Below are 144179 nucleotides of genomic sequence, written 5' to 3'. Positions count from 1 at the left end.
ACCGTATGTTCAAAAAATGTATCATATGTTTGAATTTTTTACTGCAGGAATCTCATGCCACTGTACTTTATGTATTTTGCAAAACACATAAATAAAGAATTTATAAAAAAAAAAACATAGGATGGCCGGTAGGTCTGGACTGAGATTCAAAATAGACCCTGGCATTTCAGCTACACAGAGGCCCAAACAGCACCTCATCAGCCCAATAAATAGTGCCTGTCTATGGCAACTTACAGCAGCCCCTCTGGCATTTGCCAGAACCCACAGATTGCCAGTCCGGGCCTGATGGCCGGCAGTAACGTAACTGGAGAGGGGTGGGCCCTGGTGCGGGACGCGCCGCCGGGCCCCCGCCCACCTCCGTACCTGATTACTTTACCCGAAATCGGCCGATGCGGTTGGAAATCGGCAGTGCGTTAGATGCCGGAGGGCCCTGAGGGGGTGCGGACCCTGCCCCAATTGCACCCCCTGTAGTTCCGCCACTGATGGCTGGTATTTTTTTCTAGAAAAGGTGGCAACACTAATTGGGCCCACAGCAAATTATTTTTCAGACGCACAAAATGTCTATTGGTTGACCTATTTTACCAATATTCATTGAAATTGTGTATAAATTTGGGCCTCATGGGGCCCTGCTTCCTCTGTAGTTAGGCCCCTGGGTGCAAGCTCCTTTTGAATAGACTTTGCACCTTTATTTCTTTCAAACTTTTGCACAGAAGGCCTGTTAGAAATGTTTGTGTGTGAGGGGTAGGGAAAGCAATGTATATTTTCTGTCAGAATCCCCCTCAGTATCCCAGGAATTGTGCGTATGCTGAGAGGAATGTACATGAACTGGCTGCACACGTCTGAAAAAAAGGGAATTTCTGAGCCTTGTATATTCGGTGATTTCGTGCCGAATATTTTACTGCTCTTCCTTTTATTGTACCACAAACTGGATCAACCAGGTTCATTGTGTCCCTCGCTACAGAGTATTCTTGGAATTTCCCAGAATGGCTCACAAGTAGGAAACAGCTCGGCTCCGCCCTGAAAAAACCCCGGCTGTTTATGTAAAAGCAGGCGGCTGGGGGAGGGAACTGGCAGATCGCTTCTACAAGTCGCTCTGATCGTTTGGGATTGATATAGAAGGGACAGCTGCTACCACAGCAACTTGCTATCGCAACCCGGATTATTTACAGCGTGTTTTAAAAGCCTATTGTGAGGGAAAGTTCTGCCGCCATGTCTGTGCCTTTTCACGATTACCAAGGGAATATGATGGAGGGAGAAGCCAGGGATCTCAGGAAGGACAAACTCCTGCAAGACGATCGCTTTGACAGCGGCCTGGACTCCCTGAAAGAGGACGAATACACGGCTATCATGAAGGACATAAACGAGCTGAGAATCGACGTGCCGTCCGACACGCCGTACTGTGAGCCCGAACCGTGGAAGAAAGAGGTCAATGAAGATGGAGACACGTAAGTGAAGGAGGCTGGGGTTGTTATCTGCTCACCTTCTGCTACCTGTACATCTGCCTTGCACATTATATCGACTGTTTAAAGGGATATTACCCCATTCATATCATTAAATACACTGGAAGAGGGACACTTGGCTGTAGTTACTGGCAAACAGGCAGGAAGTGGAGATTGTGTAAATGCATACAAATAGGCGTATAAGACACACAGCAACTCAGTGTGCAACTATAACATTCAGCTGCACCAAGTTCTGCAAAATAGCCCCTAATGCTCTTTATATTTTCTTGAATGCATTATTATTTGCATGCAGGGAGGCTAGGGCAGCTGGTGGATAGTGTGATAGGAGCAGTGCATGTTTGTTTTTAGGGGATTTTTTTATTCTGGTGCAGAAGAGACGCCATATCTGTCTGGGTTTTCCCTTCTTCATGTGAGAGGGGGGAAGGGAGGACACCTTGTTCTGCTGCCTCAGAGGGGTGGGGGCTGGCAGACACCCAGGGGCAGGACTCTGGCTTTGGAAAGTCCCTGGCCGCTAGCCAGGAACACAACTGCACACACACACACTCACTCACAGCCGAAAGCGGAAAACAACAGACAGATCTAGAGACAGCAGAAAGAAAAAAAATCCCCAGACTTACACAATCGCGTAGTTAGCTGGGGGAGGGGGAAGTACAAACTTGTGTCACCGTTGACTAGTCACCCAACTCACCAACCTGCCGCGATGATGAAATAATGCCGATTATGAATGATTATTTCCTTTTGGCAGTTTCTAATTTTATACATTTTTATTCAGCCCCATCCCTTCCCACACACTGAACCTTTTACACCACTTTACTTACTGGTTGTCGGATGGGGGGGGTTTATACTGGTGAATGATGAAATGGCGAATACAGAAATGACATTTTGTAATAAGATGTTAAGACTGGAAAGCTATTTTGTCATTTCCCATAAAGGATCTAGTTCATCTTTTCTTTTTATGGTTAAATAGCACGCATAGTTTTTTTTTTCTATATTAACACGTCTGCTTTATGTTCCCTTCTAGGTTTCTTCATTTGGCCATTATCCATGAAGAGAAGGCTCTGGTCAAGGAGGCTATCCGCCGTTCATACAAGGACCATTGCTACCTGAACAAACAGAATAATCTTCACCAGGTAATTTATACCTTTTTTTTTTCTCCTTTTTGAGTTTCCATTTAGATTTAGTACAAGTCACATGTACCACCATTGTATGAAGTCTGTGCACTGTATAGTGCCATGAGTCAAGTGCATCTTTAAGAGGGATGGAATATGCTTCAAGCATATCCTGCAAGTACAGTTGTTTAGCGTTTCAATAAGAATAATTTGACTAATTTTTACTCTTTTTGTGCCTCTCCTGCAGACAGCACTACATCTGGCAGTAATCACCGAGCAACACGAAATCAGCCAGTTCCTTTTCGAGGCTGGTTGTGATCCAGAAATCCAAGACTTCCGAGGCAACACGGCCTTGCACATTGCCTGCAAACAGGGCTCGCTGCGGGGAGTTGGTGTCATCATTCAACATTGTGAGAAACAGCTGCCGGCACTGCTGAAGTCTGTAAACTACGACGGTATGTATCAAACTAGATCTATAAACCTTTACACGTGTGTTGTTCTGCAGTTGAAAATATTAGAATTAGAACGGTCTCACTAAAATCTTGCCTTCTTTCTCATGCAGGTCACACGTGTCTCCACCTGGCATCGATCCAGGGCTATCTTGCTCTTGTGGAAATTCTGATTGCAAAGGGGGCTGACGTAAATGCACAGGTCAGTATTATGCCCGCTCCGTTTGGCTGCAGAATGTTTTTTTTGTTTTGCTTGCCTGTTGTCTGTTGGGTTGGATTTTGCCTCAGATTCTAAGAGAAAATGTTTCTTTTGCCACAGGAGCCTTGCAATGGCCGCACTGCACTGCATATGGCTGTTGACCTGCAGAACTATGACCTGATGTCACTTCTCCTTAACTTTGGAGCTGATGTTAACAGAGTCACGTACCAAGGTTATTCTCCGTGCCAGCTCACATGGGGAAGAAATAACATGCTGATCCAACAACAGCTGGTGGAGGTGACACAAAAGAATTTGCAGTACCTTCCAGAGAGTGAAGAGGAAGACAGTTCTGACTCCGATTATGAATACAATGATGATGAGGTGAGGCCTAGAGACAAGTTCAATACAGTAATCACATGGGAATGGGTGAAAACTAAACCAGGTTTAAGCCGATATGATAATTTGCTGTGTTAAAGGCTCACTGAAGCATTTTTAAAAAATCATCTTTAGTGAGCAGTAGTTTAGTTGTCCTCCTGAAATGGGGCATTTAAAGTGGCAATGTCAGGGATGAAGTTGGTGGGGGGAGAGACTGACAGTGGTTATTGTGAAAACAATAGGAAAAAACACTTTGTGATCCAGTTCCTTTTAAGTTAAAAATTATCCTTGGGAGGGTTTAGGGTAAACCATAGCGCCCCATGAGTTATATCTTGGTTATACAAGCAATGTCTGTTTTATTTAACACTTTTTGGTTCTAAATAATCTCCTCTCTTTGTCCAACAGCTTATGTATGACGACTGCATCATTGGGGGAATGCCGCTGCATTAGACTGCTGTGTATGTGAACTAAAAACAAAACATAAGGACAGACTCTCATTACTAAAAGACAGTAACGGGGCCAGTGACAAAAATCCTCGGAAAAGCTGAGGCATGAAGGTGCTTGTGCTGTTCCTTGGAGACCGATGTTCTACGTGTTACTTATGCAGTCACCTTGAGACCACAGCCTGGCAGTAAAGGGCTTATTCTCTGAGCAGATGAAGAGTGGATGCCGCAGAAAGCACGCTAATCTTTTATAACCACCATTATGAGGCAGGGCGAACAATACCATGATACTGACAATGCCCTTCAGTGCCAACATTTAAATAAATATCTCATAAATACGCTGTGCTGAGGACCTGACTTATTGTAGTCAGAGAGCAGACTATTATAATAAACTACACATTGTATATGGTGTAAATATTGTACAGAAATTATTTTTATATATGAAAAGTTTATATTTTATATAAAAAGTGGAAAACAAGTAAAAAAAAAAATAAAAGGAAATAATGAATTGTTTACAAATCTACTCTACAGTTTTTACTTTTGTTTTCCTCCTCCCACCCTTCCCTAATTGTAATGGATTTCTCTACAAAAGACCCAGCACCACCTTTCCTCTCCTGTCCTACTACTTTATAGCAGAAAGGTATAGCCAGACAGGAAACCTACATGTGGTATGCACTGCCCCCATGGCCACAGTGTAGTCACTGTTGTGCTTTGTTTTTTTTTTAGTATTCCATATTTTCAATACCCAGAGTTTAAATTAAAAGTTAATGAAAGGAGTCATTTAGCGGGTACTTTGGGGTTTCCTATTGTTGTGGTGTACCCATGGCGTTATACATTTCCTAATCTAGTACTTAAAGGCATACTGTCATGTTTTTTCTTGAGCTCTTATAAACTTTAGTCACTCTTTACTGCTGTACTGCAAGTTGGAGTTATAACACCCCCCCCCCCCCCCAGCAGCCTAACCGAACAATTGGAAGGTAATCAAAAAGCTGCTCCCTAAAACAAGATAACAGCTGCCTGGTAGATCTAAGAACAGCACTCAATAGTAAAATCCAGGTCCCATTGCGTCACATTGTTACATTGAGTAGGAGAAACAACAGCCTGTCAGAAAGCAGTTCCATCCTAAAGTGCTGGCTCTTTCTGAAAGCACATGACCAGGCAAAATGACCTGAGATGGCTGCCTGAACACCAATATTACAACTAATAAAAATATACACTTGCTGGTTCAGGAATGAAATTTTATATTGTTGAGTGAAGTGTTTTCAGTGTAAACTGTGTAATTTAGAAATAAAAACAACACCATGAAAAATCATGTCGGAATCCCTGTAAGTTTGAAAGCGACAGGGTACTGTTACGACTGCTAGGATCGCAGTTCTGTAAACCACTGATGGAGGAAATGATCCCTGAGCAGATAATTGGCAGCAACAATGCCATTAATGAGTTTAATTGAATTAAGTCAAGCACAGGAAATGTAATTTCGGAGTAAAAGGGACATTTTTTATTTTAGTATCCCTCTTTTGTTGGGCCTTATTTGTCATGTGTTGGTTCTATGTTAAAGACTTTGGCCTCCGTACATTTTATCCTTGAAATGTTTGTCATTGACAGAGCAATTTGCATTCACCGAATTGTTAACTTTACTAGATAAGAGGCTCAAAGTAATATCCCATGGGATGAACTAAACTCTACTGAGCTGGGCCCCCTTTACCTCCTATAATGGATTTATGTTTGATGTGTACATCCTAATAGTATAGAACTAAGGAATATGTTTGCGCTGTATATACCTAATATACCCGCTATATATAGTTATTACTATACCGGATGAAAAATGTGCCACCTCCAACCTGTAGGATTTTAGTACTTTCTGTGGTTGTTCTTTCTTTTTTTTTTTTCCCTAGTCCCTCAACCCCCCCCCCTCCCCTTGGAGGTATAAATAGTTGTTCTTTTTTTTCCCCTAGTCCCCCGCCCCCCACTTCCCTTGGAGGTCTATGCATTGGCTAGGGCCAGTTTATCTCAACAATGTAACAGATATAGGAAACACATTGCTAGATTTGTCATTCTCCCATAGTTTCAAGAATATCAAGCACGTCAGATGTGTTCACTCCAAAACTCACCCAACTTGACCTTTAAACTGGGCTTATCTAAGAAATGAAATCACATTCTCCCAAATCTCACCAGATGGAGTCCCTGCCTACCACTGCTCCCCTTAGCCCACTTAGTGGTGCCAGCCTTACAGTTTGAGAACTGCTGGTATAAAGAGAGCCTGGCAGTTTTTCATAGGCATTCCATGTTCCTTTAGGAATCTGAACATTGTTTCTGATGCCCTGTGCAAAATAAAGCATACAGTTTCTCCCAGTCTTTACTCAATGATACTGGCTCTTAAATATTTCATGCCATGTTTCATGGCTGACCTGCTCCACCGCATTCCTCTAAGAAGACTCAGATTCCCGACTCCCTGCCTGCAGTCTTCTACATCATGTCTGACAAACAGATCACCTTGCAGTACTTTCCCAAATCTTACACTTTAACAAATATCATTCTAGTGATATCAGAGTGTTTACCTATCCCTGGATAGAGCACAGCCAATGTTAACAATGTACCTTATTTGGGAAGCTTTCTGGGTCCAAAACAATGTACCTGTGGACTGTGTGCTTAAAACTAATTGTTTAACATGATTTCTTTTTCTCTGTAATAAATAGTCCCTTTTTGCTAAGTTGCATGAATCCATATTGATGGCAAAACAATCCTATTGGCTTTATTTAGGGGCAAATTTAACCTAATTAACCCTCGATATTCGACCGCCGAATTGAAACCCTTCGACTTCGAATATCGTAGTCGAAGGATTTACCGCAATTAAATCCTTTGAATTGTTCGATTTGAAGGATTTTAATTCATCGATCGAACGATTTTTCTTCGACCAAAAAAAGATAACAAAGCCTATGGGGACCTTCCCCCTAGGCTAACATTGACTTCGGTAGGTTTTAGGTGGCGAACTAGGGGGTCGAATTTTTTTTTAAAGAGACAGTACTTCGACTATCGAATAGTCGAACGATTTTTAGTTCGAATCGTTCGATTCAAAGTCGTAGTCGAAGGTCGAAGTAGCCAAAAAACCTTTCTAAATTCAAAGGTTTTTTTCCTCTATTCCTTCACTCGAGCTAAGTAAATGGGTCCCTTAATATTTAAATGTTCAAATCACAGAAAGATCCCTTATCTGGGAAATCCCAGGTTCCAAGCATTCCGTATAATAGTTCCTATACCTGTACTACTACAATGTGGACTATCCTCCTGATTGGTCGAGATTTCCCATATCTTGTCTAGGCCACATTAGTGCAACCCACATAGTATTTCTGTACGGATTCTGTATGGGTAGTGATTCTAAAGAGATGCCCTACCAATTACATATTTTTCGATTAATAGAGGTTGATCCAAATAATTCGACTTTGTTGATGGTACATGATTTATTTGCTTTCAGCTAGTAACCATACTCTGGTGATCCATACTCGGGACCATACTTTAAGGGGCAGATTTATTAAGGTTTGAGTTGTATTTTCCACTTCAATTCAAGTTGATTTTTTTGGCCAAAATTCACATTTTCGGGTTAAAAAAAGAACTAAAAGTTTTCAAGTTCTTTTAAAAAAACTTGAATTTTTCTAGATTTATTATACCCCGACCCTTGAATCCGAAAATACACCATCAAAAACCTGTCAAGGTCATGTAGAAGTCAATGGCAGAGGTCCCTTGAACCATTTAAAGTTGTTAATAGCCTTCATGATGTTCTAGTGTTTTTTCAAGGGTTTGCCAGAAAACTCAATCAAATTTTTTCCAGCCGAAAACTTGATCAATTCAAGCGATTCGGGTTCTTTCCAGCCGAAAATTCGATCAATTCGAGTTTTTGGGTTGTTAACCCCGAACTCACTGATTCAAGTTTTCCCCATTTGAGTTTTTTTTTAAAATTAGAAACCATTCAAGTTGTGAGTTCATCGGGGTAAAAAAAACTCAACCTTTTATAAATAACCCCATTGTCTACTAAAAAATTATTTAAATGTTAAATAAAGCCTCGTAGGAATGTTTTGCATCCAAAAGGATTAATTAATTATATTTTAGTTGGAATCAAGTGCAAGGTACCATTTTACTATTACAGAAAATAAGGAAATGATTATTAAAATTGTGAATTATTAGTTTAAAATTGAGTCTATGGGAGAAGGCTTTCCGGTAATTTGGAGTTTTTTGGATAGCGGGTTTCTGGATAACAGATCCCATAACTGTATATGCATTGTAAATGTTTGCCATACTCGTGTCTACATTCTATTTCTTATAGTTATATTTTTCTCTCTTCTTTACTTTTTCATGTTAGGAGAAAATGAAAAAATAAAAAGTTCCATAATGGCATCACTATGTTCTATTGGTGGAGGCTGGGATGCTGCTAGAATTTTATGGTGATAAAAAAAAAAAAGAATTATAACTGCAGAGGGTTAGAAGAATTTAAGGCATCTGAGACATGTGAAGTAGCAGAGGAAACAGGTTAATCTCTGTGAGAGCATACAGGTACATAAAAGGAGTGGCGCAGATCTTCATATTGCACTACATTCCTGATGAAAATGACTAGCCAGCATTTGTAGGGAAGGTAAAGGCAAAGTATGCGTAACAAACAATGCTTCTCAGACGAATCTGTCATCTTCAGAACATACCTTTCATCCTCTACTGTTACATACAGTAGGTGGGACTAAAAGTTGTGCTGAGTGGTACAGGTAAAGGATCCCATTATCCGGAAAGCTCTGAATTACAGATTGGCAGTCTCCCATAGACTCCATCATAATCAAATAATTCATATTTTTAAAAATGATTGCCTTTTTCTCTGTAGTAATGAAACGGTACCTTGTACTTGAGCCAAACTAAGATATGATTAATCCTTATTGGCAGCAAAACCAGCCTATTGGGTTTATTTAATCTTTAAATAATATTTTAGTAGCCTTAAGGTATGGAGATCCAAATTACAGAAAGATCCCTTATCTGGAAAACCCCAGGTCCCGAGCAATCTGGATAACAGGTCCCATATTGTAGAAGGTGAGTGAAAAGAGGAATGGGCTGATTTCAAGTCTAAATTATAGTCAAGAAATGCAACTTCTAATAGTTTATCCAATGTACAAGAAGGTCCTTTCTGCACTCTGGGTCTGGCTCTGGTATACACCACTCTTTGTCAAGCTTGGAAACAATTGGGTGTCTTTGATCTTTCATTTTGGGGCAAATGTGGCCCTTTTTTAGAGCCCGCAGACAGGCTAACTCACTATACGGCATTAAAAGACATTAGATGGGACATGTGGTTTACATTGCACCCAGTATAAGCCTTTCTATTAAGTAGTGATGTGAATAGTAGAAAAGAGAACACCTGGAGTTGTGGCCTCATTCACTCCATAGACTCTAGTGATAGGATTATAGGACAGCCACACCTGTCTAGCCTAACTTTCTAAAGACCAATAGATGAGATGATACACACGGTGCTTGACTCTGCCCCTTAGCTACGGGTTACAGAGTGGGACAAATACAGGTATAAGATCAAGTATCCGGAAACCCGTTATCCAGCTCTGAATTAGGGGAAGGCCATTTCCCACAGTTTTAATATTAATCAAATCATTCAAATTTTTCAAAATCATTTCTTTGTAATAGTAAGACAGTAGCTTGTACTTGATCCGAATTAAGATATATTTAATCCTTATTAGAAGCAAAACCAGCCTATTGGGTTTATTTAATGTTTTAAAGTTTTTCTTTGCGGACAAAGTATGAAGATCCAAATCATGGAAAAAAATAAACATTATCCGGAAAAGCCCAGGTCCCAAGCATTCAGGATAACTGGTCCCATACCTTTATATCACCATTATACTTACCGTACATGCTGTGACGTGATTCCTTGAGGTCTCATTTATAAAAACTGGGCAAATTTGCACCTGGGCAGTAGCAACCAATCAGTGATCATCTTTTTTCAGCCAGCTGCAGGTTGAACACTGAAAGCAAACCTCTGGTTGGTTGCCATGGGTTACTGCCCAGATGCAATTTTGCCCAGTGTTTATAAATGAGACCTTATGGGGATACTGTCATTGGAAAACATGTTTTTTTCAAAACACATCAGCTAATAGTGCTGTTTCAGCAGAATTCTGCACTGAAATCTATTTTTCAAAAGAGCAAACAGATTTTTTTATATTCAATTTTGAAATTTGACATGGGGCTAGACATATTGTCAGTTTCCCAGCTGCCCCCAGTCATGTGACTTGTGCTCTGATAAACTTTAGTCACTCTTTACTACTGTACTGCAAGTTGGAGTGATATCGCCCCCCCCCAGCAGCCTAACAAAAGAACAATGGGAAGGTAACCAGATAACAGCTCCCTAACACAAGATAACAGCTCCGTGGTAAATCTAAAAACAACACTCAATAGTAAAAGCCAAGTCCCACTGAGACTGATTCAGTTACATTAAAGGAACAGTAACGTCAAAGACGAATAGTGTTTTAAAGTAATGAAAATATAATGTAGTGTTGCCCTGCACTGGTAAAACTGCTGTGTTTGCTTAAGAAACACTACTATAGTTTATATAAATAAGCTGCTGTGTAGCAATGGGGGCAGCCATTCAAAGGAGAAAAGACTCTGGTTACACAGCAGATAGCAGATAAGCTCTGTCTGTCTAATGGTGTTATCTGTTATCCATTCGTTAACCTGTGCCATATAGCCGTTTTTCAATTTCCGCCATTGCTCCACAGCAGCTTGTTCATATGAACTATAGTAGTGTTTCTGAAGCAAACAGATCAGTTTTTCCAGTGCAGGGCAACACTACATGATATTTTCATTACTTTAAAACACTTACATTTTTTGGTGTTACTGTTCCTTTAAAATAAATAACAGCCTGCCACAAAGCAGGTCCATCCTAAAGTGCAGGCACAAGTCACATGACTGGGTGGCTGGGAAACTGACAATATGTCTAGCCCCATGTCAGATTTCAAAATTGAATATGAAAAAATCTGTTTGCTCTTTTGAAAAACAGATTTAAGTGCAAAATTCTGCTGGAGCAGTACTATTAACTGATGTGTTTTGAAAAAAAAACATGTTTTCCCATGACAAGATCCCTTTAAAGAATGACGTCACAGCATGTACGTTAAGTATAAAGGTAAAATAAAGGTATGGGACCTGTTATCCGGAATGCATGGGACCTGGGGTTTTCTGCATAATGTTTTTTTCTATAATTTGGTTCGCCATACTTTGTCTACAAGGTGCAAATTTGCCCAGTGTTTATACATGGCCCCCAGTTATGTTCAACCAACATAATAGCCACAGACCTCCAGATGGAAAGTTCTCTTTAATACCATGTTAGAGAAACACAGAGCTGAGGTATTAGGTTTCATTCTAAAGACGCTGCAAACCTGGAAAACATGATCATTCTAGAGGAAACCCCTTAACCAAAGCAGCACAAACCATATTTCTGCTTAGCTGGAATTATATTTTTAAACAAGAGGGGATAAATATACATCATGAATAAATACAGGGTTTAGATATCCGTAGTATCTTATTGTTGGCCAAAAAAGCCTCCTGCTGCCTAGATTTAGCCACATAACTGATAAAAAAAGTCAGCCGGTCACACTTTAAAAAGGAAGCAGTAGGAGGAAGCATCTTAAAATAACTGTACTAGTGGAGCCTGCCTAATGCAACTAACCAGACTAATCCCTTTGCATTTTGCATAGTGGACACATAGTTAAGGTATAGCGGAGAGAAATAGTTCCCCTGCCCTTCCCATGAATTGCCCACAACCCAACAGCTACTCTGGGGTCCCTTTAAGATGGCTACTATGCTATAAAGTAATACAGATGGGTAAGGAGTATGTTTTTCTTGACTTTACCTTATAGTTTTTTTGTGGTTGGCAGTTCAGTTTTAATCTAAATGGAATTGAAGTTTGTTATATTTATCCCTTAAACCAGGGGATTGTTAACATTCTGTAAGAGAATACTTCCCCATAATCCCATTTAAGAATGTACACTTTTTCCATACAGTAGAAAATCCTAATTATTATAAGGTTCTAAACCTTTTTTGGTTCAGTAAATTAAGTGACTTACTTTTGGATCCCTGAGAAAGAAGTTAAAGGGGTTGTTCACCTTCAAATTAACTTTTGGTATGATGTAGAGAGTGATATTCTGAGACAATTTGCAATTGGTGTTCATTTTTTATTATTGTGGTTTCTGAGTATTTTAAATCTCCATTCTGCAATTTCAGCAATCTGGTTGCTAGGGTCCAAATTATCCTAGCAACCATGCATTGATTTGAATAAGAGACTGGGATATGAATAGGAGATGGCCTGAATAGAAACATGAGTAATAAAAAGTAGCAATAACAATACATTTATTGCTTTACAGAGCATTTGTTTTTAGATGGGGTCAGTGACCCCCATGTGAAAGCTGAGAGGAATCCAAAAAAAAGGCAAATAACTTAAAAAACTATAAACAATTAACAATGACGACAAAAGAGAGAATTGGTCATTCTATAACATACTAAAAGTTAATTTAAAGGTGAAACACCCCTTTAAAGGAACAGTAACACCAAAAAATGAAAGTGTTTTAAAGTAATGGAAATATCATGTAGTGTTGCCCTGCACTGGTAAAATTGATCTGTTTGCTTCAGAAACTCTACTATAGTTCATATAAACAAACTGCTGAGTAGCAATGGCAGAAATTGAAAAAAAGACTATATGGCACAGGTTAAATAGTGGATAACAGATAACACCATTGTGTTCTACAGAGCTTATCTGCTGTGTAACCTGAGCCTTTTCTCCTTTGAACAGCTGCCCCCATTGCTACACAGCAGCTTATTTATATAAACAATAGTAGTGTTTCTGAAGCAAACACAGCAGTTTTACTAGTGCAGGACAACACTGCATTATATTTGTATTACTTTAAAAAAATAATCATTTTTTGATGTTACTGGTCCTTTAAGCAAAACTGGGAGTCATTTATAAACAGTGGGCAAATTTGCTCCTAGACTTTAACCCATGGCAACCAATCAGATGATTGCTTTCTGCGCTCAATTTGCAGCTTGCTGAAAAAAAGCTAATCACTGATTGGTTGCTATTGGTTACTGCTCAGGTGCACATTTGCCCATTGTTTATAAATAAGCCTCAACTGTGTTAAATCTTATGCTCTACTTGATTTTTTTCAGGGAAGCTCAAACCTGAGAGTGACTTCTACGCAACATGACTTCTACACAACTCTGTAGACAGGCAGACTCCACTCAGACAATTTACAGGCTGCAGGGTCACATTGGAGCCCTTCTCTGCTGGATGAAAAACACAGTAAAAAACAAACTGCATCCGCTTATATATTTGATAGCAAATTTTTTACATGACATGGAGTGAGGATGATGGAAAAGTGCAAAAGACAAAAATGATAGGCCATTTCCACCTAATAATTAGCATTCATCAGACTAAGTATCTCCCTGGGTACCTCACAAGATGTAGAAAACTCTTCAGATTATGTACAAAAAAAAGAGAACGCTACCTGCAAATAAATATGGCAGACCAATTTCAGCAGGTATAAAAACGGCACAATGAATCTAAGAGGACTCTCCGTATGAAGCATGATACAGCTCCAGCAGGAGACCTAGGGGCAGATTCACTAATGGACGAATTTTCACCAGCGTCAGATTCACACCTCTCGCCCCACTTCGCCAGGCGTAAATGCGATATGAATACGCTAATGCACTAGAATGCATTATTTCGGCTGTGCAAGCATTTCATAGTGAAGATGCACTAGCATTCATTTGTGCCTAGCGAAAATTCGCTAGTGATCTTGCCCTTAAATCAATTTGCATACAGCGGGTAATTTAAAGTTGTATGGACGTCTTTATTATAAATGTTGGTGCAAATGCTTGAAGTTACCACTTTTTATAACAAATGTCCAGGGAACCTTAATAAAGACAAGAGAGTTAATATAATGCCCTACACATGAGCCAACTGTACAATGAATGTTCCATCTCTTATGAAATGTCTGGAGAAAACAGGTTACCCAAAAAAAGTTTGTCAGCCAAAAAAAAGTTCAAGTCAGTACTTTTGCAGGCAATTCCGCTTCAAAAAAGAAAAAGTCGCCAGCGTTTTTGGAACTTGAATGCATTTCCCGCACGCAGGATATGATGTAAGTGACAGAAGGTTGAGGAAGATCTATCTGCTTTATAGAACTTCGCCTGGTCTGAGGTGGCGAATTCAACTCTGGCGAAAGAGTTAACGTTCAGTAAAATCCGTACTTTAGTGAATTTGCGGAGTAACTATAGTTCACCAGAGCGAATAGTCGTCTGGCGATAGAGGGCAAACGAACACTCGGAATGGTCCCGTTTGTTAGCAAATTGTAGCCTACACCTGTTAGTGAATTGTCAATGTCCCTGCGGGTGGCAACTCTGACGAAAAGTCGCTAACTTCAGCCACTTCACCCTTTAGTGAATCTGCCCCCTAATGTGGAGCAAATGAATGGAACATACAGCAGAAGAGCCTTTAGGCATTGTAACCATTCACTCAGATCCATTTGAGTGGAATGAAAAACGAGTAAAAGTCAGAGTAAGTAAGAGTAAGCTGTATAACAGGGGTGGTTCGCCTTTAAGTTAACTTTTAATATGCTATAGAACGGCCAATTCTAAACAACTTTTCTATTGGTTTTCATTATTTATTTTTTATACTTTTTGAATTGTTTGCCTTCTACCTCTTCTGACATTTTCCAGCTTTTATGGAATGGGGGTCACTGACCACATCGGGGGAAAAAATAAAAAAATAATAATTCTGTTAGGCTACAACAACATGTATTGTTATTGCTATTTCTTATTACTTATATTATTATTCAGACCTCTCCTATTCATATTTCAGTCTCTTGTGCAAATCAGTGCATGGTTGCTAGGGTAGTTTGGACCTTAGCAACCAGATTGCTGAAATGGCAAACTAGAAAGCTGCTGAATATAAAGCTAAATAACTCAAAACCACAAATAATAAAAAATGAAAACCAATTGCAAATTGTCTCAGAATATCACTCTCTACGTCATATTAAAGTTAATTCAAAGATGAACAACCCCTTTAACCTTTTTTTTTAGGGAACCCAAAGTAAGAGTGAGAGTCTGCTCCATGACTCAAAACACTGGTTTAGAATCAGTTATGTACCTTTTTTGAATTAATATTGCCTGTTTTAATATACACAGTGTATTTCTTTTATAGCAAAGCACATTTGCAGGTTAGGGTGTTTTTTTTTATCTCATAGACTTGCCAATTGTAACAATCAGTGTCATTTAGGCTGACTGCTAGTATGCAACTTCAAGGTCTAGAATCAAACTAAGATGATCATATCATACAAATAATTGCCTAGCTTAAACCAGTTAATAGAAATATACTCTGCTCCTACTAACGGACATGAAGCCATAAAAATACAAGGTACCTGGAATTTCCTTGGAATAAAAGGGATTTTTCTATCTAAGACTTTTTTCATCTGGAATTGTCCTGGGACAGTTTTTGAGCAGTTTGTTTACGTCACAGCAAGTGTGAAATTGTGGCAATTTTGTTTCATAGCCAAAATAAAGAAAACATCCTTATGTTAATGGAAACAGTCCCCAAAGCCAAGTACACTAACTCATATACACTGTTAGTTATTATAAGCATGAATAACGCACTGCTAGCAAACAAACATGATGGCCACTGCACATATTTACTTAGAAACCCATTAATAGACAAATGTTATATTTTTAAAGCCATTTCTTGAGAACACATTATCTTGCAATCTGAATAATCAATAATAAATGGTATTGTTTGACTGCAGAATTCAAGCTTCTCCATCTCCACGAGCCTCATGGTACACCATATTATAGTGAAACAAAAGCTGGTTCTCGCACACCCAGTGTAAGATGCGATGTCTGGTGCTCAATGGTAGAGGTTCGGCCACCTCACAATTGAATCAATGAAGAAAAAATCCACGGCACACAGGCTGCTGCAAGCAAGGAACCCCTTGCACGTTTAATGCGGAAGTGAGCAACGTTTCGGGGTCACGCCCCTTTGTCAAGCCTGCTGGCTTTTTTTTTTCTTCATTGACACCATATTATAGGACATTATCTCTATCTTTCTGTACTAATTACTTGCACATTCCCCCCCTGCCAGACACATGCTAAACGAGATAAATTCAGAACACTAAATGGAATAAGTTGGACAAAAATGACCAAAAGTACATCTCCTCTTACCTCCTTTTTTGATGATACCCTGTTCTCATCACTAATGGCATTGACAGAGGGAATGTTTAGCTCTGACAGTTGGATCTGATACTGCTGCATGATAGGCTCTTAAAAACTGCCCAATTGAATTACCATAGATACCTACGTGGTCAAGCAGAATGATCAAAATTGGGCAAGTTTCAACAGACCCAAGCATATAAAGCCAACTAAGGCCAGAACCAATGAAGCTTTATTTAACTCCTGTGCCACTGACCTAGCATGATTTTGGCCATACAGGATAAATTCTGTATCATATAAACAGTCACTCTTACAAGGAAAGTACATGCAGGGAACCAGTGCATAGGAACAAAGAACTAGGGATGCACCGAATCCAGTATTCGGTTCGGGATTCAGCCAGGATTCGGCCTTTTTCAGCAGGATTCAGATTTGGCCGAATCCTTCTGTCTGGCCGAACCGAATCCTAATTTGCATATGCAAATTAGAACCCAGATTCGGTTCAGTATTCGGCCGAATCCTTCGTGAAGGATTCGGGGGTTCGGCCGAATCCAAAATAGTGGATTCGGTGCATCCCTTCAAAGAACAGTACATGGCTGAATGCATGGGTGTATTTAATGAAGGGACCATATTGGGCCAGGACTAGGACAGCAGTCTGGAGAGCAGAAGCAGCAGTAAATACTGATATTATTGAGCATAAGGCTGCAATGTGTGTCTATAAGGCACTAGGCAGGAATGGGTGATGAAAAATATGTGGATGACATGCAGTATATTGTAAAGGTATCATCTTCTATGTGGCATCATCGTCTCCAATGGCCTAGGAACTATAAATACACCCCTAGTTGAATGATAGGAATACACCAAGCTGCAGCATTCCTAGTTTCATCTAGAGCATAGATTTCTCCCCCTGTGTTTTGGGGGAGGGCTTAGTGCAACTTACGTGTAGTCACATTCCTACCATAATGCCATAAATACTCGCCTGTTTTCAGGCCTTGAGCAATGTCCCACCCTCCCCAGAATGTACTGACTCCCTAGTGTTGTGAAGTCGTAACTGACTGCAATGTTCTGGTGATTCCTTGGCATGAGAAGCAGTGAAGCTCCACTAAAACTAAGGTTCTCTTCTCTTTGCCCTACTGGAGCAGTTTGGACATGTAAGTTAAATTAACATCATGTGATGCACATGGCTGACACTCAGCAGCATCTATCACAGTACAATGACAATCCTAGTTGCTTGCCCTGCAACTGCACCGGATGCGTTTCAAAGCAAATCAGTTGCACGTTGGGTCAAGTAAGCATGCAATATGGCACTTGCATCTGATTCACTATCATCGCAACCTCCTGTGGAAATCGCCTTTTCTTCGGTCGACTAATGTCCCCGAAAAGCCTGACAGAATCGAAATAACCGGCGGGATGGCACTCGGATCGATACGTTTTCCGAAGTCACCTCACAAGGAAACTTTGCGTGACTTCGGAAAACTAAGAGCTCCGACCGCAATTTAGATTCTAGCCAGCGAGAAGGCTTTTCTATGAGATTAGTCGCCTGAAGAGGTGATTATTCGCTGGGTGACTAATCTCCCCGAATCTTTGCGCGTGTCTCTGCCCTAAGGGGTGAACTCACTGATAGGAGAACACAAGTGTTAATCCTGCTGTGGGAACAGATCCCTTGTGTATAGAGCTGCTGTGGGTTTTGGTTGCATCCATTGCATACAAATGAGTCCCAAATGCATCTTATCTACCAACCACCACTCACATGGACAACCTTTACTCACTATGACTAGGGCTGTCTGGCTCCTCTACACAAAGCCACTACTTTGACTATAAAGAAGCCACAAAGACAAGGAATTCTAGGGGAAATCCGTTGTGTTTTTGCTGAGAGTAGCTGTACAAGACCTAGCCAGTTAAATCTTGCATGTAACAAGTTATTTTCTAAATGAAAAACATTTCCTTATAACTGCAGGAGGCTAAATAAATTCTCTGTTCAGTGATATTCAAACTGCTTCCCTCTAGCTGTTACAGAACTACACGTCCCAGCATCCCTTGGCCTCACATTGCACATCCCTGTTCTGCAAAACAGTGGTTCAGTTGTTGTTGGTTCGTGGACACTGGTGCTTGGCAGGACATCTTGTGCCTGTGTGTGAAGGGAATTTCCCTGCATATATAATAGGTCAGTCAGATATTACCATGGCAGCTCTCTTTAGGCCCAACACAGGTGTATGTGAGGGAGTGGCTCTCCCGTGTGCCTTAAATGAACACATGCCATGCTTCTAATATTAGTCACTGGAATTCAGAGACACAGCAGCTTATTAGGGAAGCCAAGGAACTAAAATGACACGTGAGTGAACATGAGCTCAGCAGTTCCCTTATTCCAGGGGTCCCCAACCTTTTTTGCCCGTGAGCCACATTCAGATGTAAAAAGAGTGGGGGAGCAACACAAGCATGAAAAAGTCACTTGCGGTGCCAAATAAGGGCTGGGATTGGCAATTTGGTAGCCCCTATGTGGACTGGCAGCCTACAGGAGACTATTCTTGGCACTATACTTAGTTTTTATGCAATGAAACTTGCTTACAAGCTCGGAATTCAAAAATAAGCACCTGCTTTGAGGCCACTGAGAGCAACATCCAAGGGGTTAGAGAGCAACATGTTGTTCATGAGCTACTGGTTGGGGATCACTGCTATTCTATACACTGAAGTGTGAAGGTGCAGTTTCCCTTCCATCCACCATGTTAGAAGCACAGAATTATTTCCAAGTCAGTGTTGACATGGGTGGGGCAAGTCAATTGCAATTGAGTCACTCATGTTTGCAGAGGGCTGTGTATAACAAATAACAGATGATTAGGGAACTGTGACCATCTGTCATGATAAAGTCAATGAACCCTGTGCCTTCAACCCCATAACTGCAACAGGTTAGTTCCTCCCACCCCCATAACTGCAAGAGGTTAGTTCCTCCCACCCCCATAACTGCAAGAGGTTAGTTCCTCCCACCCCCATAACTGCAACAGGTTAGTTACTCCCACCCCCATAATTGCAACAAGTTAGTTCCTCCCACCATCATAATTGCAACAGGTTAGTTCCTCCCAGTCCCAACCACATAATTGCATCAGGTTAGTTCATCCCCCCATTACTGCAACAGGTTAGTTCCTCCCACTCCATAACTGCAACAGGTTAGTTTATCACCCCCATTACTGCAACAGGTTAGTTTATCCCCCGCCATTACTGCAAAAGGTTAGTTCCTCCCACTCCATAACTGAAACATGTTATTTTCTCCCACTCCATAATTGCAACAGGTTAGTTCATCCCCCCCTCATAACTGCAACAGGTTAGTTCATCCCCCCATTACTGCAACAGGTTAGTTCCTCCCACTCCATAACTGAAACATGTTATTTTCTCCCACTCCATAATTGCAACAGGTTAGTTCACCCCCCCCCCCTCATAACTGCAACAGGTTAGTTCATCCCCCCCATTACTGCAACAGGTTAGTTTATCCCCCCATTACTGCAACAGTTTAGGTCCTCCCACTCCATAACTGAAACATGTTATTTCCTCCCACTCCATAATTGCAACAGGTTAGTTCCTCCCACCCTCATAATTGCAACAGGTTAGTTCCGCCCAGTCCCACCCACATAATTGCAACAGGTTAGTTCATCCCCCCATAACTGCAACAAATTAGTTCATCCCCCCATTATTGCAACAGGTTAGTTCCTCCCACTCCATAACTGCAACAGGTTAGTTCCTCCCACTCCATAACTGAAACGTTATTTTCTCCCACTCCATAACTGCAACAGGTTAGTTCATCCCCCCATTACTGCAACAGGTTAGTTCATCCCCCCATTATTGCAACATGTTATTTCCTCCCACTCCATAATTGCAACAGTCACACCCACATAACTGCAACAGGTCAGTTCATCCCCCCCCATTACTGCAACAGGTTAGTTCCTCCCACTCCATTACTGCAACATGTTATTTCCTCCCACTCCATAATTGCAACAGGATAGTTCATCCCCCCATTACTGCAACAAAATGGTGCAACAAATGTTTGGTATTAGAATTGTAGTCAGGAATAACCAACTTGCAGATCTTCCGATATTGTTTAACTTCAACTCCTTGCACCCTCTGCAATCAGCACCCCCTAATGATTCCATGATTCTGCAGTAGCCTCATCTAATGTTTCTCAGACTGCTGACATGTAAATCCAAGTGAAGCCTGGGGGTGCAGAGGCTGTAATTGCTATAGACTTGGATTATGTTCCTGGGTGGGGATTATATCCTTGAGCAAGGTTATTCTGCCCATGAAACCACATCCCAGGTGTTTGTTTTTCACATCAAGATCACACTGACTGATCTCTTCCTCAATCTGGTTCTCCCAGGAATTTCCAGAAAAACACTACATTCCTAGTTACACCTTGTTCCCTTGGGAACCACAGGAGGAATGAGATTTGAGATGGGATCTGAAGGACCATCACAAGATTATTCTTCTGTTCAAATCAAAATATTCCTGTACTTTCCATAGCTTTGTGAGTGGGTTATTTACTGTTTAACTTTCCAGGCTGGGAAATTCCAAAATTCACTTTCTCTTGTTTTCAGCAGCTCACAATGGAGCTAGCAAGTGATTCACAAGCTCAGGCTCATCCTCTGTTAGACAAGTAAATGACATTATTATCCGAGGCCTGCTCTCACACACAGTCACACGGCCACATTTACAACATGCTCATTAATAGGACTGGAATTTTCCTAACAATCCTAAGCAACACAACTAGATTTTCCCAAGATTTCAGAATCCACACACCAACCTGGGAAACTAGAAGGTGACAGTCAGTCAATCTGTCTGGAACATTTCATCTGCCATCTATCTGACCCAAAAACTGATTGGCAAGTTCTCAGCATGCCACAATATATCCATTGAAACCCATGGGTTTACAGTTTAGGAGGTTTGGTTTGAAATTTGCCGTTAGGGTTAGGTGCAGTTTAAACTGGGGAAGTACCCGCCTCCTCTGCTCCCAAAAATTCCCGGTCTTGGAACCAGAGGTGCACACAGGGAAGATGTGGGTCCTATAATGGCAACAGTTTGCAGGTTATGGTGCGGGTTGACTTTTTCCTGACCCACACATCACTACTGTTGAACTTATGGTACTGATATCACCTATTAAATCACAGTAATAAAAGGAACGTAACCTCAAAAAGATCCACTTCCCAAATCATTACTATCAAGTGGAAAAAGAAATCTGTAGATCCAGTGTATTAAAATGGTGTGTTCATTTTATATTTGTTATTTTTCATTTACCATCATCTGTTCCTTAAACCCAGGCTATCCGATTTCTAGACGATTATACTTTGAGTCGCCTCAGGAATGCCTCTGTTTAGACTAAGATCCATCAAATAACCTCTATTTCCTTTGGCAGGACCCCACTATAACACTTAAAAGGAACAGTAATGGACATCTGCTTTACAGGATTTTCCATGCCTCAATCTTTAAAAATAAGAAGCCAGAGGATTATCGATGGCCTGTACCCACTCACCCTTAGAATAGAGTTTCTAGCAGTTCAGCAATACCCTAATGAAGAGGTTCCAAAACTGTGGGATTAGTCGACAGCCGTAACCTACTGTATTTGCTCTCCTAGATATGCAGTAACTAGAAGCCCGGTTTGAGAGTCAGTAATAAGAACATCAACCAACAGGTATTTTCTTTAAGAAATTTTTCCAACAGAACAGATCATCCTCAATCCACTGGGATCACAGGATTATCCAACACCCCCACAACTAGCCATATATGAGCAGACAGTTGGGTAGTATGGTAGAAAGCAGCCAAACCAACCAAATCTGGGTATATGCGGTCTTTATTTACTATCAAAGATGTTTTATTAATAAATTACTGACTTCCCACAAGTCTGACTTTGTTTGGACTTACTGTATGTTGGGGGCCTGAATTAATGTTGGACCTCAAAAGAAAAGGAAAACTACAGAGCAATTTATTGCTAATAGATTAGCCACATTAGTGCAAGCTATAAGACTATATTTATTCTGCATAATGCTTTACCATACCGGAGTAAACAGCTCTAGAAGCTCTCTGTTTATTTAGGATAGCAGCTGCCATATTAGCTTGGTGTGACACCACTTCCTGTCTGAGTCTCTCCCTGCTCACTCATAGCTCTGGGCTCTGACTACTGTTGTGAGGGGAGAGGAGCAAACTGAGCATGCTCAAGCCCTGGAGGTTTAAGCTGAAAACAGGAAGTTGACAGAAGCCCATGTGTACACAATAGAAGGAAAGAAATGTTGTGTTTCTTTTGACAGAGGACTCAGAGCAGCATTACTTTAAGGGTTTACTGGTGTATTTATATAGACCTTTCTGATAAAGCTTACTTAGTGTTAACCCTTCCCTCTCCTTTAAGGGCAGTGCAAACGAGTACAGGTATGGGACCGGTTATCCAGAATACTCGGGACCTGGGGATTTTCCGAATAACAGATCTTTCCGTAATTTGGATCTTCATACCTTAAGTCTAGAAAATCATGTAAACATTAGATAACCCCACTAGGCTGGTTTTTCTAATAAGGATTAATTATATCTTAGTTGGGATCAAGTACAGGGTACCGTTTTATTATTACACAGAAAAAGGAAATTGTTTTTAAAAATTTGAATTATTTGGATAAAATGGATTCTATGGGAGATGGCCTTTCTGTAATCTGAGTTTTCTGGATAATGGCTTTCTGGATATCGGATCCCATACCTGTATCAAATTAGCTTGCATCTTGTCTGTGTAACACAGAGAGGAATTTAAGATGGGCATTGCTTTTTTTCATTAGTACAGATGTACACAATTACCACTGATATTGCTATTGCAGAACTCCCAGCAGACCTCTGCTCCTAAACTCCAGATCAGCTGGTACAATGCATGCGGTCTATCCCTCTACTAGGATGACTGACTGACAACTAGCATACCCAGCAGAATTGCAACAGAGTTGACAAAAATGACAGTTATAGAATGACCAATTATAAGCAACTTTTCAATTAGTCTTAATTATTTATTGTTTAAAGTTTCTTTAAATTATTTGCCTTTTTCTTCTGACTCTTTCCAGCTTTCAAAAGGGGGTCACTGGCCCAATCTAATAATCAATGCTCTGTTGTAAAGCTACACATATATTGTTATATTATTACTCTTCTATTCAGGCCTCTCCTATTCATATTTCAATGTGTGGCAACCAGATTGCTGAAAAATCCAATTGCTAATTGTCTCAGTATATCACTCCCGCCTACATAATACTAAACGAACAACCCCTTAATCATCTTGTCAATCAATTTAATTGATCAATAATAAATCAGGTGGTAGCTGAAACGAGAGACATTTTAGGGATAACTAAAGCCCTGTACCCTCTAACTATGTGCCCTATTTACAAAGCCTTATTAAAAGAGATGGAAAGTCATCCTGCACTTGGGGGGTGCCAAATGTTAGGCACCCCCAATTGATTGTATTGACTTACCTAAAACCTGGGCCGGTGCTCCTATCAGCAGAAAACTGCACCGGCCCGGGCTTCTTCCAGTGAGCACCACTGATCGTCTTCCGCTTTCTTCACGCGGCTGTGCTTGCGCAGTAGAACGAAAAGCTGAACTTTAACTAAAAAGATGCCTATTCCGTTCAACTGCGCATGTGTCTGCCCTGGGAAAGTTTTCTGCAAATAGGAGCACCGGCCCGGAGTTTCAGGTAAGGCAATACAATCACTAGGGTTCCTAACATTTGGCACCCCCAAGTGCAGGATGACTTTCCTTCTCCTTTAAAAATGTTTACATGCTTAGCCTGATCTCAGCTACCAAACCAACAGTGATAGTATGGGAGAATTACATGGAGGAAAACCCAAGAGTTGGATTATGGAGAATGTCTATGAAACGAGAAACTTTGCAGAAGGACAAAAACACACTACAATATTCCAAAAAAAAAAATCTCTGTTTTATTTATGGAGAGAAAAGAACAGAACAAAAGAGAACAGTGCTATGAAGACAGGTGATTATAACGAGCAAGAGCTGTCTGGGCAGAGGTGAGAACAGGAGGACTAGTCACGCTCAGCTAGTGCAACAAGGTGGGTATCAATCTCTGCTTCTGTAAGAACTCTGAAACACAGCAAAAAAAGGTGTATTACAGTTCTGATTTACAGACAAATATAGGTATTAAGCCTGAATAAAAACATTAAGCTGTTAAAGGAAAACTATACCCCTGAACACTGAAAAATATATTGCACGAAACAGCTCATATGTAAAACCCTGCTTCATGTAAATAAATCATTTTCATTATAATATACTTTTTTAGTAGTATGTGCCATTGGGTAATCATAAATAGAAATTTAAAAAATAAGGACCGCCCTCCTAGGATTGTAAGATTCATGGTGCACACAAACAAACCATACATGTTAGGTCACATGAGCCAATTAAAGGGGTGGTTCACCTTCAAACAACTAGTTGTTTTCAGATAGACCACCAGAAAGAACGACTTTTTCCAATGACTTTCTATTTTCTATCAGTGACCGTTTTTCTAATTTTGAAGTATAAAGTGTAATTTTTCATCTTCTGAAGCAGCTCTGGGAGGGGGGTCGTCGACCCTGTAAACTGTTCTAAATGGATACATTTACTTGATACATTTCTTATCTTTGTCCCTGCTGAGCAGAATCCTTGAGTTTCATTACAGGCAGCAGAATTGATACAATAGTTGCTAATACTCCAGATATTCTGCTGAGAAATGTATCAACTAAATTTTGCAGAACTGTAACAGTTTAGAATCAGCACCTGAATTACTGAGCTGTCAGACTCAAACACCAGAGACACGAACATTAAACTTTAAACTTAGATTTTGGAAAAACAGTAAAAAATATAAATAATGTAAAGTAATTGAAATAAGTCTATTTCTGGGGAGAAATCTAAAAATAACTTAATTAAAAGAAAAGTGTTTGGAAGGTGAACAACCCCTTAAACATAAAGAGTTCTGTCTTTTGCTTCCCAAACTTCTTCCTGTTACAGTCTCTGAGGCAGCACACAGACCATCACAAAATGGTAGTTCAAGGCAAAATTTATAAAAGACAATATTTAATATTATATATATATATATATATATATATAGATATAGATATATATATATGATGTAATATGTTGCTTAAATATTCATTTTGGGAGTAAAGTTTTCCTTTAACACCATATAAAAAAAATGGCCTGTCCCAAATTATTGTTTGGGACTGGTCTAACAAGCACATAACTAGGAGTTAACCTTTCCGGATCTGTACATTTACAGGAGACATTCAATTCGTCACTACAAAACAGATAACAAAAAGGACAAAGTTGCCGTGATATTATCCATTCAGCCAATATGGAAAGCTCTTTCCCTTTAAATGCACCATGCAATTTAACTCAAAGTGCCATGACGTGTGTCAGTAGGAACTGGAACATCCCAGGGTGTGGCATTTAGGAACACGGCTTTATACGTTATTCACAGATCAGCAGTGTTGGCTAAAATTAGCATATATGAGAAACCAAAGTAAAATATACAAAGGTCAAGCCAGTTGTGATTTCTAAACACATTACTCTCAGTATTACTTTTTTTTTTTAAAGGAACAGTAACACCAAAAAATGAAAGTGTTTTAATGTAATGAAAATATCATGTAGTGTTGCCCTGCACTAGTAAAACTGATGTGTTTGCTTCAGAAACACTACTATTGTTCATATAAACAAGCTGCTGTGTAGCAATGGCGGAAATTGAAAAACGGCTATATGGTACAGGTTAACTAATGGATAACCGATAACACCATTAGACAGACAGAGCTTATCTGCTATCTGCTGTGTAACCTGAGCCTTTTCTCCTTTGAATGGCTGCCCCCATTTCTACACAGCAGCTTATTTATATGAGCAATAGTAGTTTTCTTAAGCAAACACAGCAGTTTTACCAGTGCAGGGCAACACTGCATTATATTTTCAGTACTTTAAAACACTTATTTTTTTACGTTACTGTTCCTTTAAGAAGAATGAAATCATTTTATTTCATAAAACAAACAAACAAACAAACATTTGGGTAAACTGAAAAAAAAACATAAAACGGCAATAATCAAACAAAAGTACCCACTTGAATTTTGGATCCTGGACTGTGACGACTGCCACCTCCAGTTCTGAAGGTTTGAAGTCAATAGACAGCACCGTGGAGAGACAAGAAATGGCTGTCTGGAATTTCAGAAAAACCAAGATTTAGTTGAATAGTTCTAATGTGGATTAGTCTTTTTAACAGCCTGATCTTGCAGGAAAACTAGGTATGACTAAATGTCATTATCAGACTGAACTGAACACAGTTGTGTGCTTAGGAGTCAATATATGTGAATGTAAGTTTGGTGAATTCCGCAGTAGTCCATGTTGTTCACCTCAAGTTTCCCCAAGAATTAAAGGGGCAGTTAACCCCCTTTTTAAAGTAGTTTAATAATTAGGGCTTGTGCTGAACATACCTTTGGCCTTTTATTTGCCTATGGAAAAATCTACTGTTGGAGAAACTTCCGCATATAGAGCTAGACAAAAGAAAAACTTTCTAGACCTGGTTACGGTGGTTTCTATATAAAGATTCTGACAAATGTAAACAGTTGCTGTCTTGCTCCACATAGAGTCTGATGACGCCTACTTATGATCTCATTCAATAGTCTGTTATAAACTTGGATAAGTGCCAGTCTCTGTTCTCTCTAGTTGTGTTGGAAATTTATACCTGGCTATAGGCTTTTTTGAACTCTTAACTATGAGATAAGATTTGCTGCATGTATTTATTGCTTCCTGAAATGTATTCATTTAAATACTAATTGTTGAGACATATATCAGACCATGTCTGTTTTATACACCCATTGTCATTGTTCATTCCTGGAGATTATTTCTACCTTGTTTGCAAGTATATATCCTTGTACCAATCAAATGTCAATATACATACAGAAATAAAAGGAAAGATCTACTGTTTTTGCCATTTCTTGCACTTAAGAGGGTAAGAAATAAACTAAAATTACATTCTACTTCTTGGTACCAATTAGCAAAGTGAAACAAATCAGCAGTCCACTGGGATGCCCTTTGTGTAATGAACTGTTGATTGTCTAAAAAAGATAACAGGCTATAGCTGGGTGTAGGGAGGGGTTTATTCAAAAAGAGGGCATCTCAGTGAACTGCCGATTTCCTTAAAGGACCAGTAACATCAATTTAAAAAAAAAAAAAAAATTAGTATACAACGAAAAAAACCCACAAAGACAAATTAAACTTTGAAATCGCCAAATCTTTATTAAGAAATAACTTACTGATAATCTGCTTGTGCTCCTCTTCAGAAAAGGTGATCCGGTGATCCATCTTGCAGCGCTCGATTCTCCTCCCTGCCTTCCTTATAGGAGATAGCCAGGGAGGAGAAATTGATATAGACTTTGTGATTTCAAAGTTTCATTTGTCTTTGTGTTTGTTTTTTTTTTGTTTTTGTATACTAACGAATTTAAAAAAAAAAAAAATTGATGATACTGGTCCTTTAACTTTGCTCATTGGGCCCAGGAAGTAGAATGTGACTTTAGTTTAATTTGCAAACTTTGCCCTGTTTAGTGCAACAAAAACAGTAGATATTTCCTAGTTATAACAACATACAAAAAGGCAAAAAATGTTCAGCACAAGCCCCATTCACTGTTGTCATGTTGAATAATAATATACTATATATATATTTTTTTTTTTAAACAGAAGCTCCAGCAGCCCATAAACATATTTCATTATATGGCCTGGAGTATCCCACTGCTGCTCTTTGGGCAAGACTTCCTAGAATAATAAATATTGTAACAGCAGCAGGGAGGATTAACTTGACAGTTGTGATGTGCTGGCCGGCCCTAAACCAGAGGGACCCGCGGGTTTTGCTCTGGCTACCTGAAAAAATCTTCAGGCCGCACTGCCAACTTCAGGCCCTTAAATTTATAAACTCGCGCCTGCCCCGCCCTTTTCATTGGCCACTAGTCTATAAATAACTGGGATAGAGAGGGCCAGGCCGGGTTAGGGTTGGAAGAGTGCACATCACTACTTTACAGTAATACTCTGAGGGAAAACTAAAAAAAAAGTACATACAATGTATATACACTTGTTACAGGTGCCTTAGTTTCTTTTCACTCTGCTTCTGCATTCCTTGCATGCAGTGAAGAAATGGGGATAGGGCATTACAAACATGTAAATAGCATAAATCGTAAATGGCAAATAGTGGCAGTGAGTTTACAAAAACTCACGAACAGCAGTGAAAGCTTGGGCAATTGTTGTGGCATTTCTGTGGGTGGAAACAAGTAATTTGCCATGTTACCTCAAGAGTCTGCTCATATGTCCAATCCAATTTCTTCTTTACTTTTTTTTCTAAGAAGCTGGTAGCCTCAGTTTGCTTCACTCCAGCTGTGGTAGCCTTAAAGCCACAATAGTAGCCTGCAGGGTCACACTTAAAGACTTGTGGTCCATGCTCCTCATCAACCCCAATAAGGATCATGCCTTCAAAATACAAAGACACAAAAAAATCAAGGAAATTAAAGTGTAACACGTGCATTTTAGAAAGTGACAAAGAATGAAATAAAACCCCCACTCAATTAACCAAAACTCTTAAAAGTACTGCCTGTTGTCTTTTGGTGAGCAGAAAACCCCAGTATACATCCCTAATTCTACATTTAAATGGAACTAACCACTTCATGAACCATGAAGATACTTACAACATCCTAAGGGCCTCATTTCAGCATTCTGTGTGTACACTTGAGAGATATCCGCCATCCTTTTACAGAGCATATCTACTGGGATTTCATAACCATATTTATACTTCCAATTTGCAGCCTCGTAACGTGCCCTCTGGACCTGTGATCTGCTGTCAGCTAGTAATGGGGAGAAAGGACAAAAATGTAAAATGTACACGACTTTCAAATGTAAAAGGCTGAAAAAGTGCAGTTACACTATTTTATGCAGATCTATAAAGGTGACAAAGATAGATGGTGTCCATTATGATAGCATTTTCCTGTAACAACCAAGCAGCCATCAGTTTTGATGAGTCTACTCGGTCTATAATTCAACCAAGTGCTCAGTAAAGTGGTATCACGTGTTGCACACTAGATAAAATCTTTCACATGTAAAGTGTAACCATGAAGTGGGGTCCTATGAACATGTATTTTGGGCTTGCCCTATTTCTGATGCTCTAGATCTTCCATGCATTAAATCGCCTCTGGTATATTTACTGGCAATACAGGACAAGTTAATACCAAGCTCTGCTACCTTCAACTCTTTACTAGGACAAAAAGGCTAGCTTGCTTCAATGGAAATCCACAGCTCCTCCATCACTTGAATTCTGGAAAAACTTGTGAACTGGCGTACCTAACCAGAGGCTGCCCCAATAAATTTGAAGCAGTCTGGGGGTCCATGTCTGGTACAATCAGATGCTCCTATTGGTTCTAAAGTAGAATTCTATCAAATGTATGTTCAATGGCTACTTTAGCAACCCGGTTTCTGTCTTTTCTTTGCCTATCCCACTTTTTGCAGAGCAGGAAAGACTGAATACCTGTCATTCCGGTCATCACACAGCCAATGTTTTCAGTAATCCGGAATAAGTGGGTCACGGTGTTGCTGTCTAACAGCTTGTCCTGTGAAAGTAAACAAAATTGCTTAATATTTATTAAATATTGGTCATCTTCAGAAGAACACCGGGGCTACAACATAGTGGAATACATTGGTGCTTTAAAAATATGCATATTCATAACAATATTTGCCATCACAGATAATTATGTGCCCTCATCTACACTATACAGTTTAGCCTCAGGAGAAGCTTATCTCAATGCTACTAATCTACTCTGCCTCTGAAATCCATTGTAACACTATTTAATGTACATAAACATGTTACGATTATGTCTATGGAGATTTTCATTCATCCAGGTCATCATATCCAGTATCTGGAATAAATAAGTCTAAAATAACTGAATTTTCTTAGTATTCTTGAAAACTGAGAAGACATAGTTTGAAAAAGGTGTGAAGGAGGCCATTGTGATTGGTTTCCAAGTTAACACCTCCCTGAACAGTTCAATGGAACCACTGTGATTGGACATTTGTATGAAACAGTTTCAAGAATACTAAGAAAGTCCAGTTACTTTAGACTTACTTCTAATAGATATTTTATTATTATCTGTGATACAAGAATATACTGAGGATATACAATGACAGCCAAGTAGTAGTAATATAGGTAGAGATTGTTGTTGGTTTAGCAACCTACCACAAGAAGATTTTTCCCAGTTTTTACTAGTTTCAAAAAATTAAAAAAATACATAGCCAAGTCAAACATTGCTTAGGAGTGCTAAACTATCTAGACTAGACCGTGCACCAGGATCGCAATTTAACAATGAACACTGCTGTGCTCAGATTCAGTAAAAGAGAACGAATACAATGGCCACATCAGCAATGTTTATACAGCAGGAACACTTTCACTTGCACAAAGTATTTTAACCTGCCAAAAGCCATTGTGTTGTAATTAGCACTGTCTGGCAAGTACATTAGAGGGCCGATTCACTAAGGGTCGAATATCGAGGGTTAATTAACCCTCGATATTCGACTAGGAATTAAAATCCTTCGACTTCGAATATCGAAGGATTTAGCGCAGATATTTCGATCGAACGATCAAAGGAATATCCTTCGATCAAAAAAAGTTAGCCAAGCCTATGGGGACCTTCCCCGTAGGCTAACATTGACTTCGGAAGCTTCTAGATGGTCAAAGTTTTTTTTAAAAGAGACAGTACTTCGACTATCAAACGGTCAAACGATTTTTAGTTCGAATCCTTCGATTCGAAGTCGTAGTCGAAGGTCGAAGTAGCCCATTCGATGGTCGAAGTAGCCCAAAAAAAAACTTCAAAATTCGAAGTTTTTTACCTTCGAATCCTTCACTCGAAGTTAGTGAATCGCCCCCTTAATCATGAGTGATCTAGCAAAGTATTACTAGCACATGTAGGCATAAGAGAGCCACACGTTTCACACTTACTGGAATAATATATAGTATTTTGGGTTTTTTCACAGATATAATTTTATAATGGAATCATACCAGTCATGGTCACAGAACTACTGTAGACAATTGAGATGGGTCAATGAGGCTGTGGGCACAGCAGCAGAACAATCTTTAGACTAGCCTATATTTCTCCATCCATCACTACTAACAACATTAATGGCTACATACAGAGCAAAACATACAAGCACATTCTGAACACTTAAAAGCAGTTGCAATTACTCATTTGGCATCACTAATCAGTCATTATAAATGGCAGCATTACTAACAATTCAGGATATATTTTATCACTTTCTGTGTATTAGAAGAACATATTTTACAGGTTGTTGATTGTTTATATCACATGTTTCTTCCACTACTGTTGCCATTACAGGAATACAGGTATTGGAACTGTTGTCCAGAATGCTCGGGACTGGGGTTTTTCACATAACTGATCTTTCCGTAATTTGGATCTTCATACCTTAAGTCTGCTAGAAAATCATGTAGACATTGAATAAATCCAATAGGCTGGTTTTACTTCCAATAAGGATTAATTATATCTTAGTTGGGATCAAGTACAAGGTACTGTTTTATTATAGAGAAACAGGAAATCATTTTTAAAAATGGGATTTACTTAAAGGGGGAAGTCCACACAAACATAACGTGAGCTTTTTGAAAAGCAAACATAATTTCAAGCAACTTTGCAATATACATCAATTAAAAAATATGCAGACGTTTAATGATTTTTAATGGTTTGAAACAGTTCCCTAAGCCTAGCCCCCTGCTGATCTGTCTGACTACTTTGCTGAGCTGACTGACTACTGTTACTTTGTATCAACAGTCACCTGTCCTCAGCCTGCATCCTCCAAACCCCACAATCCCCTGCAGACGTGATTTCAATAAGGAACAGAACATCACAGTGCAATGCATTGTTATACAGTTCCTGCATGCTGTCTATAAGCTGTAGAGAAGTTGTTACAATTTGTAACATCAATGTTTTAGTCCCGCCTTCCCTGCCAGGATTTCAAATTATGCAGAAAGAGAAGAACTGATAAAAAGATGGATTTCAGCATTTTTTTTCTTCTAGTTTTTGTATTAAAAATAGTATTTATATATATTTTCATGCTGCAAACAATTCAAGCATGCTGTGTTTCTAGCGCACTGCATATTGCTGACTCATACTGGATTCAGCCAATTAGACCAGATGAAATCTGCTAGTGACTCACAAAATGAGTTTGTTGTTTGTGTCTGGAAAAAAATATTGGGGTTGAGGGATAAATAAACAACTGTAAAAAAAAAACCTAAACACTTCAGGTTAGTAGGGTTATTTTTATACAGAACCTCAAACTAACCACCAAATGTATTTAATATGAGTAATTAAAATGAATCTCCACTCACAGGGACTTTTCTTTGGGTAACAACAACAGCACAGTCTTTTCCTCTGACAGCCACTGATGTAAGTCCCCCCTGGTTGATTGCTTTGAATGCATATTCTGCAAAAACAAGAAGATAAATATTGGTTTGATTTGAAAGATGTGACTTAGCTTTTTATGTATATTATCCACATCAGCATGAACAGTTATCTACCTTATGTCAGTACAGCACCAAGGATTATTCTATTATGTTATCACAGTTTCATAAAATCCCTCCCTTGCTTTGTTCCATTGTCAAGTGATGGTTGCTGGGACTTGAAGTCCACCTGAACTAATGTCTGTCTTTGATTCTGTGACTGCAGTGTTGTGATTGGCTTTCCCCTTCTACTGGCAGGGACCATTGGAATACACCCACCCTCATGTGCAACACATACAGGGGCTGTTTTAGCAATATTTATTGAAATTGAGTATGAATTAGGGACCCATGGGGCTCCTATATTTTCTGGGCTCATCTGAAGCCACAGGGTTTGCTTTTGTGTAGTTATTCCTCTGTATGGTTGGGCAGGCCTGATACAAGTGCCACTCAGCTGCCGACTTGGGGGTACAACTACCTTTTATTGCCCAGCCTTTAATAATGATCCCTGCAGAAGTATAAGCCTGCCACCTGCTTTATAAGGAGCCAAGCTGTGCAACTGCTAACTGGAAGCTACGTTTGAAGGTGGCCATAGACATTAAAGGGATACTGTCATGGGAAAACATGTTTTTTTTCAAAACGCATCAGTTAATAGTGCTACTCCAGCAGACTTCTGCACTGAAATCCAATTCTCAAAAGAGCAAACAGATTTTTTTATATTCAATTTTGAAATCGGACATGGGGCTAGACATATTGCCAGTTTCCCAGCTGCCCCATTCATGTGACATGTGGCAGATCATGCATCTAGCGATTTTTCATCTGACGTCGGTCAGAAAATTGATCGGGCAGGTTTAAAAATGTTTTATCGTTAACAGTGAAATGTAGCCATTGTCCAATTGTTTGCAGGCAGCTACCCACAGTTTTCCTAGCTCCAACTAATATCGCTTGAAACGGTCTTTCTTTGATGGACAAATCATACTTTTAAACAATCGTTTCAGGATAAGCTTGGTCCTACCATAAGGAAAAGATCTTTTAAAAATCTTAAAAGGGGTTGTTCACCCTTGAGTTAACTTTTAGTATGATGTAGATCGTGATATTCAGGGACAATTTGCAATTGTTATTCATTAATTATGTGCGGTTTTTGAGTTATTTCGCTTTTTATTCAGCAGCTCATCAGTCTGGTTGCAGGGATCAAATTACCATAGCAACCATGCATTAATTAGAATAAGAGACTGGAATATGAATAGAAGAGGCCTGAATAGAAGGAGGGGGTAATAAAAAGTAGCAATAACAATACATTTGTAGGCATTTGTTTATAGATGGGTCAGTGACCCTCTTTTAAAATCTACAAAGAGTCAGAAGAAAAAGGCAACTAATTAAAAAAAAAACTCTAGAAAATAAATAATGAAGAGCAACTGAAGAGTTGCTCGGAATTGGCCATTCTATAAGTTAACTGAAAGGTGAAGCACCCCAGGCCAGCTTGAGCTGTGCAGTCTGAAGTGCAGTCTCCTCTTTCACTTTCACTTTGACACAGCAAGGGACATGCAATCATTTTATTAACAATATCACAAATATATATATATATATATATATATATGACCTGAAAAAGAAAAGACTACGAAAATATCCTTTTATCCTGAATATTCCAGTCAGCCCTCCAACATACAGTACCCTGCTGTTTCCCTAAAAAGCCCACAGTGAAAAGCTTATTTATCAGCCTCTCCTGAGAAAATATACTTCAGTCACTTATAAACGTGTAATAACAATGTAAAGGCAAAATGCTCTGCTATATGGAATGTATTGCTTAGGACAGCGCATGCAGGTCAACGATATCCCCTGAAGATGTCCTAAAATGCGTGCCGTACTGCTAGCTCCTGTCTATAGCAATACCAACTAAACACCTCACTGACACCTCCATTCGGGTATATTACTGTATCAGCAGCGCTGTATAAATCAGACTAAAGGTAGAAAACCAGAATGGAAGGAACCATTAGACGCAGGCAGGGGTCCCCCTCAGCAGGCCCAGCGTGACACAGCAGCAGCCGGCATACGTACACCGAAAAGACAGTGACTACATATGGAGCTTTCAGACGCTGTTCTCTCGTTACCTACCGACTTGATAGAGCCGCCCTTCGGGTGAGAAGATGGTAATATGCCTGTCAAACCCCGCGCTAGATCCCCGAGACATGACTAAGACAAAGATGCGGCCACTTCCGGAAAACTCAATGGATCTAGTGGCGCTTCCAGTGAAACGTCATCAAATTGAGCCGCGAACATGCCAGTCACTAAGGCATCAATCACGTGGTCAAGGCTGTTGGGGGAAGTAGGGAGTTTGGAGCAGGTCAAGTTGCTTCTAGGAAAAGAACTAGTGCTAAATGATACTGTAAGCCAACGCATGCGCAATGCTGTAGGATTTGGACGTGGTACTGCAGTAACAAAATATTATTGTTATAGGGAAATGTTAAGCAAAGAAAGGAAATACAACCACAACATATTCCAAAATAAAAAGAGGCACGGGTGCATGTTATTGGGATATTTCTGGAGTATTTCATTTATTTGCCTGAGGACATTGAAACAAGCAGGTCATCTTACTTACTGCGACTTCATAGTATCCTTCCATGATACATTTTGAAAAAGTCAAAGCCTTAAAAGAGAAAATGAGATGTTTTAACTGAAGACTGTCCCCGAGAATGAACCCTTAACCACCTGATAATTTATATCATATTTACATACTGCACAACGTTTGGGAAATAGAAAGAAGGGCAAAAAGATTTAGTATAGTTTTGCTAATGAAGGTGAATTACCCTTTAAACTGCAAGTCAGTTTCCTGCCAAGAGACCTGCTGTGCTTGTAGTTACAAATGTATCTAAATGCAGCTGCCATGTATTCTGTGCTCTCTGCCAAAAGCCTCTTATTTAATTAAAGGGGAACTGCTTCCAAACCGAAATTTGACAGAGGCCGATATAGCACAGAAACCCCTAATATATTCATCACAGTTACCTGTTTCTTCAAAAAGTATGAATAAATGCCATTTCTATTTAACAGTTCTTCTCTTTCTGCAACATTTGAAATCCTGGCAGGGAAGGAGGAACTAAAACACTGATGTTACAAATTGTAACAACTTCTCCACAGTTTACAGACAGCATGCAGGGACTACATAACCCACAATGCATTGCATTGTGATGTTCTTTTCCTTATTGAAATCACGTCTGCAGGGAATTGTGGGGTTGGAGGATGCAGACTGAGGACAGATGGCTGTTGATACAAAGTACTAGGTAAGCCCTCACACACCCTTTAGTTCAGATAGCCAGCTTACCCCCGGTGCCCAGTGTTTGGAGGATGCGGCAACCTCCGAAATCCAGCAAGAAAAAAAACACACCGGCACACGAGGAATGTAATTGCAGGGAAACCCCTTGCCAATACTTTTTACTGCGAAAAGTGCAAATGCAACGTTTCAGGGCTCCCCCCCTTCTCAAGCATGTGGATCAAAGTGAACAGAAGCATTTAAAAGTAGACCAATTACAATTAATTGGATTCAATTAAATAATTTGCAATACGTGAATTACAATGTGCAAAGGTATAGAAAAAGGTAATTTTATACTAAAAGTTCATCATTGCAAAAAATGAGTTAACTTCAAAAATTGATACAACACCGAAGTTCCAGCAGTGAAAGATAAATTTGTAACAATTGAGGTAAAAAAAAACCTAAAAGACACAAATAGTTACAATGAATGTACAAAGAGATAAAAAGTTACTCTTACCCTACATTAAGAGCAAAGAAAATAACTATCCCTGTAGATTAGTCAAAAGATATTCTTCTCATCTGTAAAGGAAAAAAAGCACTATTAATAAAGCCGCATATTTACATAAAACAAGCCATATTAAATTCCTCATTTAAACCTTTGGGATATCTGGTTTGTAAAAACCAAATCCAATAACATTCTCTCTGGTGTAATAAACGTGTTCTATCTTGCCCTTGTTTTGTAATGATTTTTTCAAGGATTTGCCAACGGACTTGTGCCACTCGATGCCCATGTGTAAAAAAAATGTTTGGCCAGCATAGTTTCATTATTATATCTCCGAGTCAGTTTTGGACTTTACATCAGTACCAGATGGTGTTACAGAGGACTGATAATTCCGAATAGTAGATTTATGTTCATTTAGTCTGACCTTCATGCAGAGCCGGGCCAACCCAGACAGGCGCCCTAGGCAACCTGACTGGGTACGGCGCCGGCTGAGTGCGCATGCGTGAAACTGCGCTCTGGCACGCATGTGCGAAACTTTGTGCGCAGAAGCGAAATTCCAAAAATATATGCGTGCCAGTCGGGGAGAGACAGGACCGCACAATGGGGTAGGCATCAGAGCAGGTACGTGCCTGGCGCCCCCCCCCCAGCTTTGCGCCCTAGGCACGTGCCTACTCTGCCTACCCCTAGTTCCGGCCTTGCCTTCATGGGCCGGCTAGTTTGTCCAACATATGCCAGACCACATGGACATTTGATACAGTAAATGATGTTATAACTGTCACATGTGAAGAAACCATTCAGTTTATGTTTAGAGCCCTGATGAGGATGTATAGCAGAATTCCCAGGAATTATGCCATTACAATGGCCACAATTTCTACACGGACATGTGCCCATGGAATGTTCCGAAAGTTGTATTTTACTTTCTTTTTTTTTTTTTCATTTTTACCTCTCCTGTATGAAAACAGAGGGGGTAGTTGGAACAAATGGCCATATTTGGGATTGGTCTTCAGAATTCCTGAATAATTTTTTTGTAGTTTTTAGAATTATTATCATAAGAGCTAATAAAAGGGATTCTTTGAGTTTTACTTACATTACTGGCATTACTGGCAACTAATTTCTGGGAATTTTCCGTACTTCCTCATTTTTAGATTGCAAATTTGTTTTATCATATCCCTTTTCTTGGAATTTTTGAATCATTTTATTAGCTTCAGAATCATATAATTCATCTGTTGACATAATGCGCCTCACCCGCAAGAGCTGACTCTTTGGTAGGCCTTTAACAAGCCCAGGTGGATGGAAGCTGTTGGGACCCAAAAAAATATTCCTGTCAGAAGGCTCAGTATAGACTGACGTTAAAAAAAGAAGGTCCTGTATATACAATACTCACATCCAAAAAATGTATTTCATTAGCATTTGATTAAAGGGTAAACTGAATAGTAGGATGTATACCATTCAGGTAGGTTAGAAAATTATTCCATCAAGTGTGCCAGACCAAAGAAAAAATGTATCATCCACGTAACGCATATAGGCGTGGATGAAATGTGCAAAATCAGTATTGGAGAAGATAAAAGTTTTTTTCGAAATAGTCCATAAAAATATTAGCATAGGCTGGCGCCATCTTGGCACCCATGGCACAGCCTTGCTGTTGAAGTAGAAATTCATTATTAAATTGGAAATAATTTTTCTTTAAGACCATCTCCAATACATCACAAATAAAGTTAATCTTGAAATTTGGCAATTTTCCTTGGGACAGGTATGTTCTTATGCATTCTATGTCCTCATCATGGGGTATGGAAGTAAAGAGGTCCTTTACGTCCAAAGAACACAAAAGAAAGTCACCTTCTGGCACAGATATGTCATTGAGTCTATTGAAGAATTCAGTTGTATCAATCAAACATGGTTTTAATGTAGGTAAAATATCCTGTAGATACATATCTACGTAGATTGCAATAGGTTGCCAAATAGAACCAATATTTGACACAATAGACGCCCCGGAGGATTATCAAGACTTTTGTGTATCTTTGGGAGATAAGGGGCTTTAGGATGCAAATTCACAAGTAATTTTTGTACATCCTCAGTGATTACACCCTCTATCACAGCTGCATTTAACAAGATATTAATTTCATTTTTAAATGCCATTGCGGGATCACATCCCAAACTTTTATACAATACTTTATTTTTTAATTGACGTTCACCCTTTATTATGTAATCACTAGTGTTAAGTAGAACTACACCTCCCCGTTTATCTGCTTTTGTAATAGTTATTCCAGTGTTCGCCTGCTAGTATTTTTAAAGCAGCCCTTTCTTCTTTAGATATATTATGCAAAACCTGTTTAGACTGTTTTTGGAAACTCTTATTTATTTCAAGCGTAACAACTGTTTCAAACGCTTCTATAGTTGAATAATTCCCTGGGGGTACAAAATTACTCCTGGCTCCCAATTTCGTTTTTTAAACTTGTTACAGCAGGATCAGTAGAGGACATACACACTTTATTGCTAAATTAAGCTTTTCATTTTAGGGACCTGATTAATTTAAATAAGTCCACAGTTAGTGAAAACGGAGGAGCTTTGGCCTCACTGAGGCAACTTTGGGCAACTATTGAAAACGCATCGCCGTGTGTGCATTAACGCAGGCAACTTTTCATTGTAGCCTATGGGGAAAAACGCTGAGGCAGTTCAGGGAGATAGTTGCTCAAAAGACGAGGCGATTAGTAGCCAGGCGACAAAATCTCCCTGAATCTCCTCGTGTGTCCTTACCCTAAAATGTATAATGAAGCAATAGAATTCTTAATGAATCAGATGAAAATTAAGCGTAGGACTGGCCAGATATGGGATGACTTTGAGGTAGTTGGCCAGCTTAAATATATTGCAATATATGGACAAACAATCCCTGTTTTGTTTAAAGGGTAAGGCATTTTTCAGTAGCAGTATGCACAAAATGTCTCTGTCTTAAATATATTGATAATGGGTTGAGTGCAGAGGAATCTTGTATTTGACTATATGTATTTTGTGGTCACAGCCTCAAGTGGTGAGCACAACTTTCCCTTGTTTGTTTACTAGAAAATCATGTAAACATTAAATAAACCCAAAAGACTGGTTTTGCTTCCAATAAGGATTCGTTATATCTTAGTTTGGATCAAGTACAAGCTACTGTTTTATTATTACAGAGAAAAAGGAAATCATTTTTATGAAATTGGATTATTTGGATAAAATGGAGTCAATGGGAGATAGCCTTTCCGTAATTTGGAGCTTTCTGGATAACGGGTATATATCAATTGGGGAGGCTAAGTGAGTGGGCGAACAGTTGTGGTGAGGCAGAGGCCTGGGTGGGGCACTGGGCCAAGTAGCATTGCATTGGGTGTCAATACTAATTGGACTGGCTGTGGATTGAATGTGCACCTACAGAAATACATGCCTAATACTTCAATATGCTTATATTCAGTGTCGTGAGTAGAACAGGGTGCACCTAAGGCAAGCCATAATCACTCCCCACGCACACTAGCATAGAGAGAGTGATAGGGGCGATTTCTTAAAGTGGACCTGTCACCCAGACATAAAAAGCTGTATAATGAAAGTCCTTTTCAAATTAAACATGAAATACAAATTCTTTTTTTTATTAAAGCATTCATAGCTGTTGTAAACTCATTTAAAAATCAAATATTTTCTGCCCCTCCTCTATGCCTAGGAATAGAGGCGGGGCAAGCAATTACATTCATTTTCCATTCAGCACTTCCTACATGTCACTGCTCTCCCCACATTCCACCAGTTCTCTTCACCATTTAATTGTGTAGCCAGGGCATGGGGATGGACATTGGGTCCCCCATTCTGGTGCACAAACAAGATTCTGAGATGATGCAAGGCTTGTCTTAATAACAGTGTCCACAAAATGGCTCCTGCCTGCTGGATATAATTATGAATTCCCCTGACTGATGTAAAGAAGATTCAAATAATTTATACAATGTAATTAAAGTTTATTTTGCTTAACTAACATGATAAAAAAGGATTTGGAATAATTTTTTTGGTTGACGGGTTCCCTTTAAGTAAAAGCAATCCCACAGAACCCTAAACAGAAGTGGTACGTTCCTCATAATTGGGCCATGTGCCTCTTCTGCCTACCTCTAGCTCTGGGCCTGCATATATTGCATTTATTTGTTATTTATCTCTGTTACTGTTGTTTGAACATGGGTCAAACGCCAAAAAAATACAAAAAATGTTAGATTGTGACTGTGATAAAACACATTTTAAACTTTTGGGAGTACAACTGGGCAGAATAAAATGATTCTGTCACAACCTGTCCAGAAAGAGGACATACAAATTGTGTCAGCACAGTTATTCTCATGCTTAATTCTATAAGAACATTTAAAGGTATAGTGGCCCTTTGGTAAAAGATTACCCATTGCATATAGTCTTCCATTACTGTTGTATTATGTCTAGGTACTGTAGGAAGCAATAAAGGCCTAATCACTTCCTGTTTGAAGTGACATTTATAAGGCAACTAATATCTTACATTTCTATCAAAATATGGAAACACTTACTTATAGATCATCTGTGGTGTTTATTGCATGCTGATTTACATAAAGGGAACTTGTGATTTAGAGCGATGATCTCTGCACATGGAAACTATGCTCAAATAGAAACCTGAATAAATACAGCTCACTGAGCAGAATAACCCATGAACATTACATTTTACTGAAAATGTAGTAATAGCATTTAAAGCAGAAGGAAAGTTCCAATCCAAGGGGGGTGGCAAATGTTAGGGCACCCCCAAGGATTGTAATGACTTACCTGATACCCCGGGGCCGGAGCTCCTGTTAGAAGAAAACTGCACTGGCCTGGGGCACTAGGCAGCGACTGATCCACTTCCTCCTTTCTTGTTTCTTCAGAATCCACTGCCGATTCAAGCACAGTAGAACAAAAAGCCGTTCTGCTAGCCCGGGTGAAGGAAGAGGATCACTCGCTGGCTAGTGCCTGGGCCAGTGCAGTTTTCTGCAAACAGGAGCACTGGCTCGGGTTATTAGGTAAGTCATTAAAGTCCTTGGATTGGAACTTTCATTATACGTGAAAGGGGCAGTTCACATTCACCCAGCTCATTTTCAAGAGGTATTTCAGAAATAAAGACTTTGCCCAGTTGCAGTTGCTTTTCATTTTATATTATTTAGTTTTTCAAAAAGATGGATTTCCTCCCTGCTATATAAGCTATGTACTATGTAATACATTAAGTCATATCTTAAGGAGCATGCTCAGTAGGGCTTGAAGCTGCTGCTAAGCAATGTATTAACTAATGTATCAAACAGAAAAGCAGCACTCTGGCTCATTGAGCTGCTACTGGGTAACATGAGAGTGGGGAAAACAAAAAATAATTCACATTTTTAAAATATAAAAAAAATATACATGTTTTTATGTCCAGAATTTATCATTTTACTCCCTCATTGCAGGGGGTTAGGTGACACCTCTACAAGTGGCCCTTTAGGTTACACAGTATGGGGTAGCAAGTAAATAATTGCTGAGAGTCTGAAACCTTTGCATAAAGATTTGTAAATAATACAAAATGTATTCACTACAAACACAGAAGGGGTTTTAGTACATTTTGTCCAACAGTAAATGAAAGTTAACAATGCAAAAAGGTATACGGTTCTAGGGTTAGGGTTAGGGTCTCCAGTAGATGCCATTGGAGACTGGGCTCAGCAATCTTGTTAGTGCTTCTTCTGCAAACACAACCACGTCTTGGGCACCTCAAAAGAAGCTCTGTCCACCCCCATCTTATCATATGGAATGTGCCAGGAGAAGTCCGTTCTCTGCATTATGGTGTCGTAGCACATTATTGGCTGCGTGGGAAGGAAATAGGAAAGAGAATTGGTTATGAGCAGAAAAATGGAACAAACCAGTCAGAGATCTGCAAACACAATTCATACATCTGAGAATTTTAGGTGAGCAAGGAGCTGAGCAATGTGATTTTATCTGACCCAAATTCTCGGTTTCTATTTTAAACACTGTTCTTGTTAAAGTAAAACTATATAACACAGTAACCTGTAACAATGTATTTCTGAAAATGGGTCTACTTATCAGGGGGGTAACATGAAGCTGCCTGTAGCTAGACATTTCATAGAAAATGGACATAATGAGAATTGGCTTAGGTTTATGGTCTTGGAGATGGTACCCCTACCTAAGAGAGGGGGTAATAGGGAGCTCCTTCTTAGGAAGTGTGAAGTATGGTGGATACAGTCTCAATACCGTGGCTCCCTATGGTCTGAACAAAGGTTATAATTTGTATGTTTATTTCTAGTAGGTTCAAATGTTTTGTGATTTTTGTATATAATGCACATAATCTAATTCTGCATTTCCCTTTAAATAATACTTAGATTTTAGGAGAAAAATATTTGCTACCTGCAAGTGAACTTTGTTCCCGGGTGTGTAAAAGGGGAGCACCAGCTGATGCCCTCTCTGCCATTTGAAGAAAAGCCGCCTGGTTTGAGCATTGGGCAAACAGGATTTGTGGTCTCGCATAAGGTCCCTGGTCAAAAAGCGGCAGTGAATGCCAGAGTTTAAACTAGCATAGAGCAGGAAGGGGTCATCTTCTGATCTACAGACAAAAAGGGAAAAAAGAGCCGAGTAATTAGACAGTAATCATGAAATTAAATTATGTCAAAGGTTCCTATCAAAACGTAAAAACGATTTCTGTCGGTACTTGATATTTTGGAACTGTGTCATTTTGAACCCCTTTCTTTCAATGTGCTGCTGCCAGATGACTATTGACAGAGGATTTTAGTGGCTAACCTTGGTTAACTTTTTGGGATAACTAAACGAAAACTGCGCTGCCATCTTCTAGAATTTCCCAAGAACTCCTTATTGAGGTCCTGGTAGGCACAAGAGCAGTACATTTACATTTTCTATTATACTGCACCGATTTGCAAGAAGACAGTACTGCACATGCAAACAGTCCATACGCAGTAATATACCAAATTAAAAGATGATGGTGTGGCATTAACAAATGGCAGTTAGGCAAGTTAAAAAAAGTAAAAAGTTTGAACTTGATGGACGTGTGTCTTTTGTCAACCTAACTTACTATGTTACTATGTATTAGAAGAAGGGCCGGGCCAGGGCCGGTGCGTTTTTCAGAGAACAGTATTGCCAGCTCAGGGTCCAAGGATAGCAGACCATAGCTATTGGGGGTACCTAATAAACCGGCACCCCCAGTGAGGAGCACCTTCCTTGACCTCTAACTTGCTGCCCCTTTACCTGCCAATTAGCATACCCCTGCCTGCCCCCCCCCCACAGTCACCTACAGTGACCCTGACACAAGAAAGAAGTATAACCCAGTTAAATGCATTATAAGTGACCCTGTGTTATTTAGATGGGGGCAGGCATGGGAGAAGTCCCTACTAACCAAGTTGTATGGGGCACCATCATTTTTGATGGCGACCCGAACAGCCGCATGTTCATGATGAAGGGTTGCACATACAGTTGGACACTCCCTGGAATATTTTGTAATATTTTGTAATCTCACAAGGAAAAGAAAAGTTTGTCAGGGCTTTTAGGTGTAGGGAAGGCAGTCATGTTAAATAAACAATCATATCAAGAGGCAGATACATCAATGTTTCAATAGCATGAAAACCGGAAGAATTATTCAGTTTAAGTGCCAGATGGGAGAAGGAATTAACCTTTGCTCTCTGATTTTCTTCAAGTGGCAAAGTAACCAGGAAACTACAAGGCCAAGTGTCCTTCCCTAAGATACACATGCCATAACTTTTATCAAGACAAGGAAACATTTGCATGTGTAGTTCCTTATACCTCCCAACATACCCAGGGCAGATTTAGACATGCCTCTGATCTGCACAAACTAAACCAGTGATGCTTGCTACGAAACCCCACCCCAAACAGGTCTGCTAATATGCACCTAGAAACTTGTGTTTATCCTCTCCTGATAGGTCTGCATGGGCCCCCATGATCTGGACCACTTTTAAGCATTTAGTGGAGAAGTACTAACATAAGTTGTGGACCGCTTAGCAACAATTTACTCAAACACAGTAACCATTCCACCAGCACTGGCAGAAACTCAGTTTTCAGTTGTCAAATATATCCGCTGTCTGTACAGCTCTATTGACTGATTTTATTTTGCCAGTACCAACTAGAACAAGGATCAGCACTTCATATTCACCTCAATAGGACACGTGCTGTCTGTTTGCACAGAAATGCCTGATTTAATGAATGATTAAAGCCCACGAGGAACTCAATTTCCCCTCAGAAGAACAAACAAGGAACATGTTATACAACTGCAGCAGGAGTGGCACAGTTTTGCTGGCCAATGCTTTTCAGTAAATATTACTCACATGTTATCAAGGAAGAAGCAGTCGGCCCTTTGCTGAAGCAGATTCATGTGGTGCCTCAACCATATTCGGGATTCTTGCAGCATGTGCTTCCTTCCCAGCACAAGTACTCGCTTCCCCCCAGAAGACAGGCTGCTTACAACGTCCAGGAGCTGATATGGATGCAGTAAGGTAGAAGAGGCAAACATTAATTACAGACAGTTTAAACATAAGCGGAATTGCAGGGGTGACCATGTTCATATCACCAAGGAGGTTATGTGGCTGAACCCCAGAAGATAGAGAAAGTACTGTGACATCATGCGGTAAATGGCCTAACAACATAAATTCAGAAAGCAACTATTCTTCGTTATATAAGCCTGTTAGGATGCAGTATCAAGTGATATTACAGGCCTTTGTCTGCCCAATTTCAAGCATGCACTGATAATTGTTAGATCTTTTATTATATATTCTGCAATGTTTTACAGTAACCTTACAATGGGGCACCAGGAGCAGCTCCCCCTTCTCCTCAAGATAAATTTACTGTTAGACTGAACGAATATACTTCACAATTAAACCATTTTTAGCTAATGCAATATGATAGAAAAACAATATTTCTTTGCATTCAGCACAAGCATTTCACTGGGAATTCTGCTCACGTGTATGTTTGGCCCATTGTCTGTGTGACAGAAACAAGTCAGTGTTGCAAGATGTTCCCTGTGAACACAGATTACTAGCAAGCCATTTCAGAATAAGGCTCTCATTACTGTCAGCGTAGTCTGGGCAGCACAGTGAGCGCTCTGGCAAATCCGGGGGAAACCCCATATGCAGCCTGTGTGCGTATATACCAGGTTCTCACAGTACAGCACTTCCCGTGTCAGGGCACTGAGCCAACCGTTTGTAGCTCTGTTAAAGAAACGTACAGCATGAGAAATGTGCAAACCAGTGAGAAAAATCAGTAAGAATCTTTAGTCAGTCTGAGGAGACTGTTATTAGCTGGGGGCTATTCTGCAAATGGTTGTGCCCTTTAAAGTTTCAGATGTGCAATGGAAATGCAGCATGTATGTTCTAGGATGAGTAAAACCATATAGTTTAATTTTTTAAATCTATTTTTTTTTTGAGAAGGGGGGTCTCAAACCAAATAACGGGAAATTCTAACTTAAAGGGCACCCAAATAAGTTTTTCCCAGAGAGTTTTTATCAAAGCATGGGGCTGCTGTACCATGCCTTATAAATGGTAGTTTTAAATATGGCACCCTCCACGTTTATTTTATAGGTCTGACTTGTCTGATTCCAAACCCCATGGAGCATCATACACATACTACATTGAAGGTAACCAACTGGGCTGTATTAAAAATAAAATCCAGGTTTGCCGCTAGTCTAGCAACTAATCAGATGTCTGATTTCAAACAGGTACCTAGTAAATACCATCTGCAGATTGATTGCTACTGACCTGGTAGAATGTTGCAGATTTTTATTACATAGAGAACCAGGCTGCTGATGGCAGTCCATGGGGATTATTCAGGGCAGGTTCTCAGGGACCAAGCTACTTTAATAAATAGGCTGAATTTAATAAATCCAGCCTATGCTTATGTGCCTAAGTGCACGAAATGCATAAGGCTAGGTCTATTATTTGCCGAATAAAGTTTACTTTGCTTGTCCATGGGATCTGTGAGCGCCTGCCGTTTCTTTCCTTGGTATGATACCTCCACCTTGAGTTGTAGGCCTGGGCATCTCGGACCCCATGTATAAACTGGTGAGACTTTCTAATTACAAGGTCATGTGCCAAGGATTTTTTGTTAAAATTGATACTTTAATAAATGGCCAAAACGGCCATTTACCAAAGGTGAACCATCAGCACTTTCCAGTGCAACAGCAATGACATGGCAGCCCCCCTACATTTAATTAATTGGAGTAGCTGTAGGTTGTCTGTTCAAAGCGGTCAGCTGTAGACCATATTCATGACATATTCAGGTGCTACGGTGATGGAATTTTCTCCTGCAAGTTGATAGCGAATGTCTGCACTGGGATCTACAGAGAGGCGGAAATGTCTAGGTGATGTTGCCAGTGACCATTAATTAAAGTTCATTCCTGTTGGATAAAGCTATACTGCTGCTCAGTTTTACTGCCAAATAGTGACATGTACAGCTATAGTTTAGCAGATATGCGTCAATGGGCATAATTCAAAATATATAGAGGAATACTATCTGGTAATAAAGGACTAGTGAAAATTATCACCCATACACAAGCCAGCATGATACATGTTTCTGTGCATAAAGAATGATTTTGAATTAAAATGATATGTGGCATATCCATAAGAGCAATAGCGCAACACACATTTTGGGCCCATGTGATTTCTTACTCACGGGTGGATAACAAAACTTTGCAAAATACCCTTCAAAATACCCACTAGTGTCAGCTGAAGGGTATTTTCCAGTGTTTTGTACCCACCTTTGAGCAACAGACATGCTGTGTGCCAATGCCCTGACTACTCTGTTAAATAAAAAAAAAAATCTCAGGTCAATATCTTGTGAGCAAAAATGTTCTTGTTTTTTTGTAGTTTTTCTTTTTTTAAAAGTAGGTGGGTACATTTGCACATGTTTGAAAACACCCACTGCCCACTGTAGGAGCCTGCAGTCTAGCTGTGTGAATTATTTGCTATTAACAGACATTTATTTCTGTGTCTACCACAACTTGTTGAGTGCACTGGTTCAACCACCAAAGCTTTGACACTGCTGGGGTCAGTGTGACTTGGTGGTGTTTAACCTACTCACTGACAATAAGATTTCTATGTTTCCAGGTTTTATTTAATTTATGCAATTTGTCTCCTTTAAATTCATTTTTGCCTGACATTCCTAATCGTTTAGCCAAGGGTGACTAGCATATGCAGGGCCACCAGCAGGGGTAAAGTTGTTAAAGTGATAGGGTCTTGAGTTTCTTCATTTTATTGCAGACAGGACTGTTGTAAAACATTGTTGGGCCCAGGGCAAATATCCCATTACAGGAGCACTGTCCCCCTTCTCCATCCAAAAATGCTGTTACTATTATCATGGCTGTATATATTAAACACAGATGCTTATCCTGAATGCACCATCCAAAGTTGGGATCAGTATTATTTTTATTTGTGATTATTAGGGATGCGCCAAATCCAGGATTCGGTTTGGGATTCAGGCAGGATTTGGCCAAATCCTTCTGCCTTGCCGAACGGAATCCTAATTTGCATATGCATATTAGGAACGGGGAGGGAAATCGTGTTACTTTTTGTCACAAAACAAGAAAGTAAAAAATGTTTTCCCATATGCAAATTAGGATTTGGTTCGGTTTTCGGCTGAATCTTTTGCGAAGGATTCGGCCGAATCTAAAATAGTGGATTTGGTGCATCCCTAGTGATTATTATTATTAGTACAGGTATGAGATTCGTTATATAGAAACCCATTATCCAGAAAGCTCCAAATTATAGAAAGGCCGTCTCTCATAGATGCCATTTTATCCAAATAATCGAAATGTTTTAAAATTATCTGCTTTTTCTCTGTAATAACAGTATCTTGTACTTGATCCCAACTGAGATATAATTAATCCTTAATGGAAGCAAAACCAGCCTATTGCGTTTATTTAATGTTTACATATTTTCTAGTAGACTTAAAGGGGTGGTTCACCTTCAGGTTAACTTCAAGTATGCTATAGAATGGCCAATTCTAAGCAACTTTTCAATCAGTCCTCATTATTTATTTGTCATAGTTTATGAATTATTCTTCTCCTGACTCTTTCCAGCTTTCAAAAGCGGTCACTGACCCTGTCTAAAAACAAATGCGCTGTAAAGCTACACATTTTTTGTTATTGCTACTTTTTATTACTCATCTTTCTGTTCTAAACCCTCGCCTATTAATATTCCATATTCTCATTTAAATCAATGCATGGTTGCTAGGATATTTTGGACCCTAGCAACCCGATTGTTGACACTGCAAACTGGAGAGCTGCTGAATAAAAAGCTAAATAACTCAAAAACCAGAAATAATAAAAAAATTAAAACCCAATTGCAAATTGTCTCAGAATATCAATCTCTACATCATACTAAAAGTTAACTCAAAGGTGAACAACCATTAAGATCCAAATTATGGAAATACCCATTATACGGAAAAGCCCCAGGTCCCAAGCATTCTGGATAACAGGTCCCAAACCTGTAATATTATTTTTTTAGCAGACTCTGAACTGCTGTGCTCTCGTATGCACACAATGACTTGAGTGTGCATTTCATAGGAGTAAAAATATATTAATCTTTACTGAAGGGAGTTTGGGGATTTGCTAATTGTAGTTCAGCAACAGCTGGAAGTGCAACAGGTTAGGCATCCCCTATTTATGTATGGGGGTATTGGAGACACAACAATAAACAATGGAATTTTATTGTGTGCTCAGTCTTTCTGAGGTTCCAGTCCCAGATTTAGAAAGCCAGTTCTAAATTGGAAAGCACTCAGTAAAAATGTACAGGGTAAAAAGACGGAAGGCGGCAAGACAGATGCAAATATAGGTCAGGTCTGCTGTGCGACAGGGAGACCACACAGGAAAGCCAGTTTAAGACTTACAATTCAAATCAGGAGGGCTGAACTCAGCAGGGGTCCCATGTGAGAGACAGTGGGGCAGCACTGGGAAATGTTTCCACCACCTCTCTGTATTTAGAGGTCACAGCCATCATGCCAACACAATGCAATGCTCAGTTGAAGTATCAGTCTGTGTTGCTGTTAATAAAGGGGAACGTCACCTTTAAAAGAACATCTAGTATATTTTAAATGGACCAATTTTCAACTGTTGTTCCTGTTTTATTTATTTACTAGCCTTTTTTCTGCTTCTTTCCAGGATGAAAATGCTACTTGATTATCCAGCAACATAAAAATAGATTGACTTTGAGGCTTACATTTTATAGTAAAGCTGGCCATAGATGTAAAGATTTTTAAAAGATCCGATCGTCATCGTGAGACCACGATTATCTCGAAACGATCGTACGAATTGTCCATCAACTAAAAAGACCATTTCAGGTGATATTGCCAGGAAAACAAAGGGTATCTGCCTTCTTGGCCCTGCAAACATAGATAGATTGCACTGGGACCGATAAAGTTTTTTTAACCTGGCCGATCAATTTTCTGACAGATGTTGGCTGAAGATGTACGATCGTTCGAATCCCACTAACCGCACAATAATTTCGAAGGATTGGTCGGACTTTGCTAAAATCGGTCGTTCGGCAAGAGAAATTTTTGCTTCTATGGGGACCTTTAGTCTTGTTTTTTAATGGCTTATCTTACTATTCGGGCCCTCTGCTATTTACTGTATCTTCTGTTCTGGCTTTCACACTGCTGCCAGCTTGCTAGGGTATAAGGGTATAGCAACGAGAAAACATAGTCTATAGTTGCCACATTGCTGCACCAGGCCAGCAGTAATGGACCTGGATTTAAATGTTCCAGGGTAGGGGACAGACAAAATAAAATTAGCAGCTTGTTTCAGAGAGGGCCTCTTTGTACTGCCACTAATAGGTATTAACAAATTGGGTGTCCTTGTCCTTCAGTGGTGTAACAGTTGAGAAAACTAGTGATAAGCACATTTTTTTTCGGATTCGCAGTGAAATTCTGCATTTCGCCATCTGCAAATTTTTCAATGAAAATTTGGCAAAAAACTTTTCGCTGCGATAAAAAAGTTGCCGCAAGAAAAACTGCCCATTGACTTTAATGCATTTGGACAAAAAGTCACCAAGACAAAAAAGTCAGCACAAGAAAAAACGACCATTAACTTAAATGCATTTGGAGTGAAAAATGTTTTTGTCCCCTATTGACTTCAATGTGTTTTTCAGCGCTTTTGCGAATCTAACGAGACAGAATCGCTCACCGTTAGAGGCAACTGATCCAGTGGCAGTTGGGGAAAGATTTGGTGGCACCCATTTAATTATTTTTTTTTTTAACACCCTGTTTCCCCCAAGTTTTGTTGGTCTGTAAAATGTTACACTGCTGGAAGCTTCCCTGGCTCCTTTTAAATTTCACTCAATTTATATAGAAATACATGACTTACAGCACTGCATGCACAAGTAACGCTGTATAAATAGATATACATACACATATTTGCAATGCTCGAGAAGCATGTCATTATTTTTAACTTCAAATTACTAGCTTTTTTTTTTTTTTTTACTGGGAAGCCCCCTAGTGGCGGAATGTACTAACCAAGAACTGCACATTCTATGCAACTGGAATTGCTGCCACTTGGTATACCTAATCCTCTTCCCTTTCCTCACGAACAAGACTTGGTATTTATATTTGTAACTATTCCAGATTCTATAATACTCAAATTATAGTTTCTGTTATCACGTTCCTTCCTTAAGAACCGCCAGGGGATAAAGTAAAAGTAAGCTGAAAGATGAAGTAACACTTTATAAAAGTTTCAGATATAAAAACCCAAAAGCCCTAAATATTGAAAAAAAAAACTGAATTCTAACAGTGCTTTGGCATGTGTTTCCACTGGCACCAGAACTGCAGCAAAGCGGCCCAAATGCACTGGATGGTGTGTCGAGTGTACCTTATATCCTCCTTCCAGAGGGATTTGGCAGGTAAAAGTGTGGTGTCATTGCAAGACACAATGGAGCATATTTATTATGTGGTGTAAAAAACGTTGGGATAATACACCATACGTCACCAGACTTTGCAGTGTAAAAAAACTGAAATAATTTTAAGGTTTTTTTTTTTGAGTGACTTCCTCAGGAAAAAAAAAAGTTAAATAATGGCGTCAAACCTTGCGTTCGCGTGAAAATAAAACACACCTTGATAAATTTGCTGTTTATTTTACAAAGCTATTAACACAGTTTTTTCGGTTTTACACAGCATAATAAATATGCCCCAATGTTTACTACAATGGCATGATTTGGCGAATGTGTGGACATTAGTGATGGGCGAATTAGTTCCGTTTCGATTCGCCACAAAACTGGTGAAAAATTAGCAAAATGGTGATTTTGACGCTGCCAACAATTCGCCATCGTCAAAATGGGCGCCGGCATCAAAGTTGACGCCGATGCCCATTAAAATCAATGGGCGTATGTTAATCGTAGCCGGCGTCTGGATTGTCGGCAGTGTTGTTTCCGTCGCCAGCATCTGAAAAACTTTGACGCTGGCGAATTGTCGTGGCAAATTTGTGAATTTATTCGCCGGCGGCAAATTGTGGATATTCGCCACGAATTTGCTCCTGCCAAATAAATTTGCCCATCACTAGTGGAGATCATTAGACAATCCTTTTGATCAGCAGAGCACACCAGGTATAGATCGATTGCTCGATTCCTGGTGTGCGCTGTTGATCAAAAGGATTGTGGCGGGTGTTGCCCCAAGCTATGGACTTGAAGCAGTAGCACAATCTTAAGTGGACTTTGATCTCCATTAACTTGGTGTGCTGCTTTACCTTGTTTGAATGACTAGACGTAAATGCATGGCTGACTCCGAGCCGTGCAAGACCGGCCAGGTGCCCTATGCAACCTGGTTGGCCGTGGCGCCGGCTGATCACACGCATGCGTGAATTGACACAGGCACGCATGCGTGCGTTGATAAGTGCCAATCGGTGTGCGTGCCTGCGCCGAAGTGCTAGAAGATGGGGAGAGAGGGGACCGGACAAGGGGTAGGCGACAGAGCAGGTACATGACTGGTGCCCCCCCCCAGCTTTGCGCCCTAGGCACGTGCCTACTCTGCCTAGCCCTAATTCCAGCCCAGGGCTGACTGCACAAGATCAGAGAAAAAATCAGTCCTGCTATGTTTAAGTAATCCAAAATGCATGGGGTTTTTGGAGAATGCTGTGGTGGGTAGGACTGGGTAATGGGTCTGAGCCAGTAAAAAAAAAAAAGGGGGGGGGAGTTAGGGGTATGAAGTCCACCCAATCAGACCTGCTCAGGCTCTACCTGAAGAGCAGAAACAAGTTAATCCTTACAACTTTCCTAAATAGTGCTAGATGTACTATAGTAAATGGACCATAGTACTAAAACCAACACCTTTTATGAGCAAGTAACTGTGTTAAAATTAAGTGTTTGCAAAATGCTTCCAAACCTATTTTTACAGATATGGGATCTATTATCTGGAAACTATTATCCAGAAAGCTCTTAAAAATAATAACATCGAAATAAATTACTGTACTTTATGTTAATGAAGATGTCCAGTAGCATTTAAGCACGGTGCTCCTTATTAATGAAAGATCTTGAAGACCACAGGTCTCAGGCATACACAGATACACAGCAACCTGGAAACATAGGTTTCATTTCATTATCCCAGGGCTTCACTTGCTAGAAATAAAGCCTGATATTCAAGGGGCTTTTTGAGAAGCTTGATTTCATTTTTAGAGGAACCACTTAGTTTCAATAAAATATAGAACAAGCCAATTTCACATCTCATTTACTGTAAACATAAATATGTAGCATACCAACAGTATACAGTGGATATACATGACAGGGAGCTTGCTGGGAACTATATATCACATATACACGTACACCATATATATAGATGATGCATTGTGGGTAGCACCTAATTGCTATGGCAAAAAAGACTTATCATCCATCCAGGTTATGAGATACATTATCTAACAGTGACAAATATAAAGTAAATGGAATATACCCAAGCTGTTTGGCAATTCCCATATCCAGTTAACACATTGCCTCAATCAGGCCCGGTCTAGCAATCTGTGGGGCTGCTATAAGGTGCCATAGAAAGACAGTATTTAGTGGGCTGGTGGGGGCTGTTTGGGCCTCTGTGTGGGCTGATTGGGCCTCTGTGTACCTGAAATGGCATGGCCAATTTTAATCCTCAATCCGGACCTGGCCTCAATGAGTTTCGTGGCACCATTATTATTGGATGACAATTTCACACCTTGCTAAATTTCAGCAAACACCTGCCTGAAAAAGTTCAATGGGACAACTGTCATTGGATTTGGGATTGAATTGCAGAGGGCACACAATTGTGCGTGGTAAATCATTTCACCTACAGAAGACAAAGCACCCCAAAAATACATTGTACTTGCCCCTACAGATCCAATGGAAGCGCCACTTTCCGGACGGACGAGATTTCTTGTGGGCAACAAAGCAGCCCCTGCTGTCATTGCCCTAAGAGTGTAAAATACCAGGGAAATCCCTACCGGTTGCATTGAAGAAGTTACATTGATGAACAGTTGAAACATTATTTCTCGGCAAGTGCAGTTGCGTTAGACTTCTTGAATTGCAGAGGGCACACAATTGTGCGTGGTAAATCATTTCACCTACAGAAGACAAAGCACCCCAAAAATACATTGTACTTGCCCCTACAGATCCAATGGAAGCGCCACTTTCCGGACGGACGAGATTTCTTGTGGGCAACAAAGCAGCCCCTGCTGTCATTGCCCTAAGAGTGTAAAATACCAGGGAAATCCCTACCGGTTGCATTGAAGAAGTTACATTGATGAACAGTTGAAACATTATTTCTCGGCAAGTGCAGTTGCGTTAGACTTCTTATTACTTTTTCACTTACAAATCAAGTTTTGTTCAAAAGCCCAGTCCACACCTTTTACTCCTAAAACCCGATAACATCAGTGTCTGCAATGCCAGTAAAATAGGTATAAGTGCAATGCCTGCTGGAAAGAAGCCGACTCCACAGTTTGGTCCTTGCCTTACAGAAGATATTGCAGTGACCAGCACTGCTGATTGCTGGCATGTTCCAATGGCTGAGAATAGAGGCTAAACCTGCCATGTTTTTGGCAGTCTGTACCACTTCCATGAATACAGGGTTTCATGGGTTCAGTAGAGCTGTATTCGCAGTGATCCATTTCCTTCCCCCTACATTGCATGTGCAAGTTAAGGAGCAGCAGCAGGCACAAAGTGTAGCAGAGCCTTGTAAGTTCAGGGCTGCCTTGAAGCAATATGAGCAGAACTGGAATACTTGCAATCAGGGCCGCCATCAGGGGGGCACAGGGGGTACTCCGGTACCGGGCCCATAGGGGGGCCCGGCTGTGCTGCACTTTTTGAAATAGGGCCCCCCTTGACCGCCCCAAAGCCGCTGCCTCTTCTGCCCCTTACTGATTGACGTAAGTTCTGTCCAATCAGCACTGAATTCTCTCTCCCAAACTGCGCAATGACTGAATGGCTTTCAGGCTACGTGAAGAGGTTTTACCTTGGATTGGCGTGGCCATGGACCAATTAGTGCGCGGCTCGGGGTGCCCCAATGTTTTTTAACTTGTATGGGGGGCCCTGGTGCCACAGTTTTTTTTAACTTATATGGGTGCCCTGACCATCAATTGCTTTTTATAACTTGTGTGTGTTACCTTTTTTAGCGCCGATGTCTGTGTGGTGTTTTAACTGTGGTATGGCGTGGGCAGGATCTGGGGTGTGGCTTTGGTTGGGCCCAGGGGGCCCCAAAAGTTTTCTTCTACGGGGCCCGTGATTTCTAATGGCGGCCTTGCTTGCAATGCAAATGCTTTGAAAATTAGCGCTCGGGACTGTGATAATACACTTGCATCTGGGCCTGTAGTGACTAAAGCTCAAAGGTGTCTCTGTTGGCGCAAGACACTGGCTGCATATTAGTCCTCCATTTGCATGAGTACCTTGCAGCCTTAAATGATCAACATGCACCCAAATCACTCTGGGCCAATCAGCTTGCATCAAATCCGCAGTAAAAAACATTGGCGTAGAGAGAAAAAAAAAACAGAACACAAATAGTAGCTGTACTTAAAAAATCCTATTTAATGTCTTCTTTCTCTAAACAGAACATTTTTTTTATAAGCCATTAAAAGCTTTTTCTTGATTGAATTTGGAATCTTCAAAATAATATCAAGTTTACCAAGGGTATAGCAAAAAAAAAAAAAAAAAAAAAACTAACTATAAGCAAGAAACACAATTTTTCTACAGAATGTACCTGTTACAGCAACACGGAAATCCACATGGGAAAAGCCTTGCTGAGAAGGGTTTATGGCTGTTGATATCACTATGGAGATGCTGTTTACGTGCAGTTGCTTAATAGTTTGTGGGATCGTTCTACAGGTAATTAATTGCACACATCATATTAAACCCAGTCTTGCTAAATCTAGTATAAAGTATATCAACAGCTGGCTTTCCTTTGAGTTAGCTGAACTGTATTCCTTATGGTGAATCATCTGAATTCCATTGTCACGTTTTCTGTTAAGCAGCCTATTTCCTTTACCAAGTTCCTACTATTGTTGTTCATTATAAATGTTGCTGATTCTCAGAAAGTACACAAGGCTTAAGTCAGATAAATAGAGATCAGCATCCATATTAAAGGAGAATTCTACCCCCACCCCATGTAGACCCTCCTCGCTCCTCCCCCCCAGCCTAGCTGCCCCACGGGGAAATGCCCCTAACTTTATACTTACAACTCTGTGCAGATTCAGGCACCGGAGTTCCACGCAGCCATCTTCCTTGAACTGCGCATACAACGCTTTTTCACTCAGCTTACCTAAGACCCAGAAGATGGCTGTGTGGAACTCCGATGCCTTTGAGGTCGTCAAGTGAGCGGATCTTGCCCCGATATGCCGGCCAGGAATGCAAGCGGTCGGAGTGAAGACAGCATCAATGAACCAATGCGGTCCTCGATCTGGCTGTATTTTTAAAACCTGCCTGGTCAACATCTGGCAGATTTTGTCCAGATATCGGTCAAGGAAGCCGTTGAAGGACCCCATACACTGGCCAATAAGTTTCCAACTTGGTCTGTTGGCAGCTTTTATTGACCGCTGTATTGCCATCTTTACAGTGCTCAGTTGATGAGTATGACAGCTACTCAGGTGCTGTTGCAATTTTACAGTTTGGTTATTAAATGTCAAACACACAAACCAGCCCAAATTGTACTGTTTTGTTGGGGCAGTCCCAGGTCTGGACTGGAATTCAAAAGAGGCCCTGGAATTTCAAGTACACAAACAGTCCCCACCAGCTCACTAAATAGTGACTGTCTATGGCATCTTACATCAAGCATTTGCTACAATCCACAGATTGCCAGTCCTCACTAATGGCCTGGAGATGAGTGTGTGTTTTAGCAGAGGCATTTGTCAGTATTGTCTATGGCAGGATATTTTTTTGGCACTTTGTAGCCACAAGAAGTAGCTGCTACTAGTAGCTCCGTTGCTACCCTGCCATAGACGATACTGAGAACTGCCTCAGCTAAAACACACGTAGTGTCTTAGCAATCCCAATTATCTCTGTTGTCTGTTTTGTAGCTGTGACAAGTAGCTGTTACTAGTAGTTGTGTCTTCACCCTAAAACTATTTTTAAAACAGGTAGAACTGATGAATCAGTCCAAAACACATACTCAAGAATATCAATGGCCAATTGGTCTGTACACATTGTTAGCCCAATTAAATAAAAGTGGCCCAGACCAAGTCTACTGAAAGATCAGATCTAGTGGGAGGCTAGTGTATAGTCCTATAATAAGCATAAGTCATTTTCCAATATTCCTGATCAAAACCTGCTGGCTATGATACAAACACTTGTTATACACTTGTTATATCCCCTTTACTCTCTGGGTACTCTGACTTCCTCTCATAGCCCACAGCCAGGGTTATTTGGCTCCTGATAAGACCTTAGATTGTAAGCTCCACTGGGGCAGGGACTGATGTGAATGACGTACAATTTCTGTAAAGTACTGAGGAATGTTGGCACTGTAGAGATACTGCATAAGAAATATAGCATCAACGGCGTGCTGCTTCTGACTGACAAAATTCCCAATCGTAATTGTAAGGAACCTTCTTGGAAAAGCAAAGCCTGAGATGAACATGTATGAACATGTATATAGAGGAATGTGAAACTGATCTATGATTGTGTGCAGGGATTCCCTGCAATGACGTGACAGTAGCTGGACCTAGAAATATTCCTATTGTGCGCAATCCTTGTAGTGTTTGTTATATGCGTAACGCCACTCCTGCATTACAACAATAAAGCCGAAGCAAATCCCACGTCATACAAAATGCAGTCTGTTACTACAGCAACACAACCAATGTGTAACAATGAGTCACATTTCTGGTTAAATCCTACAGCATTGTGCAACTCAGCATTGTATATTGCATTCTATTTCACACTGTCTCACTGTAGCATAGCCTGTTATTGTTAGCCTCCAGAAGTCATTCTCAATCTCACACGCCATTTCCTGATACCACTTAAACCAGATACTATGGTACCATCTATATTTGGGTGAGGACTCCATTGTGCTTTAGTTCCTACTACTATCTATAGCAGAGATGTCCAATTGAACACAGCCCTCTAAATATAGTTCAAGGTCCCAGTGCTCAAGGGTTCTCCAAATGTAATTGTGACATGCACGGTTAGAATACAATATAAACAATCCGAGCCTTGCTAAATCCGGAGATTTGGTGTGTTTTCCCGGTCTGGGATCCGTTATGCAGAAACCCATTATCTAGAAAGCTCTGCATTACGGCAAGGTCTTCTCCCATAGACCCCGTTTTAATCAAATAATTCCATTTCCATGTATTTTTGAACATTTTGCGCTCTCTCATTTTAGGGGCATTTCCTGGGGGGGGGGGGTTAAGTTTGTTTATTGTTACTTTCAGGAGAACCTAAGGTTTCTAAATGTGTCTGAATTTTTTTCTGTTTCCACTTCTTCTGGAACAAGATTTAGTGCTCTAAATGCCAAAAAAACCCCATTAATTTTCACAATATAGGGATTCATAACTGAAAAATATTTTTTTATGCACAAAAATTCAATTTGGAAAGTATTTCGAACGTGCCAATACAAGAAATGTATAGTTTTATGAAGATTTCAGGCTTTTATAGATCAAAAACTCCCAGCAGTAAATTAGCAAATATCAAAGCACTACAGTAGAATGTGGCGTACTTTGGATTCCAAAGCCAATAAATCCTGGAACAGTAGGTTTACCCCAAGAAACCAAAGTACAGATTCTGTTGAATCCAATATGGGTAACCATGTCATTCTACTCCTAATTACCTAATTATACAAATGTATGAAAATTCTGAAAAATCACCTCAAAAATTTCAATTTGCAAGTTCATCCTTGCATTTTACCCCATTATATGCCACACATTTCATAACATAGCATAAAACATCCTACTTTGATGCCCAATATGAATAGATTTACCAAACTCTGTGGTGCACAGAAACCTCCAAATGGATATATAGCAGCAACGTTTCCGGCCTTTTATCAAGCTTGATAAAGGCCGCAAGGCCTGAAACGTTGCTGTGATGCCCCCATGCACAATTAAAGGCTTTTAAGAAATAAGAAAAATATGGTGGTGCTGTTTCATTGGATGATTCCAATGGAAAGTGGCCATTGAAGTAACGTGCACTGCCTTCATAGAATTTGATAATCATTGTGCTGACTACTTGCTACTAAATAGGTTTTACAGACAGAAACAAAGTGAGCAACACCCACGCAGAGCTGCAAATGCAATAAAATGGCTACATAATCACCAAAATAACATATAAAAGGTATTGAGCACTGTGGTCAGCAAATACGCTATTCGCAATGGCAATAAAACTGTTATATAAGAATAAATAGACAATGCAATAAAAAAAGGCACAAAATTGTAAGTGTGCATATGTGTGTCTGTACTTGGCACATTGTGTGTTATCTGCACATTTGTGTTTGTGAAAGTGTGTGAGTGCTGTGACTGTGTGTGACCCCCCGATCCCCCCAAAATGTATGTGTGTGTTTAATTGTGTAATAAGTGTGTGTTTGACACTAACCTGGGGTGGCAGGCTGAGGATCTGTTCAGGAGGACTGGAGAGGGTGCAGGAACCAGGAGAGGTCTTCAACGTTGGATCCGGTGGGGAGCCCTGGAGGTCCAGGAAGTGCTGGCAGCAGCAGGACACATAGATTTCACATGCCTGCTGCTGCCTTGGGGCCCCAGGGGCCACTCGCTCTCCGCTTCTGCTTGCTGCCTGGGGGCTGGGGAACGAGTGGGGACTGAGCAGGCAGCTTAAAAAGCTGCTCCACTGCTCCTCTGCTCCCCAACCCGAAAGTGCTGCTGATCATAGAATCTACGATCTGTGGCACTCAAGTCCTTTTATCCACAGATTGTGAATTTCAAAAGGACAGTTTTTAAATTTTGTCTTTCATATGGCATTATCAAAAACAGATACCTTAATGACAAATAATATGATGGGGAGTGAGAATTGATTCCACAGTGTTGCATAATGGAAATGTAATGGGAAAAGTAGGATTAGCGTTTTCGAAATCCACCTTTTTCCCCCTGGTACCCATGCTACTTAGAAACTCCAGTGATATAAAGAACAGTTTTTATACCCGCAGCAATAAAGACACCTCAAACTGCATACATATACCATACATGGTAAACCCCCTGTGGAAATAAACTGTATTAAATGCATAAAGCTGGCAAAGCCAATCATGCTTTATTCCAAGAAACATATAGTCAGATACATCCAGATCAGTCCTTGCTACTGTAACTCTAGGATACCTTGCATATTTTTATTTTATACACCACATCAATAAAAAAATTCCATAAAGGCTTATGGGATCCATGGGAAGACCAGTCAATAAGACTGGTGAGCAAGTGTGGTGCTTAGAGATAAAGTACCCCTGGTCAGTGTGTGTTTTTTTTTTAACTTTTATGAGAAGTGCCAGCCTGGGGTCAAAATAAATAAAGCATTTGAATTCTCTGGAGGGTACCTAACACATTGGCACCTCTTATTGAAAATCACTTTCCTTGCCCTTTCACTGGTGTCATCAAAATGGTCTTTGTTGATATCGTTTCTGAGTTACGGATCTGCTTGCTTCTTTGTAACAATGTTTTTTTTGTTGATATGAATTCATATCATTAACACAACTGGACATAGTTATAGGGTTGATCTTGTGCTATAGAACAACCAGTGGAGAGAGTGCACTACTATTCCCAACCATTTCAGGCATTGTTTTGCTGGGCCTTATTCTTACTAGTAACAGTCACTGCAGAAGTGTACCAGAGGAACTGGATCTGCTAGTGCCAAAGCTAGAGTACCATTATTAAATTTATTTGGTGGGACTAAGTTTTTAACTCACCGTCTGAGAGCGAGGTCCTTTAGTGGTAAGGTAGGACACGTTTAGTCCATCAACTACAATGTCATATGGTGGACGGGATTTCACAAACTGACAAAACTCCTGCAGTTCCTGTAAAAGAAGGTAACAACTATTTAAGCTAAAAAAACAAACATAAAATGTGTCCACAATACTGCATTGTTTTTTAACATGTAATGACCCTTTGCACTAATACGTTCTATGCAAACTTCTTCAAGGAAATAGTCTACAGATGGAAGGTATACAATAAGTTTGCAGACCTGTGTTCGCCAGCAGCAAATTCACAATATTCATAGTATCATAACTAGGGATGCAGAGTTGTTTGCCTGTCTGCTTACTCCTAGTTCCAGCGCTGGGGTATGCAGAGTATGCATTGGAATGGTATAAGTAAAAGCCTTGAGGCAGAGTCCCCCCCCCCCCAAAATTTAAATTTTTTAGACTGAAATGTGTGTTCTGATCGGGTGACTATGATCCAACACACAAAATGAAAAAGCCTTTGTTAGATATAAATAACATTGATCCTTAACAGTTGTAACCTATTTTGAACCTTGGTCCTGGTTGGATGTCTGACCTTAAAACCTTAACCTTGTGTGTTCTGATTTGGTGATTTATGGATGTTGCACATTAAGGGGGTTATTTATCCAAGGTCGAATGTTAAGAGTTTTTGTACCTCGAATTAACCCAAATGAACTCACAACTGAAATGGTTTCTAATTTAAGAAAAAACTTGAATGGGAAAAATTCAAATCAACGAGTTAATCGAGTTTTCGGCAGGAAAAAACATGAATTGATCGAATTTTCGAGCAAAGCCCGCTAAAAAACTCAAACTTCATGAAGGCTATTAAAATCTTCAAATGGTTCAAGGGACCTCTGCCATTGACTCCTACATGACCTCGACAGGTTTAAGATAGTGTAATTTTCAGATTCAAGCTATTTCCAGGGTCGGGGTATAATAAATCTCAAGAAATTCGAGGTTTTTTTTAACCTGCAAATGTGATATTTGACCCAAAAAATTTTACTCCAAAACTCAATAAATAACCCCTTTAGACTCAGAAGAGGGCTTTCTCCACCACAACCTTTTTTTCATTTCTGCCAATAAGCTCAGCCAGAGTATTTAGCCAGTAAGTATTTAGATTTGCACTGATTCTGCCATTTTATTGGTTCTCCACCAGCTACTGAGCTACAATCACTACACGGGTTGGCTATGGATACTGGGAGTTTTAGGCTGGAACAGCTAAAGAGACACAGGGTAGCTGCTGCTTATTTAACCAGCACAGTCACATTCTACAGGGTACACACACACATCTTTATCTGCTCGAATACAAGAATTTCAGTTATTTCCTTCTGGCGCCGTTGCCATCAATAAACGATCATGTTTACTAACCTGCATACACAGTTCTGCTGGTGGATCTAGATACATACCCTTCCTTGTCATTACAGGAAGAGAAAAGGGGAATTCCTCCCCAGCAGCTCAGTGCAGGTAACCAGCAAGCAGGATGAATTTGCATGGGGATGATAGAGGAAAAGACTTACCCGGAATCCCCCTACTAACAGCAAGTGCTGCTATGCAAGGTACGTTTCCTTGTGGAAATTAAATGAACTGAGCTATTGGGAAAAGACAGACAATAGGGCTCATTTACTAAAGGCAGTGCAAATCACCATGTTTTTTTTTTAACCAACATTGTCCCTCAGAAATGGCAGCAACAAGTGCTAGGTCCCATAGAAGAAGCAGACCCTGCAACTGCTGAGGGGACCTGAAGGTATAGGGGGCCAGCGGTGCACTGACTACTAAGCAGTTTCAGTATATGTCCATGAAAAATATCTTTTAATATGACGTAGAGAGTGATATTCTGAGACAATCTTCAATTGGTTTCCTTATTTTACTATTTGTGGTTTTTGAGTTATTTGGCTTTTTAGCAATTTGTTTGCTAGGGGATTTGAATTTATTTGAATAAGAGATTGGAATATGATTATGAGAGGGCCTGAATAGAAATGTAAGTAATAAAAAGTACCAATAACAATACATTTGTAGCCTTACAGAAATTGGTGTTTTAGATGGAGTCTGTGACCCCCATTTGAAATCTGGAAAGAGTCAGAAGAACAAGGCAAGTAATTCAAAATCCTATAAAAAAATAAATAATGAAGACCAATTGATAAGTTGGTTAGAACTGGCCATTTTGTAAAATACTTAAAGTTAACTTTAAGGTGAACCAACCCTTTTAGGTATTTTGCTGTAGGGCCCACAGCCAACGTGTATTAAATATGTGACATGAAATATAGGACACAAGGGGAAACCCAAGAAGCCTGAGAAAACAAAAAGTAAAGGAGGTGCATATGTGAAACTGTGCCAGCAGCAGGTCTCGTGCGTAACTAGTAGAACATGCTAAGGTCACCTCTTTATATGCACATTACTAATCTGACGGAAGACACACAGGAATACTGAGGAAATAGGATAGGTACATGTAGTTCTGAGAAACACAAGCTACTAACCAGGATTTAGGTACATGCAAGTATTCAAGTAATGGCAACAGAAATGTTTAAAAGAGAAAAAAACTGGCCTAGAGGGAATATTCTATGCTGCCACTTTTGTGGGGGAGAACCCAGATCCTTCCTCTAAGGAACCTCTTAGCTAAATGCAAACCACCTATTACCAGTCATGATTCATTTAAACTACTGATCGTCTCCTCATACAGGTTTAGGTGTTCTCTGCTGCAGAATACATCCCCTGCACCATGAGCCATTGTATAAACTGGACCATATACCATCTACTAACATCACATATAGGGCGTTATTTATCAAAGATTGGATGTTACAGTTTTTAATACCTCAAATGAACTCACAAAATACCTCAAATGAACTCACAACTCGAATGGTTTCTTATTTAACAAAAACTCAAATTGGAATTTCCTAATATTTTATATATAGTGAATAAAGTACCCCCTCTTGTAAAATATAAGGATATTATAAGTTACAGAGGAGTTTCATGACCATATAAAAACACAAGGCCGAGTGTTTTTATACAGGTCATGGAACGCCGAGGTAACTTCCAATATCCTCATATTTTGCAACAGGGGGTACTTTATTATAATACACAAATTTCAGTGAGTCATGTGACAGAAATGACATCAGAACTCACCGTTTATAACTGATGACATCAGAACTCACCGTTTATACGGATATAATTTGCAAGATATTCATAGCTTTTGTGTATTATATATAATACACAAAAGCTATGAATAGCTTGTAAATTATATCCTTATAAACGGTGAGTTCTGATGTCATTAGTTATAAACGGTGAGTTCTGATGTCATTTCTGTCACATGACTCACTGAAATTTGTGTATTATAATAAATAAAGTACCCCCAGTTGCAAAATATGAGGATATTAGAAGTTACCTCGGAGTTCCATGACCTGTATAAAAACACTCGGCCTTCGGCCTCGTGTTTTTATATGGTCATGAAACTCCTCGGTAACTTATAATATCCTTATATTTTACAAGAGGGGGTACTTTATTCACTATATAATACACAAAAGCTATGAATATCTTGCAAATTATATCCTTATAAACGGTGAGTTCTGATGTCATCAGTTATAAACGGTGAGTTCTGATGTCATTTCTGTCACGTGACTCACTGAAATTTGTGTATTATAATAAAGTACCCCCTGTTGCAAAATATGAGGATATTGGAAGTTACCTCGGCGTTCCATGACCTGTATAAAAACACTCGGCCTTGTGTTTTTATATGGTCATGAAACTCCTCTGTAACTTATAATATCCTTATATTTTACAAGAGGGGGTACTTTATTCACTATATAATATACAGGATATTTATGGCTCTTGTATATTATACACATATATAATATGTCTCTATATAAACAGACACAGTAATATTGGCAGTAGTTTCTAATGTTCTCTGCTGCCACCTGCTGGTGAATGTAAAAAGGACAAGGAAGTAAAAACATTTAAATTCAAATTCCCCAATAACATTTATGTTCTACTATTGTGTGTCATATTAGTTCAGATTGCATACATTCATATAGTTTTTTTTTGTTTTAGTTAAGCCTCCTTCTTTTTCACTTAATGTAAAATTAGCCACAGACATGCCAAACAGTGTAGTAAACATTCAAGAGCCCTTCAGATAAAGAGTAAATGATGATGGGTCTTCTGGTGCTTGTCAAAAAGAAAGGAGAAATAGTCCCACAATTATAAAGAAATGAAGGCACTCATAAAGGCAAAAAAAAGAATTTCCAAGGAGTAAACCATTTCAAAACGAAACTATATTATACAATTCTTCAAGCACACGTAAAGAATACAGTCAAAAGTACCGATTTAATTCATCTGGAACATATTCCCTTTGAAGGCAGTGTGTAACCAATCTGGCATATAGATCTGTACACTGTCTTGGCTACTGGAAGCTTTAGGGGGTTTCACAGTTTCACAGTAATCCACTGGACTTTTTTTTTTTAACGTAGGCCGAATACAATGGGGTATATACCTCTGGAACCTTCAGTGTTAAATATTAATGTCTAATAGAGTGGGAAGGACCCAGTGAGCACACACACACACTTTTCTTATCAACTAACCGAGGGATAAACTATTAAGCAAAGCGTCTAATACATTATTTTTAAGGCCACCTAACATAATTGTACTAAACCCCATACAAGGGACTTTAAAAAACAATATGCTGTATTATGCTTTATTTAGGACACTCAAAATAAACAAGGCCATAGGATAGGAACAACTACTCCTATCTCTTTAAATAATCATATTTTACAAAGTTAAAAAAAGTAAATATATGCATGTATTTTTTTTTTATTCAGTACCATCAAACTACCTAACACTGGACATTTATAATGTACATACAGAGAAGGTGTAAGTGCTGCATATTGGCTCTTTATGTCCTTGGTATCTCCTCTACAGAAGGCATTTGCATTTGTGTATAAGCTCCTGGATAGCATCAGTCCATACATATTAAGCTAGGTGGGGAGTTGTGAAAAAGTAGATGTGCTGTTAACATGTAGTCAGTGAGCTTTGGTTTTCCTTTAAAATTGATGAACTAAGAGCACCAATTTAAGCACAGAAATTAGCATCTTCTTCACCTAGTACAGGTATAGGATCTGTTATACGAAAACCTGTAATTCAGAAAGTTCCAAATTACAGAAAGGTTGTCTCCTATAGCCTTCATTTTAACCATATCCAAATTTTTAAAAATAATTTCCTTTTTCTCTGTAATAATAAAACAGTAACTTGTACTTGATCCAAACAGATATAATTAATCCTTATTGGAAGCAAAACCAGCCTATTGGGTTTATTTAATGTTTAAATGATTTTTTTTAGTATACTTAAAGTGATACTGACACTAAAAAACTACTTTTTAATATATGAATGTACATTAAAAGTTACATTAGACAGGTAATGTAAAAGCATTGTGCAAATACTTTATGGCAAAGTTATATGTAATTTTCAAAGGCAATATTATGATAGAGGTAAAAAAGAGTTTAATTTCTGGTGTCAGGTAAGAAGCCCAAATTATGGAAAGATCCGTTATCCAGAAAACCCCAGGTCCCAAGCATTCTGGATAACAGGTCCCATACCTGTAGTGTGCCCTTGTCATCCCTTTAAATGTGGCATACATAATACATACAAGCTGCATGATTCATCAGAAGTTCATTTAACTTTGTTTTCATGCAGTTGGTCGACTATATGATTTACTGTAATTTACTGTCATTTTCTGGGGGGGGGATTATGTTTAGATGATAGTGTCATATACTGAACATTAAACAGCTTAGGGGTAGCCTGGGGCCATTAATAATTCCCTGTGGGCTAAATCAATCCTGTGGAGCTACAACTGGACAGCTCTGGTTTAGATGCATTAGGCAGAGTGTTTGCATTTATATGAAGTTATGCAGAATGGGGCTAAAAATAATGCTACATTGCTGTTCAGCACAGGGTTTCTAAAGATAGAAGCTGATTTTTTTTTCAATCCTGAGCAAGTGGGTTAAAGATGAGCATAAAAACGTTCCCTTTAACAGTGTTCTCTTTTAAGTCTCATATAGCTTTGCAGACCATTAGCACATATGGCCCATACCCCTTCTTCTTATAATGACTGTATTAAAAGGAGAATTTGGAGTTATTAGCCATTATTTTTTTCCAACTCCTCCCACCTTTGGTAACTGAGCACCTCTTTCCTTAAAGCTGTAATTAAATAGCTATGATATAGGACTACATAATGCAACTCCAAACTTCCTTTAGCATCTCATTTACAATAAGCCACGTTTATTGGAGTCAATTACATTTCTCAAGGGCTTTTACTGTATCTGAACATGATCTGAGTTTATGCTGCCATTCTTATCAGTAATTTCGGTGACATTTTAGATATCTAGGCACACCTTTTTCCAATATATATATATATATATATATATATATATATATATATATATATATATATATATATATATAGTGCCTTGCAAAAGTATTCACCCCCCCTTCTTGACATTTTTCATGTTTTGTTTTCTCACAACCTGGCATTAAAATGGATTGTTTGAGAGTTTGCACCATTTTATTTACATTAAATGCCTACAACTTTGAAGAAGTTTTTTTTTTTTATTGTGAAGCAAACAACAAATAGGACAAAATAACAGAAATCTTCAGCGTGCATAACTGTTCATCCCCCCTAAAGTCAATACTTTGTAGAGCCAACTTTTGCGGCAATTACAGCTGCAAGTGGCTATGCATAAGTCATCTTGCCACTGGGATTTTGCCCGTTCCTCAAGACAAAACTGCTCCAGCTCCTTCATATGGGATGGTTTTCGCTTGTGAACAGCAATCTTCAAGTCTGACCACAGATTTTCAATTGGTTTGAGGTCTGGACTGCACTAGGCCATTCCAACACATTTAAATGTTTCCCCTTAAACCACTCGAGTGTTGCTTTAGCAGTATGCTTCAGGTCACTGTCCTGCTGGAAGGTGAACCTCCATCCCAGTCTAAAATCACAGGCAGACCGACACAGGCTCAAGAATATCCCTGTATTTAGCACTATCCATCTTTCCCTCAACTCACACCAGTTCCCCAGTCCCTGCTGCTGAAAAACATCCCCACAGCATGATGTTGCTACCACCATGTTTCGCTGTGGCGCTGGTGTTCTTGGGGTGATGGGATGTGTTGGGTTTGCGGCAGACAAAGCATTTTATTTAGTGGCTGAAAAGTTCAATTTTAGTCTCATTTGACCAGACCTCCATACAGGAGGTCGCCCACATGCCTTTGGCAAACTCTCTATGGAGTGTACAGCTTATTGTGGTCCTATGGACAGATACTCCAGTCTCTGCTGTGGAACTCTGCACCTCCTTCAGGGTTACCTTTGGTCTCTGTGCTGCATCTCTGATTAATGCCCTTCTTGCCTGGTCTGTGAGTTTTGGTGGGTAGCCATCTCTTGGCAGGTTTGTTGTTGTACCATTGTTGTGGTACCATGTCAGAAAAGGTGTATTTATACTGACAGATCATGTGACACTTAGATTGCACACAGGTGGACTTCATTTCACAAATTATGTGACTTTTGAAGGTAATTGGTTGCGCCTGGATTTTTAAGGGGCTTTGTGTCACAGGTGAATACATATGCACATGCCAATTTTTAAGTTTATTTTTTTATTCTTTTTTTATATATATATTTTTCTTATTTCACTCCACCAACTCAGACTATTTTGTGCAGATCCATCACATAAAATAAAGATCAAGAAACATTTAAATTACAGGTTGGAATGTAACAAAATAGGTAAAAAACCAAGGGAGTGAATACTTTTGCAAGGCACTGTGTGTGTGTGTATATATTTAGATCATATGTGTATGTTTCAGACAACACATGTCCTATTTGTGCTACGGGAAACCCCTTGACTGCCACAGCAATATCACAGACCAAGACAGAATGGGGTATTATTGCAATGGTCAGTTGTCAGATAGGAAATACTGATTCAAACTGCTTCTGTAACTGGGGATTCCCAAAGTATTAGTACTAAAGTCACACGGTGGAACAATAGCCTTCTGTGTTACGCTTAAATAGACCTGATAGGAAGCACTGACACAAAATCTATTTCAGCAGCTGAAAAGAATATGACGACAAGGATATTACTAAACTAAAGGGGATACGATAGCCATTGCTGAAGCACAATAAGACAAATAAGATCACTTAGTCACTGGGAAGTGCCTTTGTAAAAATCCTGTATTGCTTATTACATTATGTAGTGACTACTTTATTTCTCATAATATAAAGACGTCTTTGTAAAAAAAAAAATACACAATCAGTATTTATTACTCATTTATAAAGCGTTAGTTGCCCGATTTCCTTTTACTGGACGATAGGCAGTAGTATAAACAGTGTGAATATTAGGCATGTGTTTTTTCTAGAAGGGTTTGGATTTCATGAATGGATTAGAGTTAAGTGTTTGGATTCTGCACAAATGCATTAGGGCTAGTCCACACGGGGAGATAGCCCTGCGTTTGCGGTCGCGGCGACAAAGCGCCGCGCCAGTCGCCGCGACCGGCGCAGGCGACAGTTTTGTATGGGCGCCTATGTAAAAACGCCTGTGCTAACCACACGAGGCGATGCGCTTTTCAACAGTCGCCTGAAAAAGCCTGGCGAGGCATTTTCAGGCGACTGTTGAAAAGCGCATCGCCTCGTGTGGTTAGCACAGGCGTTTTTACATAGGCGCCCATACAAAACTGTCGCCTGCGCCGGTCGCGGCGACTGGCGCGGCGCTTTGTCGCCGCGACCGCAAACGCAAGGCTATCTCCCCGTGTGGAATAGCCCTTAGAGTTTGTTTGGAATCAGTACTAATGGATTAGGACTGGGTTTTAAAATAAGGCACAAATGCATGCACTGTGGTTAGCTGCTAGAATTAGGCATTATTGAACCCTAAGGCTCACAGGGTGGTTTCTGCACCAGCAGAAAAACACACAAAATCACCTGTCACCTCCTACTTACCTTTAATGGGCACAGCCTGAAAACACTGTTATAGGCAGTTTAACCTGTGGTTATTCCAGGGTTCCCTCACACTCAGTTCACTAGAGTAGACTAAGGTTCCATCCCTAAATAATTGCATCCGTGAATAATCCCTTAGGTTTTTCACTATTGGGTTGTCCAAACTGACAATGACACATACTATTGGTGCAGTTACCAACAAGAATATCAACAGCATATTCGTTTAGCCTTTTTTTTACAGCAGGAAGAACATTGGGCACAGAATTACAGCCCATACTACTGTATCAATAATAAAGATACTCTGCCTAGCTACAGCAGGAAGAAATTGGCTACAACAGGAAGAATATTGACAAACTATGCAGGTTATGAGGGCAATGTTAATGGTTAAAGTGATCCTAGAACCCCTATAGCAATTTTGTCTAATCTGTCTGTGTGTTGTGTAATTCATGTGGCAAGTGCAGATCTTTTTTTGGGAGTGGCTTCTTTATTTATTAAAATCCACCAACTCAACATGTCTTTGTAATATGTGTTGTTAGAAAGACAGCCCTCACAGTGGACTGATGTTACTACCATCCATGGATAAGGAGAAGCTTGCTACAACTGTGCAGGATTAAGCGTTGCCTGAATTATGCCTTGGAAGAACAGTATGAAGAATTAGAACTTTCTTTAAGGGTTATTAGTCTTTGGATCAGTCATCTTTTCATATGATGTAGATAATGCCAAGTGACATCAAATATGTTTGGTCTTCTAGAGCCAAACTGTAAGTAGTTCCACTTCTCCTTTTGCATCCAGTTAAGTGCGCACAACATTGAAAATGATTGCCCTTCCTGAAACCGAAGGTGCAAGGAGAACTGCTGCAACCCCAGATTGCTCCCCCTTGTCTCTCAGAATGCCCCATCTAACCACTGGCCTACTTGTACTACTGTAAGGATATCTTAAGGACCAGCACTGACACCTGTTGTCCTAAAAGCACTCGCCTCCAGATCAGGGATATTCGCAGAAGGATCTCTTGTTATCAGTTTAATCAGTCCTAAAGTACCTCCTGTGTGTGTGTGTGAAACCTTATTGTTATCCCTTAAATGCTGAATACATATACTGCTAAAAGTAGAAGTGCCAGTTTGGACACACATTGTAGCAAACAAAAATCTCATCTTTCATTCCCCAGTGGAATTCCCCTAAGATGTAATCAGAGGAGGAGGTAGTCAGAGTCCATGTACACCCATCTTTAGTTTGTGAAACAGCGTCTATTTTAATGGCCCTTGTTCGCAAAATCACCAAGATAAACAGAGGAGGCGTCTTCTGACCTTCAGAGAAATAATACAGCGTTTTTCCCCTTTTGTTTAAGGTTTTCTTTTCTTTTTATATTTTACAACAGAACAAATCTTACTCTTAAGTAACTGTAAAAATACAAAATTATGTTTGTTTTATATTTTAAGGTTATTTACAGGGCTCGTCTGCACCATCTCATCTACCACTTTTAGTTTGACATGAACTACGCTACTGCATATGCCAAGACACTCCAGTAGTAAATTTGTTGGTGCATTCATGGTGGCAAATGGAGGCAAAGAAAGAAGAATGCATGCAAGGGGGTAAAGCAGGGAGACTGTATAGAAGTGCCACTGTAGAGACACAGCCTAAAATCCAGCTTCTAATAGCAAAGATGGCCTGATACACATATCCTCATTAAGCAAAAGGAGGGAGGGGGGCCCTTAAAGGTGAAATCAACCTGTGGGGAAAAAACCCCATACCCCCACCCTAGGTAGGTGTAGTTAGGTTGGGGGAGGAGCGAGGGAGGTCTACCTGGGGTGGGGGGTACAGGGTTTTTTCCTACACAGGTTGATTTCTCCTTTAAAGGAGAAGGAAAGGTTAAAATTAAGTAAGCTTTATCAAAAAGTTTTATATAAATACACCAGTAAACCCTCAAAGTAATGCTGCTCGGAGTACTATGTCAAAAGAAACACAGCATTTCTTTTCGTTCTAATGAGTATTCATGGGCTTCTGTATCAGACTGCCTGTGTTCAGCATAACCCTCCAGGGCTAGGGCTTGAGCATGCTCAGTTTGCTCCTCTCTCCCTCTCCATTTGCCAGGGAGAGACTCAGGCAAGAAGTTATGTCACACCAAGCTAATACGGCAGCTGCTATGCTAAACAAACAGAGCGATTTTCTAGAGCTGTATGATAAAGCATTCTGCAGAATAAATATAGTTGTATAGCTTGCACTATTGTGGCAAATCTATTGGCAATAAACTGCTTCGGTAGCTTTTCTTCTCCTTTAAGTTTGCAGCCCCAGTGGGCCCCAACACCTCAGTCCATTGCTGCTCAGTGCCACTCAGTCTTTCCTGCCTCCTGCTCAAAATCGAGCATAGCTGCACTGACTGACGCAGAGGAATCCTGGAGTTACCGCTACCTCTGGACCAGACGGTAGCTCCAAGGTTCCCTCAACATCTAGCGTCAATAGGTGCAGTTGACTTGTGACTAAAGAATCTCATGTGCCAGGCTGTCACTCTTGTGCGAAACAATGGTAATGATGCCTACCAGGTTTATAAACTTTCAGTGCAATTGCTTCTGATTTATGATGGCAAGCACAACTGTGTTAATTCTGATGCGTCGCCACAACTGTCTCAAACACAAAGCCCCCTTGGGACCACAAAAATTGGGTTCAAACAACAACTGGGTTCAAAACTGCACTTTGTTCATTGCACTTGCTGTCATAAATGGCCATCATTGGGATGACAGCATTTCTTTGACCACGTTAGCAGTATTAAAACACATTAAATCGGCAACTTCCGTTCAGCAGCTGCAAGGCCCAAGCAATTATGTTAGGCATCACTATTATCGACTCTTTCTCTGCAATCCTATTTAATAAGTAGATTGAATGAGTATGTTGAATTTCCCAGCAAATGTGCATTTCAAGTGTGCATATCTGTGCAGCATGTGCGTAACTGCAGAAAACTGTCATACAAAGAGTGGATCATCACATGGTTTTAAATGACTCAAATGGGATTATCCTTCAATTAGGTCCCAACAAGCACTTTACTAGGAAACAGTGAGTATCTTGCCGTCATCAGGAAGCTCGGTTAATGTTTCCTATCACTTTGCACGAGGATAAGGCTTTACAACAGCAATAAGACTGAAAAAGCTGATAACACTGATAATTATTTCCTACATCAAGTCATATAAAAAATGGGAAATGTACAGTTGATTTGTGACTGGAAAATATGCTTAGAGGTCAAAATGGAGTCTGTTTTTGGTTAGTAGTAAGGTAAAAATGGCAAAACTCAATATGGGTGCTATTGCCATAGGACCAAAATTTAAATATAAAGTAATGTATTACAGTCTCTGCCAGTACTCCCACCCCATTGAGCAGGCACCTTTTGTTGTTAATGGCAAATGCAAACAAGGCAAACTTCAGCCTTATAATATTCAAGAGTGGATTTATGCCCAATATCCTTCATGAGTGATCAGAGGTGGTTTTGAGTTCTATTGGCCCCATTTTACCCTAAGGCAAATTTTTAGCACAACCATATCTAAGAGCCGTCAAGTTCCACAATTATAGGGATCTACAGCTGCCTCTGAGCTACATCTCCCAGGGATCATTAATGTGATTGGGTTACTGGAGACCCAAAGAAAGTCACTACATTAATTGGAGAGTAATTGTAATCACATCTAAATAAACGTAAATTTTGGTTCACAGTGGGGCTGTGCCTCTTGCCTGTATATACTGCCTTGCAAAAGAATTTACCTCCTTTGGCTTTTTACCTATTTTGTTACATTCCAACCTGTAATTTAAATGTTTCTTAATCTTATATTACATGATGGATCTGAACAAAATAGTCTAAGTTGGTGAAGTGAAATGAGAAATATATATATATAAAAAAGAATTTAAAAAAGATCAAAAACTGAAAATTGCCATGTGCAAATGTAGGAGTGCAGAGTTCCACAGCAGAGACTGGAGTATCTGTCCATAGGACCACAATAAGCTGTACACTCCATAGAAATCGGCTTTATTGAGTGGCCAGAAAAAAGCCATTACTTAAAGTTTAAAATAAGAAGGCACATTTTGAGTTTGCCAAAAGGCATTTTGGTGGCTCCCCAAATGTTTCAAGGAAGGTGCTCTGGTCAGATGAACTTTTTGGCCACCAAGTAAATTGCTATGTCTGGCGCAAACCCAACACATCCCATCACCCCAAGAACACCATCGCCACAGTGAAACATGGTGGTGGCAGCGTGTGGGGATGTTTTTCAGCAGCAGGGACTGGGAAACTGGTCCGAGTTGAGGGAAAGATGGATAGTGCTAAATATAGGGATATTCTTGAGCAAACCCTGTGTCAGTCTACCTGTGATTTGAGACTGGGATGGAGGTTCACCTTCAAGCAGGACAATGACCTGAAGCATACTGCTAAAGCAACACTCAAGTGGTTTAACACATTTAAATGTGTTGGAATGTGTTGGAATGACCTAGTCAAAGTTCAGACCTCAATCCATTTGAGAATCTGTGGTCAGACTTAAAAATTGCTGTTCACAAGCGAAAAACATCCAACATGAAGGAGCTGGAGCAGTGCACACTCTCAAACAATCCATCTTAGTTCCAGGCTGTGAGGCAACAAAACATGAAAAATGCCAAGGGGGGTGAAGACTTTTGTAAGGCACCGTATATTGCATTTACGTAAATGATACGGTGAAATAAGAAGGCACTACAGGGAGCTTCCCATGAGACCCCTACACATTGTAACCTAGCCCAAAACATGAGGTGAGGCCCATGTTGTCCATTCCAATTATAGTGCGTTCCACTACAGAAATCTGTGCCATAATTGGTTGACAAAAGAGGAACTGAAATCTTAGAAATGTGCATAGAGCATTACTGCCTTAATAGGAAATAAAGCTTACATTCATGGTAAAAAGTCCCTTGCAGGAAATTTGAATTTGGGAGGTGGAGGGCTGGTTTAACAACATTCTACTCTTCATTTAGTCTGGTGGTAAAAATGAGGCAAAGACAGAATACAGAAATAAACAAGCTTTCCCTATAATTTTCCTACAGTATAAATCCCCTGTGGAAACTCCAGTGGCATTCCATGGATACAGTGCTATATTTATCATATGCTAATTCTTTTCAACATGATTAATATTGCCCACACACCCCATTTAGTTCCTGTAGCGGCTCTAAAGCACCAGGGAGACCAGGGAAAGATGAACTCCCACATCCAACTACCGAAAAAAGCTATTTTCCTTTCAGAATCAGTACTATTTTCACATCTTATAAAACAGCAAAACATGGTCACAACTGTATCTTGTAAAACACAGTCTGTCTCATTTACTTATGTGCTGCATGGTACAAGTCTTAATTTCGAGACAAAAATAAATGTTTTCATGTACAATACAGCGTTTCCCCAGAATTCCAGCACACGTGCAGTAAGTTTCAACTATTGCAGCTTGTGCATAATGCACCAGTATGGAGGCAAATTAACAGCCATTTGCATCAAGCACAACTTACAAGCAATTTCCCAGTATCCACAGGATTTGTGTTAGTATGGTGTCACTTATCACTGGTGTGTGACATTAAAGGGGTTGTTCACCTTTGAGTTAACTTTCAGTATGATGTAGAGAGTGATATTCTGAGATAATTTCCAATCGGTTTTCATTTTTATTATTTGTGGGTTTTGAGTTATTTAGCTTTTTATTCAGCGGCTCTCCAGTTTGAAATTGCAGCAATTTGGTTGCTAGGGTCCAAATTACCATAGCAACCATGCATTGATTTGAATGAGAAACTGGAATATGAATAGCAGAGGGCCTGAATAGAAAAATGAGTAATCAAAAGTAGCAATGACAAATGTGTAGCCTTACAGAGCACTTGTTTTAGATGGGGTCAGTGACCCTCATTTAAAAGCTGGTAAGTCATAAGAAGAAGGCAAATAATTCAAAAACTATACAAAATAAATAATGCAGATCAATTGAAAAATTGTCCATTCTATAATATACTAACAGTTAATGTAACGGTGAAACAACCCTTTAATAACACTATCAGCATACAATGCCCTTACCACAGGTTAGGAGGTTGTTTTTATGGAACTTGCTAAAGGTTAGTCCATATGGGCACGCCAACATAATTCAAAATAATACTTATGGGTGTAGAGACTTTGCCAGCGGGTGGATGGACTGTTACCACAGATGACAGGATGAGAGGGAGGCAATTCAGGGTGACTCTCAAAAAAGTTAATGCGTAAAGTTATTAGTCTTAATTTCTTAAACATCGTTTATGAGCAACTCTAGGGTTAACTGAATCCATAAAGTGCATAGAGTTGCTGATACTTTGGGCCTTTAAAGATAGCTTTAAAGCCAAGTCTATATGGCTGTGCCATGGATACTGAATAAAATACATTTTCGTTTACACACCTGTGTGGCGGATTGTTCCATTGAGTGTCTGTCCAATTGCTCTACGGTCCGTATCCGCTGCCTTAGCTGAAGGTTCAGGGCGGTGCACCTGGACCTCCGCATAAACTGGGTGAGTCAACTATGACCCTTGTTTTTCCTTGCTATACATTAAAGCAAAGTCTGCCTAGCGGTATGAAACTGCAAATATCTCAGAAACCGATTAAAACTGAAAATTAAAGTAAATGAACAACTCTGTTTACACCAATTCATATTTTGAAATTTAGATGCCCTTCAAGAACTCTCACACACCAACTCAGTCCTGCCACATAACTAAAGCCCTACAATGCACACATTAGCTTAAAAAATGTAATTTCAGGAGGGGTAAGCGGATATCCAACAATACACATAATCAGGATCTTAGTTGCCTAAATTAGTTCCTGTGCTCAACAAACCAATATTACGAGTTGAAAAAACCATAAAACTATTCATCAGCAGCTCCAATTTCTGCCATAGAGGGTGAAATCTCTTACTTAACCTACTTAAAAAAACAAAGCCCATTCTATAATCTAAGCACTTATATCCCTTTTTGTTTCCTTTTAAATATGTGAAGCTCCAGTGCAGTAGAAAAATAAGGAGGATTATGATGACCAATAGCACATCTACTGTGACACTGCAGCACCACCTTAAGGCAAAATGTCAATATGACAATAATAGGGTTATAGGAACAGTTACACCAAAAAATGAAATTATTAAAATCAAATGCAGTGTTGACCTGCACTTTTACTTCAGAAACACTACAATAGTTATATAGTATCATATAAATAGACAGCTGTGTAGCAATAGGGGTAGACATTCAAAGGAGAAAAGGATCAGATTACTTGGCAAATAAACTCTGTAGAATATAACGGTGTCCTGTAGAGCTTATCTGTAATCTAATATTTAACCTGTGCCATTGAGCCTTATTTAATTTGCCACCATTACATCACAGCAGCTTGTTTTTATAAACAATAGTTGTGCTTTTAAAGCAAACACAGGACAATAGTACATTCCATTTCAATTACTTTAAAACTTTATAACTTAAACCATTCTTCTTCTCTTTGCCCTACAGTATTAACAACATTTGCTCTAACTAAAATTTATAAAAGCTGAAACTGCACTGCCAATAATTTTTCAATGTCCTTCTTCTTCTTCTTCTTCTTCTTCTTCTTCTTCCTAACAGCAGCTGGAGAACATCAGAATATACAGAGCACAAATATATGTGCTTCTAGCAGCTGGTGAGCATTTTAAATTCAGCTTTGGGATACTTTTTTTGTCTAAAAAAACTTAAATCACAGTGTAAAAATATGGAACAATTGTGTTCTTTGACTTGTAATTATTGACAGGTGGACTTAGTCAAAAAGCTGTGTATCTGCAAAGATTACTGACCTGTGGAGTAGTCTTGCGGAAGGTATCATGCCCTTCAATGACACTACGAAGGAAGACATCTTTCAGAGTCATGTACTCCCCTGGCATCAGGTGAATGGATTCCAGCTGCTGTTTACAAGACTGGCAGTACCCACTGCCAAAATGTATGGTTAAGTGTAGTGTAAACGACAACCTAAGCCATTCTAATTTAGAGCAGGTTTATACAATTAAATTGTCTCCTAGTCCATTTGCAGCTACAAAAATAAATACACTACCATTTGATCGATGGGTAATCAGCACTTTCAATGCTCCAAAATGCAGAAAGGAAGATGCAAAAACCTAGGGTGCAGTGAGTTAAAGGAGAAGGAAAGGTTAAAACTAAGTAAGCCTTATCAGAAAGGTCCATCTAAATATACCAGTAAACCCCCAAAGTAGTGCTGCTCTGAGTCCCCTGTCAAAAGAAACACTGCATTTCTTTCCTTCTATTGTGTACACATGGGCTTCTGTATCAGACTTCCTGCCTTCATCTTAAATCTCATTGCCCTGGGCGTGAGCATGCTCAGTTTGCTCCTCTTCCCCTCCCCCTCCCTTCTCTGCTGTAATCTGAGCCCAGAGCAGGGAGAGACTCAGGCAGGAAGTGATGTCACACCATGTTAATACTGCAGCTCCTATCCTAGCTTCTAGAGCTTTTTACTCAGGTATGGTAAAATAGTCTACAGAATAAATATAGCATTCTAGCTTGCACTACTGCAGCTAATCTATTGACTATAAAATACCTCCGTAACTTTCCTTCTCCTTTAAGGATATTTAAAAAAAAAATCCTCAGCAGTGTCACTCCTTGCTACTATACCTTTCCCAGTGATGCTGTGGTGACCTATGTCTGTGAACTAGTGATGGGCGAATTTGGGGCGTTTCGCTTTGCCTAAAAATTCGCGAATTTCCCGCGAAATTTGCAAAACGGCTAAGAATTTCCGAAACAGCCCTGGCACAAAAAAAACCGAGGTTGGTGTCCATTTTTTTTGACGTCGGCGAATTTTTGCGGCGGTTTTGCAAATTTATTCGCCGGCACTTGTGCCTAATTCATTGCTCAGCATTGTGCTTCTGCACAGAAATGTGACAGGAGCGCAGGGGAAGTTAACTTTGCACACACACAATTTTTCTTTAAAGGGATACTCTGCATCACTTGGACCTAATTTCCTAGCACTGACACATTTCTTTTTCAAAACTGCATGTTTGGCGGCATAAAGATATTTGCTGTATCAAGGTTTTTATGGTATACAAAAAATTGCAACAACAAAATGCCATATACCCACACTACTGTTTACTGATAATACAGAGTAGAGCAAATATATTTAAGTTGTTCACCTTTAAGTTAATTTTAATATGTTATAGATTGTCCTATTCTTAGCAACTTTTCAACTGGTCTTCATTTTTTTATACTTTTTGAATTATTTGAGTCTTCGGCTGTTATATTGGGGTTACTGTTCCCAGCAGCCCAAAAAATTATTGCTTTGTGTCGCTACAATTTTTAGCAACCAGGTAGTTGTCTCTCATTCAAACAACTGCCTGGTTGCTAAGGTAAATTGGACTCTAGCAACCAAATAACTGCAAAAAAATGCAAATTGGAGAGCAGCTGAACAAAAAACTAAATAATTCTAAACTAAAAAGTTACACTTGCTCAGGAGAAAAAAACTTAACTGAATTCACTGGTGGGGTACACTAGCACCCCAACTGAACACATCTTTCCTTTATGGGAAAGCAATCAATACTGTTACTAATAAAAATGTGTGCTATTTTAACAGAAATACCTATAGTGGTGCTTTTTGAGGAAATCTATATTTCATCCCCATGTACCTGCAGGATAGCTCAAACTTTCACTCTATGGCTTGGGCAAGTAATAATAAAAACACGAGGTGTAAGCTGCAGTATCATTGATTAAAGCTGGCAAAGGACATATATACATCTATAACTTAGATGTACTTACGTGTCAGAGACTGTACTTAAATGCCCCTTCCAGCTTTCATTTGGGATGCTAAAAATAAAACAAAGCTATATTTATGTATAAGTCATAACACAGGCATACATATTAGCTGTTCTGGTTCACCAGCTCTCTGGAATAAATGTGGACAATTTCACAAAAATAATATCTTGCCTATTACCTAATGAAAGAAAAGGGGGAGGGCTCTGATCTTAAAGTCCATTCTGTACACTGGGTCGCGTCAGATCTGGGTTCAGAAGTGGGTGGGGTTAAGGTGGGTGAAAGTATTAAAATTATCGACCCCCACATTATTAACTCCCTTCAACATCAATTTAAAATCAACGTGTAATGAATACATATTCAAACGTTGCTTAGAACTACATATTCTTTCATTAGGCAAAATTTTATTTTTGCTTGCAACCCCCCTTTAATTGTGAAATCAGATCTGTTCTACACAAATAAAATAGTGCAATGATGTCGTGAGCATTTTCCAATGTCTGCTCTACCTTTTTAAGGTGCAAAAGAGATACTTAAAAGGGATGCATATGTAGCATATACATTGGACATAGTGCATTATGGTCAGTTTGTATTGGGCCACACTCAGTAACATAGTATTCTAGTATTCATAGTATTATCCAGAAAGTTCTGAATTATGGAAATGCTTTCTCCCATTATAATCAAATAATTCTGATTTTTAAAAGTGGTTACCTTTTTCTCTGTAATAATAAAACAGTACCTTGTACTTGATTCCAGCCAATATATAATTAATCCTTATTGGAGGCTTATGGGTTTATTTAATGTTTTCATGATTTTCTAGTAGACTTAAGGTATGAAGATACAAATTACATATAGATTCCATAACTGGAATAACCCAGGTCCCAAGCATTCTGGATAAAAGGTCCCATAACTGTATAACTATACTCAGCAGAGGATGCTGTAGATCAGTGGTGTTCAATGCCAAATGGTTATTTTGGCTATAAGGACATAAGGGGGGGGGGGGGGTCACAAAAAGATAATCTTACCTTTCAAACCAAGACTTTATATTTTGCATTAGAGGCTCCTTTGGATAAATCTGATGGTCTCTGAAATAATCCAAGACACCAATGAGTTTATTTCTAAAGGTCTCATGTTGCAAGTCAGGATCAGCATTGAACAGAGACTGTATAGTTTCTTCACAGGGGGTGAGATCAGCTTTAAGCATTTCATCATACAAGGCCCATGCCAGCTCATCATCTTTGTGATATATAGCTCCCTGGATACAGTGCCCATAATTGACAGGGGAAGGAGTAATAGTTTTCTTAAGTGTTTCCAGCATTGATATTGAATCTCTCCAGCGATCTGTCAGACTAAAGCCTTTAATGAACAATGAATAAGCTCCTGTGTCGAAAGTCTTGAATTTATTTTTCATGATATCGTAAACGTCACACACTTCAGCAACCTGGTTCTGCCTAACGCATAAGGCTAGGTATTTCAGCAGCAGCTTGTACGAAATGCCGCTTTGCTCTTTGGCTGCAAATACCAGCAGGGACTTGGCGACATCAATGTCACTATTGGCAGAGATCATTTGCGACATCATAAAATCTTCAAAGCCACGGACCCTTCTGGATTCATCTTTCAGTTTGCTCCACTCTTTGGCCTCTAAGGGACCTGAAGGGATTTCTATCTGCCCTTTCTGGGGAAAGGTATTTTCTGAGTCATGGAAGGTTTTGGCTTTGTGCTGCATCACCTCAGATCTTGCCTTTGCTGCTCCTGCTGAGAACACTGCAATGGTGTGAGGGGATCCATTTCTGTTAACCTTGTTTTTGGAAGGTTTAGACCGTTTAGCGAACGAGTTCTTGTAATTGTCACCAGCTCCAACACTCAAACACTTACTTATAGTCCATTTAAGACCTTGTTGGCAGTTTAATCGGGGAACCCCATGCCACATAAAGCCATTCATGCCACATGATTTTATAGACCACGTCCTATACAATATCCGTACCGCTATCATAGTAAGTGGATACTCTAGTCAGATGCAAGACTAAAGCACGTTAACACAATTATTATATCAGGTTAATACTCAGTAGCCCATATTACAGCTTCTGCATAAGGAAGTCACACTGTACCATGTCTCCTAAAGTCGTGCACATTCTCCCTGCAAACTTCCGGACCAGCCAGCCAATCAAAGCGCTTGTTTGCGTTTCAAGCCTCGCTCTCAATACATTACGCTTACGCTGAGTGATATTCGGCGGCTCTTGTGATGCAAATACATATGCGACCGTTCTGTCCGTGATGACCTAATTGTGCGACTCGTGGTGGGGAAGTTTATAGCTAGAGAAGCCAGTTGTTACTTGGTTACCTGGCAAAAAAGCGGCACTTTTATAATGGCATAGTGTAACACAGGCCTTTCGGTAGTAACGGATTCCTGGAGTGAGGGGAAATTTAAATGCGTGATTTTATTAGTATGTATCTGTATAATTGACGTTCGTCTAAGGGTGTGTCTGTGAACTTTGTAGGTTACAGCAATAATTCCTCCTCCATCTCCATGAATATAGGAGAGACCTGTTGTTTTTAACCAGGAGTCTGGAGAGGATCTGCCAACCGAAAGTCCATTGGTATCGTTATATTCTCTTTTATTTACTACTTCATTTGCTTTATAGGTTCGTTTTATTGTTGGTGTAAGATCCAAAGAGACTGTATTACTGTATTAGGGAGTTTAGTACAGTACAGTGACCCATATTTCTATCTACAGCACTTGTAGGAACGAGAACAAACCAGGGGACTGACAGTGGCCTCTTTGTTTTCATTGCCCGCTGCAGTAGTAGATAGACTGGAAATCAGCAAAGAACATGTACACTGGTCCCTGTAGATGCTATAGTATTCTTATCCTTACAGGAGACATATTGTGTAAAAAATAAGAATGTACCAGTGCATTATACTCATTTAGCTATAGAAGAATTGTGCTTAAAAAAGTAGTGTTTCAGGCTGATTGCTGCAAAAACCCTAATAATCCCTCCCTTCTCTTCCACTTCCTACTCCTTGAATTCCCAGGCTGTGCAGGGGAGCCGGTGGTTCTCAGCTCACTGCACTGTAGGACAGGAACCAATCAGCAGCTAGCAGGACCTGATAAGGAACAGAACATGTCTTTGCTTGTGTGATTGGCTGCCCCCCCCCTCCTACTGTGCTTCTGGCTGCGACTGTTAGGACACACCCACCCCTCATTTGAAACACAGACAGGGACCAGAGAACATCTATAGGAAGCTCTAATAAAGCGGCTATTTTTGAAGATAATATAGATTTTTTTAGCACCATGTAAAAGCAACACCATATATTACTTATAATTGCATACACAATAAAGGTTTTTTCATTTATCCTATGTCTCCTTACCTTTCATTTATATTTTTCGGGAGTGCTTTACAGAGATTATACAGCATTTTCAGGAATTTTTGGAGTGAGTCAGACAGAAATGTTTAGGAATAGATGCAAAGCTTACTCTATAAAAATTAATGTAACAGGTGCACAAACATACATGTTCAGATGTATAAAAACATACATCATAGAGCAGGGGTTAATGGGGAACTCCAGTTTCCAAACCAAAATTTGATAAAGAGGCCCACATAACACAGAAACCCATAATATACCCATCACAGGTATCTGTTTCTTCAAAAAGTATGAATAAATATAATTTTCTATGCTGAAATCCAACTTGCTTAACAGTTCTTCTCTTTCTGCATCATTTGAATCCTGGCAGCAAAGCAAAAAAATGATGTTACAAATTGTAACAACTTCTCCACAGCTTACAGACAGCATGCAGGAACTACATAACCCACAATGCATTGCACTGTGATTGAAATCAGATGTGCAGGGAATTGTGAGGTTTGGAGGATGCAGGCTGAGCACAGCTGGCTGCTGATACAAAGTAACAGTAGTCAGCGAGCTCAGCAAAGTAGTCAGACAGATCAGCAGGAGAGCAGGGGGCTAGGCTTAGGGAACTGTTTCAAACCATTAAAATAATTTTGGCCTATTTTGTAAGGTAAGAAAATATAGGGTTTTATTTAGTGCACTAAACAAGAAATTTACAAGTTTACTTTCTAAATTCCTGGTCCCAGTATAGGAAGGGTAGGTAGTAAAGCAAATTGCCAGTGTACAAATAAGCCTGCTGTATAATGAGCCTGCCACAAACTGCAGTTGGTGGAAGGAAGGGGTTTGTTTAGAGCTCTTTACCTCCATTTAAAAAATGATCCTGTTTTCATGTATGGAATTGAAAGAATGGGCAGAATACAATTTAATCACAGAGTCGATTTATTGTGCACACATTGAGTACAAATGAATTTAGGTATATACTGCATCTGTAAGTCTTTAACAGCCTGGCGGTTAAAACTTACTTGGATTGGTAATGCTTTGTAATGGTATGGGATCTATTATCTGGATCCTGTTAGTTCAAAATCTCTGAAGCAGTTTTAAATTTCCCCTTATTGTCCATTCTTTACTTTGTACATAATTTGTTTCCTTCTATAATAATTGGACAGATAACAATTCTCATTCTTGTAATTTGTATTTCTACAATCATGGGTCATTGTATTGTTGTAGAGTTAACTACTTGTTAACATTTGAGAAATGCAGCTAGAAATGAGTTAGGAATCATTAGGCAAAAAGTTTGATTGAAATGTCCATGTTTTTCAATGTCATCTACTTTATTTTGGTATGTCCACATAGGCTTGACCATACATATTTTTTAAGGTATCCCACTGCACACCAGAATGGATTGGAAAAAGAGTTTAAAGGAGAAATTGCAGAGGGATAACTATGGTAAGACTAAACACCATTATTTGGTAGTGCTTGAGCTCCCTTGCTTCACCTCGTATATGTTTTTAACATTTGTGACATAAACACTGAGATCCATGAGCTGTGGCAGTTGTGGGGCTCTGTAGGGCCACTGCAGATTACAGTAAAACCTAGAATCTTGAGAAGAATGCAGAATTTTGGAGAAAAGACGTGACCCTGATACCTAAGCTCCCTTTGGGCCTTTAGACAGGTGCAGTAGTTATAAAAAGGCAGCAAACTGTTGAGGGAATTATTTAGCTGTATTGGTATGACAAAAACAGGTAATATATGCAGCATCTAACAATATAATGATAAGGCTTTGGAAGGTTGTGTAAGGAACAGAAGCAGGGCAGATCCTTATAGATATTTGCAGAATAGATGTGAGAATACTGTAAATGGCCAATTAAAATCTGAGCTTTTTTGTAATACCCTCTGAATAACATGTCCAATTAAATTAACTTTTAATATTTTTTTGTATAATTTTTATTTTATCATTTTATTCACAGCTCTCCAGTCTAGAATTTTAGTAACTATTTGGTTGCTAGGGTCCAGTTTACAACAAGGCAGTGATTTGAGAGATTGGAAGCTGAGTAGGAATGGGCTTGGATAGAAAGATAAGTAATAAAAAGTAACAATAACATTGTAGACTCGTGGAACAATTGTTTTTGGCTGCTGGAATCCCCCCAAGTAGAATCCCAATTTAAAGCTGTAAAGAAGGTAAATCAAATTCGAAAGTTATAAAAAATAAATAAAGACTAGGTTGCAAACTACAGGATAAGTGAACAAGAAAGTGCTAATAAAGTGCTTGAATTATTTTCTGTAAAGGGGGTGTTCACCTCTGTGTATAGTTCCAAAGTGTAGGTGTGGATACAAAATAGTGCAGAGGTTCTGCTGCAAAGCGGTGCCTTTATTAACAAACACGACATGTTTCTAACTTGTTTGCTCTGATAAAGAGCAAGCAAGCTCGAAACATGTTGTGTTTGTGAATAAAGGCACCTTTTGCAGCAGAACCTCTGCGCTATTTTGTATCCACACCTACACTTTGGAATTACGCATTGATTGGCTTTGGATGTAAGGTGTTAGGATACTTGAAATACTTCACCAAGGGTAAAGTACCAGTCACCTTTTATTCACCTCTATGTATGTTAAAAATTGGCAATTGCCAGGGCCCGCACCCCCTCAGGGCCCCCTGGCAGCGCTGCACGCCACTGAAATCAACCCGGCAGCGCGCCGTATGGAGGGGGGCGGGGCCCGGCTGCGCATCACGCACCAGGGCCCGCCCCCCTCTAGGAACGCTGCTGGTCACTGACTCCGGTAGCCCATAAACTGTTGCTTTGTGCCCTTACAATTGTATTGTTTGTCACTTTAATTACTTATGTTTCCATTCAATTCATCTCCTATTCATATACCAGTCTCTCATTCAAACCACTCCCTGGTTGCTATGGTAATTTGAACTGTTGAAATTCAGGTTGAAAACCAGTTAACTGCTGAAATTCCAATCTGTAGAGTTACTGAATAAAAAGTGAAACAATTAAAGGAAAACTATACGCGTCTTGTCTGATTACTACTTAACCCTTCCATGTATTGCATTGTAAAGATATTTTTGTGTTTTTCAGTCAGAAAAAGTGAGCAGGAAATGAAAGAAGAAGAAATGTCCCTCTTTACAAATTATTATACGGAATGGAAAGGAGGTGGGAAGGACTCAAGTGCCCAGAACATCCCTCGTTTCTATTATAGGGTAAGCATCATAGTGACAGGGAGTCAAAAGCGAGATTCTTAATATGTTTCGTTATTTGTATTTAGATTTAGGACTTATCGTTTATTCTTTCTATTGCAGGGCATATCTCTAACTCTATATTTTATTTTTCCAGCATTGTTATATATTTATTTAGTGCAAACTCCCTACCATGACTTCACACAGTTTAACATTAAGGTGCAGATTTATCAAAGGTCAAATTTCAAGTTTATGTTTAATTTTTACTCTTATAAATGTGAATATACTCACAAATCAAATGGGAGGTTAAGAAAAAACTTGAAGGTCTAAAACTCGAACGAATATTACCGACCCGAAAATTCTAATTGAACTTGAATCGAGCTTTTTCTCTTAAAAAAACTTGAATGTCAGAAAGGCTATTAACATATTCAAATGGGTGACTGTGATTTCTATATGAACTCGGAAGGTTTTAGGTGGCGAATAGCCAAATTCGAGTTGTTCCCAGGGTCCAGGGATGATAAATTTAGAATTTGGATTATTCCCAACTCGAATTTGTGAGTTTTGACCAAAAATCCAACTCGAAAATTAATAAATCTGCCCCTTAAATGTAGGACCTCCCGATAGATATCTGTATGGGCTTACTTATTAGTCACAGTGCTGAAGAGGTGGATATTTGGGGTAGGCAATATAGCTCGGTAATGGTATGTTATTTGATAAAAGCCTATTTGCTATTTAAAAGTATTTATGAAAGGCCAGTGAAAGGCTAAGAATTCAGGTGACCGTACAATGCTTACTTTTTATATGTTTTCTTTCCCACACAGCTCCCTGCAGAAGATGAAGTCCTCCAGCAGAAACTAAGGGAAGAATCTCGAGCTGTGTTTTTACAAAGGAAAAGCCGTGAGCTCTTAGACAATGAGGAGCTACAGGTAGGAATGGTCTTATCTTTTTTCTTCTGCCCTACATGGGGGTATATTTATCAAGAGTGAAGTTAAAGATTAACACAGTCCTCTAGAGTGAAATTCCGCCTCTCTCCATTCGTTTCTATGGGATTTGAAAGGCGTATTTATCAAAGGATGAACTTTCACCTATTGATAAATACTTTTAAAAAACCCATAGAAATGAATGGAGAGTGGCGGAACTTCACTCTAGAGGACTGTGGCGATCTCTAACTTCTCTCTTTGATAAATATACCCCATTGTTTGCTCTCATTTTGAGTCATTATTTCAGCAATAGAATATAATAGGCATGTATGTTAAAAGTTCTAATTTTCCTTCCAAAGAATCTCTGGTTCCTACTGGACAAGCACCAGTCTCCGCCTATGATTGGAGAGGAAGCCATGATCAACTACACAAACTTTCAGACTGTTGGCGAAAAAGCTGGAGAAAAATGCAAGTAGGTCATGGTAGTCGTGGCAGGCTGTAATTGTCTGGTTTGGGATGATGGTAATAAAATGGGGGTGATCGTTAAAATATATATTTGGAAAGGGTTAGAGCTACCTTTGCTGTGCTCAACCACTTCAATTTGATCTCCAGGACACTCAGAGAGCCCCCTGTGTCTGTGCTCCTTGGTGATTTTAGAGGCCAAAGGTCGAATTTATGTGAATTTTCTTCAACTTGAATATACTCACAATTCGACTGGGAGGTTATTTAAGAAAAAATGTGAATGTCTAATATTCAATCGAATAGTTCTGACCCAAAAATTCTAATCGTATTCTAATCATATTCGATTTGTACGAATCGAGTTTTTATACAAAAAAAATCCATTTGAATGTCAGGAAGGCTATTAACATCTCCAAATGGCTCAATGGATGAATTTACGATTCGACCCTTGACAAGTCTGTCCCTTAAAATAGCAAATGGCAAAGGAAGATAAATCTGTACATATATTTATTTTATATATGTTCTCCTCTAGGGGTTAGTGTTTAGGTGAAAAGCAGAATAATTAAGTAAAGTGCAGTGCAAAATCATAAATTCATTTACATTTGTTTCTGTGTTTCTCATTTCAGGACATTTTTTACCCCTAAAGTGTTTAGCAAACTTGTACACAATGATGCATATGGCAGAATATCTATTATGCAGTTCTTCAACTATGTCATGAGGAAAGGTAAGCTAAGGAGCCAGCAGCTCTAATCATTACATTTACACATCATTGCACTATAGCATTATAATCGGCATCTGGTCATCCCAGGAACTGCAGATCACATAGGACTTATTTTTTTTTGCAGTGTGGCTGCACCAGACAAGGATAGGTTTAAGCTTGTATGATGTGGCTGGCCAAGGCTACCTTAGAGAGTCCGTAAGTATTCTATTTTAATTCTATGTTTAGTACAGGTATGGTATCTGTTATCTGGAAACCCGTTAGCTCCAAATTACGGACAGCCTGTCTCCCACAGACTCGATTTTATCGAACTAATCAAAACATTTTCTCTGTAATAATAAAACAGTAACTTTCACTTGATCCAAACTAAGATATAATTAATCCTTATTGATAACAAAACAGCCTATTGGGTTTATTTAATGTTTACATGATTTTCTAGTAGACTTAAAGGGGAACTCCTGCTTCCAAACCAAAATACAACATATATGTATAGTAAATATACCAGAGGTTTTGTTTCAGCTCCGGTAAATCGAGCAGTTAATCTGATTTTGTTTATTTATCTTTTCTAGGACTTGGAAAACTACATCCTTGAATTGATTCCAACTTTGCCCCAGCTGGATGGTTTGGAAAAGTCTTTCTATTCCTTCTATGTCTGTACAGCTGTGAGGAAGTTCTTTTTCTTCCTTGATCCATTACGGACAGGTAAGATGTTAATATAATTTACATCTAATTTTGTGTCCATAATCTACTGTTAAACTGTAGTTAAACGTATATTTTTTATCATATGTTGTCTGTTACAATAACTATGGTGAATTGATTTAAAAGACAACACTCTTGTTTTCCATAATGGTTCCCTGCAGAGACCTGTTTTCTTTCTTGAACTGCACAATACAGCTGCACTCCTTGAACCTAGGGTTGCCACCTAGCCAGTAATTTACCGGCTTGGCCAGTAAAAATGATGGTTGATCCTTATGTTATTAATAGGGGAAATATATAGGAAGGCCAGTATTTTTTTCCAGAAAAGGTGGCAACCCTACTTGAACCTCAAGATAAAATTCATGTGTAGGCTTTGTGGCAGCCAGACAGTGTGAACTTTCTCGACCCGCACCCGACCCTAACCCGCCCCCTCCCAAACCGCACCCGTCCCGGGCCCGCTCCTGCCCTCTTTTTATCGACCCGAAGTCTATAAATTCCGGCGCAGCAAGTCAGCAGTAATAGGTCGCTCAGAGCTAGACCCACCTGCGACCCAAAGATTTTGTGCAGGAGTCGGGCCGAACCTGCCCGACACAGCACTGGTGTGAACGTCCATTTGAAATCCTGGATAGCACCGTAAAGCGGTGGTTCACATTTAAGTTAACTTTCCATACGTTATAGAGTGACTAATTCTAAGCAACTTTTCAATTGGCCTTCATTTTTTCTTTTTTATAGTTTTTGAATTATTTGCCTTCTTCTGACTCTTTCCAGCTTTCAAACGGGGGGGGGGGGGGTAGGGTTGCCACCTTTTCTAAAAAATGTTACCGGCTGGTGGGGGGCATGAACAAAAGGGTGCAGTCTGTGACGCAAAAGGGGGCAGAGCAACACCGCGCGATCGTCAGAAGCCTGAAAAAAAACGAAAGTTCTAAGCAAATTGGGCGTGGGCCAAGGGCTTTTTTTAGGGTATTACAAATTACTGGCAACTACATTGCCGGTAAATTTGTAATACCGGCCTAGGCCTTGGCAGGTGTTTTACCGGCTGGGCTGGTAAAATACCGACCTGGTGGCAACCCTAAATGGGGGTCACTGATCCCATCTAAAACACAAATGCTCTGTAAAACTACACATGCATTGTTATTGCTGTTTTTTGTTACTCATCTTTGTATTGAGGCCCTCTCCTATTCATATTCCAATCTCTTTTTCAAATCATTGTATGGTTGCTAGGGTAATTTGGACCCTAGCCTCCACATTGCCCAAATAGCAAATTGGAGAGCTGCTGAAAAAATAAATAAATAAATAAAAAACCACAAATAAAAAATGAAAGCCAAATTGCAAATTGTATCCGAATATCACTCTCTACAACATACTAAAAGTTAACTCAAAGGTGAACAACTTATTTAAAGATAACCGTGTGAAAAGTGTATTTATCTCTAACCTTTTTCCATGTTAAAGGGATACTGACACTAAAAATTTTATTTTATATACAAAATATTAATCTACATTAGAAGTTAAATATAGGTCACGTTGATCATTTTTTCTGATGCACAAATAAGGCAGCCCCCTCATAGAGGAACATAGGGTAAGAAAGGTAATGTAAAAGCATTAGGCAAATACTTTTACGGCAAAATGATAAATAGCATTCAGAGAGAATGTTGTGTTGATATAAAAAAAAATGTTATTGACCTGGTGTCAGTATCTCTTTAAGGAAATTCCTGAACAGATGTTTAGCTAGAAAGGTGGTTTGAACCCCAAAAAGACAAAAACCAGTGTAATAAATGTATAATCGTATAATAGAAAATGTCATTGTTTACTAAAATCACACATTGGCTTTAAACAATAGTTGCTGTGGGTCTGCAGTCACTTCAGGCTTCCACATCAGGGCCCACTGCAGTTCATTGTGCTTCACATTGCTGCATGCCAGTGCTTGTGGGTGGCGGAATGAAAGCAAAACTATGAGTTGAACAATAGCTACAGCCATCTTCCTTTTCAGCAAAAGCAGCAACATCGTTTTAGCATTAACGCTTTGTTTCCTGTGCTAGGAAAGATAAAGATACAAGATATTTTGGCATGCAGTTTTCTGGATGATTTACTTGAGGTCAGTATATGATCCCAGTATTTTATTGCAAAGTTTGTCATAAATATACAGCTTGCCGTTTCACTAAGTCTCACTTTCCTTCCAGCTGCGAGATGAAGACCTCTCAAAAGAGAGCCAAGAGTCCAACTGGTTCTCTGCTCCATCTGCATTAAGAGTCTATGGTAATATTTGTACTTTAATTCTTTATTTTCAATGCGAAACTCCCTGTCCTTTTTCTTACTAACGATACTAAAGTAGATTATAATTTGTTCCTAAAGATTCCCCTTGTTCATACATTACATGGATTTCTAACTATAGTTGATCAGTTTTACCTTGCCATTTGCTGTATCTCTGTTTTTTTGCCTCGTTTATACAAAGGTCAGTACCTGAATCTGGATAAGGATCATAATGGGATGCTCAGCAAAGAGGAACTTTCCCGATACGGAACTGGTACCTTGACTTGTGTCTTTCTGGATCGGGTCTTCCAGGAATGTCTGACATACGATGGCGAGATGGTACTTTCCCAATATTTGTTTCAATTGTTTAAACATTGTAAAATTAGATTTTGGGGAAAAAAAGCAGATTTTATAATGTATGGAGAGAACTTTCTGTGCATGAAATGCTTTAAAGGGGTTGTCCTAACACTTTTTTTTCAGTTCAGTTGTTTTCATATTGTTCCCCAAACATAAAGACTTTTTTTTTTTTTTTTAATTACTTAGCATTATTTATTTTTTACTGTTTTTCCAAAATCTAAGTTTAAAGTTGAATGTTTGTGTCTCTGGTGTTTGAACCTGAATTACTGAGCTGCCAGACTCAGACTCTAAACTGTTACAATTTTGCAGCATTTAGTTGATACATTTCTCAGCAGCATCTCTGGAGTATTGACAACTATTGTATCAATTCTAACAGCTGCCTGTAATGAAACCCAGAGATTCTGCTCAGCAGAACAGATTACAGGGTCGACGACCCCCCTCCCCGAGCTGCTTTAGAAGGTGAAAAATTACACTTTACTCTTTAATATTAGAAAAACGGTGACACATAGAAAATAGAAAGTAATTGGAAAAAGTCATTATTTCTGGTGATCGATCTGAAAACAACTACACCTTTAAGAGGTCTTACCCAGTATTGTGGGTGCATTGTGGGCAGTTTTCTGCACAGAATGTGATGAGGAAAAGCAGAACATTTTGCAGGGAATCCTTTGTATAACTAATTCCGCATTAAAATAGCAGTGTTTGAGGCTGTATTTTACTGTGTAGAGAATATACGTCTGCAGTTTCCAGTATTTTTTCACCCATAGTTATAAACGTATAAGCTCAGATGATAGCAACAAACCACTGAAGATCGCCCCATTCACTTCTAAAGCAATTACTGTGCAACTTATTTGTCAGGTGATTGTTCCTTGGACATATGGCATTAAAGGAGAACTAAAGCCTAACTAAAGCGGTAGCTAAAAATGTTGCACATTATGTTTTGGGCTTCTGTACCAGCCCAAGGCAACCACAACCCTTTAGCAGTAAAGATCTGTCTCCAAAGATGCCCCAGTAACTCCACATCTTCTTTTCTGCAGTTTCCCTGCACATGCTCTGTGCTGCTGTCACTTACTGGGCTTATGGACCATATCTAAATATACAGTACACATAGGGGCACATTCAATAAGCGTCGAAAATGTGCTAGCGACGGCTTCGCCGCGCTTCGGCAGGCATAGTTTCGCCAGGGCTGTGCAAATTCACAAAGATACGAAATTTCACACAGGTTACCGAACACTTGCGAAGTTGCGCTTGCGATAATACAATAAGCAGTCCGAAGTTACTCTAACGATGCCTAATTAGCATACGGCGTGCAGTTAAAGTACAATGGATGTATATGTTGCGTACATACTAAATTACACTACACAAGCCCAGGGAACCTAATAAAATGAAATAGAGGTCTTATATTGCCCTACACATGTGCCCACTGTATAGTTTAGGTGGATGTAAGGGGGAAGGAGGGTACCCCAAAAACATTCTCAATCTTTTTCAGCCTATCACCCAGTAAAAAGTAAAAAATTCCAACGTTTTTTGGGACTTGTAAACTATTTGTAGAGAAACTCCTATCTAGTCTATTGCTCTTCGCCTGGTCTGAGCCGGCGAAGTAAAGTCTGGCGCAAGAGGTAACGTTCAGTAAAATCTGCAACTTAGTGAATTAGCCTAGTTACGTCCCTTCGCCAGAGCCCAACTTCGCCTGGTGTAAGGGTGTGAAGTACCGCTAGAGTCTGTCTACTTCACTAGCGAATTTACGCCAGGGACCGTTAGTAAATCGGCGAAAATGACATCACGCTGGAGAATTTCCGCTAGCGTTAGCCACTTCGCCCTTTAGTAAATTTACCCTGTAGAATAGAAATGTCACAGTATAAGGCTGATTAGTAATTAATACAGATAATTACTACATGGCAGCACAGAAACCAGTGCAATTAGCATCAGAATTTAATAATCAACTTATATTACAGGCCAACTTCATTTTCTGCTTGATAATTAGCGACTACCCCTAAGCTTAGCTTCTCAACAGCTGCTCAGAGCCCACTGAGCATGTGAGTGTCGCAGACACTTTCCAAGATGGTGACCCCCTGTGACAAGTTTGAAGTCCTGGATCATTGCTGCTATTGACAAGCTGAAACTTTAGGCTGGTGCAATAAGTTCAGTATATAAAATATGACAGTTTTAGCCCTATTCAGTTTTTAGGGTTTAGTTCTCATTTATGACATGACCACTCATTGCTGCTTACTTTTGCAAGTGATTGCTGTAAAGATGTTTATTGCCGTGTGCCCTTGTCTTACAAGTGGAAATTGATCAGATGATGTGCTGTTTGAACATGTTCCCATTTTCCTCAGCCAAGGTAAGAAGCCGAGTAGCTTCTACTGATAAGTACGGATGCAACTATAGAGGGGGAACTCTTCATTCCCACTACATAATCAGTCCCTATGATATTGCAGAGTTTGGCTGTTGCATGGTGACTGAGCACAGAGATCATTAAATAAAAGACTGATGCGTCTGTTGTTCTTTAGGATTACAAGACATACCTGGACTTTGTTTTGGCTTTAGAGAACAGAAAGGAGCCTGCCGCGCTTCAGTACATTTTTAAACTCCTGGACATCGAGAACAAAGGATCTCTGAATGTCTTCTCACTTAACTTCTTCTTCAGGGTATGAATTCATATATAGTGGACGTGTAACAAAACTGGCAACACCAGGTGGGAAGGGCATAAAGAAAAAAAGAAGTATCTTTATTGAAATAAATGTTTTCAGTGCTATATTTTTGGGTCATTGCTTAGTATTTAGCCAGTTGGAACTCTCTAAGACGGTCGAAAGTATCCTGTGTGTTATCAGAAACCCCCCCGTACAGAAAGTATAGCTTTAAGAAAGAATGGCATCATTATAAACTTCAAAAAGTCTCTTCAGCACAGAAGCAGTGAGCTCCATTAGTGAGACCCACCCAGGCATATCTTTTGAAGGGTGCCAATTGTTTTACACATTGAAGATTTCAAGGGTCATTTATAAACACTGACACAAGTTTGGTCGCACTAATGTGGATGCAAATGTTGCACTTATTCATCAAAGATACTTGTGTCCAAAAACGCTCCTTACACATCCGTATAATTGAGCTAAGTGCCGTCCTGCTCCTTCTGCTAAATTGGGAGCATACGGAGCTGCCACCAACCTGAATATGTTCCCAAAGCTGGGGAAGCCGACTGAAGAATCACACACTAGTGCCATTTTAATGCCATCTTCTGAAAGTGAGCTGCAACATATTCACACTCATTGTTGCAGATTGGGCTTCATTGTGGCAGGTGTAACTTTCTGCTCATATACAATTATATAAAAAATCTGGGGAAAACGCATGGCAATGTGTGTCCATATGTGTTGTAAATGACCCTTCTAATCACAGCTGGAACAAGTCCACCCCATCCCCTCGGCTTTTATTCACTAGCTCTCTTACCCTTCCACTAGTTTGTCCGTCAGTCTGCTGATTGGAACTACGCCCTTGTCACCAGCCAACCCCTAGTTCCAACACTGCATCTAGTCTATATAGTAGGTCTGTAGAATTCCATGGCAAGCTGGCACAGAAACTGGACTTCACTCCAAAATAGATGCAAATAAAAAGTTTTATTACGCAAAAAGGAACATTTCAGAGGGTGTCCTTACGCATTTCGTGCCTCAGGGGCCTATGACTAAGTTCCCCATAGGCACGAAACATGTATGAGATGTTCCTTTTTGCGTAATAAAACTTTTTATTTGCATCTATTTTGGGGTGAAGTCCAGTTTCTGTGCCAGCGTACCACGGAATTCTACATGTCTGATATTACCTCCCCAAGCTGAAGGTCTGGGGCTTGAGCACCTGGACCCCCTGCAAGTATTAGTAAGTGTACCTTACTACTCACCATTTTTTGCAATTTTGGATTTTTTCCTTATCCCCTACCCCAGTAAATTTCATTATATAGTAGGTCTGCCAAAACAGGATAGTGTCGAATGATAACTTTTATTCGCTCACTGTGTATACAGGTATGGGACCTGTTATCCAGAATGCTCGGGATCTGGGGTTTTCCCGTATACTGAATATTTCCATGATTTGGATCTTTATAGCTTAAGTCTACTAGAAAAATCATGTATTAATTATATTTTAGTTGGGATCAAGTACAAGCTACTGTTTGATTATAACAGAGAAAAAGGAAATTGTTTTAAAAAATTTGGATTATACGATTATCATGGAGTCTATGGGAGACTACCTTTCCGTAATTTGCAGCTTTCTGGATAATGGGTTTCCAAATATTGGATCCCATACCTGTATCACAAAATGTAAGCTTTTGGGACTGCTTTAGTTTCTTCTTCAGGCTTTGTACAACACTCAAACACAAATGAAGATCACATATAGGATACACTAATGCAGTGTTCCCCAACCAGTAGCTCGTGAGCAACATGTTGCTCTCCAACCCCTTGGATGTTGCTCTCAGTGGCCTTAAAGCAGGAACTTGTTTTTGTATTCCGGGCTTGGAGGCAAGTTTTGGTTGTATAAAAACCAGGTGCACTGCCAAACAGAGTCTCAATGTAGGTTGACAATCCACATAGGGGCTACTAAATGGCCAATCACAGCACTTATTTGGCATCCCAAGAAAAATTTTCACGCTAATGTTGCTCCCCAACTCCTTTTACTTCTGAATGTTGCTGATGGGTTCAAAAGGTTGGGGATCCCTGCACTAATGCTTTGCCAGCTTCCTTTTCACAGTGAATGTTTGTTGCTTAGTGGTTTGTAGTCATTTCTTCATATTACTGACTTTATGGAATATTTTGCATCAGGCTATCCAGGAACAAATGAAAATCCATGGCCAAGAGGCTGTCTCTTTTCAGGATGTGAAGGTAATTGCGAAAAACTGAACATTGTAAAACACAAGCAATTCATTTCTGTCCTGATTAGTCATTTATTTATATCAATGAATGTATTTACAGGCTACATAATGAATTATGATTTCTATCCTGTTATACACAGTTGGGATTGGGCATATTTTAGACCAACCAATCAGAAGTTAGTTTTAACCAGTCTACTGCAGTTGAGTAAATAAAGGAGACGTTTGGTGGCTGTTTCTGCACTGGTTTGGGCTTTATACAGGAGCTCAACTCATCAAAAATCAAGTTTTTGCTGTTTTTTTAAGAATTTTTGCAATTCCTTTACCGCAGTGCAGCTTAAACTATTGCAAAGCACTATCCGATATATGTGTCCATTTATTTCAGGATGAAATATTTGACATGGTCAAACCAAAGGACCCTCTGCGAATTACCCTTCAGGATCTAATTCAAAGCAGCCAAGGTGACACTGTTTGCAGTATTCTCATCGACCTAAATGGGTTTTGGACCTATGAAAACAGAGAAGTGCTGGTGGCAAACGATGGGGAAAGCCCTCCGGACATTGATGACACATAAGGAGACATTTCTGCTCATACACAAATGGGACTTTGCCTGAGCTTAAACTGTTTACTGGCCTGACTTCTGAATCGCTTCTGATGTTTGGAAGGGCCACAAAAAAAAGGATCGCACTCCCCATGTAAATCTACACAGAGAAAAAGCGGATATGAGCTGGCCGAGTTATTTCAATGTATTTAAAATGATAATGACGTTTCACTGTAAAATACAACGTGCCGCTTATTTTCAGTCTCATAAAATATAACTTTATAACATCACTCCTGTTTCAAAATAATTTTATAGAGGAAGTATAGTTTTAATAATGTTTATTTGAACTAGAGTATCATTTGTTTTACAGGTATCATAAAATTTAATTTTTTTTGTTCGTTTTGTGCTTCTCAAATGAAAAAGTAACCAATACAGCTCTAGAAGCAATAGTGTCGCTGCTAGTACCACAGCCCATTTGGATTGGCGGTATTATACTGGAGTGAAAGCAGAACATGAATAGAGGGGAGTGGAGAGAAAAGTGCTTTACAACATTTAATCCAACTGTTAGCCAATATATTAAAAAAAAAAAGGTGGTTTTTCTTTCAACACATTTCTGTATATTGGCTTTCCCTTTTCTCTTCTACAAGAAGTTACAAATGTCATGCTATTTACGGTAGCTCATTGCCTTTTAAGTTCATTTATTATGTCTGAAATGTGATAAATCTAGAAGGAAAGTAGTAAATTGAAGGAAGTTGCCTGTGGGTATATGCAAAAAAAAACAACAATTTCCACATAATCCGTGTGATAAGATCCAGTCTTGGGAAACAGTTTGGCAATGCCCTTTACATTGTTACAGTAACTTTCCCCCAAGACTCCACCAAGGTTTCAGCAGGATAAAGCACATGCCATTGTGGGTGTTCTTCCCTTTGATACTTTGAGCTGGAAATTGTGATGTTTTCAAGGGCCACAAGACATGTTAAACACTATAGCTCCTGCTCCTAATATAAATCTACATAGAGTTATTTCTGCACTGAACAACTGCAAACCTCTGTACATTATAAAGAAGAGTTAAATCTGTGTCACAGAACAAAGCCTGGTCTGGTATGTTTTTAAGAAGAGGTGTGCTGGCCTGGGGTCCAAGGAGGTAAACAGAATCCATAGGGGGTGCCAAACAAATCAGCAACTCCAAGTGATTTTGGTTGTGTTGTCCCTTAAAGGAAAACAATACCCCCAAAATGAATACTTGAGCAAGAGATAGTTTATATCAAATTAAGTGGCATATGAAAGAATCTTACCAAACTGCAATATATAGTTAAGTAAAAAGGAGATTTTGTGTACTCACCGTTAAATCTTTTTCTCTTCAGTCACTTGGGGGACACAGGGACAATGGGGTATAGCTAGTACCATTAGGAGGCAGGACACAACTACAAAAAAGACAACTGGCTCCTCCCCCACTGGCTATACCCCCAGCAGGCTGGAGAAGAGCTCAGTTTGTACCAAAGTCAACAGGATATGACATAACGCAATGAAAACTTTTCAAAAAAGCCAATAACAGCTAACAAGAAAAAACGGTTAACTTGTCTGACGGAAGTGAAAAACCTCAACCCAGGGAGGGAAGCCCTGTGTCCCCCAAGTGACTGAAGAGAAAAAGATTTAACGGTGAGTACACAAAATCTCCTTTTCTCAAAGTCAGCTTGGGGGACACAGGGACAATGGGGACGTACCAAAGCTGTCCCCTAACAACCGGGTGGGAAGAAGAGGTTTAATTGGTGTCAGCCACCGCGGCCTGAAGCACTTTTCTGCCAAAGCGAGTGTCAGATGCCGCAAAGGTGTCAAAATGATAGAATTTTGCAAATGAATGGACAGAGGTCCAAGTCGCTGCTTTGCATAGCTGGTCAGCTGATGCCTGGTTTCTGAAGGCCCAAGACGTACTCACACCCCTGGTCGAATGGGCTGTGACCCTGGACGGAGGTGAGCGACCCCGGGCTTTGTATGCGCCTTGTATAGCTTGTTTGATCCAGCGAGAAATGGATTGTTTGGTAGCCGATGCGCCTCGACGGGAGCCTGAGGGTAGTACCAGCAGGGAATCGGACTTGCGGAAGTCTTGAACTCTGAAGAGGTAAAACTTTAAGGCTCGCACTGGGTCCAGAGTGTGCAGTGCCCGTTCCTTCTGATTCGCTGGAGACGGGCAGAAGGAAGGAACCACGATCTCTTGGTTTATATGAAAATCCGAGACCACTTTAGGTAGGAAGGATGGTATGGTACGAAGGACCGCTCTGTCTTGATGGAAGACGAGGTAAGGCGACTTGTAGGAGAGAGCGCCGAGCTCAGAAACCCGTCTTGCAGTAGCAATAGCCAGGAGGAAAACTGTTTTCCAGGTCAGGAACTGAATGGGCACCGATCCCAGGGGTTCAAAGGGAGGAAGTTGAAGTGCCCGGAGCACTAACGTGAGGTCCCAGGTAGGAGCGGGAGCCCTGACAGGCGGAGTCACATGAGCCACTCCTTGCATGAAGGTTTTAACGTCGGGAAGCAGGGCAAGTCTTTTCTGGAAAAGCACTGAGAGAGCTGAGATTTGAGACTTGAGGGAACCCAAAGACAGTCCTAGCGAGAGGCCTTCCTGCAGGAACTCCAGTAAGGTAGGTAGAGAAAATAGCCGGAAGCTAACCTTGCGAGTGAAACACCATTGGCGGTAGGTGGACCAGACCCTGTGATATGCCCTGGCTGAAACCGGTTTCCGAGCCGCACACATGGTGCGTGCCACGGCTCGAGAAAAACCCTTTTGAGTTAGAATCTTGGTCTCAAGAGCCACGCCGTCAAATTGAGGTAGGTCGGGTTTGGATGCAAAATCGGACCCTGAGTGAGAAGGTCTGGAAGAGGAGGCAGAGGCCACGGTTCTGCGACGGAGAGGTTGAGAAGGTCCGTGAACCAAGCTCGTCGAGGCCACCTCGGTGCTATGAGGATGAGGGTGGACCGTTCCCGCTGGAGCTTTCTGATCGTCCTGGGGATTAGCGGAGTGGGCGGAAAAGCATACGCCAGCTGGAAGGGCCAGTCGGCTGTCAGAGCGTCCACGTTTAGGGCTAGTGGGTCTCTGTAACGAGCTAGGAAGTGTGGCACCTTTCTGTTGTGCCTGGTCGCCATGAGGTCCACCTCTGGAATGCCCCATCTGGAAGTTATCTCTTGAAATACTTCGTCCTTTAGTGTCCACTCGCCTGGATCCAGGGATTGCCTGCTTAGGAAGTCGGCTTCCCAGTTCAGTAGTCCCGGTATGAAGATGGCGGACAGCTGTACGCTGTGAGCCTCGGCCCACTGGAATATGATTTTTATCTCGCTTAGAGCCGCCCTGCTCCTTGTGCCGCCCTGGTGGTTGATGTAGGCCACCGCCGTGGAGTTGTCCGACTGTATTTTCACCGCCTGGCCCGTGAGAGCTTGCTGCCAATGGATGAGGCCTAGCCGAATTGCGCGGATCTCGAGCAGATTGATCTGCAACTTCTTTTCGGCGAGGTTCCACTGCCCTTGGGCCGACCTGCCTTCGAGCACCGCTCCCCAGCCGAAGAGGCTTGCGTCGGTCGTGAGAATGCGCCAACTGGGGTCCCCGAGGCGCTTTCCCTTTGAGAGGTGAGTGGAGTTGAGCCACCACAGAAGGGACGTCCGAGTTTGAGGAGAGAGGACTATCTCTTGTAGTAAGGACTTCCGTCTCCAGGTGCTGAGGATGTTCCACTGGAGCTCCCGGAGATGAAATTGGGCGAAGGGGACCGCTTCTATTGTGGAAACCATGACACCCAGCACCTTCATGCAGAACCTGACTGGATGCTGAGGCTTCTGCAGCAGTGACCGAACCAATGCTTGGAGATGAACAATCTTCTCCTGAGGGAGGGAGATCCTCTGGGTCAGAGTGTTGAAGTTCATGCCCAGAAAGTTCATGGATTGACTGGGGATTAGGGAGGATTTGTGAAGGTTGAGAACCCAACCTAATTCCCGAAGCTTCTCCATGGAGACCTGGAGTGACCGATGGGCCTCCTGGGGGGAAGGCGCTTTGATCAAAAGGTCGTCCAGGTACGGGGTGATCGAGACCCCCTCGTTGCGGATCAGTGCAGTGGCAGCCGCCATGATCTTCGTGAAGACCCGGGGAGCTGACGTGAGTCCGAACGGTAAACTTGTGAATTGGTAGTGGAAGTTTTGGAAGGCAAAGCGCAAGAATCTCTGATGAGGAGGGAAAATGGGAACATGAAGGTAAGCGTCCTTTATGTCGAGAGACATGAGGAATTGCCCTGGAGACATCGCTGCAATGACAGACCGGAGGGATTCCATTTTGAATTTCCTTGGACGAATGAGCTTGTTCAGTTCTTTTAGGTCTAGGATCGGCCGGACTGAGCCGTCCTTTTTGGGGACTATGAACAGGTTTGAATAGTAGCCCCTGAAGTGTTCGTCCGGGGGGACGGGAGTAACCACTCCTGCTAGGAGAAGGTTGGAGATGGCCCTCTGAAAAGCTGCACGCTTGCCTGGTTCTTGAGGAAGTCTTGACATGAAGAATCGGTGAGGAGGGATAGATGAAAACTCTAGATGGTAGCCTCGAGTAACCACCTCGTGAATCCAGGAGTCCTGAACAAGAGATACCCACGTGTTTGCAAAGTGGGACAATCTCCCCCCTATAAAGTTCGGGGCGGGGAGTACGGCGTCATGCCGAAGTAGTCTTGTCGGTGGGCTTGGAGGAGTGCTTTCGGTTCTGCCAGGGAGTTCGATGTTTGGTGGCGAAACGCCCCTTGTTTGCAAAGGACTGTCGTGGAGGAGAGGATCTCGCGCTCTTGGTCTGAGAGCCACGAAAAAACCTGTTCTTCCGAAAGGAGGGACGTGCCTTGGGTTGGGGGAGAAGAGTGCTTTTGCCCCCAGTAGCTTGACTAATGATCTTGTCAAGATCAGGTCCGAAGAGGAGCTTCCCTTTGAACGGGATGGAGGTCAGGGACTTCTTAGAGGATAGATCCGCTGACCATAGTTTCATCCATAAGGATCTGCGGGCTGCCACCGAGAGAGCGGAGGCTCTGCTGATAGCTTGAGTGGCGTCAAGCGAGGCTTCACACATGTAGTCATTGGCTTCCTTGATTTGAGCTGCTAGCTGTGAGAGTTCGTGCCGTGGCGCTCCGTCTGAAATGGCGGTGATAAGAGTGTCAGACCAGGATTGAACAGCTCGGCTAACCCATGCCGTCGCTAGGACCGGTCTCAGCGAGGATCCGGAAGCTGCGAATGATGAGCGTAGTAAACTCTCTAACTTTTTGTCCATAGAGTCCTTGAAGGAGGACGCGTCAGGGACTGGTAAGGCCGTGTTCTTAGAGAGGCGGGATACTGGGGCGTCCACGGATGGAGGAGCAGCCCATTTTTCAGTAAGTTCAGGTGGAAAAGGATACAACTTCAGGAAACGACGGTTTGTTTGAAAACGTCTCTCGGGTGTGTCCCACTCTTGTTGGATAATTTGTTCAAGCTGGTTGTGGGAAGGAAACATCGGTGAAGCCTTGTGGCGTCGCTTGAAGAGAGACTTGGAAGACTCCGCACGGACCTCCGGTTCCTGGAGGTGGAGGGTTTCTAGTACCGAGGATATAAGGGAGTCCACGGTGTCAGAAGAGATTTTAGGATCATCGTGGTCCGAATCAGAAAAACATTCCCCGTCTGAATGATCCTGTTCATCCCCAGAATCAGGAGGTGAAAAAATCCTCGGTGGAGAATCGCTATCTTCATCTGACGGGGAGGGGGCCCTGCGTTTGGAGGGTCTAGGTTTGTGACTGTCAAGGCGAGAAAGCAATTTGTCTAGAGACTGTGCTAGTTTTGGAATGCCTGTGGCCAATTGGGCCGCCCACTCAGGTGCTGCCTGTACTCGGCGTGGGGAGGCTTCAGGACTGGATGCCAGGGGATCCCCCTGGGCAGCCTGATTCACCAGAGGTGGAGAAGGTGGTGAGGATTCAGAAACCTGCTGTGGAGAGCACTGGTTGCATAGGGCTGATTTGTGCCCTGTGGGCAAATGTTTGCGGCATTTGGCACAGGACAGAAAAGTGACCAGGGCTGTGGTTGCCCCCCTAGAGAAGAGGTTGGCACTGGGTCCATCAGACATATTGGAAAAAATATATAAAATACCTGGGAGAATAACCCAGTAGAATATAGCCTGACACTTAGCTTAGCAGTAGGAGAGAATCGAGTTGTCAAATCTGCAGTGGTGCCTTGTGTCTCTGCTGCCAGAGAATGGTAGTCTGGGAGCAGAGTCTGTGCGTGGCTAGTCCCGTGTTAGCGATCCAAAATGGCGGCCGCGAGTGTGAAGGGCGCGCTCAAGATCACGCGAGAGGCCAGGGACCGCGGGAATGTACTTCCGCAATACCAAAATGGCGTCCGGAAACTGCGCCTACGGAGCGCATCCAGCCGCATCTGAGCGGCAGAGAGAGAGAGAGCTCTCTGCGGCTGGAGTCCCCTGTGTGTAGGGGCCGCGACTGGAACCGCGTGTGTAGGAGGCCCCTGCGCCGCCTTGTATAGCTTGTTCCGCACGGACCTGATATCAGGGAGTGCCCCCTTCTCGCTGTGGCTGCCCCCAGGGATGTAGGGGAAACACGGCGCGGGAAAAAACCCCTCCCCTTACCTCTCCAATGAGGTTGTTAGGGGGGTGAAGGGAATCCAATCTGCCCTCCATAGCTAGGGGAGGGAGAAAGGAAGGGGGAGAGGGAGCCCACTGGGACTTACCTGTCCTGTAGACCGCTCTCCCAGTTCTGTCTGCCGGCCAGCCTGGTCTCCTCCTGTAAAGGGAGGAGAGGAATTGGCTGAGTGGTCTGTGTAAAACACCTGTGACCCCAGAGACAGATCCCACGTTGGAAGGTGCCAATGAGGTACTTTACGCAGTGTAAAGGTTCAAGCAACCCCCTGGTGTCAGCAAGGCTGACTAAAAAAACAATAGCATAAAATAAAAAATTCTTCTGTCCTAACCTCCTGAGGACACAACTAAAACTGAGCTCTTCTCCAGCCTGCTGGGGGTATAGCCAGTGGGGGAGGAGCCAGTTGTCTTTTTTGTAGTTGTGTCCTGCCTCCTAATGGTACTAGCTATACCCCATTGTCCCTGTGTCCCCCAAGCTGACTTTGAGAAAACTGCCCTTTTACATCTCTTGCCTTGAACCACAATTTCCTTATGGTCTGTGTGCTGCCTCAGAGATCACTTGACCAGAAATACTGCAGCTCTAACTGTAACAGGAAGAAGTGTGGAAGCAAAATACACAACTCTTGTCTGTTTATTGGCTCATGTGACCTAAAATTATAGTTTGTTTGTGTGCACCGTGAATCCTATGATCCCAGGGGGCGGCCCTTATTTTTTAAAATAGCAATTTTCCATTAATAATTACCCAATGGCACATACTACTAAAATGTATATTATTATGGAAATGGTTTATTTACATGAAGCAGGGCTTTACATATGAGCTGTTTTATAAAATTTTTAAAGAGATCTACATTGTTTAAGGGGTATAGTTTTCCTTTAAACAAACAATCCCTGACATTTAAAAATAAGTGGTGCAGCTGCCCAATCTTCAACTCATAATTCACTTTAGCAGCATCCCAATTCTCACCATGGCTAAAGTGAGGTGTGACTGGAGGCTTAAGGTACATACACGAGCAGATATAAGCTGCTAACAGATTAAAGGAACAGGTCAGTGTAAAAATAAAAACTGGGTAAATAGATAGGATGTGCAAAATAAAGTGTCTCTAATATAGTTAGTTACAAAAATGTAATGTATAAAGGCTGGAGTGACTGGATGTGTAACATAATAGCCAGAAAACGAATTCCTGCTTTTCAGCTCTCTTGGTTTCCACTGATTGGTTACCAGGCAGTAACCAATCAGAGACTTGAGGGGGAGCCATATTGGTCAGAACGGTTGCTTTTGAATCTGAGCTGAATGCGGAGGATCAATTGCAAACTCACTGAACAGTTATATCCCATGTGCCCCCCCCCCCTTAAAGTCACTGACTTATTCAGAATTAGAGAAATGAAAAGCAGGAAGTTCTGTTCGACATCCAGTCACTCCAGCCTTTATACATTACATTTTTGAGTAACTATATTAGAAACCTTTTTTACTTTGCACAGCCTATTTACACAGTTTTTATACTGAATGGTTCCTTTAAGTCGGCAGCTTATTGGGCATTGTATGGGGCCCTCCAACTGGCTTCCCTAATCCAGGTTGGGCAAATCGGGGAGAGATCCACTCGTTTGGTGGGGTCGCTAAACAAACGGATCTCTATATGTATGATCACCTTTAGGGCAGCTGAACCACTGAATTAACTGCAAAAACAAAAAAGGAAATTTCCTCAATAATAAGTGTTAGATTAAAAGTACCATGATCTCTTTAAGACTTTCCTCCACAAAAAAAAAATCATAGGTGTCAAACTAGTGGTGCTCCAAGTGCTGGGAATGAACGTTTCAGGCAGAGTCCAAGTCAACAGCAGATGGGGCTGCCAGTCCAACACGGTCATCAATGATGGGTGTAGCAGAACGTATGCTTTATCCAGATATACAGTGGTCTTATACGTTGCATGTGCAAGATACTGAGCCACAACAAGAACATTGGGAAACATCTTTAAGAACAGAGCCTTTAAGGGGCATAGCCATTTATTGTCCTTAATTAGAAACAATCAAGTCTATGGGTTTCTATATAATATATGTAAATAACAAAACAACCAAGGCACCCTGCCCGTTATAAATGGGTGCAATTTCTGAAGCAACAGAATATACTATGCAATAACTTAAAGGCACAGTTAAATAAAACCTTCAAATAAATAGAAATGATAGGAGTTTCCCTTTAAGTCATGTAGGTTCAAAAAAGTACATTTTCTCCTGACCTTTGTTTGTTACCCTTGTGCCACTATTTATACAAGAGTGATGATGAGGGGGCTGTCATTACAGAAAAGGAGTTTGAACATTATAACCTTTGGATAGAGCAAATGTTGGTAATGCTTTGTACTCAAACATTAACAAAATAACCCTGATGTTTCATCTGCACAAAGCTGTGTATAGGAAACGAACGATGAAACTTCCATCAAGACCCTGCAGAATTGTAAATGTCAATCTAGTACGTTATTATGACGGGGGGGGGGGGGGGGGGGGTATATATATATATATTTCCTGTTGCTTCAATAACAAAGTGCATGCCAGAATCATCATAGGTACTGATCTATGCCAATTACAGCTGGATGGGCCTAGACCTTCTATTTGGCCAGAAGTCTCTGAGGAAGGCACCAAGTTTTTGGCAGGAGTTGTTTCCCTTCAGTTCCCAGCACAAAGAGTGTAAAGCCATTGGCTCCTAGGTGGGGACAGCAGAAAGTTCCTGCTTTTTGGACAGACTGACTGCATCCCCTTCTTCCATGACAAAGCTAATGTTGACAAAGGAGCTGGCGGTTGGATCAGGCTGCTGTGTCGCTGTGGTGCTTTCCTTCGGATTCTTGCTTTGCTGCTCCTGGTATTGCTGCTCGGCTTTTTCTGACATTTCATTCTCTTCCTCCTCTTCTTCTGTCTTTAGGAAAAAACACATTTTACATTAGACTTTTAAGCAACAGTATGTGGCTATACAATATATTTACAAAGGCAACAACCTTAACTTAAAGGGGAACTACCACAAAATAATATTTATATATGTCATGCCTCATGGGCATGTCATTACTCAGGGCAACTTTCCAAATATTATGCATTAAGAAATGTACATTTTTTTTTTTTTTTTAGAGATTACAGTTATTAGACAACTTTCCCACTTGCTTGACTAGTGGACTCTGCATTAGAGTGCAATATTTCTTCATTTTGAAGCCTTACCTACAAATATGTTCTATATTTTATCTAGGTACTTTATTCACTATAAAAAGGTTGCCCCTTTAAATGTTATAGCACATTACACCCAATCAAGAAAAAGCAGCTAATGATATAACATCACAGTGATCATCACAAGAAACGGCTATGTAGGACTTTAGCATTTACATTGTTCCATCTGTGTCACTAGCACACCTGTTCTCTTGTAAGGGGGGGGGGGCAACAACCCAGAAATGGGGACACCAGGAACCATGAGGTTTAATTCTCTTCCATCAGGAGGCAGGACACAGAAATTAATATGAATTGCAGACTTTCCCACCCCCCTTATATCTACGCTTGCCACCATTAGATGAGTTTTTTCTGTGTCCTCTCAAAATTTGGAGGTTAGGACAAGGCCCCTAGAGAGGTCCATCACAAGGAACACTTCAGCTAGTGGATAGCATTGGCAATAGGGGTTGTACCCGAATAAGCCTTGGCTGAGCTTGCTGCGTCAGCCCCCATCACAGGATGCTTTACTAGGGGATCGGAGTTTCTGGATCTAGCAGATGACACAGATACTTCTCAAGTGGGTTATTGGCTGTCTGGTAGAGCAGACCATTGTTGGCCTGGAAGGATGAGTATGAGGGCACCTAGCATTGGTACTTACTCCCTGTGGCCAAGGTAAATGAAGGTTACAGTTTTGGTGCAGGTTGGGGCACCGAGGGTTAGGGCCAAAACATTTACATTCCACATACCACTGATCTACTGAAAGAACTGGCCAGTCACCTGCTGTTAGCATGTGCACTTGAATCTCGAATCCTTACAAACTCTCTATTTTGATATGCATAAAAACATGACCTGAAACCTTCTCAAGCAGCCAAGCAGGGAGCACAATTGGGGGGCATGGTCAGGCCAAAACAGGGCTGTGGTTGGGAGCGTGGCCGGGGATGTGACAGGCAGAGCCAAGATGCACCTGAAACAGTTATGATCCTGGTTGGCAATTGCAGTGGGCATGGGATGAAGAATGCATGCCAGTTGGTTCTGGCCAATAACCTCAATGTGTGGGAGTGGCGAGGGGACAAAGGCAGAACTTTCAGTCGGGTCAGACAATCTCTAGAGAAGCACAGAATCCAGGATTCATCTAATCATGTGATTTTTCAGATTCGGTCTGGCCAGGCAGTTGGATTTGGCTGAATCCTGCTGAAAAAGGGCCAAATCCAAGTGCCTGGCTAAACTGAATCTGAAAAATCATGACAAGGAGGTCGAAATATTTTTAGCTGGTTGCGCAGTTCTCTTTCCCACCTCGTTTCTTTAATTTACATATGCAAATTAAGGTTCAGATTCGGTATTTGGGTGAATCTTTCACAATGAGTTCGGAATCTGGCCGAATCCTAAAATAGTGGATTAGGTGAATCTCTAATTTTTTCTGCCACTTTGTTCCCAGAACAGAGGTTTAATGAGCTCTTCAATGAGCACTTTCTACTGCACTTCAAGGAATTTTTTACTGCACATTTGTCAGTTGATACCTCAGTCTCTCTACTATCACTGGCTCTCTTCCCTGTGCAAGGCTCTTAGGTTTACTACAGGCCATATGAACAGTTCACAGTGGCTGATGGTGGATTCAGTCAGACAATGCAACTGCTTCCTCAATGGTTTTGCAGCGAAGAACGAGGTAGGCAATATTTTCCGTTGGGTGGAAACAAGAGTACTTCAGATTTCATTGTGATATATCCAGGACCTTTTAAACTTAACTCAACTTGATCTGGATCTCACGTTATCTAACTACAATTTGAAGATTGAACGGTTTGTTGCAAAGTGTAGAGAATTCCTTGCATCAGGGGTGGTTGCCATGACAGCTGGATGGATATTCTCTATCATGCATATATTTCCTCCACTCACAATGGTCCCTCATTCAAGAGCATAAAGCGAGAGCAGGCCCCGTTTATCATTATCATGTCCCATTGGCCAAGGGGATCTTTGTTATACCTCCAGAAGGATCTTTAGATGGAGCCACTCAAGTCCCTTACTCAACAGAGGGATCTCCTTCATCAAGGTCCTATACTTCACCCAAATCTGCATATGTTCAATTTGATGGAGTGGCAATTGAAATCTCAGTTCTAATCAGTAAAAGGTTTTCTGTGTCGCTCAGATCATGCGGAGGCTCAGAAGGTAGTTTTCTTAAGGGCATATCATAGAGTATGGAAATGTTTCACTGGATGGTGTTCAGATTGGGGGTTGTGTTAACTTCCTCTAATTTTACAAGAGGATCTCTGGATTCAGGCCTTTGCTCTTGAGCTTTTCCAGAGGAGGCTAGTGTTACAGGAGCATGTGTTTTTTTTTTTTATCCCCAAGAAGTAGCCCATGTTTCCAAGGGTTCTAATTCCTCCACCGAACCTCAGTATTATTCTTATGACATTGCTCGATTCTCCTTTTGAGCCAATTTTGCCATGGCTTAACTGGAATGTAGTTTACTTGGTAGCAGTCGCAAATTTGTCAGCACACTGGGTCTATGAACTCTTGTTCACAGCCCAACTAGATTTTTCTATACCGCGCAAGACTTTTTTGCCCAAGGTGGAATCACTGTTTCACTTAAATATGGAACTTTCCTTGTTCTGCAGTTCAAAGAAGGCAAGGCTGCACCATTTGCATGTGGAATGGGCCCTATTTGCATGTGGAACGGGCCCTATGCACATAACTGGATTGTACAGTTTATTTCTGCAATTCTGATGCTTTGTTTGTGATCCCTTCTAACAGATGCAAAGGTTTGTATTACCAGCTTCTAAAGCTACCTTTGCCAGTTTGATGAGGAAGGCTGCCAGCTAGGTGTAAACTTCCCTAAAGCAACAACCTTGATTTGGAATAAAGGCTCGTTCTACTCAGAGTTCTTCAATGTCATGAAGAAACATGGCTTCCACAGACCAGCTGTGCAAAGCCGCAGATTTACACTTTTACCAAATGTTAGCAATTTCATACTTTTGTCTTAGCCAAGGCTTTTTTGGTTGTGGTGATGTAACTGGGATAGCCAAATTCCAAATTCTTTTAGTTTTGATTCCTCCCTCCTGATTATGGGGCAGCTTTTAGCATTTCTCCATGGTTCCTGCGACTCCAAGGATGTAATCCTTTTCTCTTTAGTCCTATGGGGGGCACAGGACCTCCCTCCAACAAGAAAAACGCATGCTCGCTTCTTCCCACACAACCATTTCTGTTTTGTGTATTATAGTTTGCCTGGAGTTAATGGTTTTGCTTGGCTGGTCTTTGCCAATGTTAACACAAGTTTCTGGAGAAGGGAAGGAGGCACACAAGTGTGAGAGGGTCTGTAGTTCACCTTTATGTGTCCTGCCTCCTGACTAAAAAGAAAAGGATTTATTTGGTACCAAGTTGTTTATAATTTCCAGCAGGGACCCTGTAGTTATTGCTAACTGAACCCACCCTTCCTACACAAACCTCTTTCTGCATCCTGTAGTATTCATCAATAGCGTACTGGTACTTCGGGGTACTGACACCCAGCACAGAAGCTATCTTCTCCCCCAAGAAATCACAAACTGAAAAGATAAATTCAGACATAAACAAAATTAACAACACGCTTATTGGTTATATTCAATACAACGAAAGGGCAATTATAGCTTCCAAAAATGTACTGTTAAAAGATATATAGGAGAGGTAATGGAATAACAGGCCATCCTGGGGTTTAGTTTCCTAGTCTAAAGTGTGCTTAATGTTCACATGTCCTTCAGGGAGCTGTGTTTTAGGATTCTAGCAGGGAATTTGCATTATTATATGAGTTTCATACCATTGAGATCAGTCTTTATTTTATTATTTAAATCTTCAGTCTGGTTAATGTTTTGTATTGAAAGACATAATTTCATTGGTCTCAGTGCAAGAGCAGTGGCGCATACAGCAATTCTGAACGTTCTGTCTTCCTACCATTTAGTAGTTTGTTTACCATTCACTTTAACAACAACAACTGGCTGCATCTGAATGGGGCACTCAAGGGCAGTCTTAATGTAGACAGGAGACTGCACATTGGATAAAATTGTCTTTATTCTATAATCAAAATTAAAAAACACCTGACAAATAAAGAGTTCGTCCTACAAGGGAAATAATAATAGGCAAGATAAAATTGGTTTGTACAACATTGTTTAAAAAAAACGGGGAACAGGAAATTACTAAATGAACATATGTTCTAACACATTAACCCTTAATGCCAATTTCTGAATAAAGACATAGGGGCACATTTACTAAAGTGGCCATCGCTAGCGAAAATTCACCAGAAATCTCATCGGCAAGGAAGATCGCTCCGTGGTGCTCACTGGAAGAATCCCAGGCCATCTCAGTTTTCTCCTAAAAGGTGCACCGGCCCGGGGTTTCAGGTAAGTAAATGCAATCACTTGGGGTGCCTAAATTTTGGCACCCCAAGTAAAAAGACCTTTCCTTCTTTTTTAACAACTTCAATAAAGTTAAAAGTTGATGATAGCTATAAAATATTTCCCAGGGAGACCCTAACTAGGGAGGTAAATAGACAACTTCCACCACCTGTTAGGAAACTACAAAAAAAAAAACCTGAGGAGGTCTGATGGGAGGAGCAAGCAGCAGGGAGGGATTATTTATTTGCATCGTGCAACCAGTACAAACCTAGTGCTTAAAGCTGGCCATACAGGCACCAATATAATTGTATAGAATAATATTTTGTATGATTTTTGGTATGATTTTTATACAGGTTAAAACATTTTTGTCAGATAATAGTAACTGTCTATGACACTTACAGCATTCCCTTTGGGGCATAATCTACAGACTGCTAGTCTGGACCTCTAGCCAATCCATGTGTTAGTGGAGCCTATTCTTTTCTAAGTACTTGCACTTATGGGACCAAGCTGATCCACCAGAGAAGCTGAATGTTGTGTCTAAGAGTGCTCCTGTGAGTACGAGCTACATAGCTTTAAGAGCTCTTCAACAGCAGCCATGCAATTCCTTGCCTAATATTCTGCTACAATAAACAGGAAATAACACTCCAAATACCTGAAAGAGTTGATGTTGCCACACGCAGCATATAAAACCATAGGTATGGTGCCCAGGTTAGCTTTGACTGCAGAAGGAAGAAAAAACTGGTATGACTATTTGCTTCAATATTATTTTCCTAATCATTTTATTTCCCTTACAAAGTCAAGCTAACCCGGATTCAAGAAAGAATTACGGTACAAGAGACTGTTCTGTACTTTTAAGTGCTCCATTAGCCTTTCTCTGTAAACAAGGCACTGAGCTACAGCTTCAGTATTCAAACAGTCCCAGCAGCATTTCATCTCCTGACTTGTCATAAGTAACAAGAAAAGAACAGATATTCTCTGCCCTCTGGGATTTACTTTGCTTTTGGTAGATGGGAGAGAGTACTGCAAAATGAACACGGACATTGTCATATTACTGAAATAAGATAGAGTAGATCAGCTCTCAAGAAATGAATATTAACTACAATAATTTTACAAGCATTAACTAAAGAGAGTGTCACATTAGCACCCTTGAACTTCTTATAGATAATGTTCCAGGATACGCACAGGTATGGGATCTGGTATCCGGAAACCCATTATCCAGTAAGTTCCGAATTAAGGAATTGCCATCTCCATTATAGACTCCATTATAATCAAATAATCCAAATTATTAAAAATGATTTCCTTTTTCTCTATAGTAATAAAACAGTACCTTGTGCTAGATCCAAACTAAGATATTATTAATCCTCACTGGAAGCAAAACCAGACTATTGGGTGTATTTAGAGACACATTTATCAAGGGTCAAATTCATGTTTTTAAAAACTCCCCTAAACACCCATAAATTCGACCAATCTAATATTTTAAACTCGGATGAATGGAATCAACCCGAAAATTCCAATAGAATTTGAATCGTATTCGGATTTTAGATTCAAGTTTTTTCAAAAAAGTCAGGAAGGCTGCAAACAACTCCAAATTGATCCCTGGACCTCTCCCATCGACTTAACAGGAATTCGGCAGGTTTTAGGTGGTGAATAGTCACATTCGAATTCTTAAAGAGCAAGAGTATGATAAATCTCAAAAATCTAATTAAAATTTTTTTAAAAACTCGATTCGAATTTAAACAACTCCATAGTCGAATTTGACAGTTTTGACCATAAAAAAAAAGTAAAATTCGAATTTCGAATTTGAATTTTTAATTCGACCCTTGATAAATCTGCCCCTTAATGTTTACATGGTTTTCTAGTAGTCATAAATTGTGAAGATCCAGATTACGGAAAGACCCATTATCCGGAAAGTCCCAGGTCCCGAGCATTCAGGATAAAAGGTCCCATACCTGTAATGCAATTTCTACATAGATTGTTTCATATGCTGTGGCTTAAAAAAAAGCAGAACTGGAACGGAAAATAGCCATTATAACTGCTATGTGGCATGTGTATAACTTCTCTGGAGTGAGGGCCAAAAATAATATGGCTCAGGTTCCCAAACTGTGGAGTTGTCCCCCAAAGGGTGACCAGAAATAGTGTGGAGGAAAAATCCACATGCTAAGCAGCCAGAAATAAATAATCGATTTCCGTAGTCACATGATTTTAAGGGTTTGGATTTGGTTCGGCCAGGCAGGTTTCCTGTCGGAAGAAGCTTGATTTCAGCCAAATCCCAGATTAATTCCAGGATTTGGTGCATCCCAATTTAAAATGACTGCTCTATAGCATAGATTACAACTACCAAACTATAAGCCTGCACAGAGCAGTAACTCAATGTGAAAGCACTTAAAAAGAGATTGAGAAATTCCTGTATCAACCTCAAGAAATCCACTATCAGGAAAACCCCAGGTCCTGAGCATTCTGGATAACAGGTCATATACCTGTATGTTGTTTTTTCTCTTATTCCAGCAGTAGTTTTTTCCTACTTTTTACTTTGGTCAGGGCTGCCCAAACTTTTACCTTCAACTGCAACACTTAAAAATGCCAATATGCCAAAGAAAACGAGAAGCAAAATACAGGATTTCAGATAATTAAACTTAACAGCCTAGAAATTTTTCTTTTCGTCTGGTAGCGACTCATGGAAAATTGATGTTGTTGAACTAGTTTCAAGAAACAAATGGCACAAAATAAGGTGATGATTATATTACCAACAAGCACAAAGGGCACCTGGAGGGGAAGGAAAGCAGGATTTTTTTTGCTCTATTTCCTTATTAGCTTAGCATTGATTTACTTATTTACTTTTTATATGGTTAATCACTTACCGATTATCTTGCTTGTAAGTGAGCTTCTCTACTTCCATGATTAAAATAAGACCTCCTTAAACTTGTCTGAAACGAATGTAGACTATGCTGGCTAAACACATTTTTAAAATGATGTAAAGAGCAATATCAAGGACATCTGCAATTTATATAACGCTCGTGTAGTTGCCAGGAATTCTCTCTTTTGTTTTCATTGTTACAGTATTTCCCTCTTGTTAGAGAGTAGAATCTTGGAATATTACAGGTTATTTCCCCCAAATATTAAATTATGCATATTATTATTTTCTATATGTAATTTCCATTTTTGTTTGGTTTTCCTTAGTACACCTTCTTTACATTTGTGCAACACAAATACAGATAATATTCCATACCGGGTCCATTGCTGGCAAAACATCCTTTCTTTCTTGCAACTCCTCTTCCTCATCAGTGCTGTACTCCTCCATGGTTTCACCACTTGCAAAATGGATAACTCGCCGAGGGATTTTCTTCTTTTTCCGAATATCCCCTAACTCTACGCTCTCAAATTCACGGGCACCACTTGAATGTACCTATGAGAAGAGTAATTACATGCTAAACCTTTAGATTAATATGGGAATTAAATTAATTAATTCAGAATAAATGGTACAATGCAAGATATATGAAGTTTACAGCATATCTTCCTTTTTGCTCTTGCTTAAAATGTAAATATAGATTTTCCTCTTGCAAAACTACTTAACTTTAATATGGTATAAATCTAGTGGTAGATCTTTGACAGCATTTTTGTAAAGTATAAAAATTCATTACAAAACCCCCACTTGGTGTACAAACAAACAGGATACAAAGATTAAGACAGTATAACTATGGGGGCTAAACTTTTATTATGTTGTGCAGGTTTAAGTTCGGAGTTGCACACAACATGCTGCCTAAGAATGAAGAGGGCTGGTCCGTCTTTTATAGATGCACAAAATTCATCACTTTTACATTTGGCTAAATAGCAAATCCTACACCAGATCCAAATACCAAACCAAATCTAAACTCCATTTTTACATTTTTAAATGAGATTTATCCACTGGGGAGAAAAAAAGAAGCCCTCAGTTGTCCACTGCTTTAAGGTTCGGATACTTTATAAGGTTCAGGTTTGCTCTATCTAAGCAATAAAGATATGGCCAAATCCTGGTGTGATCTGACCTAATCCTGGATTCAGTGCATCAATGCTATTTTAAAATATGTATAAATGAGTCAAATAAGTCTGTAGTCATATCTATAAGCTATAGTAGATCATTTCAGAGTGAAATTGTTACTCCATATTTCCCTCATGCACATAGTAGTTAAAAGTGCATTATTAAACCAAACATATCTCAACTTGTTTTTAAAACCACTCTATAAACCCCTTAGTGCTAAGCTCCTGTCTCTAGAAACAATGTCAGGATTGGCTGGAAAAGTGTATATAGATCACTGGACTCTGGAGCAGTGGAAAGGATTCTCTGAAGTGATCGCAGATGACAGATGATTCTATGTCACATCCCAGGAGAAAACTACCTGCCTGAATGCAAAATCCCCACCAGATAGTTGGGTTGATGAGGAACATAGGTCTGAAACGTTCATTTTTATACTCCTATGTAGAATGTGCTGTGATTTGTGGAATGATGGCTCTATATAAATAATAATTCTAGGAAGGATTTCTACTTGAGTTTGGAAAGGGATTTGCTTCAATTCAGCCACAAAAACAGTAGTGCTCAGATTGGCAGTTACACATAGGCAGGCCCGGCAATCTGTGGGTTCTGGCAAATGCCAGAGGGGCTGCCATAAGATGCCATAGAATAGAGAAGAAATTACTGCAGCACATCTTAGTTGCAAAAATGAAAAGTTGTGTTTATTGGTCAGTAACCAACAGGCAACGTTCTGCCCTTTATCAAGCCTTAATAAAGGGCAGGACTAAGCCTGAAACGTTGCCTGTTGGTTACTGACCAATAAACACAACTTTTTCACTTTTGCAACTAAGATGTGCTGCAGTAATTTCTTCTCAACCACATGTTTGACCCCTGGCAAGGGTCTTTGGACTGCTCTTCACTCTGCCCGAAAATGTTTTTCTGTGAGGTGGTTGAAGTACACACATTTCTATATTTAGATAAGATGCCATAGAAAGCCATTATTTAGTGGGCTGGTGGGGAGCTGCTTGGGCCTCTCTGTACTTGGAATGACAGGGCCAATTTTGACTCCCAGTCCAGACCTGGACTTGATTGTTGGGGGCTCAGGATTGGTTCAGTCAGTATTTCAGTTGATCTTTGGATTAATGTCAGGGCTATAGGCAGGCTAGTCATATTGTTCCACTTATGTGCTGCAAACCAGAGCAGTATAGATTTGACTTTATTAGTAGGGCAATTACTGTGCTGAAAGAGGGTTAACTAGGGCTAGGTCAAGAAGTCAAGCTAAACATCCAGGGCACATTATACAGTATCACAAAGGCATCAACTGAATCCCACGAGCTCCTCCTCTACATTGTGGTTCAGTCTTGACCTGAGAAAGAGACGTGCGTGTGTGGGAAAGCCCTCCTGTAAGAGCCAGTGAAGTTCTATACATACAGTAGTGCAAATGGAAACATTACATCAGCTCTTCCAAGGGTATGCCTTTAAAATCCGGAGCATGTTCATACACTTGTTTGCGCATTAGGACACCGGCGTAGCATGTAAATCGGGAAAGAGGCTAAAGAACCTGTTGATGGGATCTCATTTAATGGCATTACATAAAGACAAGATTAACGCCCAATTAGAAATTCCAGCACTCACCTCGCCAGTTGCCATTTCTATTTCTCGAGCGAACACCAAACTGACGGCTTGGATTATTTCCTGCTAAGCAACACTCCCTTTAGTCCCAGGCAGCTCACTAGGGCGGGTTTCGGGCGTCACCAGCTAACTATTTACATCCGTGCGTTCCAAACCTCGATATGAAATAACAAGCCATGGCGTCAAACTGAGTGCAATTGAGTCGTGACACGCAAACACTGAGTATATCGTGTGTACTCGGGCTGCTAGGACACATTACTCAGCGCTGTTTAGTTTTAGGTATACATCACAAGAGTAGGGGGACGGCATACCATGGTATTTTTCTTTTTGTGTCTATGTGTATTATGTAACAGACTGCAAAGCTGGCTGGCTGAACGTCAAGTTATAAAACTGAATATATGTAGCAATAAGTGAAGCCCAGACTGCAACCTGACACTGGAACTGCTCTTATCAAATAAGCTTTGGCTTCTACTGGTCAGGGTTTACATTTCAAAACCAGCCAAAGACTATAAAAAAAACGAGCCAAAAAGTAACCGAACGCCTTTTTAGGGTCAGGGCACAGGCAGATTCAGGGATATTAGTCACCTGGCGACAAATCTCCTCATCTTCGTGGAGACTACTCTCCAAACGCCTGCCCTGCCTTCCCGCCAGCTAAAATGTAAATTGCCGGCGGGATGGCGCTAGGAGCGATTCTTTTTCTGGAGTTGCCTCACGATGAAACTTCGGGTTACTTCGGAAAACAAATCCCCCCGAGTGCCATCCCACCGGCGATTTACATTTTAGCCGGCGGGGAGGCAGTTCGGGGAAATTAGTCGTCCCGAAGATGAGGAGATTTGTTGCTGGGCGACATCTCCCCGATTCTGCCTGTGTGCCCTAACCCTTAAAAGTAGCCCAAAAATAGCCCAATTTGTACACTGAAAAATTTTAATAAAGTAAAACAATAAGGGTATCGAATCAATGAACTGTCTGGAAGTTTCCAATAACTTTTCGTACATTAAAGGGGGACATTTTTTACATTTTCCTGGTTGGTACAGAATTCTATAGAAATGAAAACGTGCATTTTAGGTGAGCTAGGGTATTCCAAGCAAATGTAAATTTTAGGAGGCCCTTTCCCCAGAATACCTTGTGACCTATGCAAAAACCAACATAGTATTGCTGCTATTGATGGATGGGGGGGGTTATTCAAAGTCACTTGTGTTTTCATACATCACAAAAAATGGCGTCATAATATTTCTCTTTATATTATGAAAGCTATACCAGTTTCAGGTAATTAGGTACATTTTACGGTTTAGTGGCCCTTACCCCTGTCTAGCAGAATTGCCACAAGAAGCACATGGTACATAGATTAGCAAAATGAATTAACTCACCGCAAGGATACCAATCCCCACACAAATTGAGGGACTGGGGTCTGACCAGGCAATGCAAAAGCGACTGTAGGGTGTTAGAATAGAAAGGAGTGAAGTCTGGGTCGATGAACTGCTGAGCAGCTTCAGCTAGGCTAACGCGACTCCCCCTGCCGGATTCCACAGCTAGTACATGCCAAAGCGTAGTAAAGAGCAGACTAAAACCTAACGTGGGCTTAATTTGCATTAAGAAAAAAAGATTGGGAGGGTTTTGAAAGTCCAAACAGGCAGCAACTTCCAAAACTAGCCCAAATCCGTATGGTTTGGACTTTTAAAACCCGCCACTAAGTTTTAAAACTAGCCCAATTTGGCTAGTAAACCGCCAACCTGGGAACCCTGCTGCATTCGCTTTATAAGTTTCTATAATAAAAGATTTTATTTGTATGGATACAATACTTTTGAAGCTTGCCTTAAAAGAACAGTAACATCTAACGCCTGTTAATACGCTTGTTGTACCAGTGCAGGGCAACAGTTCATTATACTTTCTTCACTTTAGAACGCTTCCATTTTTTTGGTGTTAAGGTGGCCATACACGGAGAGATCCGCTCGTTTGGCAATGTCGCCAAAGGAGCGGATCTCTCCCCGATATGTCCACCTTGAGGTTGGCAATATCAGGCTGATCCGATCGTGGGCCCTAAGGCCCAATGATTGGATCCTAACGATGGGTAAAAGGCGGTCAGATCGCGGGACCGCATCAACAAACAGATGCGGCCATGATCCGACGGGATTTTTAGTTCTGTCCGATCGACATCTGGCTATCGATCGGGGAAGCCCGTCGGAGGGCCCATACACGGGCCAATAAGCCGCCGACTTGGTCTGTTGGCAGCTTTTATCGGCCTGTGTATGGCCACCTTTACTGTTTCTTTAAGAGTTGCTAGTAGTACTAAAAATGTGATTGGGTTTCTTACTGCTTTCATTCTCTCCAGTTATAATTTTATACATTTCATTAAGTCTCGAGTTTATGCCTTTTTTTAACCTCAGATTTGAAAATGTCAGTGTTAGGGATACTGTAATGGGAAAAAGTTTTTTTTTTTTTCAAAATAGCAGTTAATAGTGCTGCTCCAGCAGACTTCTGCACTGAAATCCATTTTTGAAATGAGCAAACTGTTTTTTTTTATTTATGGGGGCTAGACACATAGAGAACTGGATAGAGAACTGGCTGAAGGATAGTTTACAAAGAGAGGTGGTAAAAGGGCATTAACTCAAGGAATGAAAACATAATTATGCCTCTTTATAAGTCCCTGGTAAGGCCTCATCTGGAGTATGCAGTGCGGTTTTGGACTCCAGTCCTTAAAGGAGAAGGAAAGCTACGGAGGCATTTTATTGCCAATAGATTAGCTGCAATAGTACAAGCTAGAATGCTATATTTATTCTGTAGAATGTTTTACCATACCTGAGTAAAAAGCTCTAGAAACTCTCTGGTTGTTTAGGATATGAGCTGCAGTGTTAACATGGTGTGACATCACTTCCTGCCTGAGTCTCTCCCTGCTCTGGGCTCAGATTACAGTAGAGAAGGGAGGGGGTGGGGAAGAGGAGCAAACTGAGCATGCTCTTGCCCAGGGCAATGAGGTTTAAGATGAAGGCAGGAAGTCTGACACAGAAGCCCATGTGTACACAATAGAAGGAAAGAAATGCAGTGTTTCTTTTGACAGGGGACTCAGAGCAGCGCTACTTTGGGGGTTTACTGGTATATTTAGATGGACCTTTCTGATAAGGCTAACTTAGTTTTAACCTTTCCTTCTCCTTTAAGAGGGATATAAATGAGCTGGAGAGAGTGCAGAGACTAAGTGCAACTAAACTGGTTAAAGGGATGGAAGACGTAAATTATGAGGGGAGACTGTCACGGTTGGGGTTGTTTTCTCTGGAAAAAAAAGGTGCTTGCGAGGGGACATGATTACACTTTACAAGTACATTAGAGGACATTATAGACAAATAGCAGGGGACCTTTTTACCCATAAAGTGGATCACCGTACCAGAGGTCACCCCTTTAGACTAGAAGAAAAGAACTTTCATTTGAAGCAACGTAGGTGGTTCTTTACAGTGAGGTCAGTAAGGTTGTGGAATGCACTGCCGGGTGATGGCTGATTCAAAAGGGGCTTGGATGCTTTCTTGGACAGACACAATATCAAAGGCTATTGTGATACTAAACTCTATAGTTAGTATAGATATGGGTATATATAATTAATGTAAAAGTCTGGAGGGGTGTGTGGATGCTGGGTTTTCATTTGGAGGGGTTGAACTTGATGGACTGTGTCTTTTTTCAACCTGAATTAACTATGTAACACTGTCAGTTTTCCAGGTGCCCCCAGTCACTTGTGTTCTGATAAACTTCAGTCACTCTATACTGCTGTGCTGCAAGTTGGAGTGATATCAAACCCCCCTCCCCAGCAGAAAATTGGGAAGGTAACCAGATAGATTTAAGAACAGAACTCAATTGTAAAAATTCATGTTCCACTGAAACTCCTTCAGTTACATTGAGTAGGAGAAAGCAGTTTCATAGAGCAGCACTGGCTCTTTCTGAAAGCACATGACCAGGCAAAGTGACATGCCTACACACCAATATTACAACTATAAAAATATACACTTGTTAGATTAGGAATTACATTTTACATGGTAGAGTGAATTATTTGCAGTGTAAACAGTGTAATTTAGAAATAACGACACCATAAAAATCTCAACAGAATCACTTTAAGGCTTGAATGTCACCAACTCTTGTAGATGAAGAAGACTGGAAGATCATTTTCCATTAAAGGAGTCTGAACGGGATGTTTGGCTCAAAAGGAGAAACTGTCAGTGTCTGCAACACTTGTAAGCAAACCTAACATGGAACTCTGTTATTGAAATTCTCAAGGCTTGGACAAATCATATTATTCCAGAGGCTAGCCAGAGATACAAGTCAAGGCTGATAAAATGCTTTTAGAGTTTACACTGTTTTAAAATAAATGTTCAGTAAAAACATACTGGAATAAGTTATATGGCACAGCTATTCCACTTTAGGTCTGGGCAAATGCAAGAAAATTGTTCAATGTTTATCAGAAAAACACACAGATTACCAGAAAAAGGTTTTAATATCACTACCGATTAAAATAGAGAAGTCAATATTCATGTTTAATTTGCAAAGAACTTTCATTATGCAGCTTTTTATGTGTAGGTGACAGGTCCACTTTAACAACTTTAAATCAAATGTTCCTATGCAAATTGTTTTGTATGTTGGTATACAAATTTTCTGTGAACGCCAAAACTGGTTGACTTCTAATGTGACAACTTGAGCTAGTGCATAAAGAAATGGCAAGGGAAAACACTGGTTTTACTTCTCAGTTACGGTTACAGGAAAAAAACATTTTTTCCCACATAATTACTTCTTTAAAAACAGTTTGTTACTACTTGGAATGGACCATGTACATTTTACAAAACAAATAGGAGGGTTCCTAGGCCAGTTGCCCATATTTTTTAAATGTGAAATAAATACCTGTAGTGAGTTTTAAAATAAAACCAGCAGGATTTACAATCATTAGATATTAATACACCAGCTTAAAAAAAAAAAATTGAAAAGGCAATATACCTGTCAACATCAGTTCAATATATAGAGCTTGTACTCAACATACTTTTTGTGTATTGTTTTATTAAATAAATATGAGCTTATTTCTTGCATAATATTGTAACCTCACATTTCAACTTTCTTTGGGGTTCTTGTGAGCAACTTTGAGAAGAATAGATTGTCAAATTACCAGTCTACTGTGTGGCCAAATGCAGGAGGGTCTTGTTTAGTGTCTCCAATTAAACACACTATACTCATTACATGGGGAGATAGGTGGCATTAAAAGTAAAACAAAACCAATGGACCATTAGTGATTTTATAACAGAAAAAAAAAACATGAGAAAAATATGGATATTGCAACTGAAAGAATAGTCGGTATATTTTCAACACTATTTATTGTGCTCATGTTGAACAAAAGGTGTATATAGGTGTAATACTGCCCCTTTAACAGGACTGATTTCTTAAATAGATTATTTTGGAAGAAGAAATTAGAAACTTATTTTACAGCAAATTGAATTCTGGCAAAGGATAGGAGAGCTGGAAGTTTATACAAACAGTTTGTCTTTGAACTAAACATTAACTTTTTTTTACAACAGACTTTGTTTAGATAAAAACTAAATTCATTGTCCAATAACTTAAAATAAAGTGTTGCACCCCAGTTCCCTGAAAAGAAGGAATACTTGGGGGGAGTAAAACAGTAGAAGTGGGATTTTGAATGGAAATATGGAATTTATAAGAACACGTTTATTTTTTGTCATCGGTTCTTTGAAGCCATGATGGTAAGAAAGATCCACATCAAAAAGGGCTTCTTTACATGTTGTTGAATCCCATCATCCCCTTCATGTTGCCAGCAGCTCCTTGTTGGAACTGTCTCATCATTGATTGAAGTCCTGCCATGCCACCTAAAGTATTAAACACAAAAAATAAGGGATTCAATTTTCTTTTTTAAATCTGGAGAAAATTAGGCCCACTTATCAGCTGTGACAAAACGCCATTAACCTGCAATTTCACCCTGAATGTACTGTTGTGTCCTAGATCATTATTTCATGCCTATATTGTTCTTGAGGTGGTACAGTATTTTGCACACGTAAACCAGGAAATTGGAAACAATACATGTCCTTGGCAATGAAGAACAACACTTCTAAGAACTTAGTAAATATTTGCCCTCGTGCACAATCTAGACTTAACACCAGAGATAGAAATAAAAAGCACTGAGTAGATGATAAACAGGGTGCGAACTTGGTGTTAGCATCTAACTGGGTCAGGTTCAATTTGGTGCTAGAAATACACAAACCTAAGATATTTTTTAATTATAATAACAGGCTAAAAGTATATTCAGCACTGTTCATTAAGCTCAAGATGATAAAGGATGTACACGGTGACTTTATGGTAAGCCAATTTTCGTCTCTAATATGGCAATTAACAATCCACCTAAATTAGGGACACGGACGAGTGACAGGATTTAATTATCTACTTGTTTTAAAAAGGACCCCAATGTTCTCATCCTTCACTAGAAGACTAATGTACATTGAACTTACCCATGTGCTGCAAAACTCTGGGGTCCATCATTTTGGCCATTTGCTGGTTCAGTTTGGCCATCTGTGATGGGTTTACATTTTTCGACATATCACCACCTAAAAATAAATTAGTAATATTTTAGACCTCAAATACTTAAAAAGTGTTGATAATTGCTAGTAAACAGCTAAAAGGATACTAAATACATGCAGCATATGGTTTACAGACAAAACTAGTGATATTTCTGTGTAAGTTATTTTCCCACCTCATGAGAACATAAGGAGATGTACATAGTGCATGATTACTGATGTCATGTCCAACTACAAAAGCATTAAAACTGCAAGAAACGTTTTACCCTTTCATAGCTCTTGAAAAGACCTTTATGTTAGATTAAAATGTCATTTTTGAAAATGGACAGAGTTTCCTTCTTGTCATGCCAAGTGGGCAGAACTGCATAATAGAAGCATTAATAGTTGGGTATTAATTAAACCATGTTGCTTGAGTAAAAAAAAAAAAAAAAAAAAGAATAGGCAGTAGATGCTGGGGAAGAAACTTCAAGGAGAACTAAAGCTTAGCTAAAGAAGTAGCTAGAAATGTTATCCATTACATTTTGGGTTTCTGTACTAGCCCAAGGCAACCACAGCCCTTTAACAGTAAAAATCTGTGCCTCCAAATATGCCCCAGTAGCTCCTCCATCATCTTTTCTGCGGATTCACTGCACATGCTCTGTGCTGCTGTCACTTACTGAGCTTAGGGACAGACACAATATACAGTACACATAGAATAGAAATGTCACAATATAAGGCTGATTAGTAATTAATACAGATAATTACTACATGGCAGCACAGAAACCAGTGCAACTAGCATCAGCATTTAATAATCAGCCCTGTAGCATCAGTTTATATTACAGGCCAACCTCATTTTCTGCTTGATAATTAGTGACAACCCCTAAGCTTAACTTCTCAACAGCTGCTCAGAGCATGTGAGTGGCGCAGACCCTTTCGAAGATGGTGACCCCCTGTGATAAGTTTTAAGTCCCGGATCATTGCTGCAATTGACAAGCTGAAACTTTAGGCTTGTGCAATAAGCGCAGTATATAAAATATGGCATTTTTATCCATATTCATTTTTACAGTTTAGTTCTCATTTAAAGAGGACTGGTAGCTTCCTATGCTGAGTTATAGTCAGGTGAAGTCTATTATTTTAATAACCTGTGTGTGTTTTACAGCTGCTTATGTAGGAAGACCCCTGGAGTATATTCATTGTACCAAAACTTCAGCACACTGAGTTATTTCATTACCTTTGAAGAGGCCTTTGATTCCTCCCATCTTTTTAACCATTTGAGCAAATTTTGTATATTGTGCCAGCAGCTCTTGTACATCTCTCGTAGAGACTCCGGATCCTCTTGCCACTCTCTGAACCCGCCCGGGCTGCTTGCTAAAAAGTTTGGCACCATCTGTGTTATCTAGTTCTGTAGCAGGAAAAGAAAACCAATTAGAAAGGGAGGAGCATCAATGAATGACATTTTCAGTGGGTAACAAATGTAATCCTTTTAAAACAAGAGTTAAGCAATACAGAAGCTTGATTTAACCCCAAACACAAAATGCTTATGATCCTGGACATACCACCACCCAGAGTCTCTATGATTGCTTTAATACTGCTGGGAAGTGCTCAGAGTGCCAAACCAGTAATGGGGAAAAAGTAACAAATAGCATAAAAGGGTACCTTGATCATTCATGCTGTCCATGATGGTCATTAGCTTCTTCAGTCTAGCCATTGATTCCTGCTCATTGCCTTTACTCATAAAATCTTGTCCAAATCCAGGGATCATTCCCTGTTAAAAATTAATCAAATGTCTGACTAATGCGAACAAAGTGAAGATCTCCAAATCACAAGAGATTAGGGGGCCCACTTACTTTGCTCAAGTAAAGGAATTGAATAAAAAAAAAAACTTTGAATTTCGAATTTTTTTTGGCTACTTCAACCATTCGATAATCGAAGTGCTGTCTCTTTAAAAAAATCTTCGACCCCCTACTTCGCCACCTAAAACCTACCGAGGTGCAATGTTAGCCAATGGGGAAGTTCCCCATAGGCTTCCTAGCAATTTTTTGGTCGAAGAAAAATCGATCGATGGATTAAAATCCTTCGAATCGAACGATTCTAAGGATTTAATCGTTCGATCGAACGATTTTTCGTTCGTTCAATAGAACTATTTGCGGTAAATCCTTTGACTTCGATATTTGAAGTCGATGGATTTACTTTCGGCAGTCGAATATCGAGGGATAATTAACCCTCTATATTCGACCATATGTAAATCTGCCCCTAGGTGTTTGCCCACAAAAAAAAGCAAAAATAATCAGTACGATCACGTAAGACACTGCATAAGTAATACAAAAGGCAGCAGAGTAGCTATTCTAATCTTTTAATCTCACAATACAGACAGACAAAACAACATGCTAGTGTTGTAAAAATAAATATATAACATTATTAAATTTAAATGCAAACTAAAAATTTAGAGCTATTGTTTTGGCACTCACCAAGATCTGGCTAAATGGACCCATTTTCATAATGTTTTGAAACTGCTCATACATGTCTCTCAAAGTGAACTGACCTGTAATCAAAAAAAAAAAAACAGTATTAACTGCCACAGTCATATCAAACTCAATGTAAAATGGCTGCAAAAATGCACATTAACTAGTACTAATAAAATGTGAAACTTGAAGAATTTCACTCATATACTGGAATTTTGTCCTCTAGTGACTTCTGCTAGCATAGCACTAAAATATAGTCCCCTCTCTGCATATGCCTGGTACTATGCATATGTTTTTATAGGAACACTGGTAGATCTGTATATTGGTACTTTATGTACACTGATAGAAAAACTATGTAAGCATGGAAAAGCTCAGGCAAGAACTTAAATCCCTGCGCCATGCTGCTTTGGAATTCTAACCATCCCATACATATTGACACTTGCTATCTGACAAATATTGCTAGTCCTCATTATCCCAACATATACGGGAAACCCCTTTTCCCTCCATTATGAACTCACCATGCTTTAGTTTCTCTATGAGGGCTTCATTGTCATCCAGCTTTAATTCATTCACTTTATCTATCAATCCCTCAATGTCACCCATACCTGGAGAAAGTGGGGAAAAAAATGTTAGTGATGGCAAAAAACGTCTAGCTCTGTACTGTAGCTCATACTGTACTTGTAGCCACATTACTGTGTGTGTACAGGGTTTAATTTCATTATGTCTAGGAAATTACGGTTTAAGGAAGCAGCACTTCTCATCTGTCTCATAGAAAGAGTATGCACTGTGATGTACAGCAGTAGGTGGAAGTTATCATGGTTTCTTACCCCCTTTACTAATCAACATGTGCACCTTGTTTTGAATACAGAAGAATCAGGATCAAGTGAACAACAAAGTGTAACGTGCAAGAGTTTAGAAGATGGGAAAATTTTAAAATATGGACAATCATTCATTAGTTCAAGCAAATGGATACTAAAGCGAGTGTAATCTGCAGACATATGAACAATAATATTTCTTACCAAGAAGTTTGCTGATGAAAGGTTGTGTTTTGAATGGTTCAAAGTCATCAATATGCTCCCCAGTACCAATAAAAATGATAGGACTCTTTGTAGCAGCAACCCTGTAATCATAAATCAAAGATAGTAAGCTGATTCAGTATCTGTACACAAAGCAAAGTAATATTGCTTGGCAATTAGCGGAGCTGTGGAGTCAGAGTTGAGAGCAATTTTGGGTATCTGGAGTTGCCAAAAATGTACCAACTCCTACTCCTGATAACTTTAAATACAAGAACTGAAAATAATCAAATCAGATTTAACAGCTTCTATGAAGAAGGATATGGCAGACGAAATTATTTTTCTAAGGACAATTCTTCAGTAAATTCTGGATTGTATTTAACAGCTATATGCCAGTTCAATTAATATACAAGTTGTTTTAGGGTTTCCAATTGTTTTTGGTTGATGTAGTTCAAATTTGATTTTGGTTTAGAATTAACAAAGGATGTGGTTTATATTTTTGAGCTTCGGCAGTGATAAAATGCCTTGTATGTGGTCTACTTAATTTCTTCCTATCAACATGGAAAATACGTTAGGAACAGTAACACCAAAAAAAAAAACAATGAAAAGCGGTTTAACATATTTACATATAATATACTGTTAGCATGCACTTGTAAAAGCTGTGTGTGTGTTGTCTCAAAAATAATACTATCGTTTATATAAACAAGTTGCTGTATAGCCAGGGGGCAGCCATTTTAGCTGGGTGAAAAAAAAAAAAAAAAAAAAAAAAAAAAGGAGAAAATGCACAGGTTGCATAGCACATAACCGATGAGCTCTGTCCAATACAATGGTGTTTTATAGGGATGCACCAAATCCTTCGTGAAAGATTCGGCCGAATACCGAACCCTAATTTGCATAGGCAAATTAGGGTGGGAAGGAAAAAAAAAAAAAAACTTAAACTTCCTTATTTTGTGACAAAAAGGCATGCGACTTCCCTCCCCGCCCCTAATTTGCATATGCAAATTAGGATTCAGGTCAGCCAGGCAGAAGGATTTGGCCGAATCCAAATCCTGCTGAAAAAGGCCGAATCCCAAACCGAATCCTGTGTTTTATCAGTTATCTGCTATGTAACCTGTGCCTTTTGTCCTTTTTTCCAGCTTGAGTGGCTGACCCCCTGGCTACACAGCAGCTTGTTTATATAAACGATAGTCTTTCTGAAGCAAACACACAACTTTTAGCAGAGCAACAATACATTATATTTTAAAGAGATACCGACACCAGAAATTAAACCTTTTTTTACATCTATCACAATATTGTCTTTGCATGCTACCCATAATTTTGCCATAAAAGTATTTTTTACAGATGCTTTTAAGTTACCCATCCGATCCCCCATGTTCCTATCTGAGGGTGCTGCCATATTTGAGCTTCAGCAGCCTATTAGCATTAGAAACTCTGACATGTTGAGAAGGGACAGTCAGGTTGGCAAAACAGTCAAGTTTAGGAACTTCAAGTAACAATTACTTACAAAAGCAGCCCTATCAGTGAAAAACCATCAACATGAGCTATAGGTAACTTTTAATTTACATTAATATTTTGAATAAAATTCAAATCAGTTTCCCTTTAAAGGACAAGGAAAATTAAACTAAAAGAATGTGCTAGAAATATTGTACATTATGTTTTGTGTTTCTGTACCAGCCCAAGGCAACCACAGCCCTTTAGCAGTAAAGATCTGTGTCTCCAAAGATGCCCCACATCTTTTCTGCTGATTCACTACACATACTCTGTGCTGCTGTCAATTACTGGGCTTAAGGACAGACTCAAAATATACAGTACACATACAATATAAATGTCACAGTATAAGGCTGATTAGTAATTAATATGGATAATTACTACGTCAGCACAGAAACCAGTGCAACTAGCATCAGAATTCAGCCCTGTAGAATCCGCTTATATTACAGACAAACCTCATTTTCTGCTATAATTTATTACGACCCCTAAACTCAGCTGCTCAGAGCCCACTGAGCATGTGAGTGTAGCAGACACTTTCCAAGATGTTGACCCCCCTGAGACAAGTTTGAAGTCCTGGATCATTGCTGCTATTGACAAGCTGAAACTGTTGGGTGGTGTAATAAGTTCAGTATATAAAACATGGCATTTTAAGCCATATTCATTTTTAGGATTTAGTTCTTTGATACACTTTAATTTTTTGGTCAGAGGTACCATAAACTGAGGAGTCAGAAGTGGAAGGATTTATGTACAGCAATGACAATCCGTACACCCACTACAATATTGATGCTTTATAGAACTCAGGATATCATACACGAAGGACAGCACACACCATCTCAACAACGGAAAAGTGCATTGAAATGACTGCAGATACAAAACTACACTTTTGGCAGCAATAACCCTTTTATAAGTAATCTTTTTATTGTACCCTTCGTACAGCTGTGGTATATAGGCAGTCAAATAATCACAACTATTGTTACAGCAATAGGGTCATGTAAAGGGGTATGGGCATATTCTTAGTTCAAAGATAAGATACATTAATTGAATTATAAGACTTGAGTGACCATGTACTCATAGTACTTACGCACTAAGCGCTCCTCCACCCTTTGCATGCCCATCAAGCTTGGTTACGATGACCGATGCGACATCCACCTTATCTTTGAAGGCTTTGGCCTGTGCTTCACAAGCTTGTCCAATAGAAGCATCCATAACGTAGACTATATTATCTGGTTGCTGTTAAAAAAAAAAAAATTAACCAGGGAAATTAACAATAATCAAGGAAGCTTATTGTAAAACATGTATAGCTTTAATGGTGCAGTCATATACATTTGTCTTTCAAGCAGGTTGTACAGCTTCTGGTTTTGGTGGGTGAAGATATGTTACTCTGTACATGTTATTCTGTATTCCAGAGGTTTTGCTCTTGCTTGGTAAACCTTTTACATTTACAGAATTTAGTGATTTATTGATCTCCTGCATTTTCTTAATTATGTTCCTTTTAAGTTTATTTTATGAGACACATAGGGGGTTATTTATTAAAATTTGGATGCCAAAAAAAATTTTTTTTTTAACTAGAAAATCTGAATTTTTAGTGAAAAAACAAAAAAAAAAAGTATGGAAAAGTGTCCAAATCCGAAAATCTGGAACCTCAGACCTGGCAAGGTTGTATACAAGTCAATGGGAGAAGTCCCAATTCTATTTAGTAGTTTCTGTGGTCTATCCTACAATTTCAGGCAAAAATCCGAAAAATTCTGATTTTTCGGAGGGAGAAAAAAAAAAAATCTAACAATTCGGATTTTCACTAGATTTTTTTTTTGTGTTTGTACCCGATCCAATAAAATTGTGATTTTTTTTTTAATAATAAATAAGGTCCAATTGTGTATTCTAGTTTGGTTGGACTTTTTTTTTTAATTAAAAGAATCAAGATAAATTTGGACTTTGATAAATAAGGCACTTACAGTAACTGAAAAAAGTGAGAATGTTTCACCCATGTTGTAGGTCCTTATACGGCCTACACGGCATGCATGTTCAATCTTATGCACCCCATGCTGTTATAGATGGCTGTTAAGGATCTTCAATCAAAATTTATTACAAACAGGGAAATTGCTTGATATTCCTTACTACTGCATTAGAAACTTGCAACATTTCTTCAAACAAAGAATCTTCTTGTTTGTGACGACCACTTGTGTCCACAATGACGATCTCAAAGTTTTCATTTTTAAATTTCTCCACCCCTTCATATGCAATGTTCACTGGATCCATTTCTGTGTAACTGAGTTAAAAACAGCGATGAAAGTAGTATGAGTAATTGGATAAGGCAGACACAGTAAAAAGATTCTAAAATATTTAAAGTAATAAACTTACCTGCCATAAAAAGGTATTCTGGCTTTTGTGGCATTCTGTTTTAATTGATCGAAAGCTCCTACAAAAGTGAAGTTACATGAATTTATACAGAGCAAGAGACGCAACAGCAAAAGCTTCTGGGTGGTAACCAGATTATATTTTTGGCATGGATCAAGTAGACTGCATTTGTTCCATGGCACTCCATCCTGCGAACTATACAAGTGCCTTTATGGTGTAAATTGCGAGTTTTGCCTCCAGGAGAATCTGTGCCTTGCACACCATAAAAGCATAGCGATGTGGATTCTCAGAATCCATCACTTCAATGTGTAACAAGGTTTTGAATGAATCAATGAAACAAAAAAAAAAAAAAACAACAAATTCATAATTATAAACTAATTTTAGTAAACTTACTAAATTATATTTAGGTGTTGCCATACAGTATGTGGCTTTTAAGCAATAAACATGTTGAAAGAAAAGCCAAGTTTGTGTGCTGTATTTATTTTTGCAAAAGAGAGCTCTAATGCAGGGATACCCAACCTTTTGAACTTGTGAGCAAAATCGAGAAGCTAAAGGAGTTGGGGAGCAACGCTAGCATGAAAAATGTTCTTGGGGTGCCAACTAAGTGCTGTGATTGGCCATTTGGTAGCCCCTATGTGGACTGTCAACCTAGATTGAGGCTCTGTTTGGCAGCGCACCTGGTTTTTATGCAACCAACACTTGCCTCCAAGCCTGGAATTCAAAAATAAACACCTGCTTTGAGGCCACTGGGAGCAACATCCAAGGGGTTGGAGAGCAACATGTTGCTCATGAGCTACTGGTTGGGGATCACTGCTCTAATGTAACCGTGGCCGACTGAGGTTAAATGAACAAAAACCTGGTGACATACTTGCTGGGTTTTCTAAAACAAATACAGTCTCATGAACAAAAGCCACATGCACTCTGTTGTCTAAATCTATAACCGGTCAGTAGCAATTATCAATTTCACCAATTGATACTAAAAACCGGGTAAATATTTGGCAATTAGTTGAAGCCTAAAAAACTTACCAGCTCTGAAAGTATCAGCACATATCAAACAGGTTTTCCAGCCTTTCCTTTGATAATAATATGCCAACTGTAAAGTAAGAAAAGAATTTTACATGTATATTCACAGTATGACAGAGATAAGTAACCATTTCAGGTTAGGTAATAGAAGTCATTTGTTATAATTCACCCACCTTTGTGCACGTTGTGGTTTTTCCACTTCCTTGCAAACCCACAAACATTATCACATTTGGTTTTCCTTTAGTGGGTGTCCATGCTTTAACCCCTGGATCCACCAGCTGTGAAAATAGGCCACCATTTGTTAAAATGCAAAGCTTTTATCTAGCAAAATTGTAGCAAAAAGGCAAGGAAAGAAGAAAAAAAAACATTTTTACACTTTAGTCGCGTGTGTTCTTCTGTCTGTTGCAGTTTTAGAACTGCTTTAGCTCTTCTAACAACATTTTCCTTTCCAAGAACTTTATCAATGAAGTCAATGATTTATCAATGATCTTGCCATTACAGCTTTGGATCAACAACTGAAAGGAAGCAAAGCTCAGAAGATGCCCTAAATAAGCTTGGATTGCATTTTCATTAGAGATCTTGGATGGTTCTTATAACTCAGGCAAAGGTACTCAAAGATTTCAGCTGGGATACAAGTTTGGAAACTACCTTGACAAGCTCTTTGAAGACAGCATGCTGGATCATTTTCCTCTTATTTAAGCCAGATGCCATTTCCTCGAGATCAATAGCAGACCTAAGGGGAAGAAATTAATTCTTACATGATTATCTGATCACTCCTGGTTTCTTTGAGCACACCATTTCAAAAACATGGCAGAAAGTCTCCCCCAGTCAACCCCTCCACCCACTTGTACTGTAGATGCCTGGAAGCTAAAACCAATTGAAATGGATACAAATTCCCTTTTGAGCTACCATGTTAAGTTTATGCAGAAATATGGATACAAAATGAGCATTATCTCCTTGATCTGACATTATATTAGTGATGCCAACAGCATACTGCCAAATATTTACATTTTTGCTATGCAAGAGGAATGCAATGGACAATGATAACAACCCCAAGTGTCACAAAACATCAAGTCTTTATTGAAAGCAATATAGAAGTGTGTATAGATAATACAATTGTATGTGAAGGAGGGATGCACCGAATCCACTTTTTTGGATTTGGTCAAACCCTTTGCGAAAGATTCTGCCGAATACCGAATCTGAACCCTAATTTGAATATGCAAATTAGGGGCGGGAAGGGGAAATATTTTTTAGTTCCTGTTTTGTGACAAAAAGTCACGTGATTTCCCTCCCCACCCCTAATTTACATACACAAATTAGGCTTTGGTTCGGCCAGGCAGAAGGATTCGGCCGAATCGGAATCCTGCTGAAAAAGGCCGAATCCCGAACCGAATCCTGGATTCGGTGCATCCCTAATGTGAAGGACCTAAAAGAAAACATGCTGCCCAAATTGGGTCTAAAGTCAAGACTTGCCATAGAAAAGAAAAATAGAAGAGAAAACAAATACTAATTTCAATGATACTCACTTGACATTTTCCCTCAGCTGTTTTACGAGCTTTATGTTTACATCAGCTTCCAGTAAAGCCGTGCATACTTCTTTGAGCATAGCATTGAGCACCTAAAGAAAAGAAAAAAAACCGACATTACAGACATTAGTTTTTTTCTTCCCACAACCAGTGTTCCTTAACATGTGTTCAGTCTAACTGAGCTAGTGCCCATGAAGGTATCTGTGGCCTTGTATGCAAATACAGTTATGACTGAACAGTTATGTTTTACCAGATGCAGTTTGTGCTGAAACATATTCAGCAATTTCATTTTGGGCAGCTTAAAAAACCAATACAACAAAAAAAAACTCACCTCTTCATTGATGATCGTTGCATTGCTCAGCGAGCGCAGTGCTGAAGTAATCTTTCGTCCAAGGTCTGCCAGCACCATCTTGTCTTCTGTTTGTTACGCAGCACCTGTATGAAAACACAACATGCTTATCAAAACAAATGGAAAGTTTAACATTGACAACATTTTGGGAACTTGCCAGCAAAAAAAAATATTGCAAGTAAATCATATATCTAACACTTATCTCATTCACTTAATGTTTTTTTTCAGACAGAATTACTTTCCATTTTTTACCATTTTTCCAAAATCTAAGTTTTGGATCCTGTCATCGGAAAACATGTTTTTTTCAAAACGCATCAGTTAATAGTGCTACTCCAGGAGAATTCTGCACTGAAATCCATTTCTCAAAAGAGCAAACAGATTTTTTTTATATTCAATTTTGAAATCTGCCATGGGGCTAGACATATGGTCAATTTCCCAGCTGCCCCTAGGGCCCAACGATCGTATCCTAGCGAACGGGAACGGGCGGTCGGATCACAGGACCGCATCAACGAACAGATGCAGCCGCAATCTGACAAGATTTTTAGAATCCGATCGAGATCTGGCCGACTTTCGGCCAGATTTTGATCGGGGAAGCCTGTCGGGACCCCATACACGGGCCAATAAGCTGCCGACTCGGTCTGTTGGCAGCTTTTATCAGCCTGTGTATGGCCACCTTTAGTCAAATCACATAGGGTTACACTGGGTGCCCTGCATGGACACGGCCTCAAAGCTCAAAAGACACAAGCCTTTTGGATCACCTGTAGTGGGACTGATCATTCCCCATTCAAAGGAATGCATAGTGTAAGTAGACATCAGGTACTGAAAGATGCTAGCACATTTCTAAGATAATCTCTGCAGTATACTTCATACTGCAACTATTGGATCTATTACTGATGTTGATCGTTTTTCGCTGATAGTTCTACTTTTGTAAGTAATTGTTACTTGAAGTTCCTAAACCTGACGGTTTTGCCAACCTGACTGTCTTAACCTGTCATTTAGCGTTATTACGGTAATGTCAACGGACTCATGCTGCACAAATATGGCAGCCCAATCATACAGGAACAGGGTAGTAAGAAAGGTAATGTAAAAGCATACTTTTTATTGCAAAATTATAAATAGCATTCAAAGATAATGTTATGATAGATAAAAAAAAAATACATTTTTGATGTCACTCTCTCTTTAACGTCCCTGTCTCTGGTGTTTCAATCTGTCTGCTCAGTAATTCAGGTGCAGATTTTAAATGGTTATAATTTTGCAACATTTAGTTTGATACATTTTTCAGCAGCATCCTTGGAATATTAGCAACTATCGTTTCAATTCTAAAAGTTGCCTTTAATGAAACTTAGGGATTCTGCTCGGCAGAGACGAACATGAAATTTATCAACTAAATGCATCAATTTAGAACAGTTTACAGGGTCATCACCCCCCCCCCTTCCCCAAGATGCTTTAGAAGGTAAAAACCGACACTTTACACATCAATATTAGAAAAACAGTCACAGATAGAAAATAGTAGAAAGTAATTGCAAAAAGTTTTTATTTCTGGTAAACTATCTGAAAACTGTACTTTATGACTACCATAAAGTACAAGAAGTTTTATCATTACAGAGAAAAAAAATGAAAAGACCTAGGAGTCCCAATCTGACTCTCCTTGTCACTAAAGCTGGCCAAAGACGCAAAGATACTGTCATACGAAAGGAAAGTTGTTACAATTTTCGGACTGTGTGTGGAGTATCCTGACGTTTTTAGTACCATGTTAAAAGACACGTTAAAAGATTTATATCGGCTACCGATAATATCTCTGCGTGTATTGCCTGATTATATCAATGGGAGATTGTCAATACTATTTGACAGACATAACTTTTGTACAATTGCTGCCTGTCAATAAATGGCCAGAACATCGTCTTTTTCCTACTTATTTTAATCTGAATTGTTAAAGGACAAAGAAAGCTAAAGCATAAGTAATACTCTATGGCAATTATTACCTGCATAATGTGTTTTGTGTTTGCAGCTATCCCCACGGGTATAAATGACTATACAAATAATGACAAACAGTCTGTAAGTGGTTAGAAAATACTAAGCAGCAGTTTCAAATAATAATCAAACTATGACATAACTAATTCTCAAACATTTCTAGCTTTGACAACTTTTCCACAGGAAAAGTCAGCAAGAGAAACAACAAAATACTGTGTGTAACATAGGCCTTAAACCACATAATATACCTCGGCAGGACAATGTCCAACTAAACCCTACTTTATAAAGTGAATAAAGTACCCCCTATTGTAAAATATAAGGATATACAGTAAGTTACCAAGGAGTTCCATGACCATAAAAAAGCACGAGGGCAGAGTACTTTTCTACAGGTCATGGAACTCCGAGGTGACTTTGAATATCCTCATATTTTGCAACTTTAAAGGAGAAGGAAAGCTACAGAGGCATTTTATTGCCAATAGATTAGCTGCAATAGTGCAAGCTAGAATGCTATATTTATTCTGTAGAATATTTTACCATACCTGAGTAAAAAGCTCTAGAAACTCTCTGTTTGTTTAGAATAGGAGCTGCAGTATTAATGTGGTGTGACATCACTTCCTGCCTGAGTCTCTCCCTGCTCTGGGCTCAGATTACAGTAGAGAAGGGAGGGGTGGGGGGAGAGGAGCAAACTGAGCATGCTCTTGCCCAAGGCAATGAGGTTTAAGATGAAGGCAGTAAGTCTGATACAGAAGCCCATGTGTACACAATAGAAGGAAAGAAATGCTGTGTTTCTTTTCACAGTGGGCTCAGAGCAACATTACTTTGGGGGTTTACTGGTATATTTAGATGGACCTTTCTGATAAGGCTTACTTAGTTTTAACCTTTCCTTCTCCTTTAATATAATACACATGTTTCAGTGATTTATGTGACAGAAACTGCATCACTAAGCCACGATCATAACCAATGACATCACTAAGCATCATTAATAAGGGTATTATTTACAGGATATTCATTATTGTGTATTATATATAAATAATACATTTCAGCCATTGTGTTCACCCCAGGGGGGAATATCCAGTTTATTCAATGGTCCCTAAGTCTTCGGCACATATATTTTCTTCAAGAGCATTTATTTGTAAACATGTACATGTGAATTCAGTATGTATTAAAGCAGGAGTGCCCATACTTTGCTAATGCATACTTTTAGTGATGTTGTCCCATTATGATCTACATCCATAAAAGCAGTTAGCAAAATATTGCCGAAATATTATGTTTAAATATTATATTGATTTATAAGAGAATTGTTAATGCTTTATTTAACAAACAACTATTTTGTATGTAACCTTAACATAATAAATATCTGTATGAAAAGCATGATATAGGAGGCTGATTTAGACAAGCTGTCTTGAGATCTACTCATCACCAGCTAAGGTTCTACTGGTAGACCCCAATCTACCTTTTGTGCATCCCTTGTGTATTATAGCCTTATAATACACAAAAGCCATGAATATCCTGTAAATGATATCCTTATAAACGGTGAGTAGTGATGTCAACAGTTATAAACGGTGAGTAGTGATGTCATTTCTGTCACATGAATCACTAAAATTTGTGTATTATAATAAATAAAGTACCCCCAGTTGTAAAATATGAGGATATTAGAAGTTACCTCGGAGTTCCATGACCTGTATAAAAACACTCGGCCTTCGGCCTCGTGTTTTTATATGGTCATGAAACTCCTCGGTAACTAATAATATCCTTATATTTTACAAGAGGGGGTACTTTATTCACTATATAACACACAAAAGCTATGAACATCTTGTAAATTATATCCTTATAAACAGTGAGTTCTGATGTCATCAGTTATAAACGGCGAGTTCTGATGTCATTTCTGTGACTCACTGAGATTTGTGTATTATAATATATAAAGTACCCCCAGTTGCAAAATATGAGGATATACTTAGGCCTCGTGTTTTTTATATGGTCATGAAACTCCTCGGTAACTTATACTATCTTTATAATTTACAAGAGGGGGTACTTTATTCACTATATAATTTATAGGATATTCATGGCTCGTGTATCGTTATTATGTGATTGTTAGCCCCCGCCTTGAGGTTGCTTTCGTGTTGCCGCCTCTTTCCTGCCCCCATACTCACATTAACAGGAGCTTCTACACAATAAGAGACAAATTTCTGGTTTGATTATTGGAAATTCAACCCAGAGTGGCTTTTTGCTGCCCCTGGTAACTGGTGCGGAGGAGTTTCTCAACTCGCCTCATTGGCGCGGCTTCCCTGATCTTTGCAGGCCAGTTTTTGGGTTTTCCAACGGTAGCAAACACTGGACGATAGAAATGAAAAAACAAAAACCTTCTACCCCTGTTTAGATTTCCTTTTAGTAATATTTTAAATAGCCCATTTAACAAAAAGTTACATTTCAAAAGCCCTCTGGCGAGTGTAGTCTGTATATGTTGTGTTATTAACTACAATCCTTTGGTTGCCCTTTAATACAGGGTTACTTGGCAACAAATCGCATGCATCTATGCACATAAGGCACTTCGAGATATTTATCCCTGAATATACAGACTGGGAAACAACTGAATTAGTCTTGCCTATTAGCTTACAATATCCTGAAATTCGGTCAGCTAGTGCACTTGAATACTGGACTGTCTATATTAAAGACAGAGGCATTATTTTATGTTCTCCTACCCCCCAAAAAAGGCTACTTCTGAGGCAGCTGTTACTGTGATACCGACGCCCCACCATACGGCAGTCCATACAGTGACTAGAAGGATTTGGGAGCAACACGTAACATGGCAGCTTACCTGACGTGAAATTAGCCCCCCAATAAGGGGTCCCTCGGCCTTCCCACTATCTCCTGTTATATCCCCGACGGGACCGGTCGGTGCTCAGGGAACACAATTGCCATACAACGTAGTTCCTAAAGCCAAGACACCGACAGGAATCCACAGCACGGCAACTTCCGTTCTATATGAAACGTCACCATTCAAAGTTCCCCTTTGACTCCTCAGCCGATATCCGCTTCCGGCATACCACCCAATAGTAACGCTTTACCTGGGCAGTCCCGATTTTCTTAACACAGCCCGTAGTCTGGGTCGATGTTTAAAAATCCCCAAATCGCGCTTAACGTTTGGCTTTTTGATTCCTGCCGGAGAACTAATTGGAACCTCGTTTCGCGAGGGCGTGACGTCACGCCACGCGTATATAAACACAGTTACGCAGCACGTTACGTAGCTAGTTTAGGGGGACTTGAGCTAGGTTGTTTATTGGTGATATGGCACGTAGTCTATACTTTGTACGAAAAGCGCCGTACAGTATTTTTGGTGCCTGTTGCATCAAGAGCCTCAGAAGTCTTTAATATTTTTAAGGCTCACAGCTTTTACTTGTGCCAAGGTAGAAAGAGAAAAAAAGATGCCTAAAGGAGTTGTTCACTTTTAAATTAAAGGGGAACTATCGCAAAAATGAACATTTAATATAAGCTTCAGCATACTGAAGAAACTTTGTAAATGCGATCAATTAAAATTTATGTGCCGTTTATGAAATAGTCAAGTTTATCTTCACTTAGTGCTGGGCCAGGTCGGATGGGCACCCAAGGCAACCCAGCCGACTATGTCGCCTCCTCCTCAATCCCCGCGGGAACAAGCGCATGGGCGAACTAGCGTATACGCTAGAGATGTGTACACGCTCGTGCGTATGGGTGCATGCGCAGGGGAACACGTGCATGCACAGAGGAGCGTGTGGGCAGAAAATCAGACGCCAGCATACCAGAATTCCTGCCGCTGGTGGGGGAACTAGGGGAAAGTTGAAGAAGTGGTACCATGCCTGGTGCCCCTCCAACTTGCCACCCTAGTAGGGTTGCCACCTTTTCTGGAAAAAAATACCGGCCTTCCTATATATTAATCTTTTTTCCCTATTAATAACACTGGGATCAGCCATCATTTTTACCGGCCAGGCCGGTAAAATACAGGCCAGGTGGCAACCCTACACCCTAGGCACGTGCCTCTTCTGCCTGCCCCTAGTTCCGGCCCTGTCTTCACTATTGCTCTCTAGAAGAAGATGTATTAGAGCTCACTCTATTAAAATCACCAGAAATCCTGTCTCTCTACATGCAGAATTTGTGCAAAAGGCAGCTATTTTGTTAGGTTTTATTTGTACTGGAATCAGTTATTTGAGTGAGCTCTAATACATCTGCTAGGAAAGGGAGCTCCCTATAAGATATATTGGATCATTCACCTGACACTCAACTGCTGCATGAAGACAGAATAAGGAAAAACAGATGCTGAGAGAGGAATAGTGTATATAAACTTGATTATTTCAGAAACAATACAGAATTTTTAATTGATTGTATTTAGAAAGCTTCTTACTTCGGTATGAGGAAGCTTATATTACATTTTTGTGATAGTTCCCCTTTAAATGAGGTAGTGAGTTGAATTTTGAACAAATTGCAATTGGTTTGTCAGTTATTTTGCTTATTATTTAGTGGCTCTTCCAGTTTGCAATTTCAACATTCTGGTTGCTAGGGTCTGAATTACCCTAGTAACCAAGCGTTGATTTGGAAAAGAGACTGGAATATGAATAGGAGAGGGCCTGAACAGAAAGTTGAGCAATAAAAAGTAGCAATAATATATTTGTAGCCTTAGAGAGTATGTGTTTTTTAGACGGGGTCAGTGACCTGCTGTCTGAAAGCTGGAAAGAATCTGAAGAAGGCAAATAATTCAAAAATAATAATAATAAATAGACCTGGAGAGCTGCTGAATAAAAAGCTTAATTAAAAAAAGTTATACAACTCAGAAACCACAAATAATAAAAAATGAAAACCCGTTGCAAATTGTCTCAGAATATCAATCTCTACATCATACTAAAAGTTAACTCAAAGGTGAACAAACCCCTTTAATTAAAAGGTATTACCTCTCATTTTAGGTGATAAAACGTGTTATTTCATACCGAACTTTTGTGAATAGACCCCTTAGAATACTAAGTCTCCTCCACAAAATGTGGCCCAATTGTAGCATGTTAATTTTAAAGGAGAACTAAACCCTAAAAATGAATGTGGCTAAAAATGCCATGTTTTATATACTGAACTTATTGCACCAGACTAAAGTTTCAGCTTGTCAATAGCAGCAATGATCCAGGACTTCAAATTTGTCACAGGGGTCACCATCTTGGAAAGTGTCTGTGGCTCTCACATGCTCAGTGGGCTCTGAGCAGATGTTAAAGGAGAACTAAAGCTTAACTAAAGAAGTAGCTAGAAATTTTGTACTTTATGTTTTGTTCTTCTGTACCAGCCCAAGGCAACCACAGCCATTAGCAGTAAAGATCTGCTCTAAATATGCCCCAGTAGCTCCCCATCTTCTGCTGATTCACTGTACATGCTCTGTGCTGCTGTCACTTTTTGAGCTTTGAAACCCACTCACAATATACAGTACACAAAGAATAGAAGTGTCACAATATAAGGCTGATTAGTAATTCTCCAGTTAACTAGTTCAGGTGCTAAGGTAATTAATTAATTAAAACTCAACTTTTATTAATCTCATTTAAAAGAACACGCTACACAAACACATCATTGGGGATCACCCACAATGAAGCTGGACAATGTCCATAAAAATACACATAACTTAAAACATCAGTGCACTAATATCCCACTTGTCCATCCTATGTGGTTTTAAGTTATGTGTATTTTTATGGACATTGTCCAGCTTCATTGTGGGTGATCCCCAATGATGTGTTTGTGTAGCGTGTTCTTTTAAATGAGATTAATAAAAGTTGAGTTTTAATTAATTAATTACCTTAGCACCTGAACTAGTTAACTGGAGGAATACAGGAGGGACACGGCAGTCATTGTGTGTTCCACCATGCTTTTCCTCAATAGATATATATGATAGTTACAATTGTTTCAATTTAACTTGCGGGTGCATTGTTACTTTGTTTTACTTTCTGTTACTCCGATAGTTAGTGGCTGATTAGTAATTAATACAGACAATTACTACATGGCAGCACAGAAACCAGTGCAATTAGCATCAGAATTTAATAATCAGCCCTGTAGCTTTAGCTTATATTACAAACAAACCTCATTTTCTGCTTGATAATTTGTGATGACCCCTATGCTTAGCTTCTTTTTTTTTTAACAATTCAAGTTTATTAAGTATATCAGAATAACATCAGTATGACACAGGTAGGTATCGCAAAGTCATATTGCAACGGTACACTCGATGATAGCATGTATAACATACAGGTTATAAGCCTCAGCTAAACTAACACCTTGCTGTATCTACTTTGTGTATTGGGTAAATGGGTTGTTAGGTGGTATAGGAGTTTGTATATGCGACCGAGTTACACACCCACTTGCCACAAGGACTCATACTTATACCTTAACTAACAGGGAGGGATTTTTAACACCTGCTTAAGATAACTAAAGAATGTGTGAGAATCTTTGGCACTTTATGTGATTCATTGCTTCACTGTACCAGTTGGGGTGGACCTTCTAGTAGATTACAAAGGGGTTATCTAAAATTAGGAATAACTAGATCCCTGTATATTCTTCATGTAATCGCATATTTTGCCCTATACTGTGAGAGTTGGTTGAGCCTCTAGCCACATGTCCCATGTCCTTTTAAACTTTTCGGGGCATCCCCTTCTAATATATATCAGCTTGTAAAGAGGGATTACTGAGTTAACTTGCTTCTGCCACATGCCAAGTGATGGAGGGTCTTGGGCCTTTACGCTTAGCTTCTTAAAAGATAACTAAACCCTAAAAATGAATGTATTTAAAAATTCCATATTTTATATACTGAACTTATTGCACCAGCCTAAAGTTTCAGCTTCTCAATAGCAGCAATGATCCAGGACTTCAAACTTGTCACAGGGGGTCACCATCTTATACAGTGTCTGCGACATCAACATGCTCAGTGGGCTCTGAGCAGCTGTTGAGAAGCTAAGCTTAGGGGTCGTCACAAATTATCAAGCAGAAAATGAGATTGGCCTGTAATAAACTGATGCTACAGGGCTGATTATTACATTCTAATGCTAGTTGCACTGGTTTCTGTGCTGCCATGTAGTAATTAACCCATATTAATTACTAATCATTACTAATTAATTACTCCTTTGACTCAAAGTTAAATCCACATTAGCAAATTTTGCCATAAAACAGTAATCTGTCTGTAGAGCCGCTCTCCATGGATTCTCGGTTTTAACACTTGTCCTGTCTTGTTAATCCTAGAAAAAATTTAAGGAGGGAGGTAGAAAAATCACATGTTAGTAATGATGCCTCTCTGTTTACTACCATTCTAAGTACCCCTGTTATCCTAGTCCCACCACCAGATTTCCCGCCTCTCTAGCAGCGAATTGTTTTCCAACAGAAAACCCCCCAGACTGGTTTCACTACCTTTTCCAGCAACCAGCCCATTGTTTACAAACAAGAGACCCCCAGACTAATTTCATTGCCTTTTCCAGCAGCCCATTGTTTCCACAAAACCAGCTCAGCCTGGTGTCCTCCTCTTATAGTCACTGCACTCAGCTTCTAATATACTTATATTTCTATTCTATGTGTACTGTATATTGTGAGTGGGTCCTTAAGCTTTGCATTGCCGGTAAATTTGTAATACCGGCCCCGGCCTTGGCAGGTGTTTTACTGGCTAGGCCGGTAAAATACCGGCCAGGTGGCAACTCTAGGAGCTACTGGGGCAACTTTGGGGGCACAGATCTTTACTGCTAAAGGGCTGTGGTTGCCTTGGTTGCTGGTGCAGAAGCACAAAACATAATGTACAACATTTCTAGCTACTCCTTTAGTTAAGCTTTTACTCTCCTTTAAGTCCAGGTAACGATTTATGAAGCCTCCGCCTCAAGTCATAACAAAGTCACAATATTTTATAGTGCCTTGGATCTTGCCAGTGATCAGCCTATAGGTTTCATTGCTGAGTGAAATCCTAGCTATGTATGCAGTATGCTACCTGGGATATAAAGGTCCACTATACCTTAATTTATTATTTTTCTTGCAGAGTATCTTAATGGTAATATTAAGAGCTGAAATTATATGTTTGATTGGCTTAGTTCCCTAGACTCTGTGAAGACTGACACACAAGCCCCGTTTACCTCCCACATGTCTCCTATTACAAGCATCAGGAACAATGAATCCTCAATTTTCCATACAATATAACTATGCAGTCACTGTACACATCTGCTTCTCATAACACAGATACAGTATGTACATAATGGAGAAAGCTCTGTTAGAAGCAGGAAAACTCCATTCCCTGATTTGCTCTCTTATGGAATTCCAATGATTTTTATTAAAGGAACAGTTCAGTGTAAAAATAAAAACTGGGTAAATGGATAGGCTGTGCAAAATAAAAAAATGTTTCTTATATAGTTAGTTAGTCAAAAATGTAATGTATAAAGGCTGGAGTGACTGGATGTGTAACATAATAGCCAGAACACTACTTCCTGCTTTTCAGCTCTCTAATTCTGAGTCAGTGACTTGAAGGGGGCCCACATGGGACATAACGGTTCAGTGAGTTTGCAATTGATCCTCAGCATGAAGCTAGGGTTGCCACGTGGCCATTATCTTACCGGCCTGGCCGGTAAAAATTATGGTTAATCCCAATGTTATTAATAGGGAAAAAAGATAAATATATAAGAAGGCCAATATTTTTTTCCAGAAAAGGTGGCAACCCTACATGCAACTCAGATTCAAAATCAAACAGTTATGACCCATGTGGCCACCCTCAAGTCTCTGATTGGTTACTGCCTGGTAACCAATTAGTGGAAACCAAGAGAACTGCAAAGCAGGAAGTAGTGTTCTGGCTATTATGTTAGACATTAGTGATGTGGTAGTCCAGCCTTTATACATTACATTTTTGACTAACTA

General features: G+C 39.9%; 6 protein-coding genes across 7 annotated transcripts; 2 read left to right on the top strand and 4 right to left on the bottom strand.

Annotated features, from left to right (window-relative positions):
• Positions 1-1095: 1095 nt before the first annotated feature.
• nfkbia.L (NFKB inhibitor alpha L homeolog) lies at positions 1096-4526 on the top strand (the record flags this gene model as incomplete). The annotated part of the gene is given in 6 exon segments (NM_001093529.1): positions 1096-1445; positions 2482-2590; positions 2817-3024; positions 3132-3220; positions 3338-3598; positions 3998-4526. Coding segments are annotated over 6 exon segments (948 nt in total). The 3' UTR covers positions 4043-4526.
• Positions 4527-24166: 19640 nt separating this feature from the next.
• psma6.L (proteasome subunit alpha 6 L homeolog) lies at positions 24167-34954 on the bottom strand. The gene is given in 7 exon segments (NM_001093316.1): positions 24167-24342; positions 26336-26430; positions 28550-28728; positions 28944-29099; positions 29777-29858; positions 32639-32733; positions 34859-34954. Coding segments are annotated over 7 exon segments (741 nt in total). The 5' UTR covers positions 34935-34954; the 3' UTR covers positions 24167-24284.
• A 5713-nt stretch (positions 34955-40667) lies between these two features.
• Positions 40668-81673, bottom strand: prorp.L (protein only RNase P catalytic subunit L homeolog). The gene is made up of 7 exons (XM_018231153.2): positions 80554-81673; positions 79538-79585; positions 77575-77707; positions 60796-60903; positions 44817-44965; positions 42874-43069; positions 40668-42314 (listed from the first exon to the last, which is right to left on the bottom strand). Exons 1-7 carry the CDS (start codon positions 81519-81521, stop codon positions 42183-42185), a joined length of 1734 nt encoding a protein of 577 aa, XP_018086642.1. The 5' UTR covers positions 81522-81673; the 3' UTR covers positions 40668-42182.
• A 132-nt stretch (positions 81674-81805) lies between these two features.
• On the top strand, positions 81806-97218 carry ppp2r3c.L (protein phosphatase 2 regulatory subunit B', gamma L homeolog). Of its 2 annotated transcripts, none has more exons than XM_018228753.2 (14): positions 81806-81972; positions 84251-84319; positions 85951-86072; positions 86870-86974; positions 87328-87440; positions 88054-88151; positions 88273-88343; positions 88715-88847; positions 90878-90933; positions 91019-91094; positions 91291-91427; positions 93953-94090; positions 96239-96298; positions 96671-97218. In XM_018228753.2, exons 1-14 carry the CDS (start codon positions 81957-81959, stop codon positions 96857-96859), a joined length of 1383 nt encoding a protein of 460 aa, XP_018084242.1. In that variant the 5' UTR covers positions 81806-81956; the 3' UTR covers positions 96860-97218. The 2 variants fall into 2 exon arrangements, with proteins under 2 accessions (XP_018084242.1, XP_018084243.1); XM_018228754.2 differs by having other exon boundaries at positions 81807-82125.
• An 8198-nt stretch (positions 97219-105416) lies between these two features.
• Positions 105417-116714, bottom strand: fam177a1.L (family with sequence similarity 177 member A1 L homeolog). Its single transcript, NM_001093442.1, is given in 5 exon segments — positions 105417-106350; positions 110061-110158; positions 111633-111699; positions 114207-114383; positions 116601-116714. Coding segments are annotated over 5 exon segments (567 nt in total). The 5' UTR covers positions 116616-116714; the 3' UTR covers positions 105417-106140.
• Positions 116715-121916: 5202 nt separating this feature from the next.
• srp54.L (signal recognition particle 54kDa L homeolog) lies at positions 121917-138486 on the bottom strand. Its single transcript, XM_018231152.2, has 16 exons — positions 138124-138486; positions 133320-133423; positions 132989-133080; positions 132111-132195; positions 131636-131740; positions 131466-131532; positions 130443-130500; positions 130200-130350; positions 129166-129314; positions 126603-126703; positions 126102-126188; positions 125590-125663; positions 124778-124886; positions 124353-124523; positions 123077-123172; positions 121917-122440 (listed from the first exon to the last, which is right to left on the bottom strand). Exons 2-16 carry the CDS (start codon positions 133395-133397, stop codon positions 122349-122351), a joined length of 1515 nt encoding a protein of 504 aa, XP_018086641.1. The 5' UTR covers positions 133398-133423; positions 138124-138486; the 3' UTR covers positions 121917-122348.
• Positions 138487-144179: the final 5693 nt, after the last annotated feature.

This window comes from Xenopus laevis, chromosome 8L (genome assembly GCF_017654675.1).
Source record: "Xenopus laevis strain J_2021 chromosome 8L, Xenopus_laevis_v10.1, whole genome shotgun sequence".
In the NCBI taxonomy this organism is placed as follows: domain Eukaryota; kingdom Metazoa; phylum Chordata; class Amphibia; order Anura; family Pipidae; genus Xenopus; species Xenopus laevis.
This window is presented reverse-complemented; position numbering and strand designations above follow the sequence as displayed.

Bases quoted from the DNA above. Each gene is read 5' to 3' on its own strand.
- prorp.L (XM_018231153.2), bottom strand. From the start codon at position 81,521: ATGATAGCGGTACGGATATTGTATAGGACGTGGTCTATAAAATCATGT. The intron at 77,708-79,537 runs GTAAGTACATCT...ACATTTTGGCAG, and splicing joins TTAAGTACAGTCTCTGACAC to TGGGTACTGCCAGTCTTGTA. The intron at 42,315-42,873 runs GTAGCAAATATT...CTTCCCACGCAG, and splicing joins GGAACAAAGTTCACTTGCAG to CCAATAATGTGCTACGACAC.
- ppp2r3c.L (XM_018228753.2), top strand. The intron at 86,975-87,327 runs GTAGGAATGGTC...TTCCTTCCAAAG, and splicing joins TAGACAATGAGGAGCTACAG to AATCTCTGGTTCCTACTGGA. The intron at 88,344-88,714 runs GTAAGTATTCTA...TATCTTTTCTAG, and splicing joins AAGGCTACCTTAGAGAGTCC to GACTTGGAAAACTACATCCT.
- srp54.L (XM_018231152.2), bottom strand. From the start codon at position 133,397: ATGGTGCTGGCAGACCTTGGACGAAAGATTACTTCAGCACTGCGCTCG. The intron at 130,351-130,442 runs GTAAGTTTATTA...TTTTTAACTCAG, and splicing joins AGAATACCTTTTTATGGCAG to TTACACAGAAATGGATCCAG. The intron at 125,664-126,101 runs GTGAGTTCATAA...TTTTGATTACAG, and splicing joins CATAGAGAAACTAAAGCATG to GTCAGTTCACTTTGAGAGAC.